Consider the following 139022-nt stretch of genomic DNA (forward strand, 5'->3'; position numbering starts at 1 on the left):
ATTCTTAAAATTCGACAACAAATTCAAATTCAAATTCAAATTTTATTTGTCATACACACACAACCATACACAGTATGACATGGGGGTGAAATGCTTGTAGCTGTACAATGCCCGACCATTAAATGACAGAAGAAAAGTTTTACAATATTTACAATTTACTACAAAAATTTACAAATTAACTTAGGAATTTACAGTAAAAATGTGCAAATAGCAGAAGAGATTATAAAGATAAGGATTGTAAATTATAGGAATTATAGGATTATAGGAAATGTGTGGTGGTGCGTGTGGTGACGTGTGTGAGAGTCCAGTCTTATAGTGACGTGTTTGGGAGAGTCCAGTCCTACACCTGGTTCAGGGCCCGAATAGCCTGGGGGAAGAAGCGCCTCCTCATTCTCTCTGTTTTGGCCTTAAGGGAGCGGAAGCGCTTCCCAGACCTCAACAGTGAGAAGAGTCCATTGTTGGGATGGGAGAGGTCCATCATAATCTTCCTAGCTTTGGACTTGCACCGCTTGGTGTAGATGGACAGCAGGTCAGGGAGCTCTGATTGAATGATGCGTTCTGCCGAGCGCACCACCCTTTGCAGATCTCGTCTGTCCTGCTTGGTGCTGTTCCCAAACCAGGTGCAGATGTTTGACGTCAGGACGCTCTCGATGGTGCAGGAGTAGAAGTTCTTGAGCACAAGATGGCAACATAGTCACAGATCATGAAAAAATCAATGAAGTGTTCAGGGATTTTTACTCACAGCTTTACACCTCAGAGTCCCAAACTGACTGTAATGCAATTAATGAGTTTTTAGCTAAACTTAACATTCCTGAAATTCCAACAGAACTTAAAACAAGGCTGGATGAACCCATCTCCCAGTTAGAAGTTTCCTTGGCTATAGCTTCGATGCATTCTGGTAAGTGTCCAGGTCCGGATGGCTTTCCGTCAGAATTTTTCAAACACTTCTCTTCATTACTGTCCACGCAGCTTAGTGCAACCCTCACGGACTGCAAGGAACAAGGATCTCTTCCTCAATCATTCTATGAAGCCTGTATTACACTTATTAAAAAGAAAGGAAAAGATCCGTTGGAATGTGCCTCCTATAGACCCATTTCTCTACTGAACACAGACGCTAAAATATTAGCCAAGATACTTGCCCGTAGACTAGAAATAGTTCTTCCAAAAATTATTTCGAAAGACCAGACAGGCTTCATTAAAGGTCGTCATTCATATTTTAACATAAGGAGGCTATTTAACATAGTCTACTCCAGCTCTACAGACTCTGATGAATGTGTGGTCTCGCTTGACGCTGAAAAGGCCTTTGATTGAGTTGAGTTTGATTATCTCTTTGCAGTCCTTGATAGATTTGGCTTTGGAGCGAAATTTACTTCATGGATCAAATTACTCTATTCTCAACCATCTGCTACAATACGAACTAACCTCCAATTGTCAAAACCCTTCAAACTTCACAGAGGCACACGCCAGGGATGTCCTCTCAGGCCCCTGCTTTTTGATCTGGCCATAGAACCCCTTGCCATTGCGTTCCGCAGTTGCAAAGAGGTACACGGCATTTGGAGAAACAATACAGAACATAAGGTCTCGCTCTATGCAGATGATCTCCTGCTCTTTATTTCTAAGCCCTTAGCCTCACTACCATCTGCATTGAATCTGCTTAGTCAATTTGGTCAGATTTCAGGGTATAAACTGAACCTTAATAAAAGTGAGCTCTTCCCGCTAAGTAGCAAAGCCAGTATGTTAGACTTCACCTGCTTGCCCTTCAGAGTTGAAAGGACAAAAATTACATATTTGGGAATCACAGTGACAAAAAAACATAAAAACCTTTTCACAGAAAATGTGAGTGCATTGCTGAACCAAGTGAAGCGGTCCCTTACCCACTGGACACCACTCTCTATGTCTCTGGTAGGACGTATCAATTCAATTAAAATGACCATTCTACCCAAATTTCTATACCTTTTCCAGGCCATACCCATTTTCATTCCCAACACTTTTTTCAATAAGCTGGACTCTGTCATCTCATCTTATCTATGGCAGGGTAAACGCCCAAGGCTCAATAAGATGCATCTTCAAAAATCTAAAATTGAGGGTGGGTTTGCACTTCCCAACTTTCGTTTTTATTATTGGGCTGCTAACATACGATGTTTGGTGTTTTGGTATTTTTACCATAATCGGAGTGGTTGTCCTGACTGGGTCACTATGGAATTGCATAGTGACAACAGTATATCCTTACTAGCTGCACTTTGTTCTCCACTCCCATCCTCTTCATTCAACTTCATTCCCAACCCTGTAGTGGTGCACTCATTAAAAATATGGGGCCAGTTTAGGAAATATTTTAAACTTTGTGACTTCTCCCTCCTCAGCCCCATTGCATCTAACCATTTCTTTAAACCTTCTACCCAGGACGGTGGGTTTGCGGAGTGGCACAGAAGTGGAATAACTTGCTTTAAGGACCTATTCATAGCCAACAAACTAGCATCATTTGAACAACTTGCTAATAAATATATTCTTCCACCATCACACTTTTTCAGATACTTGCAAGTCAGGCACTTTATTTGTTCCCAGATTTCAGGCTCAAGCCCTCCACCAGAGCCTACACTACTAGAAACTATTCTACAACTCAATCCAACCAATAGAGGGCTGATTTCCTTGCTTTACAATAAAATGTTAAATTTGACACATACCTCTTCATCCAAGCTCAAGACACTGTGGGAAGAAGACTTAAACATGACAACCTCTGATGAAACATGGGCCTCTATACTCAAACATGTCAACACTACATCACTATGTGCCCGCCATTGTTTAATCCAGTTCAAAGTGGTGCATAGAGCCCATTTCTCAAAATCCAGATTATCCCGTATCTACCCTGAAATCACTCCATACTGTGACAGATGCAAAACTGCTGAAGCCTCACTGGTCCACATGTACTGGTCTTGTCCCAATCTCACTCAGTTCTGGTCAGAGGTTTTTCGTACCCTGTCCAGAATTCTCAGTGTGACGCTGGCCCCCGGCCCCCTTCTTGCTCTGTTTGGCATCAGTGGGAATGAGGTGCTTCTACCGGCCTCTAAAAAACAGGCATTATCATTCTGTTCCCTGTTGGCCAGAAGGGCAATCCTACTGAGGTGGCGGGACGCTGCCCCTCCCACTCACAAACAGTGGTTATATGACCTCATGGCCTGTCTAAAACTGGAAAAGATAAGACACTCACTTCAGAACTCCACTGGGAAATTTCAAGACATGTGGGGACCCTTCCTTGATGCTTTTCAAAATCTATAAGAATTTTTCAGCGAACTCTCTTAAGTCAGGTGTGGAAATACAGTGTGCGGGTGCAGGCAGTGACCTGGGTGGGAATGAATGGGATTGTTTTGCAGGGATTATGTTACTTTGGGATATATTATACATTTGTTTATATTCTTTTTTTTTCTCTTTCTTTCCCTTTTTTCTTTTTCTTTTTTTTTCTTTTATTTCACAGCCGAAGATACATTTTTGGACTCATTTCACAGCTTAAATGTACTACTTAACCTTAATGTACAGACCACCTGGGTCTGGGTGCAGTTCCCCCCTCCAGGGGCAAGGGTACCTAGACCCGGTTCGTAGAGTACGCTTGGGGAGTGTGATCGTGTGTACAGCGTCTCTTTATGTCTGTCTCCACGTTGGTTGAGTGTGGAGTAAGTGCATATGAGAGCATGAGGGTGGGAATGGATGTTTGTGTCTATATGTCAGGTTGGGTATCAGACGCCACCTCTCTGGGGACATCTCAGGCCCTCCAAGGTTTGGAGGCCTATCTCCACCCACCACCACTTCCCCTGCCAGTGGCGGACTCCCTCAGGTGTCGGTGCGTTGGTGGTTCTTTGTGTCTGGGGGTGGGCGTCCGGGTACACACCGGCTCACTCCTTGGCGGCCGCTTATCGGGGCCTGGAGCCTGGGGCTCGCTCGGGCCACTTCGGAGGTGGGGTGCCCCCGGCCTCTCGGCCTGGGGCTCGGTCACTCAGGCACAGCTGGCTGCCGGCGGAGCTCACGGGCGCGTCACTGCAACTCCCCCTGGCTTCTGCTCCGTGGCTGCTGAGTGAGCCCTCATCTGGGACTCTCCTCAGCTCTTACTGGGACAGTGGCGTGGCTGCCCCTCTGTTGGTCTTCCTTGGTCTGTTGTGTTCTGGGGGCCTCTGGATGTCTGGAGTTTTGATCTCCTCCATACCTGCTTCATGCCCTGGTGGACGGGGCTGTGGCCCCCCCACACCCTCTAGCAGATCATTACATGGAGAAACCTTTGGAATGCAAGCATGCTGATCCACACAGGTATGCACACAGGTGTACACACGGATATTCACAGACGCGGACTACAGCTTTCTTGGCTGCTGCCTCAAAGCACATTGTGCGCTGTCTATCTTGCGTGCTGCACAATATCGTTTATTATTTAGTATCTACTGCTAGCTAGTTTATTGTGATGGTGCCGTTTTTTTTATTATGTTGCTCTTTGTTGTTTGCTTTCTCTTCTGTTTTTTTTCTCCATACAGGTGACCCAGGTGTTTTTTTGTTTTTTTTTGTTTGTTTTTTTTCTTTCTTCCCCCCCTTTCTCACCGTCTCTTCTCCCCTTTGGTTTTCTTTCTCTCCCTCTCTTTCTTTCATTCTTTCTCCCTGTCCTATCCCCCAGTCATGTCTGTCCCGTTTGTAGCAACTGTAAATAAAATAAATTCATAATTATAATAAAGGTCAATCAAATGGACCAATATCGCAAGGCCATGATGATCCACTTGGTAAAATAAATCCGCTTGGCATCTTTCTTGGCCTTAAGACAACAATTCTGATGGCTATAGATCCAAACGGGACACAAAAAAAAAAAACCTTAATGTACAGATCATCTGTAATCCTTCTCTTTTCTTTCTGTCTATATGTATAATATATATGTTGATGTTTATGTGTACAAAAGGAAACCTCTTAATAAAAAAGACATTGTTTAAAAAAAAAGTGGGATACTTAGATGCCGGTTAAGTGGAGCTTCCTGTTAAGCTGCGGGAAGCGCTTATAAATTAACATAAGACTTAGAAATCGGGCCGCTGTCCTGGACAGAGAACGGTCAATTGAACAGCAAGGTGGGCAAACCTGGGCTTAGAGGCTTTTAAATCTGTCGAAAAGGTAGGATGACCGATATCGGAGGCAGAGGAAGTGACGTTGAAAATGTTTGTTTTCTCTTTGATCTTTTAGTAGAATAAGCGGTTATAATGCACACTTTCTTACACATACTGAAAAAGTGCTCATGAAGAGATGATCTGTTGTGAAAGGTGACTTAGAGTGCAGTAAAAGGTCAATGCATGCACGCTTATGGTCACAGATATTACGTAGATTTATTTCTAGGGTAGAGGTGAAACATTTTGCTTTGTCTTTGCTTAGCAAGTAGTGATGCAGAAGGTGTTAAAGATATTCATGCCATGAATAAGTCGACAGGAAACATATGGAGAGTGAGACACCTACAGTGGGGCAAAAAAGTATTTAGTCAGCCACCGATTGTGCAAGTTCCCCCACCTAAAATGATGACAGAGGTCAGTAATTTGCACCAGAGGTACACTTCAACTGTGAGAGACAGAATGTGAAAAAAAAATCCATGAATCCACATGGTAGGATTTGTAAAGAATTTATTCGTAAATTAGGGTGGAAAATAAGTATTTGGTCAATAACAAAAATACAACTCAATACTTTGTAACATAACCTTTGTTGGCAATAACAGAGGTCAAACGTTTACTATAGGTCTTTACCAGGTTTGCACACACAGTAGCTGGTATTTTGGCCCATTCCTCCGTGCAGATCTTCTCGAGAGCAGTGATGTTTTGGGGCTGTCGCCGAGCAACACGGACTTTCAACTCCCGCCACAGATTTTCTATGGGGTTGAGGTCTGGAGACTGGCTAGGCCACTCCAGGACTTTCAAATGCTTCTTACGGAGCCACTCCTTTGTTGCCCGGGCGGTGTGTTTTGGATCATTGTCATGTTGGAAGACCCAGCCTCGTTTCATCTTCAAAGTTCTCACTGATGGAAGGAGGTTTTGGCTCAAAATCTCACGATACATGGCCCCATTCATTCTGTCCTTAACACGGATCAGTCGTCCTGTCCCCTTGGCAGAAAAACAGCCCCATAGCATGATGTTTCCACCCCCATGCTTCACAGTAGGTATGGTGTTCTTGGGATGCAACTCAGTATTCTTCTTCCTCCAAACACGACGAGTTGAGTTTATACCAAAAAGTTCTACTTTGGTTTCATCTGACCACATGACATTCTCCCAATCCTCTGCTGTATCATCCATGTGCTCTCTGGCAAACTTCAGACGGGCCTGGACATGCACTGGCTTCAGCAGCGGAACACGTCTGGCACTGCGGGATTTGATTCCCTGCCGTTGTAGTGTGTTACTGATGGTGACCTTTGTTACTTTGGTCCCACCTCTCTGCAGGTCATTCACCAGGTCCCCCCGTGTGGTTCTGGGATCTTTGCTCACCGTTCTCATGATCATTTTGACCCCACGGGATGAGATCTTGCGTGGAGCCCCAGATCGAGGGAGATTATCAGTGGTCTTGTACGTCTTCCATTTTCTGATGATTGCTCCCACAGTTGATTTTTTCACACCAAGCTGCTTGCCTATTGTAGATTCACTCTTCCCAGTCTGGTGCAGGTCTACAATACTTTTCCTGGTGTCCTTCGAAAGCTCTTTGGTCTTGGCCATGGCGGAGTTTGGAGTCTGACTGTTTGAGGCTGTGGACAGGTGTCTTTTATACAGATGATGAGTTCAAACAGGTGCCATTCATACAGGTAACGAGTGGGGGACAGAAAAGCTTCTTACAGAAGACGTTACAGGTCTGTGAGAGCCAGAGATTTTCCATGTTTGAGGTGACCAAATACTTATTTTCCACCCTGATTTACGAATAAATTCTTTACAAATCCTACCATGTGGATTCATGGATTTTTTTTTTCACATTCTGTCTCTCACAGTTGAAGTGTACCTCTGGTGCAAATTACTGACCTCTGTCATCATTTTAGGTGGGGGAACTTGCACAATCGGTGGCTGACTAAATACTTTTTTGCCCCACTGTATATAGGGCTGTTGGGGGAAAACTCTGTAAAAGACCCAGGAGAAATAAAGACACAATAAGACAAAGTTACTTTCTTTATCAAACGTGTACACGGGTGAGCTGCTAAGAACAACTCACACCATGCACAGTGGCTTGGTAATTTTTATAGGAAAGACAGTGAGAACAGGATAAGAAAATACAAAACAAATAAAATAAACAACTCCATATGTGGCGCTAGTCTCGTCAGCAGAGAGCTGGGAGAAGGCTGTGAGAGATAAAACAATCTAAAACAATATGTCCCAAAACAGTATGTCTTTGCTGAGAAAGTCTAAAAAGATAATTCTAAACTGATCTAACCATAGGCAAAGGGCAGACAAAAGGCATCTTTGTACATTTAAAAGAAGGTAAAGAAACATAGAATCATTTTTCCTGTAACATTCCCTCCTGTTTTAACTTATTTTAAATGTATACAACAATTGTCTATGAAAATTATTTATTAAGTATCTTAGGCAATTTTTTAATTTCCAAAATCTTCAAAATGTCAGCATAGCAGAAATGGCAGTCATTTGGTCTAAAGAATAAAACAAAAGAAAATAATAAAAAGAAAAACATAGTAAATGAAAATCATAGTAAATGAAATAACAAGTGGAATAAACAAGAAAAAATAGTAAAACTAAAACTACAAAAAATAAAGGATAAAACCTTATATTTTAAAACGAAAACTACAAAAAATAAAAGGATGAAAACTAAAATGAAAACTTTGTATTTAAAAATGATGAAAACCTAATATGTAAAATGAAAACTTCAAAAAATACAAGGATGAAAACCTTATATTTAAAATGATGCAAACCTTAAATTGAAAACTTTATATGTAAAATGATGAAAACTTCATATTTAAAATGAAAAACTTTATGTTTAAAACTGAAAACTTCAAAAAATAAAAGGATGAAAACCTGCATAACCTACTAATGTTTTAATCAGTGCATGATCACTTGAAAAAGGCAGAAGTCATTTTTAATCACCACGTCATTCATTAGCAGTTATTACAAGTTCTCCTCTAACAGAATTGCAACGGGATGTTGTTCTTCTTGAGGCACGGCAACATAAGCAGTCATTGTAGTTGTTATCATCTGTGAAATCATTACTCTTAGGCATGGCAACACACACAACACTAATATGAGCAGTGCTATCATGATGAGACCTAGAAGAAAAAATGGCTTTGCTACAGCAGCCAGCCATGAACCGCTGAACAGCCAGTCAAGCCAGCCTTGTGCTGTAGCTGCTCCAGGTGTGTGGTCAGTGACATATTTTTGCAGAGCGGTCAAATTCTGCAAAGCTTCATAAATGTCTCCTCCAGTTTCGTATCCATCAGGGATAAAAGTGCAACATGTTTCCCCGATCAGCTTGCAAACTCCTCCTTGTGATGCTGTTAGCAGGTCTAGTGTCAGTGTGTTCTTCAACACCATCGTTCTGATGGCCTTCTGTTCTCCTGCTAAGGCCGTTCCCAGGGCCTTAGTTAAGTTGATGTGTCGTAGCAGAGCATATCGGTTGATTTCCACGTGATCCCGCACCTCGGCAACTCCAATGCCGGGGATCAAGCTCTGTAAGAATTTCACTCCTCCTCAGATGCGAAACTCTGGTTCCTTTACTGCTTGGTGCCGTCCGTGCACATCCTGTCTGGTAATGAGTCTTTGTTTGTAGTATCATCCGGTAGCTGTAGTTGGAGCGACAGTTGAGGCTCATCAGTGTCGCGTTACTGGCACAGGTTTCGTTGAGTGAACAGTCCATACACTTCCTCTCGTTCCTCGGTGGGCAGAAAGTGTATATGTATTTGCATAGCAGTCAGTTTTATTATTCAAGTAAGCTGTAGTGTTCATAAACTGCCACCAGAAATTAGTGGCATAGCCATGGGGAAACTTGGTGTACTTTCCTTTGTCATACAGTGTCTGCCTTTTCTTCATATAGCGTGACTTATTGTCCCTCACGGAAGCAAAGGTGAGGAGCCCGGCCATGGTCAGGGCCGCTGCAGTTGATAAGAGCCACCACCTCATGACGACGGAACACACCCTCCTGTCGCGAGTAGACCCCCCGGCCAGGAAAGCTGACCCCTCCACCGGGCGAGATCACAACAAGCGGGCAAGCCTGCCGTCAGCTGTGTTTAGATGGCTTCACTGACTCGCCTGCAGTGACTCTGATGGATCCAGGATGGTCGTTCCGCAATTTTGCAAGCTCCAGTTTTTCCTTTGGAGCACTTTGATCAGAACCCAGTCACCGGGCTGTGATCTGCAAGACACTTGATAGACATCATTACATTCTTCGTCATTTACAATCATCTCTTTATTTTCCTACAACTTAGACATACATTTTGCTACTGAAATTGTATCTGCCTTTTTCACTGGGTAGATTTCTGGCCACTTTGAGAATACATCTATAACCACTAGGGTGTATTTTTACCCTTGGCATTCATTTAGCTCAATAAAGTCCATATGGATTGTGTGGTCTCAGGTTTCCCTGAGCATTATATTTTTGACACGTCATGCACGTTCTGACAAATTGTTTTGCTGAGGTTTCAAAATTTACAGTGTAGAATTTACAGTGTAGAAATGAGAGTTGACAATACTGGTCAGTCCCCCCGTTGACAAATGCGTACAGCCATGAGTCACTAATGCCGCCATCTCGTGGAGCGATTTTGGCAACACTGGCTTGCCATAACACATCATTAAATCGTTTGTCAGAACTGCACCGTGTTTTAGCCATTTTGCCTGCTCTGCTGTGCTTGCTGCTTTTTGTTCATTTTTCAACACATCCAGTGGAATCTGATGTGTGTTTACTGCCATCAATGTGATGTTTGCCTGTTGTGCCGCCTATTTTGCTGCTCTGTCAGCAAAATTGTTGCCTGTAGTAATGAAAGAGTCAGTAGGCGTTGTAAGAGGTTGGCATGCTGGTTTGCCAGTTGGTGTAATCATTCCTCTGTTATGCCAAATTTTTTGCAAAATGATGCACAGCAGAGAAAACATACTGGCTGTCTGTATGTATGTTTATTAGTTTGTCTTTGTGTATTTAGCTTTCGCGTATCACAGCTATCAGCTCAGCGCTCTGTGCAGGACATGAAGAAGAAAGTGGTTTTGCTTCTATTATTTTACTATCTGTGGTTACTGCGTAACCTACACAATTTCGGCCTGTGCTGTAAGGACAAATGCTGTTCTCCTAGCTTCCACACTTGCTGATCATAAGGTGGATCTGGGCCTGGAGTTTGTTTAAATCTCAGAATGTTGTGATACTCGGTCGGTTTCTGGCACTCAGGTGTAATACCAGAAAAGAATGGCATGACTGCTATCTTAAGTTTTGTCAGAGCGTCTCTACCTAGCAAATTTACTGGACACGACGGGTCATATATGCATTTAATAAAGCACCTGCGGCCACTTGCTGTGTGTACTAGTTCTAAAAGGGCAGTTAATTGTTGTACAGTTGTGTGGCCTGAAGCTGACTTTACAACTAATTTGTCCTCTACTCCTACAATCTCGTGGGAAGTGACCTTCCTCTCCACGGTTCTAGCAGGCGTTGTCTCTATGTTATCTGCTGTTTCTGCGTGGCTGTCTGCAGCCTTAGTGTTTGTGACTTTGCTCGCCTCTCTGTTCCTGATAGCCACCTGTGGATTAGTGTTTTAGTCTATTGTCAACAGTCAGCCTTATTTTGAAGTTACAGAAAGCTTCTTCTTTTTTGTTCGTCTTGGTTTGGGAGAATAGATGCAACACTACATTTTCACTTAAGGCAGTTTTGAATAATTTCTAGTTTTTCAAACAATTCATGGATCTCACACATTTCAAACTTTCAAGTTAGGGTTGTTTCCCATTTATACATATATATATTTAACTTTGCATTGCTCACAGCTCATAGCTCACAGCTCTAAACCTAGGCATTTTTCAATCATATGCCTAATCACTATGTGTCACTGTGATTCTCAAGTATTGTCACAAGTTCGTTTAAATTCGTTTCCAAAACCAACAAAATAATCAAACAAAAACAAAAAACATAAACGTGTCAGGACACAAAAGAAAAAAGAAAAATGCTGCCACCCGAACAAGGCAGAAGTCTGCATATGTTGGCTTTTAATAGCATGCAGCTTGTAACATGGTAGACTAATGTGCCTGTGTTAATTCAGCTCCATATTATTGTGTGAAGTTGCACTGGGTTGGGAGTGGTTTTGTGGTTGTCACATTTTTGGTGAGCCAATGGCTGGAATGGGGTTGGACTAATTAGAGGCAGGTGTACTTGATTGCACTGATACACTGGTCTACATATAGCCCACACTACAAACACTGCTGTGTTGTTTTGTCTCTCTGTGCAGTCCAGGGCCTATTATATGCCACAGCCTAAAGGCAGCAGAGTTCCAGAGGCTTGAGTGACCACTGACTATATGCTTGCAGGGTGGTGGGTCTCCAAGGACAACTTCTAACCCTGTTAAAGGCAACTTGTGGGGTACAACTTGGCAGTGTGGCATAGCTGGCTCTGGCCTTGGGACTGTGTGTTTTTATACAATTCTTAAGTGGGACACTGGACTGTTTTATCTTTTATCTCTTGATATATTTTTTGTCAATAAATTATCTTTTAGAATTTTATTGACTGACATCTTTTTGCCCATGACTGAAACGGTTGGTCAGACCTAGAGTCTTTCTTTGGGTGTGTTACAGCAGCTTCTGCTCTAAAAGAAACAAATAAATAAAAAGAAAAGAAAATGTGGAACATGCTCATCAGCTTAGCAGTGTCTACATATTTAATTCAGCTTCTCAATCCTGTAGTTGTAGCTGTTGTCTACAGGGTTTTGCTTATTGGTTGTTATTATAGGTGTGCTCTATATCTCAGCAATGTGTCATTCTAGGATGATAAGTTTCAAGCTGGTCAAGTGCCTCTATGCACTTCATTAGTTTAGTTATTCTCTGTATTGTCTTCATCTCACATGTCATTACACTGAGTTTCAGCAAACCTTAAGCTTGATGCAGACTACTGCTTAACAATTATTCACCTCACATCATAACCGATTAAGGTGCCTCTTCATATTAATATTATGTCATTGTTAATATTATCCTTTGTCTTATATAACAGTAATAGCATATTATAATATTTTATTAGTGTGTACCATTATACTACTACTGAGCCAATTTGTTAGTTAGGATCATCTTATTCAGCAAACAGATAATTTTGAATTCATCCAACCTGCGGTCACATTTGTTCTCTCTGTTGCATGGCGGACCAGGCAGTTCTATTATAATATATTATTTATATTTTATTTTGTATCCATCAAGGGCTTCAGATGACCTGCAGAATCATCCTTTTCCCAGGGTGGAGACAGTTACCTTTTCACACACTGTCCTTGGCTGAACAATGACACAGCCTTAATATACTTTATTTATGTTATTAAAATATTTTCGTGTGAATTATTTGCTTTATATTCATTTTATACATGCTGGGCATGGTCATCATGCCAACTGTGTTTCATTGTTAATATCACTTTACAGGTTGTTATCCTTGCTATTATTAATTTCAAATACTCTAAAGATAATTTCTACTGTAATTTTCCCTTTGTTCATCTTTATTTCGTACTTTTTATATTTATATCTACTCAGTGGGGTCTGTTTTCAACCCTTTTAAACTACTTCAGACTACCTTGATCTCTAGTTTTCACTTAATAAGGGATTATTAAGTTCTTCCTGATATGGGTGGTGCTGCAGATGCGGCTGCAGGAATGAGTGATGGCTTTCTAAAAGGGTTGTGGGAACTGCACAGTGTCTCGTCTTCTGGTTTTACTAAACTGGTAGTTGAGTTCTGTTCTTCTGACTGTTTATATTTTGTTTTCTTAAATCTCTCAGTTTACAGACACTGTTTTTGTCCGGCGTCTGGACTTTTCTTTTCTCACCACTGCTCGTCAGCAGGAGTGAGTTTTAATTTCACTTGCTTGATTACCCGTCTTATTTATGTATTTACTTATTTTTGTTTAAGTAATATATACACAATACAGCTGCTATCACCTTCGCTGGTATTAGAGACGAGAGTGGTTGCTCACACGCCCTTCTACTTTCGGACTATTTCCAAAAGCGGTGTGAACTTTACGAGACGGAACTCGACCGTTCTCTCAACTCACCAGCACGTCAGTGAATAGCAGTAAAAGAAAAACACAGTAGGAGCAGCTCAGTCTCTTATTGGACCGTGAAAATTCAGCTTGCTCCATTAATTAAAACAATACACACACACACATTCACATTCACAGCTTCGACGCGCGCGACCGGAACCCTTATAATAAGGGGAGCTCCCAGAGCTACTTACTCCCTAGACCCAGTCTAGACCCAGCTGGGGGAGCTACCCAGAGCTCCAAAGCTACCAGTCGACGAGCTCCCAGAGCTACCAGTCGACGAGCTACGCTACCAGTCGACGAGCTTCCAAAGCTACCAGTCGACGAGCTACTTCCGCTATTTTAAATTCCCTGAATTCAAAATGCGCTTTTACGCAAGATTGTGTCAGTGTGTCTGTATCTACCTGGTCAGTGTCGCCGGGTCTGGTCCACCTCGATCGGGCCCCACCACCGTGGGTCGCTTTCTAAGAACATTGGCCAAGACTCGAATTTAACGCTCTTGGTCTTTTATCACACACCTAGTATGTGAGCTGTCGACAGGCGAGCAACGTGGACTGGTCACGGAGATGGGACACGATGGAGGCGCTCCGGCTCCGAAGGACCAAGAAATGTTGGGGGAAAACTCTGTAAAAGACCCAGGAGAAATAAAGACACAATGAGACAAAGTTACTTTCTTTATCAAACGTGTACACGGGTGAGCTGCTAAGAACAACTCACACCATGCACAGTGGCTTGGTAATTTTTATAGGAAAGACAGTGAGAACAGGATAAGAAAATACAAAACAAATAAAATAAACAACTCCATATGTGGCGCTAGTCTCGTCAGCAGAGAGCTGGGAGAAGGCTGTGAGAGATAAAACAATCTAAAACAATATGTCCCAAAACAGTATGTCTTTGCTGAGAAAGTCTAAAAAGATAATTCTAAACTGATCTAACCATAGGCAAAGGGCAGACAAAAGGCATCTTTGTACATTTAAAAGAAGGTAAAGAAACATAGAATCATTTTTCCTGTAACAAGGGCAAAATGTGGTTGAGCTTGTAACTGAATGTGTGCCTGCAAAAGTAACAGTGTTGTACAAGACGTGCTCGAGATGATCAGATAAGAGAAGAAGAGAGCGAGCAACAGGAAACAGCTGGAGGGAAGACGGTGAAAGCGGCTCTTTAAGTGTGTTAAAGGTTGTCAAAAATATCGCTTACACAAATAAATAAAATTGAAGATTAAATACATAAAGGATAGAACCCAGAACATGATAAGTTGAACCAACTTTGAATAATTAAGAGAACAATTGATGAATACATTAGATTACTGAGGCGTAGCAGGGGGAGGAGTTTTTTTTTATACTTTACAGCAGCGGTCCCCAACCTTTTTTGCGTCACGGACCGGTTTATGCCCAACAATATTTTCACGGACCGGCCTTTAAGGTGTTGCGGATAAATTCAACAAAATAAAACTAGTACCGATACCGAAAAAAAGAAGATTTATTCATAACACACGTGAAAAGACCCAGGAAAACCGAGTTAACGATAAAAACACTAACAAAATAACACTGAAAACCGATAAAAACCCTGAAAACCATACATTTCACACCTGAGCCTCAACTCTCGCGGCCCGGTACCAAACGACTCACGGACCGGTACCGGTCATGTTAAAAGAATGTTGGAAATTTGATCAGAATACGGTGAAAATGAGAGAAACAGACATTTTTCTCAGATCATTGTGTTAAATTGTCAAAATCGCCGTGTTCTCTTTAAGACTATCAGCTCTACTCTAAACAACCCTGAAAGCCTCTGCTGACACGTGTCATCAGTTCCTTTCTTTCTTTGTAAACAAGGTCGAGTCTGTCAGGTCAGCAATAGAACTTCCTACAGATGACCCATCAGTGTTTATTCCATGACTGTAAACATGTTTCCATTCGTCACTTCAGTCTTTACTCTGAAATACAGGAAATGACATCATGGCTCAAAATCTTTGTCGTTCAAACAATTCTTTATTTAACATTTATTTAACTTTATTTAACAAAATACATTCAATAAAAACTTCAACTGAAACTGATTTTTAATCCAACCACTGAAAAAAAAGGTAACGACTGAACACAAACACTACAGAAGAACAATTTATAAAGATTAACATTGAACTATAGGAACAGTTTGATTCATAGCCTCATTAGAACTTTAACTTAAACTTAAGGAGAGCCGACCTGAACTCTGTGGAGCCTGATCTCCAGGGTTTTAAGTTGGACTCTGAAACCAGAAGAGGATGTTTCTCTCTCTTCAGATTCGCTGTCGTCCTGTGATGGGAACGGTTTCAGCCCTGCGTGATCGCGCTGATGTTTGCACAGAGCAGATAATGAAGTGAATGTTTTGGCACAGTGGTAACAGTGAAACAGTTTATTAGTAACGTGGGATCGTTTGTGTGCAGAGTATGAACTGAGATTACTGAAGCTCTTGTCACACTGCTCACAGCTGTAGTTTCCTTCCATGTGTGTACGTTCATGCTCGTTACGACTACCTGACTGTGAGAAGCTTTTGTCACAGTGTCTGCACTTGTATGGTTTCTCTCCTGTGTGGACTCATTTGTGTGTTTTAAGCTGACTTGCAGTGGTGAAGGATGACCCACACTGATCACAGAGGTGCTTTTTGACCCCACTGTGAAAGAGTTCATGTTGTTTTAACTCAGCTGATGTGGGGAAGCTTCTCCCACATTCTTTGCAGTATTTCAGTTTGTCTCCAGTGTGTTTACGTTGATGTATTTTTAGGCCGGCTTGCTGACTGAAAGTTTTTCCACAGATGTCACAACGAAAGTCTTTCCCACCACCACAGCGATGACAGGGTTGAGAAGTGGATCCATCTGTGTCGCTCTGCTTCTAAACAAAGACACAAAGACAGTGTAAGTCAGTCCTTCAACACTTTTATCCTGAAAGTCGCCTGAAATAAAGAGCAGACGTCCAGTTACATTTTACTGTTTCGATTAACACACTCAGTTTACTGGGCTACAATAACTACAATACTACCACCATAATACTACAGCAATACTTATTTAATATTACAGTAACATCTGACTTACACTTAAATGAAATGAAAACCTGAATAATGGCTCAGAGCTACTCTTCGGTGCAGTAGAAGTGCTAACATGCTAACACAATTTAATGAGCAGACTTGTTCCAAACAGTCAGACTGAACTTACAAGAATAAAATAAAAATACAAACCTCACAGTAACTGCACTTGTAGAGTCTCTTTCTGGTGTGGATCTGTTGGTGTTGTCTCAGGTACTGTGGAGTTTTAAGTCTTCTCACACAGGTCACATTGATAAGGTCTCTCCTCAGTGTGGGTAAACATGTGGCGTTGTAACTGTGTGTCTGTTGTAAAGTATTTGCCACACTGATCACACCAGTACACATCTTCTCCGGTGTGAATGCGTACGTGTATATTTCGGTACCCTAGCTGGCTGAACGTTTTTCCACAGATGTCACAGCTGTATGCCTTAATTCCAGAGTGGGTAACTAGATGTCTCTGTAAGTGGCTACTGTGAGTAAAAGCTCTGCCACACTGATCACAGCTGTAAGCTTTAACTCCACTGTGGACGACTTGGTGTGTTTTCAGGGAATTCTTCCAGGAAAACGACTTTCCACACAAGTCACAGCTGAACGGTCTCTCTCCAGTGTGGATGAGCTGATGTTGTTTTAGTTTAAACTTCCAGGTAAAATCCTTCCCACACTCGTCACAGGTGTATTTTTTCTCTCTCTTTCTTCTGTGAGGTTTGTCGGCCTCCTGAGAGCGCTGACTTCTCGGTCCACGTTGGTCCTGCAGTGACAGAGATACAAACAGAGGCAGTGAGTGAAATGCAGTCATTAAACAAACTGAAGCTTCAAACTCCCTCCATTAACACTAGTTTTAAACCTGAAGGTGGAGTGTGGCACCAAACACCTTAAAGGTCTCTTATCCCCACCTACTGGTAGTAGTAACACATTACATCCAACCTGCTGTTAAAGATAATTAATCATTGTTCAAACACTCTAAAATCATGCCCATCCCTCCTGCCTGTGCACAAATATTAATGCTAACACACTCAGAATAGTAATAAATGTTTACCAGGTCTGTACTTTTTTATATTTCCTGTTTGTTTCCTATTATATATTTCTATAATTGTATAATTTATTCGATAATAATAAATCATATGTAACAGTTACTAGCTTGGTTCAGTGAAGGATGATGTCAGAGTCTGACTGTAACCTGACGTTTTTTTTTACTTTTACTCGCTACATTAAAAAAAAAAAAAAAATCTGTATTTTCTACTCCTTACATTTTCAACACAGGCTTGTTACTTTTGGTTTAAGTCATTTGAGGGGAGTTATTTCATCACTGCGGGCATCAAAGATTAAATTGATTTGAGCCTAAACAGTAACACATGAAATCCAATCCTGCATCATACACCAGGCTGTGTGGTAAAGTCCTATAAATGGAGCATGTAACGATCACTGTAACACAAACCGTAAATTTTATCTGAGTTTAAAGGTTTAAATCACCGTCAATTTCATCCTTCTATGATTCAGAGTTTGGCGACATCCTTATCATACAGAGTTCCGTTGGCTGAGTTGGGGAAAAGTTCTCAATAGAGTTTTTGAGCTCAGCAAAGAAATCTATCAGTTCATGGTGTGAGATTATTATATTATCTTATGCCACGTTATACCCCTAATTAAAGATAGTGAAATTATTACGTAGTTTTAGTTTGCATTATTCTCCTGACTTTGAAGAAGGTGACAACTATTACAGTTATTAAACTGATTTGTATTACATTAGACTGCTGATTTATTGTGAATGAGTGATATTGTTTTATGATGCATTATACTGCTGAGGTATAAGAAATACTGTTTTCAGAGAGTCATGGCCTTATTTGTCTGATTAGAAGAGAACAGAGCATACCGGAGAGGTTTTCTGCCCCATCTCATCAGGAGGAGATAAAACAGGGAGCCAAGGCCGTCACTTAGGCGCCGTAAGAGAGAAAGAATGTGAATGTTTAGGTTTTATGACTAGGTGGAGGGGGGCTGAAGCTATAAGAATGTGAGAAACACTCAGACGCTTCGAGATCAGGCGGACACCCTCCCGCGCTCATCTCCCCTCCGGATGGTTTATGCTCAAAAGTGTTGAATTGTATGGAATAAAAGATTGTTGATTGAGCATTTATACACCGAGTATTGTCCTTCCTTCAGCCCAAAGATCAAAAGAATTGGGAGATTTAACAATGGACATGGCATGTATGATGCAGTGAAGGCATTTCAAGTGAAGCTGTCACAAATGCACCAGTGCAACCTGTCTCACTTTCCCTGTTGCCAAGTAATGTTGAACCAAGTCGGCGCACTTTGCTGATAAACTGAGCGCACTGAGTTCGCGGTGCTTTGGTGACTGTGAAGCACAAAAAGAGAATTTCAAGCTTCTTCTTTACGTGGAAACTGCACCTGTGCAGATTCAGATGGAGCTGCAGTGTAATGGTACACTCAAGGCAAAGTACGACACTGAATGGCCTGCACAGTTTATTAGTTCCATTCCTGCAGCAATGCCCCAGCTCCGTCTACATGCAGCTCCAACCTTGTGTATGTTTTCATTTATTTTTTCTGGGGTTTTTGCAGCATGTTCATATTTCTAACTTGCATAATTTTGACAGGATATATTTTTATGAAGATCAAAACATTTAAAGTTAAAGTTGATTTTTTAAGTTTATTTATTCTGGAATAAAATTCCTGTCTGTTTTTATTCATATTTCTGTTTAAAAAACATGGTTTTAGTGTGTTCAATAAATGTTTATCTTGTTTGGCCCGCGACCTAAAGTGTGCCTTGAGTTTTGCTCCCTGTGCAGTTGAGTTTGACACCCCTGGTGTAGAGGATGGAAATCAGCCAGGACAACTCATGAAACATCTGCAGACATCTGGTTGAATTCAGTTGTGTACATCCACAGAGAGCAGCAGGTCAGCTGATCACATCCTGTACATTAAGAGCATCGACTGGAGCTCTCAATAGAAATGATTGTGAGCTGTGACTCTTTTCCCCACACTGAGCCACTACAGCTGATTTTAGGGTTGAATCCTGCTGAATCCCACTTTAACCTCTTCCCTGCCCATTTTCCTCTTTAGAGGCAAAGTCACCCTCTACAATGTAGGCATTGTATTATTACATGAATATTACATTACATTAATATAGCACAAGGTTCAGTTAGTTTTGCATAATATATATATCAGTACTTCATCTTTTACCCCTTTAAGACCTACCATAGAACCAAGAGCTTATGTTTATATTTTTACTAGAGATGGCACGATACCACTTTTTTATGTCCGATACCATAAATTTGGATATCTGCCGATACCGATATGAATCCGTATTTTTTAATCAACAGAACTGTTTTTTTTTAAATATCTTGCTGTTTTTGTATAAGTTCATACTCAAGTTAAAAAACAAAACACTAAAGCTATTCTGTTATACCTGTATGCAAAAAATACACAGCACCCAAATATTTCATAGTTCAGTAATAGTGATCAATCTAATACACTTAATCCTACTCCATCCTCCCTATTCTGGTATTTTAAGGAGTAAGTAACCTAAATAATAGGGCTCTAAAACTCCCAGCAAAAAAAAAAAAATAGATAGGGAATCACCCACCCTCCACTTCATGATGCTTAATCAACATAATCAACTTTAATTTGATGCAGTGTGAAAAAAGATTCACAGAAATCAATTATTTTTCAAGAATAATTAAATAGATTCAACATCTTTCTTCAACAGAATTGCAGACTGCACAGATGGTACCTTCCCAAAGGAAAAAGTAGTAAAGCTTACTAGGGTATATTAGGCTTAGTTACTATATACAGTCATGGACTTCTATACATTTTACATCAGATTAAAACTTTGGGTGTAAGATTCAGATAATTATTTATTAAAATCTAGACATTTTAAATGAGAATAAGAAAGAAAAGGATGTCTTTGTGCCCCCTTTTCCCTGTTAATGCCCTATCGGCCACCCTGGCTAAACTTTGCTAGATCCGCCCCTGCACAGTTACCAGCCGTCAGCTAGAAAAGGATCCTGGTGTAGAAAGTAATATTAAATAAATTCTAACAACAGCTTATCAAGGTTAAACGTGCTGCTGTTGTTCAGCTGCTGGTTTCCTCTTTCTGGCGCGAAGTGGGCAATAAACAAACAAGAGAGACGGACTCGCGACAGAAAAGCCGATCAGCTGATCATGATTTCATGACTGAAGTAGCAGCAGGAGAGGGAGGGGGAGAGAAGAGGCAGTCGCTCCATATATGTTCCATCGCAGGAATGCTTTACAAACATTCAGAGACGAACTTACACACTTGCTTTACTTCTCTCTGGGATAACTTCCTCGGAGATGAAATGCCGGATTGGTAGCGAGGCTACAAATACACACAGCCGCTCTATCACGTGAGCACACTGCTCCGACGTGCTACGGTTATGAGCCGAGTTACGCCATGTCGCAAGTTTTGTGAGGTGCTTTTTTGAAATTTAATGGATCGGATTACATTTTTTATTTCTCTCCGATATCAGATCCAGTAATTTACGTCAGTATCGAACCGATACCGATACGTGATATCGGATCGGTCCATCTCTAATTTTTACATGCCCTTAATGCAGGGCTCTAGAGTGCGACCAATTTGGTCGCAAATGCGACCTGCGAACTTTATATGCAGAACATTGTAGAATATTTTGAAGGTTATCTGCTATAAAAAGCCAGACAAGGAAAATCTCCTTCATATTTTTCTGTGTTTTATTCTCAGTTACTTTCACACAAAGGCATCTGCTGTGATGTTCACAATTCTGAAGAAGTCAGTACTGATAAATGATCAGAATTATAATATTTCTGACTGTCTGAGGCTAAGTTGCATCGAATCGGGACTTTGAAAACCGGAATCGAATGGATTATAGAAATCAGTGATGATACCCAGCCCTAGTGAGCAGCCTAGGCACGACAGAAGTGGATGTAGCTGTAATAGGAAAAGAACTATTGCTAACTTTTCTGTTAAGTTAAGGCCTGATCCTTCTGAAATTCATAGCCAGTGCTCTGACACGGTGTCATCAATCTTTGAATGCTGAAAAAGCACAGTGTATCCAGAAAAACACATTATATTATATAAATTATTATAAAATTTGTGTGCGCCTAACTTTTGTGCTGGTACACCTAACTTTTTAAAGTTAGGCGTACCGGCAAAAAGTTAGTCTAGAGCCCTGCCTTAATGCCATTTTGGGGAGCATTTCAAGTTGCTATACATCAATATGACCATTATATCCCAAATGTTAATAATATCTATGCATTAAGTCCATAGTAACTACATAAAGTGCAAAAAACTGCAATAAAATACAAAAAAATTTAAATTGTTTTTGTTTTGTTTTTTACACATATTTGTAGTTAGAAAATTGTATCCCTCAAAACTGTAAATTTAAAAAAGTTGCACATTGTTTCCAACCACAGGAAATTTGTTTTTGAGCATTTTTGAGGAAAAACAAAAATAAATATTATAATGCAAATTTGCAAACAAACAGCATGTGCATCAAAATAAACTATTACCAACAGTGCAGTTTGAGTTCTAAGCATCCCAGAAACAATACAGAAAAGAATAAAATCAAACATGACTTTTAAAAACACCAGTATAGGTGTCGCTGAAGGCAGGTTTTGGCAGGTAAAGTCGGACATGTGATAGTTCACGCTGGCATCTATTCCAACATAGGAAGTGCTATGAACAGCAAAGCGTGTTTCTGGTATATTATGTTTTTTTGCTGCAAGTGCTTTTTATGCAATTTCTGCAAATACATATGTGGAAGGAAACGTGACCTAGGGCAAGCTGATGGCATAAGATGTAAGTACAACTATTCCTAAATAAAATAATTGTGTTAGCTTAAGTGCAGTTCTACCGGGATTTTAAAATTGTTACGCAAAACGGAGCATTCCTGCTCCAATAGGCCTTAAAGGGTTAATGGAGTATTTCTTAACACTAGTATCTGTCACCTTCTTTGTCGAACTCATTGTTTTCTCTGCAGTGGCTGAGCTGAGTCCAAGTAGCGTAAATGTTCCCCTGCTGCTCCGTCAGACTCTTCTCCTCCTCCTGATCAGCTGGGACACAAAACAGAACTTTGTTAGGCTCCACACTGCACTGAAGAGTCAAAGTGTCTCATATGTTCATCTGAGAGCACAAACAACAAATTTTAGCTTCCCTGGGTGAGCAACTTGTTTAAAACATACACAAAAGGTTTGAGCACCGATACCAAATTCAGCAGTATGGCACACCAGTACCAGGAGAGCAATTCCTCTTTAAAAAAAGCCCTGGCAAAGAACAAAAACAGAACAATCGATGGACCTGCATAAACGAGTACAGTGTTTCCCAACCACTGTGCCGCGGCATATATACGTGTGCCGTGAGAACTGATCAGGTGTGCCGTGGAAGATTATCCTATCTGAGTGGGTGTAGAAATCTGAGCCATGATCTGAGTAACCCTCATCACTCAGTCACACTCCGATTCTCTACTTATATCAAGTCCATTGCACTACTTTCAAGCATTCTGCAACCTGTCCTCTAATTTATTCTTACTGTCTTACTATTTATATTGTTTTCCATGCACAGTTGGTGTGGAGCACCCACAATTTAGTTGAATATGTACAAAGACAATAAAAGACTATTCTATTCTATTTTAAAAACTCTGCAGTACTTTTAAAACACAGATCCCCTCTTGGGGTTCGAGGCTGTATTTGTTTTAAAAATGAATCTCTGGTATCTCTGGCCTATCATTATTATTTTGCTAACAGTTAATCAGGCTCATTTACTGAATACTGATCAGAATTTATCAAATTATCTTTGAAATGATTCTAACAATCACATGCCCTGTGGGCTGACACAACTTTGCTGATAAGACAAAGGCAGCTGTGTTTTAGTCTGGAATACATTTATTTTTTACCTTTCTTTTAAATTGATTTCATTATAGCACTTTTACCGCCAACATATTTGGATTTTTTGGCGCTGGAAGTGACCTTATATTGATGATGGCTGGCGTTAGCTAGCTAGCTAGCTAGCTTGGATAGCACGCTGCATTCAAAAACTATGCAGGTGCCACACAGTGACAGAGATGCTAACTAGCGCTTAGTAACAGACTAATAAAGTAATAGAAACTCTGATTACACTTAGCTAATTTAAAAGCTTTCTTCTAATAATAACACTGTTTTCTTCTCTGTGTTTCATTAGCATTTGTTAATATTTTCTTGTAAATTAGTTTATAGCAGCTTGACTTGATGTAGAGGCTTTTTCTTTCAACTGGTTCACAAATAACTGACAACAGAGACCGAGGAGAGCAACAGAAAACTTCACTCAGGAGCTAAATTCAAGATTGACTGAACTCAGATCAAAGTTACCTTAGTGCTTCACTTTAGATGAGGAAGAAAAATAAACTAAAACACAAACACAATGAAGCGGGAACTTCGCGGCTTCTTCTTCTTTGGGGTTTTCTTTGGCGGTTAGAGCTTTAAGGTGCATTACCGCCACCTGCTGGACTAGATGGTTCTTAAACTAAAACTAGACATTTAAAAGTATTTTAATAAACAATAAAAACAAAGACAAAATGTTTCAGTGTGTTATATTCATGAACATAAACATCAGATGGCTTCAGCTTACGCTTACCCCCATTTATTTAAGAGATTTTGCTCTCTGCAGGCGAGGATTTTTTGTTTAGAGGATCTTTGTAAGCCTGTATTTACTTTAAAAGAAGGGAAGCACTTCTTCATTCTACAGAAAAGGTGACACATTACAGATGAGTTCATAAAAAGTGTCTCTGTCACTCTTTCAAGGCTCTGTCACTTTTTCTTTTTGACTGGAACAGCATGGTAAAGTAGGCCTAGGCTGCCATCTTGTGGCAGTGTGTTGTTACTACAACATATGAAATTGTGTTTCTATTGGAAATATAATTCAGCACCACTGAGCCGCTCTCTCAGTTACAAACTGAACCTGTTTCTTAGACATATAAATCACTAAGTACAGTGAAGCTTTTGGTTTTGTAAAAGTGTTTCTTATTCTAAATGCATGTTGATTTTTATCAGGGTGAAGAGCAGTTAGCAGTGCATTCATGGACATCTTTAAACTATTATTTGAAGAATCTTTGGTGATGATGGCATGAACTAGAAGCGCGAGCTCCAGGTGAGACTGCACAGAACAACAAGTGTCCTTAAACTGCATCAACTGATGACTTCTCACAATTTTATTCCACTGTGTGTTTTTATCATTGAACGTTTCTGTCTTCAGGTTTCTCTCAGACCAAGATTGAATGTGATGACAAGGGTGATGGATGGTGTGACATGTGCTGCTGGCCCACAGAACCAGGTGAGTATGCTGTCCATGTGCTCTGCAACAATGAGGACATCCAACACTCTCAGTTAAGATTAGTTTTCATGATTGTTGCCTCAAGGCCTGAGATCATGGTGGTGGGCTTGTGATGGACACACATGGCTGAAACCTCTCCTGTAGAGGCTAAGCCCAGGCTTGAAACCACTGGGGTGTTCGTTGGCGGGGGTGACGCGATGTCACTGGTATGCATGAATTTATTAAACTTGATACAGTCCAATAACTCCAGCCTTACTCATCCTGTCCTTCAGATTCTTTATTTCTAGGATTTAACAGCAGCGCAGCGGTCACAAACTGTTTGCTTCCTCCCGATCAACAACACAGCTGCCGCTAATTACGTGTGTCTACCTTAAATATCTTCACAAACTCAAAATGTGACCTCTAGCACCAAACGCTTGCTGCAGTTGTTGGTGTCAGAGGTGACACACAAGGTATAGCACAGATGTCGTTATATTGCTCCAGCTGTGTATTGCTAGCTGTGGGGAGGCTTTTTATCTTGTTTACAGCATCTCTCCTGAGCAGGAAGCTCTGCCAGCCCAGCTCGGCTCTGAGCCAGACGTTATAGTATGAGTGGACCAAGATGATGGTGCTTCCCATCACACTCCACTCGCCAAATACACTCTCTGATACACCACAGCACACGGCAACCTGGTGAGGTAACAAATCACTGACAGTGAGGCAGAGACAGTGCTGATGCATTACATGACAGTGTTGGTTTACAGTCAGAACTTAGCAAAGAGTTGCTGTACGTGTGTGTGACACATACCAGAACCTCCAGCAATCTGTAGGTCCCATTTACACAATATATGACTTCATCCATGTTCTCCACTGGAGCTTTATGAAACTCCTCCACCATGAAGAGAACAACAGGTCAACAGAGTGCCAAGCACCTGGCGGTAGAGTGTTTCAGAGTTATTATGGAATTAAAAAACAAGCAAATATACATGTTTAATTATTATTGGCCTGAACTGTTTGGGTAGAGCAAGTTTAAACTATTTAATTTAATGTTTTTGCACACTGCGATGCGGTTGTGTGTTACCTGGAGAGAGGTGAGGATTGAGGAGGAGATGATGATGAGAAGCCAGAAGTCCGTGTGGAAGAACTGGCAGATCATAAAAGCCATGTACGCTGGAAAGATCAGCAGGAAGGGACAGAGAGAAACTGCACGGAAGTGCTTCCACAAACTCCTACGGGATGGGCAGCAAAACCAGCGTATGAGAAAGCAGTCAGGTTGATAACAGGCTTTGCAAACACACATTCAGTCAGATTACATTTATTGATGTCAAAAAGACAAACTGCCTGTTTAAGAATGAAGAAAGAAGGACAGTACACCGTAGTATTACTTAACTTATGATGTTAGCATGAGTTGTACTGATGACCATAGATAATGAATTCTGTGATAATTAACTAACTGCCCATAGTTATTAATAGTTGTTTATGATCAGTAAAAAATAAAACAAACAGTGGGACACAGAGTTTTCTTAAAAATAAACACATGAAAAAAGTCTTTGGTATATTATCTTAATTGCCTCTAGATGCTCCCAGGGCTAGGACTCAGCTATCTCCAGCATGGACTGCAGGATGGAAGCAACAACAATAAAGAGGATGATAGAGAGGAGGAAGGCTCTGTGGATGACCTGCAGCTCAATGAGGCCAGTTTGGACAGCAAGGATTAGCAAGGTGATCCCTTCAGTCATCCCCCTGCACAGAGAGGAAACAAATTAGAGCAACACACCACAATTATATGCCTTGGCTTTGCACTCAAGTTGGAGATCATATACACGTTTATCCAGACTTGACCTTTGGGTATACAATGTCAATTATTTTATCCTATTAGACAGTTGTGTGAAATGCAGACATCCTTAAAGAACAGTGTAGTAGCGGCCGGTAATAAACCAGTCCTCATAAAGGAACAGTGCTCTTTAATGAATTCAGCACAGACTTTACATCGTAGAGGTAACAGGGAGACACAACAAGTTATCAGTTAGCCATCTAACTATACTCTAACTCTAAAACTTTTCCAACTCCACTTTACTCTTATTTCACGACACCACCCTCTAGTGGTGCAATATGGTACGATCATTACAGGACAACATCTCTCTCTTTATGAAAAGAGTTCACCAAATAGCGTAGTACAGAAATAAAGTAATTCACTGTTTAGCAAGTCACACATACACTTGTGAACTTAAATGTCGCAATAGTTATACCATCAGAATACTACAACTAGCAAAGTTTAATAAGCCTGAAACTATATTGCACTCCTACGTAAAATGAAAAGAAATTATTATTCCAGTTTTTCCATGACAATTTTTTCTTAGTGCATTGGTGGCAGAAAATCAGTTCTTTTTAAACTCAAGATAGAACAAGTAATAACATTTCTCTAATGTTCTTTTTCAAGCAACCTATTGTGCTACAATATAGTCTTTGTGCCAGCGAGGCTTGTACTTGACGCGTGGCAGTCTTCTGGCAGTAGGTGAGCCAGTCTGAGTGTGGTGCAGCCTAGCAGCTCAGTAGGTAGAGTGGTGGCCCCATGATCGGAAGGTCGGGGGTTCGACTCCACTGAACGGCTACCCTGAGGTACCCCTGAGCAAGGTACCGTCCCTACACACTGCTCCCCGGGCGCTGCACTGGTGGCTGCCCACTGCTTCACTGGGTGAATGGGTTAAATGCAGAGGAACTATTTCCCTATGGGGACTAACAAGCTCACTTTACACTTTACTTACTTTTACACAGTGTCAGCGTTCTTTTCAGTCACTGGGCGACAGCGTGCTAGATGAGTGGCATTCCAACTCTTTCCATCACTCAGCAAGAAGGCATTCAAGCCTTTGGCTTTTGTTACTGTTACAGGAGGGGTAAATCTGGGATGTCCTTTGGGAACATGGTGGGGTTTCCTTATCCTCACACTCTCTCCTGGTAGAAAAGAAGGTTTCCGTGCGTGACGCCTACCATCAGTGTAACGTTGCATTTTCAACTGATATTTCTGAACTGAGTGACGTGCAACGTATCCAGTGGAGACACAGCAGGAGGCAAAGGGAGTACATCCAGTATAGTACGCATCTTCCTGCCACACAGGAGTTCTTAGGGAGAGGGAAGTAGAGGGAAGTAGTTGCATGCGGTGTTGCACAGTAAACTTGAAGCCAATCCAGCACAGTCGCCTTCCATGGTTTCGACTGCTGGATTGATGTCTGGATACAGGTGCGGAGAACACGTCCTACTGTATTTCAGTACCCCCAATGCATGACAACTAATGTGACCAGATCCAAATAAACGTAGGACCAAATAAATGTGGGACAAAGTGCAGTGACTATAAGGGAGAATGACATGGACATGTTACTCGTACTGAGCAATGGGTTAAAAATGTGCTATATCTGACTCAAACACACACACAATATGTAAGCTAAAGCTTGAGAATCAACCACTCCGTATCGCCATATAACCCCAACAGACCACTTCAGTCTCAGAGTGCTGGCTTACTCATGGTTCCTTGGGCATTTGAAAGTAGAAAGGGAGGCAGAGTCTTTGGCTTTCAAGCCTCTCTTCTATGGAACCAGCTCCCAGTTTGGATTCGGGAGATTTTGTTACCCTGCAATAGGTTTATGGTTCTGGGGGCTTTCCATGATACACAGAGTGTTTCTTCTTCACTCATCTTTTTTCGCTCTCCTTGTATTTGTACACTACTCTGCATCATTAAATATTAATACTTTCTGTCTCTCTCCCACAGCCTGTCTTTGTCCTGTCTCCCTCCAGTCATTCACACACACACACAGGGTCAGTTCAAGTGGCTGCCCCTCCGTGAACTTGGTTCTGCTGGAGGTTTCTTCCTGTAAAAGGAGAGCTTTTCCTTCCCACTGTCGCCAAGTGCTAATTGTTGGGGTTTTCTATGTGTTATTGTAGGGTTCTTACCTTACAGTATAAAGCACCTTGAGGAGGTTGTTCTTGTGATCTGGCGGTATATCAATAAAATTGAATTGACTGTGAAGCACAAATATGCTGTATTTATTTAAATTTCTTTCTCTCTCTTTTTTTTTTAGTATACACACTTCTGTAGTCCCCCTTAATCTGGACATAACTGTTGAAAGTGTCATCTATTTCACATGCTATCCGATGGTTAAGTGATGACGTGACAAATCCTACTTCCGGGCCTAAAGTAGTCTGCGTTTAATATGGCTTTTGTGTTGTTAACATGTTTAATGTTTTGTATTTTCTTCTATTTGATCTCAAAAAGCTCCTAAAACAGTCAGTGATCACTGTTGACCTCCCTCGGCTTTTATTACCGCTAATCATTTATTTAAGCTCAGTTTTTAAAACCTTAGAATGTAACTGCAGCCCAGCCCATGCAGCAGTATATAAATGACTAACCTCGTATTGTGGATGGATTATCTCAGTTGTTCTCCTGGCTGAAGTTTGGTCCTTTTACAGCATCCTGCCATGCGATTACATTTGTTCCTGACCACCGAGAACACTCACGTTAACTTTTATCGAGTGGGAAAAAAGTTAGCTTGTTTATATTATGCTAACATAGCTGTGTTGCTAGCGGTCACATAGCACATCATTATATACCAGCTAGCCCAACTTCAGTAACCCTACAAACGTCACTGCTGTTTAGCTTTCTGTCTTCATTTATGTTGGAAGTGATAGCAGAGCTGTACATTTTCATTTGTTTCCAAAACCCCGCAGTCAGGACATGCTATATTGTATTTAGATAGAAGCTAGCGAGCTAACTCCCTGCTAACTTCTAACTCCGTTAAATGTCATAAATTCCGTTTTCATGGATGCCTGGATGTTAAACTCAATTGTTACACCTGGTAGAGCAGAACGCTGATCATTTTATTAAAGATGAAAGACTTTAGACAGTTTTTCAACGCTTAGTAATGCCATAGTTATCGTTTGATATATGGACCTGCAGCAGAGTTTAGGTCCAGACACGGCTAGTGACGTCAGACTGAACAAGGAGACGACTAAGCTCCAGTTACATCAGTGCAAGTAAACAAACAATATATATAAGAAGAGTAAGAAAATAAATATACACTTTAGGACTAGGGATAAAGGGATCAATAACAATTTAAAATTTACAGTTTGATGATTTAAAGTCTCACACACAACCGAAAGGGGAGGAGGGGGCGGCTGCTTCCAAATAGAGCGCATTTCATTCATAATGTTGTAAATCCAAGCCCATTATGTATTCATGATTTGAATCCTGGGTTGTGTGAAATCTCAGAAATGCACCCTAGACAAAGTGAATCTGTGAAAGGTGTGTTAGATCATGTTGTGGTGATCCTTGGGTTGAGGGATGGGTGTTCATACTGCAGTGCAAAATTAAAACCAATGGAAGATGGACAAGAAAAGTTCAAAGCCATCAGGTCTTCAGTTTAGAAAAAAGAGAAAAGAAGAGGAGGAGAAACGAGCAAAAGATACAGGTAAGCAGATGTGTCATTGGATAATGGCAGGTCATCCTGAAACAATCAGAATCAAAATACTTTATTAATCCCTAAGGAAATTATGTGGATTACAGTTGCTCCAAGAAGAAATGGTAAAAATAGTAACAGTAACGGACTAAACTCCAAACAATATATTATATTACAGATTTTAATATTAATTAGTCATTGTCAATTGTTGATTTGTTCTGTTCTCATTGTATGACGAATTATGATGGCTGTTTGGTAGCCGTTTGCATACTATGCATACTCTCTCTCTCTCTTCATATGTGTGTGTGTGTGTGTACAACAGCTTTATGTTAATGTACAAATATGTTTATGTGGTTTCCATGGTTTTTGCATCTTCTTTAAGTGCGCGTCATTCCATCTCGGATTTGGACAAGACTGGTAAGCTCTCAACTTGCTCTCCGTCTGATATGATCAGGGTTTTTTGTGTGTTTTCTTGAGGTTTTGCGACGCTGCGTGTTAAAGGCCTAGCAGCCGTCATTTAGCCAATGTGAGCCACTCTGTAAGAGCAGGTGGGAGGGAACAGCTGCTTCTGTTGTAAACGTGCTTCCGACTTGGAAATTTCCTCGGTCGAGTGGGTTATCTGGCATTTCCCCTCTTGAGTTTTCTAAACACTAATTTTTGTCGATATTTTAAGTTTGTTAGTTGGACAGAGTTAAATTAGATGTCGAAAGTTACTCTTGTCTACTGGTGTTTGTTATTTAAAAGGAATCTGACAAGATGATTCAAATAAAAACAAACGGTCAAAAACTAATATTTGGCTCTCACTTATGCTAGTCTGTTTTTGAATGTAAACAAATCATCCAATCTAACACAATTTCTGATACTTGTTTGCTGAAAGTTTAGGCGATGGTATGAGGGCAGTGTTTAATATAGCGTTATTTAACTATAAGCTATAAGAGACTTAGAGCTTTTTATTGTCATTGTGCAGTTTTTTGCACAGCGAAATTGGGTATAATCTGTTAATGTGGCTTTTGTATTTAGTTGTTGTTGTCCAAACTCACTGTACTGCTACCTAACCAGTGTAGGATTGATGTAGTATTTAAGTTTTCTTTCCCTTTCCCTTTTTCCAAAATAACAATGAGTTGTTGTTGTTTTTTTTGTTTTGTTTTGTTTTCAGTTCATAAACGTATGTGTCTATGTTCCTAATGCAGCTATGAACAATGACCATAGTTGACAGATCTTCAGAAAAGTCTGACCACGAGTCAGCCGGACTCGGACCTGGAGCTGCTGTGTACAACAGTACACCCTCCTCTGAGGACCAGCCCAAGGACCAAGGGGCTGGTCCTCAGAGTACACCCTCCTCTGAGGACCAGCCCAAGGACCAAGGGGCTGGTCCTCAGAGTACACCCTCCTCTGAGGACCAGCCCAAGGACCAAGGTCAGAGCAAAGCCTGGCTTTTTTTCAAAATGTCTTTTTAAGCTGTTTGAAGATTTTTATTGTCAGACAGAATAGTTTTCCAACCAGTTTTAGCAAATATGGAACCACACTTTTTAGCCATTATTTACCCATATTTGTCAGAATTGGTTTTAGTAACGTACAGCTAATCTTTTTGCTTCTGCTTTCACACAAGTTTGACAACTGCTTTTGTGGGTGTTGTGTTGCTGCTTCCCTTCTCCGTTCATTCATCCAGTTATGTAATGCATCCAGCTTTGCATGATCAGTCACTTCAGCTCGTGATGCAATTGCTGTTTTTATATAAAGACCGGCAGCCCAACTTGTTTAGCAGAAACAAAGGAGAAGGCAAATTGTCCTATCTTTCTTCCTGAGGCTGTTTAGGAGTTTTTCACAGTGGCCAGAATCACATTATATAACTGTTAATAGTTGTAGCTATTACTGTGATGTCCTGACATGACTTTGCCATGTGCCAGTGTGTGGTTGTATAAGTAAGGTGGCATTAAATTATCTCCTTTTTAAAATGTATTGAAACAGATTTTTAGTAATAATTGTGGCTCTGTGTGTCAGTGATCAACAGTGGCGATGGAATTGACTTGCCCCAGAAGGTGCTGTTCTCACCAGATCGGCTCAGCCTAAATTGGGCCCAGGTTCACCTCATTGGTGCAGGCCTCCAGAACATGGGGAACACCTGCTTCCTCAACTCAGCCCTGCAGTGTCTCAGCTACACCCCTCCTTTAGCAAACTACATGCTGACGCGGGAGCACTCCAAAACATGTAAGTTTATTTCACCAACAGTGGTGTTACGCAGTCCTGCGCTGATTCTCACATTGTATCACTCCTTACTCACTCAGTATTTTGTCTCTGTCTCTGCTGCAGGTCATGAGCCAGGGTTCTGTATGATGTGTACCATGCAAAACCACATCATTCAGGTTTTTACCAACTCCGGGAATGTCATTAAGCCCATTGGTGTACTCAATGAGCTTGGGTGTAAGTGGATGACTGTTGTTGCTGTGCTCTGTGCAAAGTGTTTACCTATATTTTAATGATAGGAGGCGCTGTGTGACTGTTTACCTTTTGTAATTTTGGAGGGAAATAATCTGGAGGGATTTTGAATTCTGTTTTTAAATAAGTGTAAACTTGCATTTAACTGTGGTATCCTTTACAATAATTCACCTCCTGCTTTGTTTTTTGGTTCTGTTTTTCCTCGTTCCCCTCACACAGGGATTGCAAACCACTTCCGCTATGGAAGCCAGGAAGATGCTCATGAATTCCTGCGGTGCACAGTGGATGCTATGCAAAGGTCCTGCTTACCTGGAACCAAGTGAGTGTCATTTTACATTGCATGCATTCTAAACAAGTTAAACACACAAAAATATTTTTACTTGGGCTTGACAGTGTTTGCACTTTATTATGTAGTAAGATCCATAATTAGCTACGTAGAGGTAACACCGTGACAGTAGGAGAATATGAAATAAATCCTTTATCCTGTTTTTCAGGAAGTGCAGTTTATACTAGTTCCTTTTAACTATTAATGCTTCAATTGCTGAGAGTATTTTTCAGAAATGCAGATTCCTCAGTCTCTTGCCTGACTGACACCTCAGTTTACATACTAGGCAAGCCACTTGATATAATACCTCATTATTATATCAAGTTTTTTAATGAACTTGACTGCTCCAACACAGAAAGTATTCTTACACTGGGTGTGGTAGCTTGTTTTGGTAACAGGGCTTGAAAAGATCAGAAGCGGCTTAAACGTGTAGTAAAACAGGTGTCTGGGATTATGGCAGAGAGCTGCCAGACTTAGTGTCTAGTATAGATTTCTTCTGAGGCAACAGGGTAAGCAGTGTGAGCAGGAGCACTCAACCCCTCAGGTCATCTCTTATTCACCCTAATGGCATTAGTGCTATTATTGCAGCAGCAAAATTCAGAAAATCCAGGTTTTTCTATGTGTTACTATAGAGCTTCGAAGTCTATGTGCACATTTAACCAAAACTACACGTTTAACAGATGCACTGGGCTGAGTGTTGTGCTTCTTGTTAGACTCCTAAAAATAATTTATTAATTCATTTATTTTTTTAAGAACCTAAAGTGTCAATTCTCATCAAATCAATTCTTCCCGTGTAGCAGCAGATGGCCTCTTAAGTAATTAATCGTGCTCCAATTCCTCCTATTGTCTTTTCTGCTACTTGAATACTGTAAAGTGATTGTCTGGTTCCAAAATGCTAAAAAATAAATGGTCAGTCAGTTAATTGTTGCACTGTCCTTATTAGTTAACTTTTGTGCTTTATCTTTTTATTATAGATTGGACAGGCAAACGCAGGCAACCTCTTTCATCCATCAAGTGTTTGGCGGGTACCTAAGATCCAGAGGTAAGTCACTGTTTTTTAAGGTTTGATTTATTTTTCTTTTATTTGTCTTTTTATGTCTTACAGCTTGTGTGATACTCATAGCACTGATTTCTGTTTCAGTTAAATGTTTAAACTGCAAAGCTGTCTCAGATACATTTGACCCTTTTCTGGATGTCACTCTGGAAATTAAGGTAATTGGACAACATTCAAAGTGACGTTGCTACTATGTATTCTCTGCATTATGGAGTGTGAGGTTTTTCCTCTCTCTCTCTGTTCATATAGACTGCTCCAAATGTCTCCAAAGCTCTGGAGCAGTTTGTCAAGCCAGAACAGCTGGGTGGTGAAAATGCTTATAAATGCACCAAGTAAGTCAAAGAGATGCCAAACCATGATGAGTTTTAGTGTTTAGGTGTGATTTTTGTCAACAAGCTGAATGTTTGTTTCCTTCAGGTGCAACAAAATGGTAACGGCCTCAAAAAGATTTACAATCCATCGCAGCGCCAATGTGCTCACCATCTCACTCAAACGCTTTGCAGACTTCAGTGGAGGCAAAATCACAAAGGCAAATGGCCAATAGTGTCTGCTTAAGTCATAAAGATACATGACAGATGCTTTGTTTTATTATAAAACAGGATATTTGCATGTAATGTTTGAATTTTTTTGTTTGGTGGTCATCAGGATGTGAAGTATTTGGAGCATCTGGATCTGCGGCCCTTCATGTCGCAGTCCCACGGGGAGCCCCAGCTCTACAGGCTGTATGCTGTGCTGGTTCACTCTGGATTGAGTTGTCATACTGGACACTATTTCTGCTATATTAAGGTACTGGCTGTGCCCGAATCTGTTTGAATGCTGCTGTTGCGTAGTACAAACAAACAAACACCATAAACAACACATTTCAGCAGAAAACTACTTTGTATGCATTGAAAGAAAGAAAAAAAAGACCCCTATATAACCATAAGATTCTTCTTTTTAGCTCAAATTCAATTCAGAAACTGAATCTGCTGTGTCACATCTCTCTCATTCTGTCTCACAGGCCAGCAATGAGCAGTGGTTTCAGATGAATGACTCGTCCGTGTCAGTCAGTGACATTAGCACTGTTCTCAACCAGCAGGCCTATGTCCTCTTCTACATCAAGTGAGTAAACATCGGTATTTTTAAACATTCTAGGCTTATTCCTTCAGTAGAACTTTTCCCATCATTATTTAATAATGTAGACATGTTTATTCTCACTTTTCTTGTAGAAAATGTATTATTATAACCTAATGTTATAATGTTGATGCTTTGTCATGGTTAATATTCTTTTTTCCATGTCATCAGGTGCACAGATGTGGGAAAAACTGGGGACTACAGCCACTTGAACCATAACGCTGGCGTATCTGGTCAGGCATCTCCCCAGCCGGTGGTGAGCCCAGGCACCATCGCCACCATGCCTCACAACAGTGTTGGCTTCATAGGTCCCCAGCTGCCACCACACATGAACAAGGTACTTCCTCACCTGAGGGTACTGATAATGTTGTTGTTTTTGTTAAACCCAGTGTTTCATGCAAAATACATTTGTACCTTTCAATTGTGTCTGTTTGAAAAGAATGAAATGATATCATATATTCCTTATTGGCCTACATTTGTACAAAATTCCAAATTATATACACAAAGTCATAGAAATCACTGCTCCAATTGGTCATCATGATTTTAATATTCTCTTTTTCCATAACAATGAAATACGCCTTGGACAAATATGACACGTCAATATTTCATTAGTGTTGTCACATCACATCCTGTAAGCATCGTCTGTCTGTGTCCTTTCTCTGGAAATTAATATTTCCAGCCAATATAGGCAATCCATCAACATGGCTGGAGAGTTGGTAGTTATATACAGTCTGTATAAGTGTGGTTAATCCAATGAAGATTTGTAAGGAGATGGCAGTTACTGTGAATTTACAGCAGTTACACAGTGATTAGTAATAAACAGAGCCAGTGAGAGTGAGTGGATATAAGAAAGTCAGTGACTCAGGTGTGTCGATTGGTTCTGTTTGTGAGACTGGAGGAGACGTAGAAATCTTTTGTTTTAAATCTTAGTTAGGAAGATTCCTGTTTGAAAACAAGCACTTTTTGTGAGAAATACAAGAAGTACATCTGCAGAAAGCACACAGTTACATTCTGTCCATCATGTGGACAAAATCGAAAATGTTGAGCATTGAAAAACTGAGAACGTTGGGCAAGTTCAAAATACGTGTTTGTAAGAACGAAAAACCAAATTGTTCCTAAAATAGTTATGGAAAGTCACTGTTGTATGTCTGTGTTCTACATGTTTATCTGATGGAAAATAAAGGTGCTATTGTTTTATTGCAGTTTCTTGACAATTCTGAGTGGATTTACACAGTATGGGTCAAAATGACCCGCAACAAAATCAATGTCACTTTTTTGTTTTTCAACATAATACAAGGGTTAATTTCCAAAACTTCCATATGATCTTCAATTTGTAGCAGATCCACTATCACACAGCAGCTGGAGCAGTTTCAAATGGAGGTCAGTCCACTGCTGCCACCTGTGGCCAAATACCAAGCCTACCATAGCCTACTACTAGATTAACTTGCTATGATGACATTGAGTAGAGGCTGAGTGGCTGCACTTACCCCTGGTACATCCAAATCTACCCACAAACATGTTGAAAGATGCAATGGCAGCAATGTGGCTTGTCAACACTGAAAACAATCAGTAAGCAAAGACAACAGGGATCACTTTTTTCTGTTTATTTAACATGCACAACATTTGTAGTCGCCTTCTGCACAGGGGAAGTCCACACACACTGTGTGGTACCACTTTCCACAGAAGGTGCATTCAATCTACAAGACTGAATGAGAAAGTCAGGGTCATTGTCTGACTGTTTATTACTAATCACTGTGTAACTGCTGTACATTCACAGTAACTGCCATCTCCTTACAAATGTTTATTAGATTAACCACACTTATACAGACTGTATATAACAACCAACTCTAAAATGTTTGTTCGCAGAGAAAAGACACAGACTACGGTAACGACATGTGATGTTACAAAACTAGTGAAATATTAGTGTCATTTCATTCATTTCAAAGGTTTATTTGCATGACGCACAAACAGACACAATTGAAAGGTACAAATGTATTGTGCATGAAACGAATTCAGACGTGCTGCAGATGTGTGTCACAAGTTGATCTGGCTGTAGGCTGTGGCACTTGGCCAGTGGTGGCACTGGTTGACTCGAGTCCATGTTAGTGCACACAAAGTAAACTGCTCGCTTTAGTTGTGAAGCAAAAACGCTGAATTCGGAGAAACAAACCGTGTGAGGGGAACGATAACGACAACAAGAGTCTCCCGATCGTTTACTCTTGTTGTCCTGTGAACAACATCGGCATGGTGTTAATTGTTTGCTGTTTTCGCGATCGCGTCGCGCATGAGGATAACCCTAGGTAAACTCGCCACATTTTTAAACATTTTGTTGTTCAACAGCATCAAGACTGACGGAGTGTGTTTGAGATAACCTCACAAGTGTCACAGATGACACATTTGGCGTTTTTTTGCTAGTGTGTAGGTAGCAGCTCCTGAAACGGAAGTCTGCCACACATCTGTTCGACTAACGCCAGTTGATCTAAACGCCAGTAGATCTGGAACACCGGCAGCCTCGCCTCTGTCAGTGCGCCTCAGGGCGGCTGTGGCTACAATTTAGCTTGCCATCACCAGTGTGTGTGAATGGGTGGATGACTGAACGTGTAAAGTGCTTTGGGGTCCTTAGGGACTAAGTAAAGCGCTATACAAATACAGGCCATTTACTTAATGCTGAAATCTAATCTATTGTATTAAATGGGTATGCTTGTAGTTTGGGTAATTTTGTTATGTCAACAAGTTCTGTTTTAAAACTTAATCTCTTGTTAACTGTTCAGATTGCTGAGGTGATTGATGATCGACCTGAGGAAGTGAAACAGATGGAAGTTTTTAGGACCAGCAACAGATGGAAAGCAATTGGAGGTAAATAAGAAGTCACAGAAGTAGGAGGGATTTGTGCAATATTAAGTTAAGACTGTTGTTTACTATAGTTTTACTTCCTCTCCTAAAAGTGGATCAAAATGATGACACAGAGGAAGGAAATGGAAAAGAACATCAAAATACAGAGGCTGGCTCATTAAGCAGAGGTCGACATGACTCACCCGAGTTGTCTTCAAAGAGAAGAGGACAGGATTCTCCTGTCAAAAAGACCCGGCATGACTCTCCAGACATCTCTCCACCAAAGAGAAGTCGGAAGTACTCTCCGGATGTCTCTCCTCCCAGGACAAGATGTCACGACTCTCCAGATGTCTCTCCTCCCAGGAGAAGACGTCATGACTCTCCAGATGTCTCTCCTCCCAGGACTAGACCTCATGACTCTCCAGATGTCTCTCCTCCCAGGAGAAGACGTCATGACTCTCCAGATGTCTCTCCTCCCAGGACAAGACGTCACGACTCTCCTGATGTCTCTCCTCCCAGGACTAGACCTCACGACTCTCCAGATGTCTCTCCTCCCAAGAGAAGACGCCACGACTCTCCAGATGTCTCTCCTCCCAGGAGAAGACGTCATGACTCTCCAGATGTCTCTCCTCCCAGGACAAGACGTCACGACTCTCCTGATGTCTCTCCTCCCAGGACTAGACCTCATGACTCTCCAGATGTCTCTCCTCCCAAGAGAAGACGCCACGACTCTCCAGATGTCTCTCCTCCCAGGAGAAGACGTCATGACTCTCCAGATGTCTCTCCTCCCAGGACTAGACCTCATGACTCTCCAGATGTCTCTCCTCCCAGGAGAAGACGTCATGACTCTCCAGATGTCTCTCCTCCCAGGACAAGACGTCACGACTCTCCTGATGTCTCTCCTCCCAGGACTAGACCTCACGACTCTCCAGATGTCTCTCCTCCCAAGAGAAGACGCCACGACTCTCCAGATGTCTCTCCTCCCAGGAGAAGACGTCATGACTCTCCAGATGTCTCTCCTCCCAGGACAAGACGTCACGACTCTCCTGATGTCTCTCCTCCCAGGACTAGACCTCATGACTCTCCAGATGTCTCTCCTCCCAAGAGAAGACGTCATGACTCTCCAGATGTCTCTCCTCACAGGACTAGACCTCACGACTCTCCAGATGTCTCTCCTCCCAAGAGAAGACGTCATGACTCTCCAGATGTCTCTCCTCCCAGGAGAAGACGTCACGACTCTCCTGATGTCTCTCCTCACAGGACTAGACCTCACGACTCTCCAGATGTCTCTCCTCCCAGGAGAAGAAGTCATGACTCTCCAGATGTCTCTCCTCCCAGGACTAGACATCACAACTCTCCAGATGTCTCTCCTCCCAAGAGAAGACGTCACGACTCTCCTGATGTCTCTCCTCCCAGGAGAAGACGTCACGACTCTCCTGATGTCTCTCCTCCCAGGAGAAGACGTCATGACTCTCCAGATGTCTCTCCTCCCAAGAGAAGACGTCACGACTCTCCAGATGTCTCTCCTCCCAGGAGAAGACGCCATGACTCCCCAGACTTGTCACCACCAAGACAGTGTTCAGGAAAGTCAGAAAAAATGCAAAGTAAAGGTCAGTGATCCATTTAAATTGTAAAGTGGAATCTGGTGTGGCATATGAATAAAAGTAAAAAGCAGAGACCCATTTAACATGAGTTTTGAATTGAAATTTATTTTAAAGACATAGCTTGATCTAATAATAAATCTTTAATTTTTGTTCAAAAGGCATTACAAAATGAAAATTAACAAATTAACTGTGTCTTTGTCAGATTCAGCCTCCAACAAAAGCAAGCTCAGCTCATCCTTGTTAAGTAAAAAACGCTCACCGGATCCTCATCGGTCAGCGGTGGCTAAGAAGGGTCAGAATAGACATGATTCAGACTCGGATCCGTCTCCCCCGAGGAAAAGGCCCCTGAAGGGAAACGCCTCAGACTCCGACCAATCTCCCCCAAGGAGGCCCTCAAAAACTAAACGGGGCTCAGACTCTGACCAGTCTCCACCCAGGGGGCAGCCACCGAGTGGAAGGGACTCGGATGGAGATTTGTCACCACCTCGTAGGCCAGGCCAGTCACAGGTAAGCAGACTGTGTTGGAACAAAGATTAATGTCAAATCTGATTTCACTCAAATGTTATATTTTTCAATTGTCTTTTTTTTTTTTATAACCAGGGCCAAAGGATGCTATCTGGTGGAAAGGCAGGCCTGGTTTCTGTGGACATTCTAAGGAAAGAGCAAAAGGAGAACAGACGCAGAGAAAAACACAATCAGCCACTTGAAGGTTTCATCAACTTTTCTCTCTTAAGATTTTTTTACACCCATTGATTGAAGAGCTTCATACAGCTTTGCATCTCATTTCAGCTTATCATCTATATTGTCGTATTTTATTTAGTCCTAAAATTAAATAATGAAGTTTCTACATACTTACCCATTCATCCCCTTTGACCAGATGAATCGCGTAACGCTCAGGCGATTTTCAGAGACAAAAGTGGCAAAAGCAGGGATCTGAATTCAGAGAGAAATGAACAGAAAAAGAAAGCTGGTGAAAAAGCGGCAACAGACGAGAAATACGCTCAGTGGGGAAAACGGTAAATGTGCATGATCATTTCAAATATCACAGTTTATGTGATTATATCCACATAAAAAATTATAAAAGTGGTTCAATGGTTTATGTTAAAATGTATGTATAGGTTGGCACAGATCCAGATGCATCACCAGAAACTTAAGGAAGCGCTGCGCGAAGCCCTTAAGCCACTTGAGGATCTTGACCGCATGTTGAGAGAACAGGAAAGAGAAGGCGATCCTATGGCTGCAATGCGCAGGCGTAAAAAGGACCGTGGCACAAAAACACAAGATATTTAACATTACATATGTTTTATTTTATTTATGACTTTATTTTATTTCACCAGGTCAATCCTTGTAAGAAGCTTTTAAATAGCAGCAGTTTTGTTTTTGCTACTGTTTGTATTTTTATTTATTTGTATGTTTGTTTTGAGTTTTGTAGAGAAACCTCGATATAAAGGCCCTGCTCCACCTCCAAACCGGTTCAATATTCCACCGGGGTACCGCTGGGACGGAGTTGACAGGTAGAGTTTGTGCATCGGTGACAGAGGAAAACTGTTGAGGACAGAACTGTAGTTTAATATTGAATGTTTTTAATACACACATCAGTTTGTCATTTTGCACATTAATTGTAAAGAAATTGTGATCATTTTTTTCCACGTCTATATTAAATTTGCGCCTAATTGAATGGATTGTCTTTGGCCTTTTAGCTTGTCGTATCATAATTAATAGGGTTATTTTATTTGTGTCTTGCAGGTCAAATGGTTTTGAACAGAAACGCTACCAGAGGATGGCAGATAAAAAGGCTGTGCAGGAAGCGGCCTATAAATGGAGTGTGGAGGATATGTAAAGGCTTTCAGAAAATGATGAATCTGGAGCAGAGCTAAAGAGCACACCTTCTCAACCTTTATGTATAATTGTTATGCTGTTAGAACAACAAGACTAGATGCATCTACGCAGCAAAAGTTCTTTTTTAAATAAACTACATAGAAGAATTTGTTTCACCTTTCCAAACCCTTTTGATACTGTACCATGTGTATCAGATGGAACTGTACAGAAAAATGAAGTGAAGCATGTTCACAATTTTTGTAAGAAGTTATTCACCGTGGAGCAGAAGCTGTTGTGGTTTCAGTGTTTTATTAAAGAATGTTTTTGTAATGCATTGTCCCAAGAGTGTTCAGGCACCTGTAACTTGGATAGCATTTGACATTCAGTCTTTTTAGATAATTTTATACACTTACCACCCATTTTATTAGGCAACAGTAACTCAAATAACCGCTTGTTACAACCAACATATTTTGGTCCTGGACATAGAAATAGAGACATGTCCCTCATGACTCCAAAATGAAACGTAGTGCACAGCAACCAAATGCTGAAAGAGAGTGTCCACAGCTGACTGTCGATGGTATGGTATAGCTGTGAGGGTTTTGTGTACAAGATAAATGCACATTTGAGAGTTCTGTGGTGTAGCTAAAAAAGACTGACCTACAGAGATGTGAAAAAAGCGGCATTCAAATAAGTCATTCCTTGCCATATTAATCAGGGAGTACATACACTGACAGGATGCTGTGACTCTCACAGTGAGGGAATCAGGTTGGGCTCTAATATTTTTTCTAGCAATGTCCGATTCAGTCTAACATCTGTAAAAGTTTTAAGGCACTTTCCACCAGCACTGTCAAAAAGAATTATGGAAGAATGATTTGTAGAATCAAGGAATCGGTGTCCTGGTTGCACATGCTAGACCAATGGCTTAATAACACAACAATGCTATTGCCTTTAATCTGTCACTATCTATGCTATTGATTATGGTGTAATTATATAAAATAAAATTTTTTTTAAAGTGACAGTATTGTGCAATGAATAAAAAGTTTTATTTATAAACTTTTTATTTTTATAAAAAGTATTATTTATTATTAATAATAATTAACCTTACTTCATACTTGCAAATTTGTCGACTGATGCTATAATTAATCTACGTTATCTATTTTTAATTTAAGTTTTAAGTTGGTCTAAGTATCTTAGCACAGCGGAACTCTAGTATCCTTAGTCGGGCGAGTAGGGGGACTTTAAAATGTGACACACTGGACCCCGTTTCATTACGGAATGTTTTTGTTGATGCACTTGGAAGAGTGAATAGATTCAGCGGTACTGGTGTGGTTTAACGCGTAATTGGCGACTAATGCAGAGAAATATTAGCCCTGAAAACTGTTTGTAAAGCCCGCCAGTCTCCTGTGCCATCGTTCTAGTTTAAAATGGCTGACTGGAGTCCGATAGCGAAGGTGTACGACCCGCTGAAAGCTGGTAGCATCGACGGCACAGACGTGGAACCCCATGATCGAGCGGTCTGGAGGGCCATGGGTGCCCGGTACAAGCCCAACAAAGGCGTCGTTGGAGACCCACTGCTCACGCTTTTTGTGTCCCGCTTGAACCCACAGACCACCGAAGATAAACTACACAAAGTGTTCTCTAAGTACGGAGACATCCAGCGGCTCCGGCTGGTCCGGGACATTGTCACGGGTTTCTCCAAAGGATATGCCTTCATTGAGTACAAAGAGGAGCGATCTGTGGTCCGGGCCCGCCGGGACGCCAACAAGCTGGTGGTCGACCAGCATGAAGTGTTCGTGGATTTTGAGCAAGAGAGGACTCTTAAAGGATGGGTGCCGCGGCGGCTCGGCGGCGGGCTTGGAGGGAAAAAGGAATCCGGACAGCTGCGGTTCGGCGGCAGGGACAGGCCTTTCCGTAAACCCATCAATCTCGGGGTAGACCCGGTGCAGGAACGAGGTGGTGGTGGTGGAGGGAGGGAGTGGGACAGACCAAGCGGGAGAGCCAGAGACGATCGGGACCGACACAGAACAGAAGAGTGGGGCAACAGAGGAAGGAGAGATGACCGGGACAGAGGCCGAGAGTGGGATGACCGCAGGCACGGAGACAGGAGCAGGCACCGGGACCGGAGATGAAGCATGTGGCTGCACTTCAGCACTTCAGCTTTCAAAGGAGGACAGTGAATGAGTGTGTGACTTGGATAACTGTTTGTGTGAAAGGTTACTTTTTTGTATGCTGATATTCTTCAGATTGTACTGTATGGTAATCAGGACTCTGCCTGTGGCTGTCATATTCAGTTCTTCTCAGGGAAGTCTCAGGAATGACAAAGTAGGGTTGTTGTGTTTTGTTGGGGTTTTTTTTTTTTACAAGTCTTTATTCTAGCGAAAAAATTACAATACGGGTGGTGTCCAGCCAAATGAGACTTACATCCATCATGTCAAACATGAGCGCCAGCAGCCAGAATCACTGCTTAAGAGTCCAATTGGATTGCTTTGGGAAATCGGAACTGTACTTTTATACAGTTATCATAAATATTATTACCCCACATATACAATTCAAATTTTATTTCTTGCAATTTAAGTCCCAACAGACTTTTTTCCCCATTTACTACAGAATGTTGTTTATCATGTAGATAAACTGAGACAAACAAAACTGCATTTCTTTTTCTGATATTAAGATATTCCAGGGATTAAATGCATAGTTAAACTTCTTTTCACTGACAGAAAGGGAAGTTTTGCTGGTCCGGCCCACTCAAGGTCAAAGGCTATATGTGACTCGCAATGTAAAATGAGTTTGCAGTTTTGTTTTGTTTTTAAAAAAGCATAAGTTTAAGAGCACATTGTCAGCCCCATTTCTTTTTAAAAAATGTAAATCAGATTATATCATAAACAATAAAATTCGTCATTGTTTTGAAATCTAAGGTGTTACTGTTTGTCAAAGTGTTGCAACATGTTTAAGATTTCCCAAGTTGGGTTGTTTTCCAGTGTAGCCTCATGTGACCCCTGTTTTCAGAGTTGGTAATGATGTGTTGTGCAAGATTTATACTTGAGGGAAGAAAACTCAGTATTCAAACACATTTACTCCTTTTTCCATATACATGCAACTCAGGAATTTGAATCAAATGCTTACTCAGCTCTTACTCAGCCATCTGATCCTCGGTCCTGCCCAGTGAGGTCAATCAGCTTTCGGTTATGGGTCACTGGGTGGATTCTTAAACTGTGCACAAGTATTTCTGAAGTCATCAATATGAAAGATGACGGGAAATGAATCTCTTATTTCATTAAAAGGTAATTCTCTAATGTACCAGAAAAAAACAAGAGGTAGAACTGACTTTTATTTCCAAGTATGTTCTGAGTAGTAAGCTGTCAATTGTAGTGTTATTTATACGAAGAGACAATGAAGTTAGTGCAAACACATATACGTCAAACACACTGAAAACTGAGGCTTTTTTCCACTGGTTTGTGTTTATTACTGTATGATTATTGGGAATACATGCTGGGACAAGACAAATTTCAAGCATTTGTTAAATATGACTTTGACATTTAATATTAATCATGCATGTATGCAAACATGCAAGATGATTTCCACTGCCGCTTAGAAGTCATGCTTAGCTGGTCTTTGCCTTCCACCGTACCCGACATTCACGATGGGCCAGCCTGGGTAAGTCTCTCTTTGGACCGTGCTGAAGTTGATCCTGTGAATCAGAAGAATCAGAGCACGCAGACACAGAGTAGCTGCTCCCTACATGAAGGACACTGTGATGATGATAAACCTGCTCTCACCTGAACGCAGGGTTAATGCCAATGTTGTCAGGCTGCGGGAAAGCAGGTGTCCGCCTCCTGTGGCAGGAGGGTGGGGGAGGGAAGTCTTTCTGATACTGAGACTGCATCTGGGCTGTTTCCTGTTCGTTTTTTGCTGCTGCTGACATGTGATCACGGTTGCCTTCTTGCTCATTCCCTCTCACTTCTCTGTCCTCGCGTCTGTTTCCTCTTCCTGTTTATCATGAGGATGCAGGAGGAGAATGGTGAGATTCCTGTTGTGTGTTACAGCCTGCTGAAGGGTAATCAGAACTTTGCTAAAGGCAGAATTTCATCAACAGTAATCACACTTTCCATAAATAAACTTTCTTACTTTCTTGATCATACTACATGTATTACACTATTTGCTTTTTTCATTTTAATCTTGAGAGAATAATACTTTATACATAAATGAGATGAAATGTTCTTATGAATATAAATCATTTGCTTTGGATGTCGCAGAGCTGTGTGAAGGACACGGGAACACATACACAAATAATTACTGCTGAGGGCAATCCAATCCTGTGTCTGTGAGTAAGAGTGGCAGGAATTTCACTGCACAGCAGAGAAAACAATATCACTCCTCCAGATGCTCTGTGTCTATAACAGCATTTTCACATTTAACCTTATATGGTCTTTCTTATGTTCTATTTGAGGTATTAAATACTTTATTACAGTGTTTTTCAGTTTAATGGCAGTGTAGGGTTTTTTTTTAATCTAAGCTTTAATCACAAAATCACCTTTATAATCTCTACCATCTCTGCCTTCTCACTCATAGCACACTGCCCAAACCATTTCCAAGACACACACATGCACTGAACAGAAAGCCACAGCCTTGCGTGCCATCATAAATGAGTCTTATCTTTATACAGACATGATGAGTTTACTCTCTAGGGTGAGCCAAGTCTGTTGACCTTTGCCTGGATCTTGGTCTGGGATAGGCCTGAAGCAGAAAGCCTCACGTGATGTGGTCTCCATCTTAGCAGGTGTGTCCGGGTAGAGGAGGAATCCTAAAAAGGGTGAAATGTAGACTGTTGACTCTTGTTCCCCTTTTTTAACCCACTACTTTGGAGTGATTCCAGTTAAATCAAATCAAATCAAATCAAATCACTTTTATTGTCACATCACATGTGCAGGTACATTGGTACAGCACATGTGAGTGAAATTCTTGTGTGCGAGCTTCACAAGCAACAGAGTTGTGCAAAATACAATAATGTAAACAAGCAAAACACAAGAATGGCTACATCTGAAACTAATAAATATATGTACAATATATAATAGTATATGCATTTCTGGATGTGTATACTAAATATTTTCCTACGTGTGTGTGTGTGTGTGTGTGTGTGTGTGTGTGTGTGTGTGTACACATATTTTACAAGTTTCACAGTTTCTGAAATCTTTCCAGTTAGGTCTCTTTTTCACAGCTTGTTTACTTTGCATATAAATTCTATAAAATATGCTTAATGACAGTGACAATAAATCATTCACACAGACCTGATTTTTGTGACAACAAAACAAAGTTTTATTTCTGTCTGTTTATTTAGTGATGTGCACCGAGATTAAAGCGAGATCAGAAATAATGACGGTAATTTTGAATCCTTTTGTTATTTCTTGACTAGGACATTGTTTCTATTTCTGTTTTACTCTTTTCAGTGTTTGAACTTTCTTTCTTTTTTTCCTTTGCCACTGAGCTTTTTTTGCAAACACTAATTTAGATGATTAAAGCTGACAGTGGAGGATTTGAGAGCATAAGTAACTTTATCTGTTGCTGGTATGAAGGAGCAGCAGGACTTTACCTGCCACTGTTGGTGGTTCGCCCCTGTAGGGTCTACTGCGCAGAAAGAATTCGTGGTGGCGACGTGGTTGCTGCAGGCTGGCATTTTCAAAGAACATTTTGTCTGCTGGTTCCTGGATCACTGGCATCACCCGATGTTCTAAATCTTTGGTGTCTGCTCCTAAAAAAGTTTTAGAAAAGATGCATTAAAAAGTAAGACAAAAAAACTATCAGAATTTAATTTTTAAAAAAAACTACCAAATCCAAGAATAATAACTATGAAATTTAAAATGGAGGGCATTGTGACTGTAATGCTTACCTTCCTTTAAAAAAACACATAAGCTTTCTGCCGTGTTACCCTCTACTTCCTATATTTCTCTGCACTGTGAGTGTTTGTGTGCCCGCTTATACAAAGAGCTTCTTAAAGCTTGTTTACTGCAGTAGTCATGGTGTTCTGTTGTTCACCGGTGGCTGGCAGATAGAGCAGTAACCAGCTGGGACAATAAAGCAGATGAAGTACCAGAATGCTGAAACTTTGGTCCGTGAGTTCAGTCAGACAGGTTTAAAAGGGAATATGCTCCAAAATGAGAATTTTTATAAGTAATATTATTAAAATAAAGGCTGGATGACCATTTTTTAAAAACTGATTCAACTAGGTAATAAGTAAACTAGAAAGTTGGCCAGAGACTCCATTCTCCACTAAAGCCAACGATCTGTTTTTGAATTTAAAATAAAAGTGATCTGGATTCGCTTCACCTGTCCACCAAGCTTGACTTGGTAGTTTGTCTTGCTGACAGACAGGCATAAAATATCAGCACCCGTAAGCTAGAAGTGCCGAGCTAAGCCTTGTTTCCAAAGTTAATGCGTTTAAATGTCTTGCAAGGGTGGCTGCACCGTACCAAGTGTGATGATGGCAAAATAAATTTGACCACAGCAGTGTTAAGTGACACACCAAGCCAAGAAAGGAATGGAAAAAAAGAAGGGGGGAAGAGAAAATGACAAGTTTCCCATTCAGTAGTTACCCTGGGGCATTTGGCTAGAACTCAGCGATGTTCCCTGCGTCTTTGACATGAATCCAGCATTACTTTTTTCACATTAGAGGGCTTGTTTGAGCCTGCACTTTTCAGCAGGTAGTCTTATATTTATGGAAAAACTCTTAAGTGATGCAATCCTTTTTAAGGTATTTTTTTGTTTATTGTAAATTCCTCACAAGCTTGCAAATCACTTACTATAATATATGACAACAATAATCTGAGGTGTTGGCGGAAGATGTCATTTTAAACCCTATTTGTCTGAGACTTTTACCACTATGTTGTGCATTTTCAGTATGTGAGTGTTATTTTTTTTTATCCTTTTTATCCAATTTCCCCCAATTTTTATCCGTTGTTCTCCTAACCCACATACTGAGTATGTCTCGGTACAAGGTCTACCGAACCTCTGAATCTCGTGGTGCTTCTTTTTGTTTTTCGAATGTTTTTTTTTTTAAAGGGAGAGAGCGGCATGACAAAACTAATTTCAAAAAACAAAAACCCTCTGCATCTGGTGAAGAAAGTTAAAATTACAGAGTGAATCTTAGGCTTCACAAATGGGAACGAAGATGAAAATGAAAGCTGGGAAATGTTCTCAAGTCTTTCCAGGGTTAACATGGAGGTATCAGTCAGCAAAGCTCTGTTCCCACCACTGCACTCATCACCCCCCACACCACCCTCCCTCCCTCCCTCCCCTTGCACAAATAACTCCATTAGTTTCACGGCTCCCAGTGGGATCAAAGAAAGAAATACAGTAAAACATTGCATCGTTTTTTTCAAAAATGAAAGAAAGTTCAAACACTGAAAAGAGTAAAACAGAAATAGAAACAATGTCCTAGTCAAGAAATAACAAAAGGATTCAAAATTACCGTCATTATTTCTGATCTCGCTTTAATCTCGGTGCACATCACTAAATAAACAGACAGAAATAAAACTTTGTTTTGTTGTCACAAAAATCAGGTCTGTGTGAATGATTTATTGTCACTGCCATTACGCATATTTTATAGAATTTATATGCAAAGTAAACAAGCTGTGAAAAAGAGACCTAACTGGAAAGATTTCAGAAACTGTGAACAGCGTTGGGCTACATGTTCTGTGCTAACTGGAATCACTCCAAAGTAGTGGGTTTAAAAAAGGGGAACAAGAGTTAACAGTCTACGTTTCACCCTTTTTAGGATTCCTCCTCTACCCGGACACACCTGCTAAGATGGAGACCACATCACGTGAGGCTTTCTGCTTCAGGCCTATCCCAGACCAAGATCCAGGCAAAGGTCAACAGACTTGGCTCACCCTAGAGAGTAAACTCATCATGTCTGTATAAAGATAAGACTCATTTATGATGGCACGCAAGGCTGTGGCTTTCTGTTCAGTGCATGTGTGTGTCTTGGAAATGGTTTGGGCAGTGTGCTATGAGTGAGAAGGCAGAGATGGTAGAGATTATAAAGGTGATTTTGTGATTAAAGCTTAGATTAAAAAAAAAAACCCTACACTGCCATTAAACTGAAAAACACTGTAATAAAGTATTTAATACCTCAAATAGAACATAAGAAAGACCATATAAGGTTAAATGTGAAAATGCTGTTATAGACACAGAGCATCTGGAGGAGTGATATTGTTTTCTCTGCTGTGCAGTGAAATTCCTGCCACTCTTACTCACAGACACAGGATTGGATTGCCCTCAGCAGTAATTATTTGTGTATGTGTTCCCGTGTCCTTCACACAGCTCTGCGACATCCAAAGCAAATGATTTATATTCATAAGAACATTTCATCTCATTTATGTATAAAGTATTATTCTCTCAAGATTAAAATGAAAAAAGCAAATAGTGTAATACATGTAGTATGATCAAGAAAGTAAGAAAGTTTATTTATGGAAAGTGTGATTACTGTTGATGAAATTCTGCCTTTAGCAAAGTTCTGATTACCCTTCAGCAGGCTGTAACACACAACAGGAATCTCACCATTCTCCTCCTGCATCCTCATGATAAACAGGAAGAGGAAACAGACGCGAGGACAGAGAAGTGAGAGGGAATGAGCAAGAAGGCAACCGTGATCACATGTCAGCAGCAGCAAAAAACGAACAGGAAACAGCCCAGATGCAGTCTCAGTATCAGAAAGACTTCCCTCCCCCATCCTCCTGCCACAGGAGGCGGACACCTGCTTTCCCGCAGCCTGACAACATTGGCATTAACCCTGCGTTCAGGTGAGAGCAGGTTTATCATCATCACAGTGTCCTTCATGTAGGGAGCAGCTACTCTGTGTCTGCGTGCTCTGATTCTTCTGATTCACAGGATCAACTTCAGCACGGTCCAAAGAGAGACTTACCCAGGCTGGCCCATCGTGAATGTCGGGTACGGTGGAAGGCAAAGACCAGCTAAGCATGACTTCTAAGCGGCAGTGGAAATCATCTTGCATGTTTGCATACATGCATGATTAATATTAAATGTCAAAGTCATATTTAACAAATGCTTGAAATTTGTCTTGTCCCAGCATGTATTCCCAATAATCATACAGTAATAAACACAAACCAGTGGAAAAAAGCCTCAGTTTTCAGTGTGTTTGACGTATATGTGTTTGCACTAACTTCATTGTCTCTTCGTATAAATAACACTACAATTGACAGCTTACTACTCAGAACATACTTGGAAATAAAAGTTGGTTCTACCTCTTGTTTTTTTCTGGTACATTAGAGAATTACCTTTTAATGAAATAAGAGATTCATTTCCCGTCATCTTTCATATTGATGACTTCAGAAATACTTGTGCACAGTTTAAGAATCCACCCAGTGACCCATAACCGAAAGCTGATTGACCTCACTGGGCAGGACCGAGGATCAGATGGCTGAGTAAGAGCTGAGTAGCTGGTCAGGGACTTCATCTGCTCTGCACTACCCGACTCACTGGACCCTCTACAGTTTGCATACCGCCACAACAGGTCCACTGATGATGCCATAGCCCTGACACTACACACTGCCCTGTCACACCTGGAGAAGAGAGACACGTATGTGAGGATGCTGTTTGTAGATTACAGCTCAGCATTCAATACCATCGTTCCCTCGAAGCTGGACAGGAAACTGCAGGATCTAGGACTGAGCAGCTCCCTCTGCAGCTGGATCCTTAGCTTCCTGTCTGACAGACAGGGGTGTGTACTGAGCCCTCTCCTGTACTCACTCTACACCTACGACTGCACAGCCACTAACAGCTCCAACATCATTGTGAAGTTTGCGGACGACACTACAGTGGTGGGTCTTATCACCAACGGTGATGAGACGGCTTACAGGGAGGAGGTCAGCGCCCTGACCCACTGGTGTCAAGACAACCATCTCACCCTCAACGTCGCAAAGACAAAGGAGTTGATAGTGGACTTCCGGAGGTGCAGAGAAGTACACACCCCCATCACCATCAACGGCGCTGCTGTGGAGAGAGTGAGCAGCTTCCGGTTCCTTGGAGTACATCTGGCTGAGGATCTTACGTGGTCAGTACACACAAACAAAACAGTGAAGAAGGCGCAGCAGCGCCTCTTCTTTCTCAGGAGACTGAAAAGATTCGGCATGAGCCCCCGCATCCTCAGGACCTTCTATCACTGTGCCATTGAGAGCATCCTCACTGGATGCATCACCACCTGGTATGGCAACAGCACCGCCTACAACTGCAAAGCTCTCCAGCGAGTAGTGCGGTGCTCTGAACGGATAATTGGAGGTGAGCTTCCCTCCCTCCAAGACATCTACAGGAAGCGCTGCCTGAGGAAAGCGGGGAGGATCATCAAGGACTCCAGTCACCCCAGCCATAAACTGTTCAGACTACTTCCATCAGGAAGGAGGTTCTGCAGCATCCGGTCCCGTACCAGCAGACTGAGAGACAGCTTCTTCCACCAGGCCATCAGACTGCTGAACACGTCATAGACACCTCAGCTTCACTACTGGAACTTCAACATTATGCACTCCACACTGTATATAAATGCCACTTGTTTTGCACATATTCAACTCTGTATATTTTATATATTTTATTATTATTATTATTATTATTATTTTATTTTATTTTTTTACTATTTAATTTGTAAAAATGTGTATACACACACACACACACACACACGTAGGAAAATATTTAGTATACACATCCAGAAATGCATACACTATTATATATTGTACATCTATTTATTAGTTTCAGGTTGGCCATTCTTGTATTTTGCTCGTTTGTGTTGTTGTGTTTGCACATCTCTGTTGCTTGTGGGGCTCGCACACAAGAATTTCACTCGCATGTGCTGTGCCAGTGTGCCTGCACATGTGATGTGACAATAAAAGTGATTTGATTTGATTTTGATTTGATTTGAGTAAGCATTTGATTCAAATTCCTGAGTTGCATGTATATGGAAAAAGGAGTAAATGTGTTTGAATACTGAGTTTTCTTCCCTCAAGTATAAATCTTGCACAACACATCATTACCAACTCTGAAAACAGGGGTCACATGAGGCTACACTGGAAAACTACCCAACTTGGGAAATCTTAAACATGTTGCAACACTTTGACAAACAGTAACACCTTAGATTTCAAAACAATGACGAATTTTATTGTTTATGATATAATCTGATTTACTTTTTTTTTTTTAAAGAAATGGGGCTGACAATGTGCTCTTAAACTTGTGCTTTTTTAAAAACAAAACAAAACTGCAAACTCATTTTACATTGCGAGTCACATATAGCCTTTGACCTTGAGTGGGCCGGACCAGCGAAACTTCCCTTTCTGTCAGTGAAAAGAAGTTTAACTATGCATTTAATCCCTGGAATATCTTAATATCAGAAAAAGAAATGCAGTTTTGTTTGTCTCAGTTTATCTACATGATAAACAACATTCTGTAGTAAATGGGGAAAAAAGTCTGTTGGGACTTAAATTGCAAGAAATAAAATTTGAATTGTATATGTGGGGTAATAATATTTATGATAACTGTATAAAAGTACAGTTCCGATTTCCCAAAGCAATCCAATTGGACTCTTAAGCAGTGATTCTGGCTGCTGGCGCTCATGTTTGACATCCGGGATGTAAGCCTCATTTGGCTGGACACCACCCGTATTGTAATTTTTTCGCTAGAATAAAGACTTGTAAAAAAAAAAAAACCCCAACAAAACACAACAACCCTACTTTGTCATTCCTGAGACTTCCCTGAGAAGAACTGAATATGACAGCCACAGGCAGAGTCCTGATTACCATACAGTACAATCTGAAGAATATCAGCATACAAAAAAGTAACCTTTCACACAAACAGTTATCCAAGTCACACACTCATTCACTGTCCTCCTTTGAAAGCCTTCAGCTGTGCTTTGAACCATCCGTCAGTCTTGCAGTACCGCTGAAGTGCAGCCACATGCTTCATCTCCGGTCCCGGTGCCTGCTCCTGTCTCCGTGCCTGCGGTCATCCCACTCTCGGCCTCTGTCCCGGTCATCTCTCCTTCCTCTGTTGCCCCACTCTTCTGTTCTGTGTCGGTCCCGATCCTCTCTGGCTCTCCCGCTTGGTCTGCCCCACTCCCTCCCTCCACCACCACCACCACCACCTCGTTCCTGCACCGGGTCTACCCCGAGATTGATGGGTTTACGGAAAGGCCTGTCCCTGCCGCCGAACCGCAGCTGTCCGGATTCCTTTTTCCCTCCAAGCCCGCCGCCGAGCCGCCGCGGCACCCATCCTTTAAGAGTCCTCTCTTGCTCAAAATCCACGAACACTTCATGCTGGTCGACCACCAGCTTGTTAGCTGTCCCGACCACAGATCGCTCCTCTTTGTACTCAATGAAGGCATATCTTTTGGAGAAACCCGTGACAATGTCCCGGACCAGCCGGAGCCGCTGGATGTCTCCGTACTTAGAGAACACTTTGTGTAGTTTATATGAAGTAAGGTTTATTATAATAATAAATAATACTTTTTATAAAAATAAAAAGTTTATAAATAAAACTTTTTATTCATTGCACAATACTGTCACTTTTTTAAAAAAAAAAATAATTTTATATAATTACACCATAATCAATAGCATAGATAGTGACAGATTAAAGGCAATAGCATTGTTGTGTTATTAAGCCATTGGTCCAGCATGTGCAACCAGGACACCGATTCCTTGATTCTACAAATCATTCTTCCATAATTCTTTTTGACAGTGCTGGTGGAAAGTGCCTTAAAACTTTTACAGATGTTAGACTGAATCGGACATTGCTAGAAAAAATATTAGAGCCCAACCTGATTCCCTCACTGTGAGAGTCACAGCATCCTGTCAGTGTATGTACTCCCTGATTAATATGGCAAGGAATGACTTATTTGAATGCCGCTTTTTTCACATCTCTGTAGGCCAGTCTTTTTTAGCTACACCACAGAACTCTCAAATGTGCATTTATCTTGTACACAAAACCCTCACAGCTATACCATACCATCGACAGTCAGCTGTGGACACTCTCTTTCAGCATTTGGTTGCTGTGCACTACGTTTCATTTGGAGTCATGAGGGACATGTCTCTATTTCTATGTCCAGGACCAAAATATGTTGGTTGTAACAAGCGGTTATTTGAGTTACTGTTGCCTAATAAAATGGGTGGTAAGTGTATAAAATTATCTAAAAAGACTGAATGTCAAATGCTATCCAAGTTACAGGTGCCTGAACACTCTTGGGACAATGCATTACAAAAACATTCTTTAATAAAACACTGAAACCACAACAGCTTCTGCTCCACGGTGAATAACTTCTTACAAAAATTGTGAACATGCTTCACTTCATTTTTCTGTACAGTTCCATCTGATACACATGGTACAGTATCAAAAGGGTTTGGAAAGGTGAAACAAATTCTTCTATGTAGTTTATTTAAAAAAGAACTTTTGCTGCGTAGATGCATCTAGTCTTGTTGTTCTAACAGCATAAAAATTATACATAAAGGTTGAGAAGGTGTGCTCTTTAGCTCTGCTCCAGATTCATCATTTTCTGAAAGCCTTTACATATCCTCCACACTCCATTTATAGGCCGCTTCCTGCACAGCCTTTTTATCTGCCATCCTCTGGTAGCGTTTCTGTTCAAAACCATTTGACCTGCAAGACACAAATAAAATAACCCTATTAATTATGATACGACAAGCTAAAAGGCCAAAGACAATCCATTCAATTAGGCGCAAATTTAATATAGACGTGGAAAAAAATGATCACAATTTCTTTACCATTAATGTGCAAAATGACAAACTGATGTGTGTATTAAAAACATTCAATATTAAACTACAGTTCTGTCCTCAACAGTTTTCCTCTGTCACCGATGCACAAACTCTACCTGTCAACTCCGTCCCAGCGGTACCCCGGTGGAATATTGAACCGGTTTGGAGGTGGAGCAGGGCCTTTATATCGAGGTTTCTCTACAAAAAATCAAAACAAACATACAAATAAATAAAAATACAAACAGTAGCAAAAGCAAAACTGCTGCTATTTAAAAGCTTCTTACAAGGATTGACCTGGTGAAATAAAATAAAGTCATAAATAAAATAAAACATATGTAATGTTAAATATCTTGTGTTTTTGTGCCACGGTCCTTTTTACGCCTGCGCATTGCAGCCATAGGATCGCCTTCTCTTTCCTGTTCTCTCAACATGCGGTCAAGATCCTCAAGTGGCTTAAGGGCTTCGCGCAGCGCTTCCTTAAGTTTCTGGTGATGCATCTGGATCTGTGCCAACCTATACATACATTTTAACATAAACCATTGAACCACTTTTATAATTTTTTATGTGGATATAATCACATAAACTGTGATATTTGAAATGATCATGCACATTTACCCTTTTCCCCACTGAGCGTATTTCTCGTCTCTTGCCGCTTTTTCACCAGCTTTCTTTTTCTGTTCATTTCTCTCTGAATTCAGATCCCTCCTTTTGCCACTTTTGTCTCTGAAAATCGTCTGAGCATTACGCGATTCATCTGGTCAAAGGGGATGAATGGGTAAGTATGTAGAAACTTCATTATTTAATTTTAGGACTAAATAAAATACGACAATATAGATGATAAGCTGAAATGAGATGCAAAGCTGTATGAAGCTCTTCAATCAATGGGTGTAAAAAAATCTTAAGAGAGAAAAGTTGATGAAACCTTCAAGTGGCTGATTGTGTTTTTCTCTGCGTCTGTTCTCCTTTTGCTCTTTCCTTAAAATGTCCACAGAAACCAGGCCTGCCTTTCCACCAGATAGCATCCTTTGGCCCTGGTTATAAAAAAAAAAAAGACAATTGAAAAATATAACATTTGAGTGAAATCGGATTTGACATTAATCTTTGTTCCAACACAGTCTGCTTACCTGTGACTGGCCTGGCCTACGAGGTGGTGACAAATCTCCATCCGAGTCCCTTCCACTCGGTGGCTGCCCCCTGGGTGGAGACTGGTCAGAGTCTGAGCCCCGTTTAGTTTTTGAGGGCCTCCTTGGGGGAGATTGGTCGGAGTCTGAGGCGTTTCCCTTCAGGGGCCTTTTCCTCGGGGGAGACGGATCCGAGTCTGAATCATGTCTATTCTGACCCTTCTTAGCCACCGCTGACCGATGAGGATCCGGTGAGCGTTTTTTACTTAACAAGGATGAGCTGAGCTTGCTTTTGTTGGAGGCTGAATCTGACAAAGACACAGTTAATTTGTTAATTTTCATTTTGTAATGCCTTTTGGACAAAAATTAAAGATTTATTATTAGATCAAGCTATGTCTTTAAAATAAATTTCAATTCAAAACTCATGTTAAATGGGTCTCTGCTTTTTACTTTTATTCATATGCCACACCAGATTCCACTTTACAATTTAAATGGATCACTGACCTTTACTTTGCATTTTTTCTGACTTTCCTGAACACTGTCTTGGTGGTGACAAGTCTGGGGAGTCATGGCGTCTTCTCCTGGGAGGAGAGACATCTGGAGAGTCGTGACGTCTTCTCTTGGGAGGAGAGACATCTGGAGAGTCATGACGTCTTCTCCTGGGAGGAGAGACATCAGGAGAGTCGTGACGTCTTCTCTTGGGAGGAGAGACATCTGGAGAGTTGTGATGTCTAGTCCTGGGAGGAGAGACATCTGGAGAGTCATGACGTCTTCTCCTGGGAGGAGAGACATCTGGAGAGTCGTGAGGTCTAGTCCTGTGAGGAGAGACATCAGGAGAGTCGTGACGTCTTCTCCTGGGAGGAGAGACATCTGGAGAGTCGTGAGGTCTAGTCCTGTGAGGAGAGACATCTGGAGAGTCATGACGTCTTCTCTTGGGAGGAGAGACAACAGGAGAGTCGTGACGTCTTCTCTTGGGAGGAGAGACATCTGGAGAGTCATGAGGTCTAGTCCTGGGAGGAGAGACATCTGGAGAGTCATGACGTCTTCTCCTGGGAGGAGAGACATCTGGAGAGTCGTGAGGTCTAGTCCTGGGAGGAGAGACATCTGGAGAGTCATGACGTCTTCTCCTGGGAGGAGAGACATCTGGAGAGTCGTGAGGTCTAGTCCTGGGAGGAGAGACATCAGGAGAGTCATGACGTCTTCTCCTGGGAGGAGAGACATCTGGAGAGTCGTGAGGTCTAGTCCTGGGAGGAGAGACATCTGGAGAGTCATGACGTCTTCTCCTGGGAGGAGAGACATCTGGAGAGTCGTAAGGTCTAGTCCTGGGAGGAGAGACATCAGGAGAGTCGTGACGTCTTGTCCTGTGAGGAGAGACATCCGGAGAGTACTTCCGACTTCTCTTTGGTGGAGAGATGTCTGGAGAGTCATGCCGGGTCTTTTTGACAGGAGAATCCTGTCCTCTTCTCTTTGAGTTAAATATCTTGTGTTTTTGTGCCACGGTCCTTTTTACGCCTGCGCATTGCAGCCATAGGATCGCCTTCTCTTTCCTGTTCTCTCAACATGCGGTCAAGATCCTCAAGTGGCTTAAGGGCTTCGCGCAGCGCTTCCTTAAGTTTCTGGTGATGCATCTGGATCTGTGCCAACCTATACATACATTTTAACATAAACCATTGAACCACTTTTATAATTTTTTATGTGGATATAATCACATAAACTGTGATATTTGAAATGATCATGCACATTTACCCTTTTCCCCACTGAGCGTATTTCTCGTCTCTTGCCGCTTTTTCACCAGCTTTCTTTTTCTGTTCATTTCTCTCTGAATCCAGATCCCTCCTTTTGCCACTTTTGTCTCTGAAAATCGTCTGAGCCTTACGCGATTCATCTGGTCAAAGGGGATGAATGGGTAAGTATGTAGAAACTTCATTATTTAATTTTAGGACTAAATAAAATACGACAATATAGATGATAAGCTGAAATGAGATGCAAAGCTGTATGAAGCTCTTCAATCAATGGGTGTAAAAAAATCTTAAGAGAGAAAAGTTGATGAAACCTTCAAGTGGCTGATTGTGTTTTTCTCTGCGTCTGTTCTCCTTTTGCTCTTTCCTTAAAATGTCCACAGAAACCAGGCCTGCCTTTCCACCAGATAGCATCCTTTGGCCCTGGTTATAAAAAAAAAAAAGACAATTGAAAAATATAACATTTGAGTGAAATCGGATTTGACATTAATCTTTGTTCCAACACAGTCTGCTTACCTGTGACTGGCCTGGCCTACGAGGTGGTGACAAATCTCCATCCGAGTCCCTTCCACTCGGTGGCTGCCCCCTGGGTGGAGACTGGTCAGAGTCTGAGCCCCGTTTAGTTTTTGAGGGCCTCCTTGGGGGAGATTGGTCGGAGTCTGAGGCGTTTCCCTTCAGGGGCCTTTTCCTCGGGGGAGACGGATCCGAGTCTGAATCATGTCTATTCTGACCCTTCTTAGCCACCGCTGACCGATGAGGATCCGGTGAGCGTTTTTTACTTAACAAGGATGAGCTGAGCTTGCTTTTGTTGGAGGCTGAATCTGACAAAGACACAGTTAATTTGTTAATTTTCATTTTGTAATGCCTTTTGAACAAAAATTAAAGATTTATTATTAGATCAAGCTATGTCTTTAAAATAAATTTCAATTCAAAACTCATGTTAAATGGGTCTCTGCTTTTTACTTTTATTCATATGCCACACCAGATTCCACTTTACAATTTAAATGGATCACTGACCTTTACTTTGCATTTTTTCTGACTTTCCTGAACACTGTCTTGGTGGTGACAAGTCTGGGGAGTCATGGCGTCTTCTCCTGGGAGGAGAGACATCTGGAGAGTCGTGACGTCTTCTCCTGGGAGGAGAGACATCTGGAGAGTCGTGACGTCTTCTCTTGGGAGGAGAGACATCTGGAGAGTCATGACGTCTTCTCCTGGGAGGAGAGACATCAGGAGAGTCGTGACGTCTTCTCTTGGGAGGAGAGACATCTGGAGAGTTGTGATGTCTAGTCCTGGGAGGAGAGACATCTGGAGAGTCATGACGTCTTCTCCTGGGAGGAGAGACATCTGGAGAGTCGTGAGGTCTAGTCCTGTGAGGAGAGACATCAGGAGAGTCGTGACGTCTTCTCCTGGGAGGAGAGACATCTGGAGAGTCGTGAGGTCTAGTCCTGTGAGGAGAGACATCTGGAGAGTCATGACGTCTTCTCTTGGGAGGAGAGACAACAGGAGAGTCGTGACGTCTTCTCTTGGGAGGAGAGACATCTGGAGAGTCATGAGGTCTAGTCCTGGGAGGAGAGACATCTGGAGAGTCATGACGTCTTCTCCTGGGAGGAGAGACATCTGGAGAGTCGTGAGGTCTAGTCCTGGGAGGAGAGACATCAGGAGAGTCATGACGTCTTCTCCTGGGAGGAGAGACATCTGGAGAGTCGTGAGGTCTAGTCCTGGGAGGAGAGACATCTGGAGAGTCATGACGTCTTCTCCTGGGAGGAGAGACATCTGGAGAGTCGTGAGGTCTAGTCCTGGGAGGAGAGACATCTGGAGAGTCATGACGTCTTCTCCTGGGAGGAGAGACATCTGGAGAGTCGTGACGTCTTGTCCTGTGAGGAGAGACATCCGGAGAGTACTTCCGACTTCTCTTTGGTGGAGAGATGTCTGGAGAGTCATGCTGGGTCTTTTTGACAGGAGAATCCTGTCCTCTTCTCTTTGAGTTAAATATCTTGTGTTTTTGTGCCACGGTCCTTTTTACGCCTGCGCATTGCAGCCATAGGATCGCCTTCTCTTTCCTGTTCTCTCAACATGCGGTCAAGATCCTCAAGTGGCTTAAGGGCTTCGCGCAGCGCTTCCTTAAGTTTCTGGTGATGCATCTGGATCTGTGCCAACCTATACATACATTTTAACATAAACCATTGAACCACTTTTATAATTTTTTATGTGGATATAATCACATAAACTGTGATATTTGAAATGATCATGCACATTTACCCTTTTCCCCACTGAGCGTATTTCTCGTCTCTTGCCGCTTTTTCACCAGCTTTCTTTTTCTGTTCATTTCTCTCTGAATTCAGATCCCTCCTTTTGCCACTTTTGTCTCTGAAAATCGTCTGAGCATTACGCGATTCATCTGGTCAAAGGGGATGAATGGGTAAGTATGTAGAAACTTCATTATTTAATTTTAGGACTAAATAAAATACGACAATATAGATGATAAGCTGAAATGAGATGCAAAGCTGTATGAAGCTCTTCAATCAATGGGTGTAAAAAAATCTTAAGAGAGAAAAGTTGATGAAACCTTCAAGTGGCTGATTGTGTTTTTCTCTGCGTCTGTTCTCCTTTTGCTCTTTCCTTAAAATGTCCACAGAAACCAGGCCTGCCTTTCCACCAGATAGCATCCTTTGGCCCTGGTTATAAAAAAAAAAAAGACAATTGAAAAATATAACATTTGAGTGAAATCGGATTTGACATTAATCTTTGTTCCAACACAGTCTGCTTACCTGTGACTGGCCTGGCCTACGAGGTGGTGACAAATCTCCATCCGAGTCCCTTCCACTCGGTGGCTGCCCCCTGGGTGGAGACTGGTCAGAGTCTGAGCCCCGTTTAGTTTTTGAGGGCCTCCTTGGGGGAGATTGGTCGGAGTCTGAGGCGTTTCCCTTCAGGGGCCTTTTCCTCGGGGGAGACGGATCCGAGTCTGAATCATGTCTATTCTGACCCTTCTTAGCCACCGCTGACCGATGAGGATCCGGTGAGCGTTTTTTACTTAACAAGGATGAGCTGAGCTTGCTTTTGTTGGAGGCTGAATCTGACAAAGACACAGTTAATTTGTTAATTTTCATTTTGTAATGCCTTTTGGACAAAAATTAAAGATTTATTATTAGATCAAGCTATGTCTTTAAAATAAATTTCAATTCAAAACTCATGTTAAATGGGTCTCTGCTTTTTACTTTTATTCATATGCCACACCAGATTCCACTTTACAATTTAAATGGATCACTGACCTTTACTTTGCATTTTTTCTGACTTTCCTGAACACTGTCTTGGTGGTGACAAGTCTGGGGAGTCATGGCGTCTTCTCCTGGGAGGAGAGACATCTGGAGAGTCGTGACGTCTTCTCTTGGGAGGAGAGACATCTGGAGAGTCATGACGTCTTCTCCTGGGAGGAGAGACATCAGGAGAGTCGTGACGTCTTCTCTTGGGAGGAGAGACATCTGGAGAGTTGTGATGTCTAGTCCTGGGAGGAGAGACATCTGGAGAGTCATGACGTCTTCTCCTGGGAGGAGAGACATCTGGAGAGTCGTGAGGTCTAGTCCTGTGAGGAGAGACATCAGGAGAGTCGTGACGTCTTCTCCTGGGAGGAGAGACATCTGGAGAGTCGTGAGGTCTAGTCCTGTGAGGAGAGACATCTGGAGAGTCATGACGTCTTCTCTTGGGAGGAGAGATAACAGGAGAGTCGTGACGTCTTCTCTTGGGAGGAGAGACATCTGGAGAGTCATGAGGTCTAGTCCTGGGAGGAGAGACATCTGGAGAGTCATGACGTCTTCTCCTGGGAGGAGAGACATCTGGAGAGTCGTGAGGTCTAGTCCTGGGAGGAGAGACATCTGGAGAGTCATGACGTCTTCTCCTGGGAGGAGAGACATCTGGAGAGTCGTGAGGTCTAGTCCTGGGAGGAGAGACATCAGGAGAGTCATGACGTCTTCTCCTGGGAGGAGAGACATCTGGAGAGTCGTGAGGTCTAGTCCTGGGAGGAGAGACATCTGGAGAGTCATGACGTCTTCTCCTGGGAGGAGAGACATCTGGAGAGTCGTGAGGTCTAGTCCTGGGAGGAGAGACATCAGGAGAGTCGTGACGTCTTGTCCTGTGAGGAGAGACATCCGGAGAGTACTTCCGACTTCTCTTTGGTGGAGAGATGTCTGGAGAGTCATGCCGGGTCTTTTTGACAGGAGAATCCTGTCCTCTTCTCTTTGAGTTAAATATCTTGTGTTTTTGTGCCACGGTCCTTTTTACGCCTGCGCATTGCAGCCATAGGATCGCCTTCTCTTTCCTGTTCTCTCAACATGCGGTCAAGATCCTCAAGTGGCTTAAGGGCTTCGCGCAGCGCTTCCTTAAGTTTCTGGTGATGCATCTGGATCTGTGCCAACCTATACATACATTTTAACATAAACCATTGAACCACTTTTATAATTTTTTATGTGGATATAATCACATAAACTGTGATATTTGAAATGATCATGCACATTTACCCTTTTCCCCACTGAGCGTATTTCTCGTCTCTTGCCGCTTTTTCACCAGCTTTCTTTTTCTGTTCATTTCTCTCTGAATCCAGATCCCTCCTTTTGCCACTTTTGTCTCTGAAAATCGTCTGAGCCTTACGCGATTCATCTGGTCAAAGGGGATGAATGGGTAAGTATGTAGAAACTTCATTATTTAATTTTAGGACTAAATAAAATACGACAATATAGATGATAAGCTGAAATGAGATGCAAAGCTGTATGAAGCTCTTCAATCAATGGGTGTAAAAAAATCTTAAGAGAGAAAAGTTGATGAAACCTTCAAGTGGCTGATTGTGTTTTTCTCTGCGTCTGTTCTCCTTTTGCTCTTTCCTTAAAATGTCCACAGAAACCAGGCCTGCCTTTCCACCAGATAGCATCCTTTGGCCCTGGTTATAAAAAAAAAAAGACAATTGAAAAATATAACATTTGAGTGAAATCAGATTTGACATTAATCTTTGTTCCAACACAGTCTGCTTACCTGTGACTGGCCTGGCCTACGAGGTGGTGACAAATCTCCATCCGAGTCCCTTCCACTCGGTGGCTGCCCCCTGGGTGGAGACTGGTCAGAGTCTGAGCCCCGTTTAGTTTTTGAGGGCCTCCTTGGGGGAGATTGGTCGGAGTCTGAGGCGTTTCCCTTCAGGGGCCTTTTCCTCGGGGGAGACGGATCCGAGTCTGAATCATGTCTATTCTGACCCTTCTTAGCCACCGCTGACCGATGAGGATCCGGTGAGCGTTTTTTACTTAACAAGGATGAGCTGAGCTTGCTTTTGTTGGAGGCTGAATCTGACAAAGACACAGTTAATTTGTTAATTTTCATTTTGTAATGCCTTTTGGACAAAAATTAAAGATTTATTATTAGATCAAGCTATGTCTTTAAAATAAATTTCAATTCAAAACTCATGTTAAATGGGTCTCTGCTTTTTACTTTTATTCATATGCCACACCAGATTCCACTTTACAATTTAAATGGATCACTGACCTTTACTTTGCATTTTTTCTGACTTTCCTGAACACTGTCTTGGTGGTGACAAGTCTGGGGAGTCATGGCGTCTTCTCCTGGGAGGAGAGACATCTGGAGAGTCGTGACGTCTTCTCTTGGGAGGAGAGACATCTGGAGAGTCATGACGTCTTCTCCTGGGAGGAGAGACATCAGGAGAGTCGTGACGTCTTCTCTTGGGAGGAGAGACATCTGGAGAGTTGTGATGTCTAGTCCTGGGAGGAGAGACATCTGGAGAGTCATGACGTCTTCTCCTGGGAGGAGAGACATCTGGAGAGTCGTGAGGTCTAGTCCTGTGAGGAGAGACATCAGGAGAGTCGTGACGTCTTCTCCTGGGAGGAGAGACATCTGGAGAGTCGTGAGGTCTAGTCCTGTGAGGAGAGACATCTGGAGAGTCATGACGTCTTCTCTTGGGAGGAGAGACAACAGGAGAGTCGTGACGTCTTCTCTTGGGAGGAGAGACATCTGGAGAGTCATGAGGTCTAGTCCTGGGAGGAGAGACATCTGGAGAGTCATGACGTCTTCTCCTGGGAGGAGAGACATCTGGAGAGTCGTGAGGTCTAGTCCTGGGAGGAGAGACATCAGGAGAGTCATGACGTCTTCTCCTGGGAGGAGAGACATCTGGAGAGTCGTGAGGTCTAGTCCTGGGAGGAGAGACATCTGGAGAGTCATGACGTCTTCTCCTGGGAGGAGAGACATCAGGAGAGTCGTGACGTCTTGTCCTGTGAGGAGAGACATCCGGAGAGTACTTCCGACTTCTCTTTGGTGGAGAGATGTCTGGAGAGTCATGCCGGGTCTTTTTGACAGGAGAATCCTGTCCTCTTCTCTTTGAAGACAACTCGGGTGAGTCATGTCGACCTCTGCTTAATGAGCCAGCCTCTGTATTTTGATGTTCTTTTCCATTTCCTTCCTCTGTGTCATCATTTTGATCCACTTTTAGGAGAGGAAGTAAAACTATAGTAAACAACAGTCTTAACTTAATATTGCACAAATCCCCCCCTACTTCTGTGACTTCTTATTTACCTCCAATTACTTTCCATCTGTTGCTGGTCCTAAAAACTTCCATCTGTTTCACTTCCTCAGGTCGATCATCAATCACCTCAGCAATCTGAACAGTTAACAAGAGATTAAGTTTTAAAACAGAACTTGTTGACATAACAAAATTACCCAAACTATAAGCATACCCATTTAATACAATAGATTAGATTTCAGCATTAAGTAAATGGCCTGTATTTGTATAGCGCTTTACTTAGTCCCTAAGGACCCCAAAGCACTTTACACGTTCAGTCATCCACCCATTCACACACACTGGTGATGGCAAGCTAAATTGTAGCCACAGCCGCCCTGAGGCGCACTGACAGAGGCGAGGCTGCCGGTGTTCCAGATCTACTGGCGTTTAGATCAACTGGCGTTAGTCGAACAGATGTGTGGCAGACTTCCGTTTCAGGAGCTGCTACCTACAGACTAGCAAAAAAACGCCAAATGTGTCATCTGTGACACTTGTGAGGTTATCTCAAACACACTCCGTCAGTGTTGATGCTGTTGAACAACAAAATGTTTAAAAATGTGGCGAGTTTACCTAGGGTTATCCTCATGCGCGACGCGATCGCGAAAACAGCAAACAATTAACACCATGCCGATGTTGTTCACAGGACAACAAGAGTAAACGATCGGGAGACTCTTGTTGTCGTTATCGTTCCCCTCACACGGTTTGTTTCTCCGAATTCAGCGTTTTTGCTTCACAACTAAAGCGAGCAGTTTACTTTGTGTGCACTAACATGGACTCGAGTCAACCAGTGCCACCACTGGCCAAGTGCCACAGCCTACAGCCAGATCAACTTGTGACACACATCTGCAGCACGTCTGAATTCGTTTCATGCACAAACATTTTAGAGTTGGTTGTTATATACAGTCTGTATAAGTGTGGTTAATCTAATAAACATTTGTAAGGAGATGGCAGTTACTGTGAATGTACAGCAGTTACACAGTGATTAGTAATAAACAGTCAGACAATGACCCTGACTTTCTCATTCAGTCTTGTAGATTGAATGCACCTTCTGTGGAAAGTGGTACCACACAGTGTGTGTGGACTTCCCCTGTGCAGAAGGCGACTACAAATGTTGTGCATGTTAAATAAACAGAAAAAAGTGATCCCTGTTGTCTTTGCTTACTGATTGTTTTCAGTGTTGACAAGCCACATTGCTGCCATTGCATCTTTCAACATGTTTGTGGGTAGATTTGGATGTACCAGGGGTAAGTGCAGCCACTCAGCCTCTACTCAATGTCATCATAGCAAGTTAATCTAGTAGTAGGCTATGGTAGGCTTGGTACTTGGCCACAGGTGGCAGCAGTGGACTGACCTCCATTTGAAACTGCTCCAGCTGCTGTGTGATAGTGGATCTGCTACAAATTGAAGATCATATGGAAGTTTTGGAAATTAACCCTTGTATTATGTTGAAAAACAAAAAAGTGACATTGATTTTGTTGCGGGTCATTTTGACCCATACTGTGTAAATCCACTCAGAATTGTCAAGAAACTGCAATAAAACAATAGCACCTTTATTTTCCATCAGATAAACATGTAGAACACAGACATACAACAGTGACTTTCCATAACTATTTTAGGAACAATTTGGTTTTTCGTTCTTACAAACACGTATTTTGAACTTGCCCAACGTTCTCAGTTTTTCAATGCTCAACATTTTCGATTTTGTCCACATGATGGACAGAATGTAACTGTGTGCTTTCTGCAGATGTACTTCTTGTATTTCTCACAAAAAGTGCTTGTTTTCAAACAGGAATCTTCCTAACTAAGATTTAAAACAAAAGATTTCTACGTCTCCTCCAGTCTCACAAACAGAACCAATCGACACACCTGAGTCACTGACTTTCTTATATCCACTCACTCTCACTGGCTCTGTTTATTACTAATCACTGTGTAACTGCTGTAAATTCACAGTAACTGCCATCTCCTTACAAATCTTCATTGGATTAACCACACTTATACAGACTGTATATAACTACCAACTCTCCAGCCATGTTGATGGATTGCCTATATTGGCTGGAAATATTAATTTCCAGAGAAAGGACACAGACAGACGATGCTTACAGGATGTGATGTGACAACACTAATGAAATATTGACGTGTCATATTTGTCCAAGGCGTATTTCATTGTTATGGAAAAAGAGAATATTAAAATCATGATGACCAATTGGAGCAGTGATTTCTATGACTTTGTGTATATAATTTGGAATTTTGTACAAATGTAGGCCAATAAGGAATATATGATATCATTTCATTCTTTTCAAACAGACACAATTGAAAGGTACAAATGTGTTTTGCATGAAACACTGGGTTTAACAAAAACAACAACATTATCAGTACCCTCAGGTGAGGAAGTACCTTGTTCATGTGTGGTGGCAGCTGGGGACCTATGAAGCCAACACTGTTGTGAGGCATGGTGGCGATGGTGCCTGGGCTCACCACCGGCTGGGGAGATGCCTGACCAGATATGCCAGCGTTATGGTTCAAGTGGCTGTAGTCCCCAGTTTTTCCCACATCTGTGCACCTGATGACATGGAAAAAAGAATATTAACCATGACAAAGCATCAACATTATAACATTAGGTTATAATAATACATTTTCTACAAGAAAAGTGAGAATAAACATGTCTACATTATTAAATAATGATGGGAAAAGTTCTACTGAAGGAATAAGCCTAGAATGTTTAAAAATACCGATGTTTACTCACTTGATGTAGAAGAGGACATAGGCCTGCTGGTTGAGAACAGTGCTAATGTCACTGACTGACACGGACGAGTCATTCATCTGAAACCACTGCTCATTGCTGGCCTGTGAGACAGAATGAGAGAGATGTGACACAGCAGATTCAGTTTCTGAATTGAATTTGAGCTAAAAAGAAGAATCTTATGGTTATATAGGGGTCTTTTTTTTCTTTCTTTCAATGCATACAAAGTAGTTTTCTGCTGAAATGTGTTGTTTATGGTGTTTGTTTGTTTGTACTACGCAACAGCAGCATTCAAACAGATTCGGGCACAGCCAGTACCTTAATATAGCAGAAATAGTGTCCAGTATGACAACTCAATCCAGAGTGAACCAGCACAGCATACAGCCTGTAGAGCTGGGGCTCCCCGTGGGACTGCGACATGAAGGGCCGCAGATCCAGATGCTCCAAATACTTCACATCCTGATGACCACCAAACAAAAAAATTCAAACATTACATGCAAATATCCTGTTTTATAATAAAACAAAGCATCTGTCATGTATCTTTATGACTTAAGCAGACACTATTGGCCATTTGCCTTTGTGATTTTGCCTCCACTGAAGTCTGCAAAGCGTTTGAGTGAGATGGTGAGCACATTGGCGCTGCGATGGATTGTAAATCTTTTTGAGGCCGTTACCATTTTGTTGCACCTGAAGGAAACAAACATTCAGCTTGTTGACAAAAATCACACCTAAACACTAAAACTCATCATGGTTTGGCATCTCTTTGACTTACTTGGTGCATTTATAAGCATTTTCACCACCCAGCTGTTCTGGCTTGACAAACTGCTCCAGAGCTTTGGAGACATTTGGAGCAGTCTATATGAACAGAGAGAGAGAGGAAAAACCTCACACTCCATAATGCAGAGAATACATAGTAGCAACGTCACTTTGAATGTTGTCCAATTACCTTAATTTCCAGAGTGACATCCAGAAAAGGGTCAAATGTATCTGAGACAGCTTTGCAGTTTAAACATTTAACTGAAACAGAAATCAGTGCTATGAGTATCACACAAGCTGTAAGACATAAAAAGACAAATAAAAGAAAAATAAATCAAACCTTAAAAAACAGTGACTTACCTCTGGATCTTAGGTACCCGCCAAACACTTGATGGATGAAAGAGGTTGCCTGCGTTTGCCTGTCCAATCTATAATAAAAAGATAAAGCACAAAAGTTAACTAATAAGGACAGTGCAACAATTAACTGACTGACCATTTATTTTTTAGCATTTTGGAACCAGACAATCACTTTACAGTATTCAAGTAGCAGAAAAGACAATAGGAGGAATTGGAGCACGATTAATTACTTAAGAGGCCATCTGCTGCTACACGGGAAGAATTGATTTGATGAGAATTGACACTTTAGGTTCTTAAAAAAATAAATGAATTAATAAATTATTTTTAGGAGTCTAACAAGAAGCACAACACTCAGCCCAGTGCATCTGTTAAACGTGTAGTTTTGGTTAAATGTGCACATAGACTTCGAAGCTCTATAGTAACACATAGAAAAACCTGGATTTTCTGAATTTTGCTGCTGCAATAATAGCACTAATGCCATTAGGGTGAATAAGAGATGACCTGAGGGGTTGAGTGCTCCTGCTCACACTGCTTACCCTGTTGCCTCAGAAGAAATCTATACTAGACACTAAGTCTGGCAGCTCTCTGCCATAATCCCAGACACCTGTTTTACTACACGTTTAAGCCGCTTCTGATCTTTTCAAGCCCTGTTACCAAAACAAGCTACCACACCCAGTGTAAGAATACTTTCTGTGTTGGAGCAGTCAAGTTCATTAAAAAACTTGATATAATAATGAGGTATTATATCAAGTGGCTTGCCTAGTATGTAAACTGAGGTGTCAGTCAGGCAAGAGACTGAGGAATCTGCATTTCTGAAAAATACTCTCAGCAATTGAAGCATTAATAGTTAAAAGGAACTAGTATAAACTGCACTTCCTGAAAAACAGGATAAAGGATTTATTTCATATTCTCCTACTGTCACGGTGTTACCTCTACGTAGCTAATTATGGATCTTACTACATAATAAAGTGCAAACACTGTCAAGCCCAAGTAAAAATATTTTTGTGTGTTTAACTTGTTTAGAATGCATGCAATGTAAAATGACACTCACTTGGTTCCAGGTAAGCAGGACCTTTGCATAGCATCCACTGTGCACCGCAGGAATTCATGAGCATCTTCCTGGCTTCCATAGCGGAAGTGGTTTGCAATCCCTGTGTGAGGGGAACGAGGAAAAACAGAACCAAAAAACAAAGCAGGAGGTGAATTATTGTAAAGGATACCACAGTTAAATGCAAGTTTACACTTATTTAAAAACAGAATTCAAAATCCCTCCAGATTATTTCCCTCCAAAATTACAAAAGGTAAACAGTCACACAGCGCCTCCTATCATTAAAATATAGGTAAACACTTTGCACAGAGCACAGCAACAACAGTCATCCACTTACACCCAAGCTCATTGAGTACACCAATGGGCTTAATGACATTCCCGGAGTTGGTAAAAACCTGAATGATGTGGTTTTGCATGGTACACATCATACAGAACCCTGGCTCATGACCTGCAGCAGAGACAGAGACAAAATACTGAGTGAGTAAGGAGTGATACAATGTGAGAATCAGCGCAGGACTGCGTAACACCACTGTTGGTGAAATAAACTTACATGTTTTGGAGTGCTCCCGCGTCAGCATGTAGTTTGCTAAAGGAGGGGTGTAGCTGAGACACTGCAGGGCTGAGTTGAGGAAGCAGGTGTTCCCCATGTTCTGGAGGCCTGCACCAATGAGGTGAACCTGGGCCCAATTTAGGCTGAGCCGATCTGGTGAGAACAGCACCTTCTGGGGCAAGTCAATTCCATCGCCACTGTTGATCACTGACACACAGAGCCACAATTATTACTAAAAATCTGTTTCAATACATTTTAAAAAGGAGATAATTTAATGCCACCTTACTTATACAACCACACACTGGCACATGGCAAAGTCATGTCAGGACATCACAGTAATAGCTACAACTATTAACAGTTATATAATGTGATTCTGGCCACTGTGAAAAACTCCTAAACAGCCTCAGGAAGAAAGATAGGACAATTTGCCTTCTCCTTTGTTTCTGCTAAACAAGTTGGGCTGCCGGTCTTTATATAAAAACAGCAATTGCATCACGAGCTGAAGTGACTGATCATGCAAAGCTGGATGCATTACATAACTGGATGAATGAACGGAGAAGGGAAGCAGCAACACAACACCCACAAAAGCAGTTGTCAAACTTGTGTGAAAGCAGAAGCAAAAAGATTAGCTGTACGTTACTAAAACCAATTCTGACAAATATGGGTAAATAATGGCTAAAAAGTGTGGTTCCATATTTGCTAAAACTGGTTGGAAAACTATTCTGTCTGACAATAAAAATCTTCAAACAGCTTAAAAAGACATTTTGAAAAAAAGCCAGGCTTTGCTCTGACCTTGGTCCTTGGGCTGGTCCTCAGAGGAGGGTGTACTCTGAGGACCAGCCCCTTGGTCCTTGGGCTGGTCCTCAGAGGAGGGTGTACTCTGAGGACCAGCCCCTTGGTCCTTGGGCTGGTCCTCAGAGGAGGGTGTACTGTTGTACACAGCAGCTCCAGGTCCGAGTCCGGCTGACTCGTGGTCAGACTTTTCTGAAGATCTGTCAACTATGGTCATTGTTCATAGCTGCATTAGGAACATAGACACATACGTTTATGAACTGAAAACAAAACAAAACAAAAAAAACAACAACAACTCATTGTTATTTTGGAAAAAGGGAAAGGGAAAGAAAACTTAAATACTACATCAATCCTACACTGGTTAGGTAGCAGTACAGTGAGTTTGGACAACAACAACTAAATACAAAAGCCACATTAACAGATTATACCCAATTTCGCTGTGCAAAAAACTGCACAATGACAATAAAAAGCTCTAAGTCTCTTATAGCTTATAGTTAAATAACGCTATATTAAACACTGCCCTCATACCATCGCCTAAACTTTCAGCAAACAAGTATCAGAAATTGTGTTAGATTGGATGATTTGTTTACATTCAAAAACAGACTAGCATAAGTGAGAGCCAAATATTAGTTTTTGACCGTTTGTTTTTATTTGAATCATCTTGTCAGATTCCTTTTAAATAACAAACACCAGTAGACAAGAGTAACTTTCGACATCTAATTTAACTCTGTCCAACTAACAAACTTAAAATATCGACAAAAATTAGTGTTTAGAAAACTCAAGAGGGGAAATGCCAGATAACCCACTCGACCGAGGAAATTTCCAAGTCGGAAGCACGTTTACAACAGAAGCAGCTGTTCCCTCCCACCTGCTCTTACAGAGTGGCTCACATTGGCTAAATGACGGCTGCTAGGCCTTTAACACGCAGCGTCGCAAAACCTCAAGAAAACACACAAAAAACCCTGATCATATCAGACGGAGAGCAAGTTGAGAGCTTACCAGTCTTGTCCAAATCCGAGATGGAATGACGCGCACTTAAAGAAGATGCAAAAACCATGGAAACCACATAAACATATTTGTACATTAACATAAAGCTGTTGTACACACACACACACACATATGAAGAGAGAGAGAGAGTATGCATAGTATGCAAACGGCTACCAAACAGCCATCATAATTCGTCATACAATGAGAACAGAACAAATCAACAATTGACAATGACTAATTAATATTAAAATCTGTAATATAATATATTGTTTGGAGTTTAGTCCGTTACTGTTACTATTTTTACCATTTCTTCTTGGAGCAACTGTAATCCACATAATTTCCTTAGGGATTAATAAAGTATTTTGATTCTGATTGTTTCAGGATGACCTGCCATTATCCAATGACACATCTGCTTACCTGTATCTTTTGCTCGTTTCTCCTCCTCTTCTTTTCTCTTTTTTCTAAACTGAAGACCTGATGGCTTTGAACTTTTCTTGTCCATCTTCCATTGGTTTTAATTTTGCACTGCAGTATGAACACCCATCCCTCAACCCAAGGATCACCACAACATGATCTAACACACCTTTCACAGATTCACTTTGTCTAGGGTGCATTTCTGAGATTTCACACAACCCAGGATTCAAATCATGAATACATAATGGGCTTGGATTTACAACATTATGAATGAAATGCGCTCTATTTGGAAGCAGCCGCCCCCTCCTCCCCTTTCGGTTGTGTGTGAGACTTTAAATCATCAAACTGTAAATTTTAAATTGTTATTGATCCCTTTATCCCTAGTCCTAAAGTGTATATTTATTTTCTTACTCTTCTTATATATATTGTTTGTTTACTTGCACTGATGTAACTGGAGCTTAGTCGTCTCCTTGTTCAGTCTGACGTCACTAGCCGTGTCTGGACCTAAACTCTGCTGCAGGTCCATATATCAAACGATAACTATGGCATTACTAAGCGTTGAAAAACTGTCTAAAGTCTTTCATCTTTAATAAAATGATCAGCGTTCTGCTCTACCAGGTGTAACAATTGAGTTTAACATCCAGGCATCCATGAAAACGGAATTTATGACATTTAACGGAGTTAGAAGTTAGCAGGGAGTTAGCTCGCTAGCTTCTATCTAAATACAATATAGCATGTCCTGACTGCGGGGTTTTGGAAACAAATGAAAATGTACAGCTCTGCTATCACTTCCAACATAAATGAAGACAGAAAGCTAAACAGCAGTGACGTTTGTAGGGTTACTGAAGTTGGGCTAGCTGGTATATAATGATGTGCTATGTGACCGCTAGCAACACAGCTATGTTAGCATAATATAAACAAGCTAACTTTTTTCCCACTCGATAAAAGTTAACGTGAGTGTTCTCGGTGGTCAGGAACAAATGTAATCGCATGGCAGGATGCTGTAAAAGGACCAAACTTCAGCCAGGAGAACAACTGAGATAATCCATCCACAATACGAGGTTAGTCATTTATATACTGCTGCATGGGCTGGGCTGCAGTTACATTCTAAGGTTTTAAAAACTGAGCTTAAATAAATGATTAGCGGTAATAAAAGCCGAGGGAGGTCAACAGTGATCACTGACTGTTTTAGGAGCTTTTTGAGATTAAATAGAAGAAAATACAAAACATTAAACATGTTAACAACACAAAAGCCATATTAAACGCAGACTACTTTAGGCCCGGAAGTAGGATTTGTCACGTCATCACTTAACCATCGGATAGCATGTGAAATAGATGACACTTTCAACAGTTATGTCCAGATTAAGGGGGACTACAGAAGTGTGTATACTAAAAAAAAAAGAGAGAGAAAGAAATTTAAATAAATACAGCATATTTGTGCTTCACAGTCAATTCAATTTTATTGATATACCGCCAGATCACAAGAACAACCTCCTCAAGGTGCTTTATACTGTAAGGTAAGAACCCTACAATAACACATAGAAAACCCCAACAATTAGCACTTGGCGACAGTGGGAAGGAAAAGCTCTCCTTTTACAGGAAGAAACCTCCAGCAGAACCAAGTTCACGGAGGGGCAGCCACTTGAACTGACCCTGTGTGTGTGTGTGAATGACTGGAGGGAGACAGGACAAAGACAGGCTGTGGGAGAGAGACAGAAAGTATTAATATTTAATGATGCAGAGTAGTGTACAAATACAAGGAGAGCGAAAAAAGATGAGTGAAGAAGAAACACTCTGTGTATCATGGAAAGCCCCCAGAACCATAAACCTATTGCAGGGTAACAAAATCTCCCGAATCCAAACTGGGAGCTGGTTCCATAGAAGAGAGGCTTGAAAGCCAAAGACTCTGCCTCCCTTTCTACTTTCAAATGCCCAAGGAACCATGAGTAAGCCAGCACTCTGAGACTGAAGTGGTCTGTTGGGGTTATATGGCGATACGGAGTGGTTGATTCTCAAGCTTTAGCTTACATATTGTGTGTGTGTTTGAGTCAGATATAGCACATTTTTAACCCATTGCTCAGTACGAGTAACATGTCCATGTCATTCTCCCTTATAGTCACTGCACTTTGTCCCACATTTATTTGGTCCTACGTTTATTTGGATCTGGTCACATTAGTTGTCATGCATTGGGGGTACTGAAATACAGTAGGACGTGTTCTCCTGGAGTCTACCACTGGGATGTTAACAGTGGATTGGTTTCTAGGTCCTGTTGGCTGCCTGGGACCTCCATAGATCAGGTGTGCTCTGGATTCTCAGTGGGCTTGTTTTGTTGGGGAAAGTAGCTTAATACCTTTGTTGAGCAGTTTTTGTGGTCTGGTTTTCATCCACTTGTAGAGGCTGCTGTTACTGGGGAGTGTAACTGCGATGGGATGCATGACTGGTCTGCAACAATGTCCAGGTGGGTTGGTAAGTGTCAAAACACCACCCAGTGCCAGCACCCAAAGTATCCCAGATGAACACTGCATTGTAACAGGCAATCAGTGTTAGTTACCCTGTAGTTATGTAGTTAATGAGGTGGCTCATCGATGTACAGTACATCTAGGCGTCTCTAGTTGTCTGTGAGGAAAACGGGGTTTAAAAAAAAGAGAAAAAAAGGGAAAAACGGCAGGGTACTTTTTAATCCTTTAACACATCAGCTGACATACTCAGTTCCTTGTAACGCTTTCACTTCACCCGGAATATACTGACAATTCGCGCTGAAATGAAACAGATTTTCAGGACTTTAATTTGAGCTGTTGTGTTATTTAAGTATTTATTCATAGGAAAATAATTTATTTAAAAATTTGCTCGAGTATTTTCTATTATTAAAATTATTGTTGTTGTTGCTGCCGCTGGTGTTCATATTGTTAAAAACCTGTGGATCACAGAGTTATCGGCCCATTTGTATTCTTTGCCAAGTTTTCCACCAATTTCAGCACGCGCCAGCAGGAGTCTCCCGTTCCCATAGTAACAAGACTAGGATCCGTCCGTAGACAAAGTTAGCCAGTCTTTGCCGACTTCTTTCTTTGGTGCGACCAACATTAAGCCCTGTTAGTTACTCTGCACGGCCGTACGTCCGCTTTGCTTCACCTAATAAGTAAATAAGAAGTCAGCGCGACGCCTTATATGAAAGTAGCGACAGTAAGAAGGCTGGAGAGAAGCTGCATGGAGCTCGTTGTATAGCTTAGCCAAGCCTTCTCTATCAGAGACTCTGTTGTGTTCTTGTGTCCGGAAGTTCTGCTGGGAAAAAAGTAAGAAAGGCATGAAAAAGAGTAGCTGGAGGAAATTTCTGAGAAATTTGCTCGGAGCACACTGAAACACCGTTTGGTGTCTCGCCGAGGAGGCAGAGAAGGCGTCGTGCTGTTGTTCTCTCGTAATTAGCGGCGTGTATTAATCTAGCGATGGGTCTGCCGACGCTGGAGTTCAGTGATTCTTTCCTGGACAGCCCGGATTTCAGAGAGCGGCTGCAGTGCCATGAAATAGAGTTGGAGCGAACCAACAGGTTCATAAAAGACCTCATCAAAGATGGAAACATGCTCATATCTGCCCTTAAAAGTAAGTACGCGCTGATTAATAGCTGATTCTTGGGAGCGAATGTGCTTTACAGTTTGCAGTGATTTATGCAACCTGATCCAAAGGGAAGTCCTCTGGGTATCATTCCAAACAGAACCACTGTAGGGACTTGAACCTTGAGTGTCTCATTTTTCATTTGTGTGTGTAGTATGAGCAGGACAGTTTGGAAGGTAGTTACAGTGTTATGCACAGTGTAGGTCTGTGATATACACAGCAGCTATTGCGCGAGTTAATAATTAATAATATTTGTTCACCTTAATTTGTTGATGTAGGTCACCTTTACAATATTGTAGTCTGCTGTTACATACAGGTTTTAACTAGCAGAAAGCAGCAAACAGCTGACAACTGCCTTGAGGGCCCAAAACAGCAGGACCACCGCCTAACCTCCACCCACCAAGCTACTATTGGGTGTTACCTGATTTCGGCTAGATTACTGAAAATATATAAAAAGACCATGTCCACATTAACTATATCAGTGATGTTTTTGATTTTTTTTTTCTATAAACAGTGGGTATTTTTTTTAAAAGTGGCAGAAGAATGTTAATTTAGCTTGTTTTGCTTGGGTATTAGTACTAAACCTAAAGGCACTAAACTCTCAATTTCTTTAAAACAGAGGAAAACTGGAAATATTCACATTTTTGCACATATGAATCTTTATTATTATCACATTTGGGGTTTTTCCTGAATACAATTTTTTTTAAACGCCAGCCCCAGAATACCTTGTATTTATTAAATGGTTGGAAATAACTGGAACACGCAAATGCTATGCAAAGAAAGTCTTAAAGAAGGTTGCTCAGTCTCATGGCATTCACCATCAAATAACCTTACATAGTACAGGTCAGCCCCCAAAGATCGCGTTAATGACTGTGTGTTTATTAATTTTGACACCTTCATTTGACAGTATAAAGGCACATGGCTGGGTTACTGACTGGGTGCCATATTCTTGTCCTGATGACAGCTTTCAAACAGCATATACCTCCTTGTTGTTTGTAGTGTTTGATTAAGGTGGGGGGGTGGGGTTTTTGGCTCACCTGTTGGCTGAGGTCATCACCTGCCGCTGCCAGCTGTATACACACAAGGTCAAAACAAGGCAGAGGTTTGTCAGAAAACCTTACCTACTTCCGAACTGGATGAAGAAGAACATGAAGTCTAAAGAGGCTGAAGCTTCAATTTTATTGTTTGATCACCACATTTCAGCTTGCAGCTTTCACCAGGGTGAAGCAATAATACCCAACCCGCAAGTGTTGCTGGAGTTTTAACCTCTGTTAAAAGAAGCATGACCAGACTTCAAAAACAGTAAATATAGGACAAGAAGTATGCTTGTGAGGGACAATGTGGGACATATTACCAATGCTGAGAGTAAATCAGTGAAAGAGAGATATATTTTATTTGAATGTTTTCCAAATCTCTTGCTAAGTAAATATGTGTACTTTTTCGCATTAGATGTCTTACTCTCATGCATCCTCTCTCTCTTAAAAAAAAAAATCCCAGCAGCCTTTAAAACTGTTGTTAACTGTTCAGAGGATGATTTCTCTGATAATAATCTAGGTTTTAGTTCATCCATGAAATGGCACATCTCATTTTGAGCTGAAAAAAAAAACCTCTTGAGAATCACCTACCACTAGTTTTACACAGTTATTAAGGGTTTTCGAGTCTTTATTGTAGTTGTATATTTTATTGTGTTTATACTTCACAAAAGTCTCCAATGTTTGTGTTATTGTGGTGATTTCCACATGTTAACTTCAGGAGAACCTTGATGAAATGATGTCTTTTGGTGCAGCCTCTAAGTAAAAAGCCATACTTTGGAAAAAGTGTGTGCCTAACAGTGTTGAATTGTAAGATTGAGGGAACACGAGGGGGTCACCTTAAACACACAAGGTGTTTGACTGCTCTGTGACCACACAGATGTGAAATAACCTGAAAACCAGTCAAAAGCAAGTTATTTGACACCAAACAAACCCTCATCAGAATAAGCACATTAAGCACATTTTTCTGCACTAATGCAGTCTAGGACATAAACAGTCCTGGACACCAAATCGAGTGCAGAATGAAGTGGTTGTTTTGTTGTTTTCATACATTCAACCTGAACAAAGTTTTTGCAGTAATCTGGTGTACACTGATAGAAATATAAATGACAGTTTAATGGTTTTATTACCAGTTTGCAGTGGAGTGGTATGATTAAGATGTTTTCTCAGCGGCTGCCCTGCACAACAATCTCAGGGTGTGTTAATGACAGAATGCAGCCAAGTATTTTGTGTGCCTTAGAGAATAAACTGTGGTATTAAACTCTATTATTGGAGTGTTGTTTGGACACGTAAACACACAGGAGATTGTTGCAGGGTGTGGCACTTCATTTACATCACACTTGAAGAGACTTGTAGGAAAATATATTAATGGTTTATTACAGGATGGAATAAGTGATTTTTCCCTGCAACCTGTAGAACAAAGGGAGCATTTCAGGTGGCCGCTGATGGCAACTTGTGCAAAAAGCTAAACAGGCTAAGTTAAAGATGTTACCCGTAATCCAGCTGTTAACAATGCTTTAGTTGACGTAATGAACTTCTACCTGTCTTCCTCAGGTCTTTCTCTTGCTGTACAGCGATTCTCACAGTCTCTGCAGGAGTTTCAGTTTGAATGCATTGGAGATGCAGAGACTGATGATGAGGTCAATATAGGTGAGACAGAAATGCCACTTTTTACACAAGCTTGCACAATATTTAAGATATGCAAAGCCTTTTACAGCAGTGGGATGTGTTATTTATTTTGCAGCCCAGTCTTTAAAGGAGTTCTCTCAGCTCTTAAGCACCATGGAAGAGGAGAGAAAACGTCTGGTAAGAAAATGTGTGATTGTATTTGAGTGTGGGTGCGTAGAAATACAGACTTGGTAGCAGTTTGATACATTGATAACTAACTGTAGGATGTTTGTTCTTGTAGATATTTATACCTGTCATCTTTCTCTGGCTGACTATGCTCATCTCTTAAAAAAATTAACCAAACTGCTATCACCAAAGTCTAAACCAACCAGAAATGTGTTCGCACTCTATGTCTCCTGTTGAGCAGCAGAAAGCAGCAAGTGCATCCCATCTTTAAGCACCTGTAATTTTTTTTTTAATAGTAAGAATTTGAAAATACTGTGGCAGCATGAAAGGGAAAAAATACCACTTGAATCTGAGGCTTCCTTCAGGTCTGCAGAACTTTATCACGAGAGAACTGAAACTAGCCTGTTTTGGTTCCCTCTCAGTTCTTTCTCAGTGTCATTTTGGCCGAGCTGAAACCATCTCACTGTACATTACCTTACTAACTACTATACACTGACCAAAAAAGGAGTAAATATTAAAAATAGGATCACCAGGAGGCTAGAAAGCAATTTCAAATGAATGCTAATGATCAACCCAATATGTGACTGTAAATGTGTTCACAACTTTTTCACCAGCCCAAGTGGACAAAAAAAAACATGTTTATTCACCATTACTGATTAAGATTTAAGTCATTAGTTACTAGGGCTGCTCGATTATGGCAAAAATGATAATCACGATTATTTTCACTGAAATTGAGATCTCGATTATTTGACGATATTTATTTAACCCTTTAAGACCTACCATAGAACTAAGTCCGCCAGAGCTTATATTATTTTTTTACATGTTGTAGTGCCATTTGTGGGAGCATTTCAAGTTGCTATACAACTGATATGGCCCATATTTTAATAATATGTATGCATTAAGTCCATAGTAACTACATTAATTGCAAAAAAGTGCAATAAACTACAAAAAAATTGAAAATCGTTTTTGTTTTGTTTTTTACATATATTTCTACTTGGAGAAATTTAAGAGGTTTATCCCTTAAAACTTTAAATACAAAAAAGTTGCAAAAAATAGTTTACAACAACAGGAAATTTATTTTGAGTGTCTTCATAGTTTTATTTTTGAGATACACCAATTTTTATATACACTGCAGAAAAAACAAAAAAACAATCCTATGATGCAAATTTGCAAAGAAAACAGCAGGTGCATCAAAATAAACTATTTCCAGCAGTGCAATTTGAGTTCTAAGCATCTCAGAAACTATTCAGAAAAGTCAAACATGACCAGTATAGGTTTTTAAGGCTTACAAGTAAAATACTACATTTCCGCGAAAATGACGTCACTTCCGGTTTCGGCCAGGAAATGGCGGACATGCGATAGTTCGTGCTGATGTCTGTTTCACTGTGGGAAGTGTTACTAACAGCTGATCGGATCGGCAAAGCATGTTTCTGGAATATTATGTTTTTGTTCCTGCAAGCGCTTTTTATGCAATTTTTGCAAAGCTATATGTGGAAGGAAACCGTGACCGAGGACAAGCTGATGGCATAAGATGTAAGTACAACTCCTCCGGTTTCATATACAAAACAAATTATTGCGCTAGCTTACACGGTTCAGGTTCTACAGGGATTTAAAAATCGTTACACAAAACGGAGCGTGCTGCTCTGACCGGATTTAAAGGGTTAACAATGACTTTAAAAAATAATATAAAATAGTGTGCAACACCACTGAAGTTTTTTTTAACCTCTCTTTTCAACCAACGGCAGTCAGTCTCCTCTCCAAATAACTTCTGCTTAGCTTTCCGAGCTTCCCTCGGGTCCTCTTAATCAGCGGTCTCCAACCTTTTTTGCGCCACGGACCAGTTTATGCCCGACAATACTTTTTACGGACCGGCCTTTAAGGTGTCGCGGATAAATGAGGGAGGGTCTAATAATCGGCTCAGTCATTTTTAATGATCGTTGAAAGCCCAGATCGTAATCGTGATTAAAATTCGATTAATTGAGCAGCCCTATTAGTTACTATGTACAGGATTTCTGTTTAAAAGCTGAACTCATTCTTAGCCACTGTCACTTCCTCGAGCTCCTACTTCAGTCCAGTTCCCACAAGTCTGATTCACACCTTCTTTTTTTTTTAGTGAATACGTTTTACCGACAGCACTTTGTGCACCATGGCAATTTGGGAAATGTCTTTGACTCAGAGAACCTCCATCAGTCAGAGGTCTTTGTTTCAGGGTGACTCGAGTCTGGCACAGTCTGTGTGAAGGCAAACCTGTGCGCATGTGCAATGTATGTGCATAGTATGCAACCTCATGTGTGTGTCTTTGTGGTTGTGAGCACGGTCTGGTTACAGAGGCACCATGTGGAACCTATTCTGCCAATTCCCCTGTGAGCGTGAGCACAGCCCCAGTGCCTGGGAAAGTCCATATAAGGGTCCTGTGTGTGTGTGTTTGACTGCCCATTTCTCTTTGTGAGTGTGTATGTGTGTGCACGCATTTCGATTGCATGCTTTTCCTCTTAATGTGGCACTACTCCAACCCTTCTAACAACATCATTATTATCATTATTATGTTTAAGGGAAATTCCAGCAAATGAGTTCCTCTGAAATACCTACCCGTCCAACCTGAAAAGACCATTATTGTGACCTGACAATGGACTTCAGTCTCTTAGATTTCACTTTCATCCAGCTGAATGTAATAAGAAACCAGATCTCTTTTGGGGTATTAGGGCAGCACGAAAGTCAAAGTGAAAGTGGAGTCATGATGTGGGAGTGGGGGTATATTTATAGTCTGATGCTTAAATCAACTGAGACAGAACAAAGTAAGATTTGACCGACATTTGCAATATATAGACTCCTGACTAAAGAGGGCAGAGACCTAATGTAAACACCAGAGTCCTCAGTTCTGATAACCCCTCTGTACCACAGCCTCTCACTCACAAGTTTCTCATACATACTGCAGCAACTCAACCAGCAGAAATGTTACAGCAGTTTTACTGTAATTTTTCTGATGAAACAGGCCAGTGTTGGCCAATATTTTGTGAAATACTTTGCATCAGAGCTCTTTGGTTTGCAGTATTTCAATGACTACTGGCAAAAAAACAGTTTTATGTCTAGTGTTTTTAAATAGAGTGATGTGCAAAAGTCTTGAGCCACCCCTCATGTCTTTATCTTTTTCTAGGACAACAGGAATACATTGTATAAAGCAAAAAAAAAAAAAAAGGGCATTTCTGACAAACCTTATAGTCAAAATTGGATATCACCACCGAGCAACTTTATTCTTCAACAAGACCTGAACTCTCTTTGGCAAGCTTTCTTTCTTCAAGTAGTCTTCAGGAACAATTCTACAGGCTTCTCGAAGGACAATCAGATTTTTTCTTTTTATCCTTTGGATGTTGGCTGCCTTTTGTTCCATTCTAATCTCACACTGTTGTTGTTGATGTTGAAGTCCAGGTTCAACATTATTGTGGGGAGGCCAATCCATGACTAATAGTGTTTCATTGTGTGTTTTCTATCCAGGTATGCAGTTTGTTTGGGATAATTGTCATTTTGCAAATGGTCAGATACAAAGACTGGATAGCAAATGTGTGAAAAAGGAGCCGATGTCAAAAGAAAAGCTTTAAAAGACCTTCAGAAAGTCTGGCTTTGGCACAATATAAAGGAATGTGAGATGGCTTGAGGCTTTGGCAGAGTACTGTATGTGCCAAGCATGACGAAATCATAACTAAATGTTTGTGCTGGGTGTTACTGTGATGTTTGAACAGCTCTTCAAGGTGATGAAGCTTAAGCTTTGTTTTTGTTTTGTTATGTCAGCAGCAGGTAAAGTGTAGGCATTAAAAGGTGTTTGATTATTCAGATCATTTGCTTTGCTCAAATATACATACCTTGCTACCTCTGTTCTCAATAATTTCCATTTAAATAGTTTACAATTGACAAGGTAAATAGAGTAAATCTCAACCAGAAATTTGCTTTTATACAACAATTTGGTGAAGTTTTCGATAGATTGTCTTGTTAGCATATTGATTTGAAATATTTTGAATTAAATTTTCCTGTTTTAAGGTAAAACTCTCAGAATAATAAAAGGCAAGCCTCTGCTGACCAGTTGATAAAAGCTATTTTGAGTGAGACGCTAAAGCCCTCATGGGAGCTGTTGCTTTATTTATGTTGCTTGTCTCGATATTTACTCGATATGACACACTGAGCTGACTGCATTTTCTGTTTTCATCTCTTAGATCCAAAATGCTGATGATGTTTTGATCTCACCACTCGAGAAGTTTCGGAAGGAACAGATTGGAGCTGTAAAGGTATACCTCCTCTTCTTATAGTCGAAGGGTCACTGCTGAGTAGATTATGAACATGGATGTTGCTTTCATTTGGTATGCAGCACTCTGGGTGGTGATCAGACAGATCACTCTGCTTCTTTCTGGTCCCGCTCGGGTTGTTAGTCAGCGATCAGAGAATCCAATTTGTCGAGATAAATGATGGATCACAGTCCAGTGTCAGCAACAAGGTCATGGGAACGGACGCTGGGAGGGCAAGAAAAGGAGCACGTCACAGACAGAGGGATGGTTGAACTCAGACAGACAGTGTAAACAAAAAATGAGTTTGGTGTCTGGTTTCAGCAGCTGTCTCAAGTTGTATAATCCAGTTTTATCTATTTTTTGGTTTCCTCTTTTCTTTTTCAGTGAAAAATAAGGATGTAGATAGCAGCATCACGTGGTCGATTACTAGTCCTGAAAATGAAATCAAAGCTCACTTCTTTGTATTACTGGAAGTAACTCCTCAGCCTGAAATGTTGCAGGTGTTTGCGTGAGAAATGCCAGTAGTCACTTCTCAGAGAATAGAGATACACGTGTGGCATTGAGAGCTACAGCTGTTTTTGTAAAAGAGATGTTATCGTAACTATTTTTAGTGTGTCTCTTCCAAAAAATGTGCTACTGAAACTCACAGTTCCAGCAGGATAAACTCAAAACTTTAGTGACTGCCTAACTTTTATCTGTAGAATAAAACAAATTACATAAGAAGTTAGGACGATGTGAGAAATTGAAACAAAAAATGGAACGCAGTGATTTGCAAATATAACCAGTTAAAGCTGCTCAACAGCCCCATATTTTTTTATTTCATAATGTCCAAATGTTTTCAGCTGCTGAAAGGTCTGGACTGCAAGACTTTTCTACTGTGAAGCCATACTGGTTGAGTAGTTGGCATTGTCTTGCTGAAATATCCAAGGCCTTCACTGAAAAGACAATCTGGGAGCACAAGTTGCTGTAAAACCTTCAGCATTGACGGCCCCTTTTAATATGTGTAAGCTGTTAATTTCACAGGCACTGACGCACCCCAGGAGATTCAAACTTTTGAGCTGAGCACTGATAACAAACCAGATAAAGGTGTGTCTCCGCTTTAGTCTGACCACAGAGCAGTTTTCTGCTTTGCCTCAGTCCATTTCAAATAAGCGTTAGCCCAGAGAAGATGGTGGTGTTTCTGGAATATGTTCATATATAGCTTCTACTTTGTATGATAAAGTTTTAGCCTGTGGTGTCAAGAGAAAAAGTTTAAATATAATTACAAAAGACTGATTTTTAAAAAAAGGAGATGTGGGGGCCCACCGTAACCCTTTGTGTACGGTTTGTCAGAAAGTCCTTAATCCATAGACAGGTGGAATATGGGACTCCTAGGGTTAACAGCTTGCACACCAGCTGTGAGGAAGGATGGTGTTAAAGGCAGAGCTAAAGTCAATAAAGAGGAGGCGTGTGTAGCTCCCCTGGTGCTCCAGGTGCGACAGGGTAGCATGGAGAGATGTAGATGATCAGATATTTTAAAGCCTCGATTATACACGGACCACTGGAGACCCAACGACTGAGTAATCATTCCAGTTATACTTCTTTAAACTGCACTGCCTACGCGCATATGTAGTTGGTGCATTGTAATTGAAATTCACAGACACCCAAGAAGATTCGCAGATGTGGAAAGTATAAAACCCACTTAAGTCTGAACAACACTTAAGTCTGTTCAGTTCCTCAATTTGAACAACTGAACAGACATTCTTTATTTACATTTTACAGCAAAAAGTCACAAATTACATTGGAAATTACATTTATAAAAAAAACTATATTTTAATTACTTGCAAAAAAATAATTTTGCATTATTCTTGTTTCCATTTTGTATGCTGTGTATCAGCTTTATGGCATTTCTGAATTCAGTCAAAAGCGGTGTATTTGTGCAGTACTTATGCAGTGCATGTGCTTGCTTTTCATGCAGTGTCAGTGGGAATAGGCTCCAGCATCCTTGTGCTGCCGATCTGGATATCTAGCAAACAGTCTAAACCTCAAAATGACCAAGATAATCTTCTTGTTAACTTTATACAATTATACAATTACAATTAAAATTAATACAATTAAAATAGTAGTTTATGGTTTAAGTGAAAAAAAACATTAAAAGAATAAAATACTGTAACTTATGCTTGTTTCGTCACTGGCCACGGCACATCTGTTATGTGTTATGTTAAGACTTTCAGCCCTGCTAACAGAGATGTAAAAGTCCATGTGTGACACATTTTTGTTACCTAAAATGTAAACTGTATGCATTTTATTGGCAGATTTAAATGTATTTATTTATTTATTTAAGTCTGTGGATCCCTCACTCTTTTCAGGAGGAAAAGAAGCAATTTGACAAAGAAACAGAACGGTACTACTCTGTCCTGGAGAAACACCTCAGTCTGTCTTCCAAAAAGAAGGAGTCCCAGCTGCAAGAGGTAAAACTCTACATAAGTTGTTACATATAAATAAAGCGTAAACATTAAATACACTAAACACTGTGTGGTGTTTCTGCTGTATCTGTTGCAGGCTGACTCACAGATGAGTAAAGACAGGCAGATTTTTTATGATGCGTCTCTCCAGTATGTCTTCAAGATCCAAGAAGTGCAGGAGAGAAAGAAGTTTGAATTTGTAGAGCCGGTGAGTTCACATAACACAAGTGCCATAGAAATTTCACTTTTCGTAACACGAAACACGATGAAATCATTATCAGGTATTTGCTTCCTGTGTCGAGTTGCCAGTTCACACTTTACTTTTTGCTCTGATCAGTAGAGGGAAAACCTAGTCACCAGTGCGACATCGCAGGAAAATATTAAGTAATGAGTCTCTTCTGTGTCATAAACATCAAGTTATAAAATTTCAGTTTTAAAGTAAAAAGAAAGTCGTTTTCTGAAAAGTATACATTACACGGAGTGTTTGCCCAGTGATAAACATGTTTAATGATACATATCAGTAGAGCCCACTTCCTGTTGCTGTAACAGCACTTCCTGCACTGAGATTTTTCTGGCAGACAGAAAAGGAAACTCTTTGTTGTAAGGTAAACAAGTGCAGCAAACCAAACAACAGACAGAGATAGAGAGGGTTTCTCCAGCTGAAGTTATTTTGGATTGATTGAGCCGATGACTGACAATCATTCTTTTGTAATCCTCTCATTATACTCTTCACTCCCAAGCCCCCAGCTAACATTTTCCTGTGCCTCTACTCTCCAGCTTTTAGCCTTCCTTCAGGGGTTGTTTACATTTTACCATGAGGGATACGAGTTGGCCTCTGAGTTTGAACCCTATAAGCAGCAGCTTCAGTTTAATCTGCAAAATGTAAGTGATTGTTAACTGCATATGTTTTGAATAACATCTGGAGCCTTTAATGCTTACTTGTTTATGATGTGTTTTGTCTGATTTATTTACATTTTAGGCATTAATTAAATTATATTACAGACAAGGTTTAGATCCATCTGGCACTATATAACTATTATGAAAGTGAAAGTGATCTAAATAGGCTCTCTTTAATCAATTATTTCCAGACTGCAAAAATGTACTGGGCCCCGTAAACTTTTTTAGACTTTTAAGTTTGTTTGTAAGGTCTTTTAAATTATATCTACTGCTACTTCTCTATCAGGTGAAAACCTGTGTGTCTTTTTTATTTTTTAAAGCTGGATTTTTTTTAAATGCAAATATAAAGTCAGTCCACTGCTTTGAATAATATATAAGAGAAAATGAGCTCAGATTAACAAAGAAACTCTTGTAGTAATGTAGACTAGATGAAGAAACCATTTCCTGACTACATTGTTTAAAGATTTGTATACTTAATGACCATCAAGCAAGTCTCATTCTATTGTGGTTTCCTGTACAAATTATGCATGTGTTTGTTATTAAGGCTCGCAATAACTTTGAAAGTACACGCGCCGAGGTTGAGAGGTTGATGAAGAGGATCAGATCTGCAGAAGAGGACTTCAAAGCGCCCAGCTGCTTTACCATGGAGGGATATCTGTATATACAGGAGAAACGTAAGACATGCAACTCTTATACTTTGTCCTCTCCCTTATTCTTAGAAGATCCTAGACTCACATTCAAACTGAAAACATTCACGTTCAGCTCCATGAAAATGTGTATTCTATCTATTATGTAGGTCCACTGGGAAGTGTGTGGACCAGATACTACTGTACTTATGAAAGGAGCTCCAAGATGTTCACCATGAGCAACACAGAGATCAGACCAGCCAGCAGACAGGTGAGGAAACCCACACCGTGTTTTTACACGTTTTAGCCCATTTACTACCAAACATGGTCATCAGACGCTTCTGCACTGGGCTCACTTTCCAATTTTGAAACTACTTCGGTGTGGTCTGTGATTTCTGACAGCTCAGCTCTGACATATAAGGTTTAGGCATCACAGCTCTTTACTTGAATGTCCACCAGCACTGCTTTGAAAACATCCTTCCTCCTGCACACACCAAGATAAGATATACTTTATTTATCCCAAAAGTTAGGAAATGCCTTTGTTATAACAGACAAAAATTAAAAATAAGTGTGTACTAAAATAGCTTAAGATGAATAAATACAGCCAAAAAGAATGTTAAAAAATTAAAGGAGCCAAATAATTAAAACCAAATAAAACAAGCAGGGAACTCAATAATTTGAAATCTGTGTAATAAAACTAAAATAATTTGTTACTAAAACATTTACAAAAACATGAAGCTGTGAAAGCTACTTATTTGTAGTATTTTGGCAAAGACTGAAAAGTAGGACTTGCAAAAGCACAAATATGGTACTAAAAGGATTGAGCAGTAATATTTATTGACTGTACCAAAAGCTCAAACTTTGTCAGATGCATTATTAGGCTATAATAGCACATACTGAAAGCACATTTCCTTGTTAACAGAACGGCGTGGTGCACAATACACCAGAGATGTTTAGGCTGCGCTCGTGCGTTCGAAGGAAGACCGATTCAATAGACAAACGCTTCTGCTTCGACATCGAGGTGGTGGAGAGGTGAGATGAAAACAAAACCAAGAGATTATTTGTGAACTGAATAAACAGAGATTTTGCTGCCGGAGTTTTCTTAGCTAAAATAACCTCCCTTTCACTGCAGACAGGGTGTGATCACCCTGCAGGCGCTTTCAGAGGCCAACAGACGGCTGTGGATGGAGGCAATGGATGGGAAGGAGCCTGTATGAAAATATCCACTATTAATAACTTACCAATGGAAGGGGTTTCAAGGATAGCTCACCTAGATATATTATTATACTCATATTCTTGCTCTTGCACTAAATAACCTTTTGTCCTTCTTTGTTCAGATATACACTCTGCCATCATTGCTCAGTAAAAAAGAAGAGAGTAAGTGCTGAAAAGCTTTGTATTCAATTCTCTGTTTATTACCATCTTAGAGCATGTGTGTCGGAGTGCCTCAGAGATTTACTTGATCTTGTGTTTGTGATTTACAGCATTTCTAAATGAGGCAGGCTTCAAATTTGTTAAGAAGTGTATCGAGCTGGTTGAAGCGAGAGGTATTCCTCATCCTTAAAATGTTCATGTGGGAAAAATTGAATTCTTTTGAGAGCTTATTGTGAAATATATGTTAAAACCTGCAGGCATTACAACTCTTGGACTCTACAGGACAGGAGGAGTGAATTCTAAGGTCCAGCGGTTGATGACGAGTGTGTTTGGTGAGATACGCCCTGTTATTCCTGTGCATAGGGAAGATTTATTCCACTCCAAAGATTATCAGGTATATTTAAAAGTCTGTTATTCACAGCTTCTACAGCTGCCTCTGACATGCAGCTGGAGGCAGATGCCTGGGACACCAAGACCATAACTAGTGGCCTCAAGGATTACTTCAGGTAGCAAAAAGCTCCTTTTTATTAGTTATGCACCTCATGAATTATACATTTCTCATTTCTATCATTCTGTGTGTGCAGGTGCCTGGCAGAACCACTGCTGACTTACAGGCTGCATAAAGACTTCATCAGGGCTGCAAGTAAAATCTTACCGCCTCTTTATATTACAGAGTGCAGCCTGAGAGACAACATTTTAGAAGTATTTAGATTGAAACTGTCACTTCACGTATTGTATGTGATGTAAACAGAAGCAAATCACATCCCTCCCTGTGTACCCTGTGCTTGTTTAAAGGATATGATGAGCTGAACCACAGAGTGAGAGCCATTCATGCTCTTGTACACAAGTTACCAGAAAAAAACAGAACAATGTTGGACCTCTTAACCAACCATCTCCTTAAGTATGCACATTTTGATTTCATAATGCTTTGTTTGATATTTTTTCTGTTTGTTTGCCATAAATAAAACTGCCCACTGTTTGCGTGTCTGTGTGTGTGCAGGGTGTCCTCTCACAGCAACGAAAATATGATGACTGTGTCCAACCTGGGAATGATCTTCGGTCCCACTTTGATGAGGTCCCAGGAGGAGACAGTGGCTGCTATGATGAACATCAAGTTTCAGAACATTGTGGTGGAGATTATTATTGAAAACCATGACAAGGTGCGCTTACAGAGACGTACACCAACGCTTTAATGCACACACACACACAAACACACACACACACTTAATGTAAGTGTATACTCTGCACTTAGATCTTCAGTGAGGCCCCAGACCTGTCAGTGCCGTTGCCTCAGGCTCCATCCTCTCGGTCGACTCCCCGCAGGAGCAAGGCCATCTGTCTGTCATCTGGAAAGAGACGAGCCCGCCTTTACCCTCCTGCTCTCTGCCTGGCAGACAATGACAGTGAGTCTCAGTATCTAAACACATGAAGTCAAACATTTTGCTCAAATACAAATGGAAGCAACTACATATCCATTTTCTGCTGCTTCGAGAGAAGATAATAGAAGAATGCCTCTCATTTTGATGGATCCAATCAGCTGTTTGCAGTGTTTGCAAATTATTTTGTTTTTAAAAGACCGTATCTGTAAGTTGACACCCGTTCTCCTAAAAACTGCATCTCATTAATGCCAAAATATCTCCACAGAATTAAATGTAACCTTTAAAGTCCAAATGAAATAATTGCCAGAAAATTGTGCTTTTTTTAAACAAAAAAGGAGTGTTTATTTAAACTTCTGATGAGATAAAAACAAACAGTAAATATTAATTGCATATATGAGTTTTAGTTTGTGTCATATTTGCAGTTTATTTCTTAAAATGTACAGTGCAATTTATTGCTCTTTTTCAGGGGTGGAGGAGTAGTGTCATTGATAAGTGGATGACCATCAGTTTCCTCTCACTTTAAATTATAAACCACTTAATATCTCATTTAAAAAGTGCTATATGAATAACATAAATACACACATTATTAAATTATGGCTGATGTCGAAAACATTTTGAGCGTTCTTACTGGTAAATCTGGTATTAAAGCATGAACCAAGAATTTTTTTTTCAAAGAGTTTTAGCTGCATTACTAGAATAAGTCAGTGAGAAAGTGAGATGACAGGCTAATGCATTAATATTTCGAAAGTCTTATTTGAAGGGTTTGTTTCCATTTCTCCTTCTAGGTGATACATTCAGTAGCAGCTCCAGCACGACTCCGATGGGCAGCCAGGAGTCTCTGTCCTCACACTCCTCTGAAAAGAACGGATTGTCTCAAACCTCACCTCCGTCCTCTCCTGCTGCTGAGCCCAGCTCACCCTCGTCAAAACAATCCTCTCCTGCTGCAGCTTCCTCTTGCTCACTGCCACAAAACGGTAAAGGTCAGAAACCCCCGACAGACAGTGCCTCCTCCCCCCACCTCCTGCCTTCTGCATCCTGGACATCCACTCAGCTCACTCCAACTCAGCAGACGTCCTCTGTCTCCTCCTCCACATCCTCTTTACTTTCTGCTGTGGAGAAGTCTATCAAAAGGAACTCAGTTGACTCCTTGGCTTCTGGGAAAGAGTCAAGATCTCCCTCCAGAGCCTCCACATCCACCTCCTCCGCCCAGAACTCGTCAGTAGAGCGCGCCTCCTCGCTCAGGGAGGCTGGACCAGTTCAGAGGGTGGCGTCTGTCTCCTCTCTGAAAAGCACCCATTCGGTGGATGGAAGAAATGCACCCAGTGTCACTGTCACAGACACCAAAGTGTCCGATTCTACCTCTCCTCGGCAGCTTAGAACTGCTTACAGAACTGCCTCCTCCTCATCGTCCTCCTCCTCTTCACTGTTTCCCTACCGGCTTTCCACGTCTTCCTCTCTCACCTCCCTACACATCTCTGAGGGTGCGTAACTCTGTTCACCTGCTCAGCCTTTTGCAGAAATGCAAAATCGAAGCTGTAGTTTAAAGATAAACTATAAATACGAGTCCCTTGTTTGCTTCTGATTTCTTGTGTGGCTTGTCGCAGATTACAAAAGCTGTCACGGATCGGTGCAGAGTCTCATGTCGCTGGACCCACAGGAGGCTACGCACATGCGTAAAAGTTCACGCATCCGCTGTGGCTCTGATCTGACCTCGAAACACTCTGTGTCCAGCAATGGTTATCAGAGACCTGGATCACTGTGAGTGCCTGTAAAATGATTTAATATCAAGGTGGTCTAACCGCACAGTTTTACCTTTGAACCAAAAGCTCAGGACAAAATCAGGCTGCATGGCTGACTGAAGAAACAGCTGCTGGCTTAACCCTCCTGCCATCCTTTAAAAAACTCACACCCATCACCCTAGGGACCATTCTCAGCCACGCCATAAAAAGACCATATATCCATATTTTATTCCACTTTAAATTAGCCAACCTTGTAAAACTACTTCTCCCTGAAATATTCATGTAAAGTTTTAATTATATTTTCGTTGTTTTAACCCTTCAAATCCCAGTGTTATTACATGAGCGCCCTGTGTTATAAGCCCCAAAAACCAAAAAACGAAACTAAATATTTCCACAAAAAACCAGTTGAAGTAATATGTGATTGTCATTATAAGTAGGCCTTTAGATGGACCAAAGATTGGCACCAACATACATTTTGACCTGCCATTATTTTTTTTGCATTTTTTTTGCAATTTAAAAATTAAAACTTCAAGGCCCTGAGTCTTCATTGACATCCAAGAAAAGAAGAAAAAATAAAATCATATGATGATAATTTGGGGTTGAAAAATAGTGTTTATAATGGAAGTCAATGGGCAGAAAATGGTCCCCAGGGTGATGGGTGTGGGGATTTCTGCTGCTCAGCCATTTTAGGCTGATTTAAGGAATTCACACTGGAATATTAACATTGACAGGTAAAAACTATCCTGTGGCAAGTTTGGTTATATTCCACTGAACACAGTGGAAATGGCAGCCATTTAACACATAGCAGTGGCACAAAAAGGTCCCAAGAAGGCAGGAAGGTTAAAGAATATTTCAAAGTAACAATCAATGCTGTGGGTTGCGCTTGTTGGCTTTAAATTAAAGTTTCTTAGAGTATTTTCTTTCTTGTCTGGGCTGAGGAACAGCCTGAATCATTTATTAAAATTATTAAAATGACAGTTTAGCTGCTTGTTATTAGATGGTGCTCTCAACCCAGACCTGGTCACTTATTGACCCTCAATTAAAGATGGAAATTATCTCAGGAAATGTTTTTCAAGTTACGTACCGCAGATGATAGTTTTGTGTTTGTGTGTGACAGATTATCAGCGAGACTGCCGCAGCGCGAAAGTTCAATATTCTCCTCAGCGTTAGACGTGTGTTCCACTGGAAGGTATATTAACTTTGAGGTTTCTCTACTTTTTAAGCTGCCACATCTTTGCACACAAAAACTCCCCTTTACTGACTTTGACTTTAAATTATTTTTTGTTTTCTTAGGGACGCTAAAGCTCTTTACTCCTGTGAAGCAGAACACAGCCATGAACTCAGTTTTCCACAGGGGGCGCTGTTCTCAAATGGTAAGATTAAATCCGCTGAGGGAGCACTGGCTCTGTTTACTACTAGTATAACAATGATATCGGTACCTGGATAACATGTGGCATCTGCTCCACGGGCCAGCTGGTATTGAGATGTTTTTGTGTTTTCTCGAGTGTGCATACACTGTGATGTCATTTCATGCAACAAATCAGTTAGGTGAGACTGGGTAAGGCCTAGTTTAAGGTTCATTTATGTGTCTCTTCACCTACACATAGAGAAGGATTATGGCAGGGGTGTCGAACTCCAGGCCTCGAGGGCCGGTGTCCTGCAGGTTTTAGATATCACCCTAGGTCAACACACCTGAATCAAGTGATCAGTTCATCACCAGGCTTCTGGAGAACTTCAGGACACATTGAGGAGGTAATTTAGCCATTTAAATCAGCTGTGTTGGATCAAGGAAACATCTAAAACCTGCAGGACACCGGCCCTTGAGGCCTGGAGTTCGACACCTGTGGATTATGGGAATCCAACCAACAGGTTGATAAAGCTGTGTTTAGGTCAAAAGCTAAGCAGTTATGTTTGACAGGTACAAGAAGACTGGTTGAAAGACTTGCACGTTATTTAAAAAAGCCTGAACAACATTAGCCTCAAGCTTCTTTATACTGCCATCAAATGGCAGCAGGCAGCTTTAACATGTACAGCTACAAAGCTCTGCATAGCGGCTAGGAACACTTACGTATTACTAAACTTGCCTCTTAAAGGCTCCTGTTCCATTGGCGAGCTAACATCACTGCTTCTACCTGAAGCTTCTGTTGGACTTGTTCGTTTGTTCTTGCTCATCTCTACACAGACTGAATCTCAGTATCAGGTGTTCAGGGGTGTTTTAAGCTGTGTTTTGTTCATTCATAAAACTAGCTCAGACAATTGACCTACATTACAGCATTGTAGCTCATTGAACTTTAATTACATATCTTTGCTGTTTTGTGAGTATTAAAAAGCATTACTCATTGTTCATTGTTGAAAGGTTCATTAGAAACGTCATGATCTGGACTAAAATTTAGCATGAGGGTCACTGGATCTTGTAAAGTTTGTGCCATCCTAACATAACAGCAGTTCTTCAGCTTGAGTTGTAGGTTGTAGAGAGCAAGGTTATGGGTGTCTGTGTAAGTCATCATATGAAATGTGAGTGGTTTACGAGGGTCTTTGTCTCGACTTGCTGAGTTTAACTGATCTGTTTGTGTCTGCAGTGTGCCCGTCGGTGGAACCAGGATGGCTTCAAGCAACATACAATGGCAGAACAGGCCTGGTACCTGAAAACTACATCACGTACATGTGATGTTCCTGATCGTGTCACCACATCACTGAAACATGGATTTTACTTGGACTTTGCTGATCTCCAGTGCATAAAGTTCTGCTTTGTGCTGCTGATTAAAGATATAATATATTTATCATGTAACTGTGACTCTTATCACTGACTACTGTGGCAGGATATGAACAATATGTATACTGTATGTAACCATGTTATGCTTTATTAACCATCTTATCATACACTAGATGGTAATATTTGACTAATGTCTGATCGTTTCTACTAATCGCCATTATCAGCTCCTTTTTTGAGGATGCCACCTTTAGATTAAATGTGTCAAATAGGTACATGGAAACAGTGTTTTTCTATCAGTTTTGGTAATTTATATGTTTAATTAAAACTACGTTAAGATTAGAAATGAAGTGTTCACACCACTGTGCCTTAAAACTGTATGAACTGCTGGTCTGAATCCTGCCAAAACATCTTTTTTTCCTGCTGGCTCAGTCAGTTTGCTGTTTTAATAAAAAATAAAATAAAAAATAAGGTTTAATCTGTAGATTGAGGTGACACTTATTATTACAATGCATGTTTCTTATTTTGCATTTTCAGTTTACCAGGTTTTGATTATGTACTACTTTTAATAACTATTGTCTTGATAGCTTTAAGTATATTTTTAATAAATGTGTAGGAAATAAGAAATGTAAATTATATCGACACAAAAGGAAACTTGTGTATCTGCAACACTGTGCAAAAGTCTTGAGCCATCCTTCAGTTCTTTATATTTTACTGGGAAAAATAGGAATAGGTTCGATGAGATGTGTGCAAACTTGCATGTAAATATTGAGTCATTGGCAAAAACAGAGTTTGTACTAATAAGCTTGAAAGTTAATATTTGGTACAGACACCTTTATTCTTCAACATAGCCTGACCTCTTGTATTCTTCAGGAATAGAAGACTGCTTAAATATCCAAAGCTTGTCTTCGGATGTTGCTGCCTTTTGTTCCATTCTCTGTCATGATGATCCCACAGTAGTTCAATAATGCACCATCACTGATAGTGTTCCATTGTGTGTGTTTTTATTCAAGTATGATTTTTCTGCATTTCTAGTGTGTTTGTCATGTCATTCTAATCTAGTCAGATGCTTTCCAGATGGTACTGCATTGTGGATCAAATGATGATGATGACCTTTCTGTGTTCATGTTTCAGTCAGTGCTGACAAGATCTCGAACACCTATGGCTGAAATGCAATCAGAAACCATGACAGAGTATCAACCATGTGCAACAGATGGCTGTAGACACTCAATGGTGTGCCCCTCTCCTGATATCCTCAAACATAGTGAATCAAAAACTTCCAATTTGAATTCATCACTTCATAAGACCTGTTCCCGCTGATTTTCCGTTCAGTTCTTGTGCAACTTGGCATACCTCAGCCTTTTCTCCCTTATTTCCCTTCCTTAAGAATGGCTTCTTGACAGCCACCCTTACACTGAGACCATTTTCCTCTACTTCATTGAACAGTAATAGATTGACTGAAAGGCCAGATGCATCACTCAGGTCCTGTCAGGTCTTTGCTGATTTTATTTTTCATTTGTGCTGTCGATAATTTATAGATCTGCCACTTCTTCTTTTGACCCTCACCTGTCCGGTTTCCTGCCCATTGGAGATTTTGAGGATATACTGCACACCATGCCAAGATATCCCAGTTTTTTTTACGAATATATCTTTTAGGAATCACATTGTTGGTGCAAAAGTACCATTTCATGCCTGTCAAACTGTGTTATCGTTGGCTTTTTTTGTAGATTTGATTAAGGAAAACAATTGACTGCTACTAACAAAATGCCTAAATGTACAATTTAAATGTATTCTTTGCTATGTTGAATTAGATTTATAACTCATAGATCAGGGTTAAATGGCATGAAAATGGTCAGGTACAAGGACTGGACTGAAAAATTAGTGAAATGAAATGAAAAACTTTGAAAGAGCTTCAGAAAGCTGGAGAACTATTGATTAAGACCAGCTTAAAAATTACAATAAGGTCTGACCACCTGGAAGCAAAATATGAAGAAATGATAGGTAGTGAGTTTTGGACAGTACTCCGTGTGTGTGTGTGTGTGTGTGTGTGTGTGTGTGTGTGTGTGTGTGTGTGTGTGCAGATAAGTATAGAATATTTAAATTGAGTCTGTACTTTACAAAAAAATGTGTATCACACTGTCGGTCACATACATTTGACCTTTTATATTTAATGTTTATATTCACATACGTGCATTGTCATTTATCGTTAGTAATGTTGTGTCACTATGTATACAGCATCTTTTGACAGTGAATAGGCACTTAATCTTTGCGCTCTTCACTTATGACAGACATTGCTATGATGAAGGCGTACTGATCTCTCCCAGCCTCTTCAGCAGCCCATCGAGCGTCTCCAGGTTTTGTGCTTTTTCTTCTAGCAGCTCATATCGCAAACTGGAAATGTCCTGCTTGATTTCTTTCAGCTCTCCTGGATTAAAAAAAAAAATAGATGCAAAGCTATCAAAGAAAATGTTGATGCCAGCATGGGAGGACAAATGGTGCTCTTTATTATTTTACCTTCAGTGATCTCATCGCTCTCTCTGTCTGCTTGTGCTTTGATGATGTACCGCTTTATTAGCCGCTTCATGATCTTCTGTAACCAGTAAAGGGAAAGGGGTTCGAATTATGAACAAAATGTTCTGTGCAAAAATAACACATTAAAACAAGTAATAAAATTATGTTTTAAAACAGTGAAATACACAAACACGTGCCTGATATCTGGTTCGGCTGGTAGAAGCACCATATCCTGAGTTTTTGCTTACTCCAAGCTGGAAAATTGAGCTCAAATTAGCTGAACAGAATTGTGACATTTCTGTGGTGTGGCAGTAATACCACTGGGAGGTGCTAAGGCTCTGCCACTAACGCTGAACTATCATGTTACCTTTCAAGCTGCGTAAGGATAAACATTGGATATATTAGGGAATTAATCGCCATACTGTGTGGTACCTGGTTGAGTTGTGTCTCATTTTTCTCTTTGCTGTGTCCTTCAACTAACTGCAGGAGCAAGGACTTGATGCCTGTGGCCAGTCCGAGCATAGATTTTGGGCTGGGGACTAGGTTGAAGGGCACAGGGAGTGTCCTTCCCTCCTCAAAGTAGGAGAACCAAAGTTTTGCACGAGCAAACTTCCACTCGACGTCAGCATCATCCTAAAAAAAATTAAAAATCACGACGAAAACGGGGAAATGTATCAGGGAAGGGAAATATACATGTTTGACAGTACAGAAGGGGGAAAAGCCTGTGGTGCATTACAACCACCAGTTGGTATGAAGTGTGGACCAGCCACTCCTTTATTCACAAGGGGTCTCCACATATTGACATAGCAGATTCTAACAACAGTCCTTCCTCACACAACTCCAAATACATTTATGTCTCCTCCCAAAGTTAAAACCAAGGATCTCTTGCTTGTTAAGCAAACATGTCAATTACTATGGAGCCACTTGCCCTCAAAGAAAAAAAAGAAGGAAAACTCAAATCCTAACTCAGGTTAATACTACCTCTGACAAAGTAATAAAATATGTTCAACAGTTTCGTCTTCTCCACAATAATCACGTTTCCCTATATAGGCTCGCCTTTTTATAAACAATGTGTCAGCAAACACACCCGCATGGGCACACAGTGGGTAGGTATGGGTGAAGTGTGGACCTGAGTAAGCAGTGAGCAGGGTAAATTCACTATGGGTTACCCACAGAAAACACCTATGGGTTAGCCCAGGGGGTAAAACTAATGTGGGGCCTTAATGGGCTAACCCATAGGTGTTTTAGTGAGGGTTTTCTATGGGTAAGCTCACTATATGAAAATCCTCACAGGAATCCAAAAGGAAAAAATTACTATGGGCACTACATTAGATGCATCCACTGTGGAGCACCCACAGAATTACTTCTTGGGAGGGCAAAGGGATAAAACTGCTATGGGCCCCTCATGGGCTAGCCTACATGGGGCTCACGTAGGTTTTCTGTGGGCAACCCACAGCGGCTTACAGAAAACTCTTATAGAGACTCCAAGGCCAACACTGCTGTCAACCCTGTGTGGGCTCACCTAATTGGGGCTCAGATGGGATAAGTGGGGGTTTACCAAGTCCACACAGCAGGACACTTTACCCACAGGTGGGTCTATACAGGCATAATTGCTGGGTAAAGGAAAAGGCCCTGATTTAATTTAGTTGTATTCACATTCTGTGACACAAATAAATTAAAGTAATTTGCTTCCCTTTATATCTTAATTTAAATGACATTATTTCTCTTTATGAATGTGTGTGTGCTTGGGTGAATGAACCTTGTAGTGAATCTTTGTTAGAGTTAGTGCTATATAAGTACCAGTTCAACGTGCGCTACATGTGGGGCTGCTTTTTCAGCCCATGCTTCATATTTTCAAGCATGCATCTGGGGCACAGAATGATTTACCGTCTTAATGACCTACCTCAATCTCCTGGAAGGAACTATTAATCATGGCAATGAGCATGTTGAGCAGCACTATCACCATGGTAACATTGTAAACTCCGTACAGGACGTAACCAGTGTTCTCGATGAATTTGTGTCCGTTGTTGATCACTACGGATCTAACCTCAGACAGTCCAAATATAGCCCAGAACAATGTCTTGAAGCTCTCCTCCAGGCTGGACGGATGCACAGACGAATAAAGGGACAGAGGGAGAACAGAGGGAAGTTATTTTTGAATTCAAACCAGCCGTACACCATCAACGTCAGAGATACTCTTTTAGTAAATCAACAGAAGGACAAAATGTTTTTTGGAGTTAAAATTACAGAATAATTCAGAATAGTGTTGACATTATTGCACAAACATGCAAGTTTAGCATGAATTTATTTGGCACAATGAATCTGATTTTGAGGCAACATGTCATATTTTTATAATACTCTATTATGACTGTGTAAAGGTTTAGCTGTAACTATTTGTGCTAATGGGTCCCAAGATAAATGCAAGATTCTTTTCATTGCTGCCACATAATTTTGCTCTTTGTTTTGAAATCCAAGATACTTTAACTTTTTCTGGACTCAAAACTTCTTCAGCTGTAGGGAGATCAAATCCCTCCTGGGTGCACTGATGATAAGTTTTGCCCACACTATAACCACAACCAGTGATAAGGGTCCCAAGGGCTTGGTTTTAAATGGTGACAAGCCACAAAAATGTTGGGGCTTCTTTTAACTGTAATAACCACAAAATGAGTGGGTCTACCAAAGAAACAGCTCTCAGATCTTGGATAAGAATAGTTAGAAAGGATCAGGATATAAAATATCTGTGAACCCTTGTGGTGATATCCTTGGTTTGGATTGGTAATCCATTGTTGATCAAGAATTGAATCAAGTTTCATGATGAATTCGTCTGTGCAAGTTGATGAAAAAAATAAATAGATAAAAAAACAAATTCAGATGTTCACTGGTATTGACTTACGTTGTGAAGGCATCATTTTGTTTTGCACCCAGGTAATAAGAGTACAGGTTGAACATGCCGATCATGAACGCCAGAAAGACCAAGATGAAAATGACCATGAACTTAAAAATGTCCTTTACTGTCCTTCCCAAAGAGATTTGCAGGGGACCGAAGCTTTCGTTGGCCGGGAGGATATAAGCAATCCGAGAGAAGCTCAGCACCACTGCGACCGCGTACAGGCCCTCTGATACCAACTGGGGATCTGACGCCACCCACTCGATACGAGCTACAAAAGAACACAAGCGTAAGTCAGAAAATCACCTTTGATTAAAGCTTGCAATTATTGTTTTAAGGCACACTGAAGATTATTTTGATAAATGAGCACAAGCCGGGCACTAAAAAGGCTATTTAACAAAGGATGTGTTAGCCACGCGGCTTAATTTCATCTTGTTCTCTTTAAAGAGAAGGAAAAAACAAAAGTTAATTTGCCAATAAGCACAGGAAAATCTAGGGCGACAGTGATACTTTTTACTTTTTACATCTATAGACTGACAGCTACAACAGACACAACATTAAAGCCATGAACAAGTGAAGTGAATCTTTTCCTTATAAATCAATCTTCAGCTCTGAAACCTTGGGTTCTGGCATTTCTGCCGATGTTACTTTGATGCTTGCAACCTGCCTAAAAGTTGTTTCCAGCCAATCACATCACCTCATGGCAGTGTCTCCCAGCAGGAAGGAAACATGTGTCTTTTGTTCTGTTTCAGTTCAATCTTATGTATACAGTGCCAAATTACAACAACAGTCACTTCAAGGTGCTTAATATTGTAAAGTAAAGGCTCTACTATAACACAGATTGTCCTGTAAAGACTCTCCCCTCACCCCCAATCGGTCATGGCGCATGGCTACCCCTCTCTGCTAGAGGTTTCTTCCTGTTAGAAAGGAGTCTTTACTTCCCACTGTCACCAAGTACTTGTTTATAGGGGGTTGTCTGGTTGTTGGGGGTTCTTTTCAAGTGATTTGCTGCTGTATAAATCAAGCACATCATGGTATTTGAATTAGTTCATGCGATGTGTGAAAATGTGAAACTGCTCACCCATAGTGAAGTAGCGTATCTCCTTAGGCAGTGTGACATTAATCAGCGTTGTGTAGTTTGCATACACAGAGGTCTGTGCTAAGTTAGCATGTCTCAGCGCAGAGAAGCGGCAGCTAAAGGAAGCCAGGAAGATGGCGAGCATCCCAAAATCCAAGAAGTTCCACGGCTCAACCAGGTACTCCCCTGGTCCTTGACTCCAGATCTCCTTTACCTCTGCCCAAATCATACCTGCAGCAGGAGCACAAGAACACAAATGACATGATTCGGCAGATGTTCAGTTGTTTTTTTAATTGTTTGCTTTTTTATTATCTATCATCATCTTATGCTCACCTATGACCCATGAGATGATAAGGATCTCCATCCAAGTGAAGGGTGTTGTAGTCATGCGGTAGAGCAGCAGAGGGTCAGAGCTGCCCGGGAGCTGATGGTGTGTCATGTTTGGCAGCAGGGTGGTGCCTGCAAAGCGGTCAGCAGCATTCAGGATGAGAAGACCCAGGAAAATTGTAAAGGATGAGGCATGAGCCACAAACTTCATGAAGGGGCTACGCATCACTTTTCCCACCTGAGAATGAGAGATGGAATAACGGAAGGGTGAGAGGAAAGCTTGTACTGTGAATGATCTTTATGGATGTAAATATTACTTACTCTGGTGCATGGGGCAATCCAGTAAGCCACAGCCAGTCCAGGCAGTCCTATAGCCACCGCCAGCACCACCAGCAGTTTGATGGCAGTGGTTTGTTGTCTCAGGCCAGGCAGGTTCTCATACCAGATACTCAGCAGCTGCTGCTGGCAGTTAGGATGAGCCACAAACTGAAAGGCACAGATGAAAGAAGTAGGACAGAAGAGTTAAGGAGAAGGAAACGGGAAAATAAAGTGTCATGGTCCTGCGACCATGACTCAGTGACTTTATGTTTATGTTCTTTATTGTTATTACTTTCATTATTATTCATGGCTGTTTTGGGATGGTTTGTGTTTGGGATTTTAGACACTGGGTTCTGGGTTTGTGCTCCCTCTGTTGGTCCCTGGTGTTAGTGTTCCCCTGTCTCGTCAGGTTAATCAGGTCCAGCTGTTTCCCCCACCTGTGTGTGATTTCCCAGTGTCTCTTTGTGTATTTATAGTGTGTGATTTCCTCTGCTCCTCGTCGCGTCGTCTGTGTTCATACCCTGTGAAATCCCCTGCGTGCTCTCCCTGCTGTTCTCCCTTCATGTTCAGGTTTGCCACTCCTTTGTGTAGTTTCACCCAGTTTAGTTCATCCTTAGTTCTGTTTTGCCATCTCCACTTTATGTTTGATATTGTCAATAAATCGCCTTCACATCTGAGTAAGTGCTGCATTTGAGTCCTCCTTTCCACTCTTCACACGGCCGCTGCCCCGGACCGTGACAGTACGACGCGACCACAATATGGACCCAGCAGCGCTTAACCCGTCCAAGGAGCTACGGGAGAATCTAATCGATGCCACACAGGAGCTTATTGACCTGTGGCTGGAAAACCCGGGCGGGGAGTCCCAGCGCGCTATAGAGAGGCGGCTACAGCGTCTGGTGACCGGTCTCCCATGGCTTCTAGGCTCGCTATGTCCGTGGGAGCGGGAGTTTCTCCTTTTGGACCTTGGACTACACCCCCCGTCTGCATTCACTTTCGAGCAGCCCGATGCGGTGAGTCAGCGGGATGCATTGCTTTCCCCAGTTTCCGGGACTTTGTTTTCTGGGGCTATTCAGAGCGGGATGGGAGACTGTATGGATCGCTTACCTACCTTCGTGGTAACGGATCCTTCCCAAGTGGGCGTGTACAAACCCGCTGCAAAACTGACAGACTGTGTCTCTGCCGCTCCTTCTGAGCCAGGACTTTATTGCCATTCTCCGGCTCAGTTCTGTGTCCAGCCACAAGCTTCCCAGTCTGTAGCTCAAACATTAGCCTCCCTTAAGCCACAATTTTCACACTGTTTTTCCACCGCTGTTTCTGGGCAGGGAGACAAACTGTTTCACTACGGACCTGTTCCTCAAAAGCTGGCTACATTAGAGACTATTGCTCACTCCGGGGCTTCCCCAGAGGCTGGGTTACTGCCCTCAGCTTACTCTGGACCCCTGGAGGCCAAGATGCCAGCTGTGAACTGCACCGGGCTGTCACTGCCTGAGCAGGGTCAGTGCTCTGCGCAGCTGCAGCCCTCCTTATGTGTGCCGGAGGCCCACGTGCCTACTGGTTTTGTTTCATACGTACCAGAGGCCCACGTGCCTACTGGTTTTGTTTCATGTGTGCCAGAGGCCCACGTGCCTGCTGGTTTTGTTTCATGTGTGCCGGGGGCCCCGGTGCCCACTGGTTCTGCGGCTGTTTTCGCTGGGGGGCCCGAGGAGCCCGTCCGGCCTCCTGCTTCTTCGGCTGGGGGGCCCGAGGAGCCCGTCCAGCCTCATGCCACACCGGCTGCCACATCAGCTGGGGGGCCCGAGGATCCCGTCCGGCCACCTGTGGCTGCTTCTCCACCTGTGGCTGCTTCTCCACCTGTGGCTGCAGCGCTACCACCTGCTACTGCCACGCCTCAGCCTGAAGCTTCGTCCTCGCCCGGCCCGGCTTCAGCTACAGCTTCATCCTCGCCCGGCCCGGCTTCAGCCTCGCCTGGTTCTGGTCCAGCTTCATCCTCACCTGGCCCAGCTTCGGCTACAGCGTCAGCTTCGCCTGGCCCGGCTTCAGCTACAGCTTCATCATCGCCTGGCCCGGCTTCAGCCTCGCCTGGCCCGGCTCCATCCACGCCTGGCCCGGCTTCATCCACGCCTGGCCCGGCTTCATCCACGCCTGGCCCGGCTTCATCCTCAGCTTCATCCTCGCCTGATTCTGGTCCGGCTTCATCCTCAGCTTCATCCTCGCCTGATTCTGGTCCGGCTTCATCCTCACCTGGCCCAGCTTCATCCTCGCCTGATTCTGGTCCGGCTTCATCCTCACCTGGCCCAGCTTCAGCTACAGCTTCGCCCGGCCCAGCTTCAGCTACAGCTTCATCCTCGCCCGGTCCGGCTTCAGCCTCGTCTGGTCCAGCCTTCGTGTCTGCATCCTCGTCTGGTCTAGCTTCAGTCTCGCCCGGTCCTGGTCCGGCTTCGTCCCTGCCTGGTCCGGCTTCATCCTCGTCTGGTCCAGCCTTCGTGCCCGCATCCTCGTCTGGTCCAGCCTTCGTGCCCGCATCCTCGGCCACAGCATCCTCATCTTCACCCGCAGCGCCTGGTCCAGCCTCAGCTTCAGCGTCCTCATCAGCTTCGCCTGGTCCAGCCTCAGCTTCAGCGTCCTCATCAGCCTCGCCTGGTCCAGCCTCCGTGTCTGCATCCTCGCCTGGTCCAGCCTCCGTGTCTGCATCCTCGTCTGGTCCAGCCTCCGTGTCTGCATCATCGTCTCCGCCTGCTGCGGTCCCGGCTTCCGTGCCCTTAGCCTCGCCTGGCCCAGCCTCGTTTGGGTCTGGAGCTAAACGGCCGTTTTCTGGACCGCTGGCTAGGCTACTGGCCGGGCGCCGTCACCTGAGCGGCCGCCGTTGCCTTCCGCACGGCCGGCCCCCGGACCCTCTTCGCCTGAGCGGCCGCCGTTGCCTTCCGCACGGCCGGCCTCCTGAACCTTTTGTGCGCCTCCACGGCCTTCTTCGTGGCCGGCCTCCTGAACTGTCCCATCCCGGCCTCCTGTGTTATCGGGCCCCTGGCCGGCCACCTGAACTGTGTTTTGGACTCTGCTCCCCTGTGAGTTTTTTTTTTTGTGAACATTTGTTTGGGACTCTGGGGCCTCCGTCTTTGGTCTTGGCCCGGTCCCTCCGTCCTGGGCCCCCTGCCGCCCGCCCGGATCTGGTGGTGTGTTTCTGTGGCTGTTGGGGGCCAGCCCTTGAGGGGGGGGGGGTACTGTCATGGTCCTGCGACCATGACTCAGTGACTTTATGTTTATGTTCTTTATTGTTATTACTTTCATTATTATTCATGGCTGTTTTGGGATGGTTTGTGTTTGGGATTTTAGACACTGGGTTCTGGGTTTGTGCTCCCTCTGTTGGTCCCTGGTGTTAGTGTTCCCCTGTCTCGTCAGGTTAATCAGGTCCAGCTGTTTCCCCCACCTGTGTGTGATTTCCCAGTGTCTCTTTGTGTATTTATAGTGTGTGATTTCCTCTGCTCCTCGTCGCGTCGTCTGTGTTCATACCCTGTGAAATCCCCTGCGTGCTCTCCCTGCTGTTCTCCCTTCATGTTCAGGTTTGCCACTCCTTTGTGTAGTTTCACCCAGTTTAGTTCATCCTTAGTTCTGTTTTGCCATCTCCACTTTATGTTTGATATTGTCAATAAATCGCCTTTACATCTGAGTAAGTGCTGCATTTGAGTCCTCCTTTCCACTCTTCACACGGCCGCTGCCCCGGACCGTGACATAAAGGCTACTGGAAGCTTAAGGTAGAATCCTTAAAGTGTGATTCTATTTTTATTTATTTGAAACAGAGAAAAGCAGAAATCCATTACACCTGAGAGCTGAAACTAGAGCAGATTTATTTTTGTTTTTATTGATCTGAACATTTAATCGATTTATGAAGAGTAATTTTCTGGCATTTTACAAACTGATTAATGATTTAAACCACACAAATTGGCTTCTAAAACGATTACATCAGACAGCTGCAATTAGAAATGAAGACAGATGAGTTCAGACTCAGCTCAACGTGACTAAGTGCTACAAATATCTTTATATTAAAAACACTTGTCGACAGCATTTTGATGTTTCACACTATAAATTCCATTTTTCATTTCTATTTTTTTAAATTGATCTTAAAATTAGGCATTGTTTCCCAGCATCCATAGCTGTTGTTGTTGTTGTTGTTGTTGTTTTTCTCACCTTTGGATATTTGTCTGATTTTAAAAGTTTGTTACCCTCATGCAGTAATGTTACGGACAGTCCAACTCATATAGAATTTTTTAGACAGACACCATTACTGATATTTGGTGATTTAAAAATCTGATATATTAGCCGATTTTTTTTTTTTTTCTTTCAGGCACACTAGAAAAAAAAATTCCCCAAAATGTGTTATGTGTAGTTACTTTTTACTAAGATAGTATAACAAAGCAGTTTAAAAATAAACTTGTTTTATTGTCACATGACTCGTTTACACTCTGCCCAACTCTGCTCAGATCAGCTGGTTGTTCTGAATACTTTTCCAACACGGGAGCTGCAGAGCACCTTCTAGTGGAAAACTTATGTAATAACCTTCGCAACACAGTTGAGCGATGTTTCTTCGTTCTCTTCTTTAGTTTTCATTTATCAACCTAAAAATGGAAATTATTTGCCAATACTGATATATCGGCAAATAGCTGTTATCGGCCAACATATCAGTTTGGCTCTATGTCGTCCACAACTGGAATGACAATGACAGTTTTTAGTAGGATATCAATCTAAATGGGTTATGCTGCTCCCATAGCACAGATAAATGTTTGCAATACTTCTAACTTGCTCAGAAAACCCATGTTTTATCCTGCTGCTGTGTCATTGCCTGTTTGAGAACACACTGACCTTTTTGAGCTCGTATTTGATGGCTAATTTGAGCCGTGTGAGGGAGGGGCGACCTGGTACATCATAGCTATCGTCCGAGTCAGTTTCTCCATTTAATATGGCCTCAACTTCCTCCGTGCTGCGACACAGGTCCAGAAGGCCCACCACGTAATCCTTGCACTGGCTCGAAAGGCGGGAGTAGTCATTCTAGAAACATGGAGGAAATGTGCATCAGGAGTGAAACATTTGAGATGATTTGGTAAGATGCTAGTAAGATGCAAGTAAATGCAAAAGGTAGTTTTTAAATGATGTTTTCATTTATTGAGCGCAAAAAGCTATCCACACTTGCCCCTAAACCTAATAACTGTTTGTGCTATTTCTAGTAGCAAAAACAGCAATCATGCATTTCTGAAAGCTGACAGTGAGTCTTTCACAACGCTGTGGAGGAATTTTTAGCCTACTCTTCCATGCAGTATTGTTGTCATTCAGTCACATTGGAGGGTGTTTGAGCCTGAACAGTCTGTTTACGGTGATGTCAAAGCATCTCCGTCTAGTCAAAGTCAAAGTCTGAGACCAGACTTTGACTAGGCCACTCCATGTCATTGCTGCTTAACCTGAGTGCTCTTGAGCTTCAGGGAATGAATGGACATTCTCCTTCAGGATTTCCTGTTAGAGAGCAGAATTCATGAATATATCAAGTCAACAGCAAGTCATCCAGGTCTTGAAGCAGCAAAGCAGCCTCTGACCATCACACTACATCACCACCACCGTGTTTGGCTGTTGTCATGTTTTCGTTATGGAATGCTTTGCTAGTTTTATGCCACATGTAACAGGATACAAAGCTTCTAAAAAGTTCAACTTCTGTCTCATCAGCCCACAGAATATTTCCCAAAAGTCTTGGCAATGTTAGCAAGCCTTTGTGTTCTTCCAAGTGTGACAAATATGGAAACGAATAAGAAATCGGGAAGGGGGCAAATACTTTTCACATCATGAACATCAAGAAAAAAATGTGTAGGCTGTATTTGGACATCTCTGCTCAGGCATCCTGTTGTTTATTTATTGTACAGTACCCACAGCATACTTTGGTACTCTGAGCCCAGCAATAATTACAGCTGTTGTTTATGTGTCAAACCAAAAATCTGAACAGTGACCACAGGATCTAGACCCTCGTCTGTTCTTCTCTTAAGGTTTATAAAATGTTCATGGGTATGTTTTAGGGTATGTGTACAGCAGTGATAACAGACAGTGCACATTAGTTCTGCCGGACTTGTGTTTGCATTTTTGTTCTTGTCGTTGTATTTGTACCTTAAATTCTTTCTCAATATTAGCTAGCATGGCCAGTTCATTGCTGAGCTCCAGTGCTGCCAGCACTGGATCCTCATTAGACAAGGAGAGGTAAGCAGGACTGGCGAGTCCTCTGTAGGCATTGATCCTCGATCGGGAGTGGCTGAAGGAGTCAAACTGCTGCTGGTAGTTGCACGAGTCACAGCCACAGAAGTAGTCATGAGGCGGATCGATGCGAGCCCCTTTACTTAGCAGGGTATAAACAATTTCATATTCCTGACAGTGTGCAGCCAGTATCACTGGAGTCACGTCATGAGAAAACCTGCAGGAATTTACACACAGAGAAACATGCAGATAGTACGCAGTATCAGCATTCGCCTTAGCTTCGTTTCTGCAAACGAGGTTTAAGTTTCAACATTTTTATGAATGTTATGAATTTATTTAATGAACTTTTCTGCAAACTAACTGCAAAAAAGCAAAAAAAAAAAAAAAAATAGCAGCAGCTGGAGCAGTCAGTGCATCCATCATAGTTACATTGCGTCACCAAGCATGGACATTTCCATTTATACCTCACTACCCCCCTATTGTCAGCTTCTTGTTGTTGACTCGTATGAGACTATGACAGTTGTGGAACATATTTAACTGCTTTCTTGTTCAGAGATAGATTAGATATAATATCTCCAATCAGCACATATGAAGCTACTGCCAGAACTAGCTTAGCTTAGCACAAAGACTGTAAACAGGAAAATGATTTGCTGCTAAATCCATCTGCCAGGACTTCTAAACTTAGTTTCTTTAATGCAAACAAACTTAGTTGCCAGTGGAAAAAAAAAAAGCTGCATGTAGCTGCATGATGAAAGCAAAAACGAGCCTTGAAACCAAATATTAAGGAGAGATCTGCATGTCAGGAACTTGTTTTTATAAAACACAAGTTTTGCTATTTTATTTATTGAAGCTTTAATTTGCAAACTTCACACAACAGCTTTATGAAGCAGCAATAGCAAAAGAAAGAGTCTGCTGCTGCTGATAAGCCACACCTTGCTCATAACATGCTCATCCCCCACCCCACTTCCTTCTTTCCATCAGCACCCATGTTCATGATTATCGCATAAATACACTACCCACACTTCTCTTAACCACACAATAACTGGATACATTTGTGGCTAATACTGTCTCTTTATCTTACAGCATCTGCCCACCATAAACTGAGTAGCTGCTCAAGTGTCTGAAAGACAGAATCACACAAACCATTGAGGTGTTTAATAAATACTCAATACATATCTAAAAAAGTTTCATGTTTATGCATGTTCCAAATGTTTTCCTGAAATGCAAATGTGCCTAATAAAGTGTCCGCTATTACCTTAAACAAATATACAAATGTAAGTAATGAAACACCTCTTCCTCACACATACCTTGTCCCGTCCTCATCATAAGCATAGAAGTCATCCAACATGTCTGCCTGAACGGGGCTTGCTGTTAGACGACGGGCGTCTCTAAATGAAGGGTGGCCCAGTAAAGTCTCTGTGATGCGAACATAACCTTTACCTAAAACAAAAACGGAGCAAACTTGTTGGTGGTACAACTTCATTTACACTGCTGTTGCTAAAATTGCTGAATCTTAACGATAACTCTAAAATGTTAGCTTACATAGCATTTGGTAGTTTGCTGGAGTTTGTGATCATTATTGCAGTTTTTTGGGGGGGCTGGTTTAAAGTATTTTTAACCATTACTGAAGTAGTTGTTAAATTTCCTAATCATTTGTTAGCATGCCATAATGGCTCAAACAGAATAGCTCAACTTGAAAGAAAATGGTCCTTTGAACTCATATTTTACTACCTTAAAACATAAACTGTGGAGAAATTAAATGTATATTTTCCTTCCAATGCCTGCAGTGCATAATAGATTTTGATAAGGACCGCCGTTATCCCACAGGCCATACTTGGAGAACCCCTGATATAGGCTATCTACTCAGGTTGGTCACAGTTTTTCAATACTACATCGCCTGTATTTTTTTTTTTTTAAATGATGACTTACTAAAGAAGAAAACATACATCCTCAGCCTTCCTGAACAATGGAACCAACCTTTAATATTGTCTTTTTTAAAGCAACAATCTTTTAAATCTTGTAACTGCTAACAGAAGAGGCTAAAAGTCTAGTCTTTTGTACTCGTGCTAAATTAGCATGTTGGCAACTTAGCTAGACAGGATTTTGCAAAAGCCAAAGTTTAGTCGTCTTGGGCAGTAGTTCTCCAGGATTTCTCAGGGCCTTTCAAAGGTTTTTCTTTAGGCATTGGCTTCTTTTCCCCTCATTTTTAGTCCAGACCTGAGAGACGCATCTGAACCTTCAGCTGATCCATTTACTGTTCACTGGCCTCATTGGAAGGGTGGCTGTCAAGAAGACCTTCTTAAAGAAGGAAAACAGGAAAACTGAGGTTTGCCAAATTTCCCAATAAGTGGACTGAAAATCTCTAGCAACAGGTCATATTGAGCACTGAATCCAAATATGAACATTCTGGTTCAAATCATCATTATTATATATGAAGGAGGTCAGCAGAGACGTACAACAGTAAGTTGGTGGAGAGTCTTCAGGTTTCAGGCATCATAGACAGTGGTGTTGAAGATGTTGTTAAAACCAATGAAATTACGAACACAGAAAAGTAAACTTTTTAATTTTGATCCGTCGTGCAATACCATCTGAAAAGCATCTGATTGTCAGTGGCTTCATTATTCAGCATGACAGTCATCCCAAACACACTGCCAATGATTAGCAAAAGCATACCTGTATAGAAAAACACACACTTGCATACTATCAGTGATGGACTGGCCTCCCCAGAGCTCGGACATCAGCATTATTTAAGCAGTATGAGATCTTGACGAGAACAGAAGGCAGCCAACATCCAAAGTAAAACTTTGAATTTCCTTCAACAGACCAGAGAATGAAGCTACAAGAGCTGAAACTATGTTAAAGAATAAAGGTGGTGATACCAAACATTGATTTTGAAGTTTGTTAGAATTGCACTCTTTTTGCTTTATACACTACATTCCCATTGTCCTAGCAAAATATAAAGAAATAAGTAAAATGTAAAAACGTAGTCATCAACAATCTCCTCAAACTAAACACAAAGTATTTCACCAGAAATGGTCCAAGTCTGGCCCGTTTGAGCAGAAAAATGCCAATGCAACTGTGGTAACATTTTTGCAGGCGGCTGAGTGGCTGCAGGATGTATGAGAAACTTGACTCAGAGGCTGTGGTACAGAGGGGTTAACAGTACTGAGGCAATTAATCATTATTATTAAGCAATGTCACTAGACTCATAAAGAGACACAGCTATGTAAGGACACAGATTAACGGATAAACGGTTACATAACTGTGGTTCCATCCAGTCAAGCAATGTGTTGTGTCTGACATCTTTGGAACTTTTGAGTGATATAGAGATTTTGCCATATTATGTGTTTTTGGCCATACATAAATAATCAGGTCTTACTGATGGCTAAAAGGAGAGCGTCGCCCACTCTGGCCAAGTCTGCCCTCCCCAGCAGCAGCTCTGTCACCTCCAGATGTTCGTTGGCCACTGCCAGCTGCAGTGCATTTTGGCCCATGTAGTCAACAGCGTTGACGTTCAAGTTGGGTACATGCAGCAGCATACGCCGCACCTCTGGTATGTTCCCGTATTCAGCTGCTTCCAGGAAACGCTGCTCAACCTCTGACAGGCTGACTGAGGGAGCTGAGAACATGTAGGCAGGTCCACGGAGAGCCTGGCGTCGTTTAGCAGCAGTGAGACGAGCCATAAGCTGTCGCTCAGAGTTACTGTGGCTGCCAGAAACACAAAAAACACTCGGTGTATGGTCCACACATGAATTTACACACAATGTAGTTCTCAACCAGAACGGTGCAGGTGTGCTATCCACACAAGTAATGAGAGAGAGACCCACACACCCGTGAGAGAGCACTGAATCACAGTTAACCTCATTCATATACTTGCCTACCATAATCTGCAATTAGTAGATGTAAGTTAACTTTTACCTAGAGAACAGATGAAATAGTATCAAGTTACAACATTTTCCTGGTTCTGTATTTCTTTCTTAATATTCTTTTAAGATGCATTATCTAACATTCTGTTCTGCTACATCATATGAGGTTTGTTGTTTATGCCATGATGGCTTACAAGGTTTGCACATAAAAACGAAGTACTCAGTGCATCAGAACGACCAAAAAGATTCCCAAGCAGGCATCAGTGTGTGACGAGAGGAGCATAAGAAGAGGTTGAGAAATCCTGTAGCACTGAGCACTGAGGCTAATGTAAATAACGAGGCAGGAAATGCAAAAAAAATGGTTTACATTATAAGCATTATGTTACTCATAAGTTAAATTACGTTTACTAATGGATCATGGGTTCTGAAGTACACTCTCTAATGTACATCAGTCTCCCTCCCTCCATCCCAGAGCGCTCACCTAGAGTTAAACCCAATGAGCACCTGTGGCTGTTTTGCTGGTTCCAAGTTAAAGAATGCAAACTGAAGAACATTGTGCTTGCAATATTTAGTGAAAATTACCATCAGGCGTCCAAATACGTTTTATCTTCTCCTTCAAACTTTTTAAAATCTGTCAGTCTTATCCATGATTTTAACAAAAAGATGCAGAGGATGAGCATATATGCCTGCTACACCTCTGGCAGACTTACCCAAGGCATCGTCCGGAGCAACACGTTTCCTCTCCAAAATCATCGTACATGAGCAGGTTATCACGGCTCCTGGCTCTGGGGCTGTCGCTGTAACCTGCAGTCCGGCTGGCATGATGAACTGCAAGCGGTCTGTGGTTCATCCTGGAGGTGATCGACAGCAGAGGCTGCGCTCCCGTTTCATGTGAAAGACTAATCAAGTGTCTGTGGCACGTCTCTCTCTCTCCGTCTCTCTGTCGCCCCCCCCCCCTGGTTTTTTCTGTGTTCTTGAGAAAGAATGCATCCTTCTGGGTCCCACAACACTTTTCCTTACGTGACGCATTGAACTTTACAGATGTGGGAGGAAGCTCAGGGTTGCAACTGAACAGGCTCAGAGTTACTACAGATGTAGGTTCATATTTGTCTCAGCGGTTTCACCAAGTCCTTCATCTCTTTCTTTGATATTACTCAGTATTAGTCGTGGCAATAAAGGTGGATTTGTTACAAAAATAATAGGAGTAAAGAAATGAAATATTCTCATGATATAGTGTCTTACCAATAGTTGTATTTTTGACTCGTAAGATGCTAAACTGCATTGTTTAGAGTACGTGTTGAGAGTTTTAGTGTGTGTGTACATGCGTGCAGAAGTGACTGATGGCTGATGAACAGCAGATGAGATTCCTCAGGGTTTAAATTCCCTGTAGACTTTGCTTCCTGTGTGCTCCCACTCTCAGCTGATCCTGGTCCAGTGTGGGAAAACTCTGTACCCAATCACATGTGTTCATGTGTTTACAACTGTCCAGCTTTTAGTAGCTCTTTGCAGCAATATTGTGATCATCTTCTGCTTTATTGTCCCATAATTCTTTTATTTGTTTTGTTGCTACCTATGTCAGCTGAGAGCACTTTTTGTCTGCTTTCAAGCTGAATTTCACATGAAAAAACCCCTTACAGTCTGTAAAAAGTCTCAGCGTGAAATCAGCCTGATAAAGCAGGATCTCCAATGCACAATTGTGGCAGAGAGAATTGCCTTTTAAGGACCTGATTGCTGAAGATTAGCCAGTTTGGATGTGTCGTGGCGTAGGGGCGTCACATTTCAGTGGGAGAATAGTCAGGGCAATGGGGGTAAAGTCTGACAAATGTCACCATTGTGGGTTTTTGTTAAGATTTGCTCGTCTGAACAGAACAGACCTGAGATCTGGATGTAAACACTGTCAGCCTAAACATACACACTCTTACTGAGGGGCACTGAGTGGACAAGTACCTGGACAGTCCTTTGTGTGTCCTCCTCATGTGTGGGTGTGCGTATTGATTAACTGCGGTGATATGTAGGCATACCAGACCACACATAGAGCAGGCGCTCCTTCAGTGTTATCACCTGAATCACTGACGCTAAAACACACAAGCACAAACACACACATATCACACACACACAGACAAACTTTGGCACCAACAGGACACCGTACATGTAAGCCCCACAATGCTGCAGCTAACTGGAGTAGAGTTACCAAAGCCGTATACTTTAAAGACGTCACTTGAAATGATGAAGCCACCTGAGTTCAAGATATTTCGCTCATAGTTCATGTTTTGTTGGGCTGAACTCTGAAGAAGGAGGGGAGGAAGAACAAGAAAAACACACACGCACACAAAGGCCCAGACCAAATTGTTTCCTGTGTGGAAGCAGCTGTTCTGCAGCCTGTGCATCTGTTCTTTGTCCAATAAACCAACCTGAACCTGCAGCTCCTTCCTTCACCCAATCCCACCATTTTCTCACTCTTCTTTACTTCTACTTCTCCTTATTTTTTATGTAACAGGTAAAACTTAGACACACTCCAGACTCTCCCGAGTTTGTTTTTTATTCTGTGTTTTCTTTCTCTAATGTGTGAATAATAAGAAATCAGTATCACCGCTGGTTTGTTGGACACCTGCGAGATTAGAATACACCAGTTTCTGTGATTTTCTGGCGAAACTAAACAGTCTGAGGTCCTGCCAGCGTGCTCAAGAGGCTGCGGTTTTCATTACAGCTGCAAAGTGTCTAGTGCTCATCCGGAGAGACGATAATAACAGCGTCTGATTCTTGGAGCGCTCAAAAGTTCTGATGCGCATGAAACTTTCCTGATTGAATCATCATTTGGTAAAAGATTTACTGAAACAAGAAGTCTTTAACACCACGACCTTGAGACAGGTATGAGCTACTGTTGGTCGTTACTGTCTTACAGGATTACCAAACTTGATTGCTTTTAATCAATGACTATCATGTGATGCACCTGAAGGGGTGAAACCACGAGGTTTCTGCAGACTGTTTCAACACGGTGGTTATACTGAGATGAATCAGGGGGCTGATTCAGTTTCACACGTCAGTGTGAATGTGACCTCGGGGAAGAAGAAGCCCCAGTTTTCAGCTGTAGCCTCGGTAACCTTTTCTCTCTAATCCAGTGATTTGATTGTGGAGCAGGGAGGGTACTCTGGGTGTCTGAAGCAACAGAGGTCCTCTGGCTTGCTAACGTATTTATTTGGGGAGGTCGCATTTAGTTTCTGTTTGATCAGACCTTTGCAGGGTTTTTCTTTTTTACTAATCAGGCTTGGATTTCATGGTTGCGGATTATTTCTGCTGCAATAGTGACAGAAATAATCTGGTCAATACTAATAAACTGCATGTGATGTAGGTCTCAATCGGTACACTTTGCTGAGATTCACAGCACCACCTACTGGACTGGATCAGTTTAAGTTCTCCTCCCTTACCTTGGTGTGTATGTTAGCTGAACCAAGATCAGTTGAAACTGACAGGAATGCAGCAGAGTTTGCAATTAGTGTAAAAGAAGAAGAACACCATAAGTAATTGGCTGATTTTATTTTATTTTATGTTGGTCACAGTGAAAATAGTAATCCAGAAGAACTATATTCTGTTTTAATGAAGCTTTTAGTCATGCATTGAAATGATCCATTTCTTCCCATCATCTCTCAATTATTGGTTGCAATCCTCCTGATCTTCATGGTGACAGATTTGATGGTGTAGGGGACTCCGTTGTGTCTCCAGGTGTCCCACACGATGTGCGTCCTCTGCCCCTGGTTTCGCTCTGTGTCTTCGGGAGAGCCGTTGAGATTTGCCAGACCGCACTGATTGAACCACCACCCCGTGTGGTTGTGGTGAATGCTGCAGCTCTCCACCGTGCAATTGCCAATGGAGCAGAAAGGGTTGCAGCCATCATTGTCGACATCTGAGGCACTGAACGGTGCCGTGTCCTGGTTCTGTTCCTGGTTGTAGCCTCGAAACGCATCACCTGCACCAGAGCACGCAGAAATCCATGCAGACATGCAGGAGACACAAAATAACCAAGTGGACCGGTCGCCGGTGTTTTAATTTGCACTTTAGCAATTTTAAAAAAATAACATTTGTTTTGTGAAGTTTAACTTATTAAGCCATACCTGCACTACCTGCATATCTGCCCAGGTGTATGCTGAAGAACTGCGTTTCACTGTCAAGGCGGAAGTCATCATACGATGCATAAGAGGTGACATCGTCATGGGAGACTAGAGCAATGTGAAGCTGGAATCGAGTATCCTTCTGGTTTACTATGTGAAACACCTTCCTCAAGCCCAACCAGTGTTCTCCTAAACACAAGACGAGAGATTTAGTGGTGAAGTGAAAGGTATAGTTCTCAATATGTGTAGACTGATAAAAATGAGACGGTGTGACAACTTTGAGGAAATGCTATGATACCTCACTAGGTGATGGCTAGCTAACCTTAGTATAAATACTGGGAACAGAATCAAAATGCTAGCCTGCCATCCATACACCGATAGTCCTATATATACAGCAGCAGCCTATTAAAACTTATCCTCTTCATGCTTTGCTAACGTTTCCTCTGTGCTAGTTGTTATGCTAGCACAACTTTATGTGCTGCTCAAGCAAAAACCATTGATAAAAAATGAAAGTTCCTCCTAGACTGCAGTTCCTCCAATGGCTGCTTTAGACTGGATCAACAAGAAAGTCGATTCCAAAAGTAAAATACTCTGTAACGCACACCTTTAGACTGTATTAAGCCTTAAAGTGATGGATAATTATGGTTGTTGTGGCAAATGAATTCACTCACAATGGAAACCTACGAATCACACAACCTCAGGTCCAGCAGATAGTGAACATTATGTTGGTCAGTGGTTCCCAAAACATTCTTTAGCTGATACTATAAAGTATATTTTGAGCATCTAGCTTACCACCATCTAATGTTATTTTTAACAGTTCAACCTCAAAGAGGATCTCTTTGATAATGTACAACCTGCAAGGTGTCCAAAGCCATTGACATAGCCATCCCAGGATCTTTTGAAGTCAGTTAAACCGTCACTCCTCCTCTGCATCACCGTCCATCCGCCTCCCATATAGTCCATCTCACAGAAAACCTGCAGGACAAGCTTTGCTTTGAGTGTCGGCCACAGAGTGAATAAATCACTGAAGGAGTGAATGAATGAATTATATACATGTACCTCAAATGAAGAGTCAGTGTTCTCTGGGTGGACTATGTAAATGCCACTGGGGATCTTGGGGACGACTGACACGAGGTTGTCCTTGATGTCGCTGCAGTCTCGTCCTAATCAATGCAACAAACACTCTGTTTGGTCACCAGGAGAGTAATTTAATCAAATTTATGGTGAAGCAACTTTTTTGATTTATAGCCACTAATGACTTGAAGGACCGTGCACTTCATGTAATAATTAGTCACTGAGCTTAATATAAATGGCATCAATTTATTCTCTGCCTTCGCCGCACAATCATTATATATTTGTCAGAGCTGTTTTTCTCTCTGTTTTTCTCCGTCAGAGCTGTTTAGTTACTCAAATGAGGCACAAACTATTGAGTTATGATAGACTGTACAAGTTAGTGGTGCAGTTCAGCATCTAGTGGAAAATATGTACCTCCAAATTTGCAGATTTTGAAGATTTCTGATGTACTAAAGGTTTAAATACCTTCTGGTGTGGCTTTGTGGGTCAGAAAAAAAAAAACTTTTACGAACCTCAGATTTTGAAAAAATGCTGTTCTGTTGATTCTATTTAAACCTTTTTCTAAAACTGATATACTGGTGATTTCATTTTTAAATAATGGACAAAATTATGCACCAGGTTTAAAGATATCCTCAAAGGGAGGCCATAGTGTTTATATCCACATTATCTTTTATTTATATGCTGTTATAAACATAGATCACATTAAACTCAGCTCTTGGCTCTATATGATGTTTAAACAGGGGATGTCATTAATATGGTGATCTCTGGATTGAACCTACTGTTTAAACCTTATGTTTGTAAGGGGTAGCCTATTAGAAGAAAAACAGGAAGGGGAAGGAACTTCAGTAGCTTCTTAAATAATGATTCACAACTTAAATCACCAAAGGTACAGTACTTTTCATAATTCACCATGTCACTGGGTGTTACTAGTTAGCGTTTATGTCTTTCAAGCTCTATAATCACAATCGTATGTGTTTGTGTGTGTGTTACCATGAGATTGTACAGGTTTCATGGAGTACATCTCAGTGTTGCTTCTCTGAACTTCCAAGCTGAGCGTTTGCACTTTGGTCATCAACTCTGTGACCTGGAAATATGACATCACTGTAAATACATTCAGCCAGTCTGACGATCACAAACACTTAACAGATGTTTAACAGATGTTTAACCTGACTGCTTAGGATGTCCAGAGCTCTCTGTTGCGCCTCCATCACATCCCTCATCAGTTTTCTGTTGCTGCGTCCAAACGCAAGCAAAGACTGCTGCAGCTGACCTGAACACACACACACACACACACACACACACACACACACACACACACAAAAGTACACACACTGAACAACACATGAAGGTAATGGGGCTAACAACAGCACAACAAATCAGAAAAGGCTTTACCACAAATGGATTGTTTCTCATCTCGCAGGAGTTTGACAGTGATGTCACACGGGATGGTGCATGAGTCCTGACCTTTGACTTCACCAAGAGGTCTCTGATCTTTGACAGGAACATCAGCGAAATCTCGATTGTCTAATTCCGATTGGTTTATATTACCTCTGTTCTCTTTGTCCTGGAAATCAGGAGAAAAGGACAATGAGAGAGTTCAATCTATAAGTCAGCACTTATGTGTAACTAGCCTGGAAAGTATGACTCCTGTGGCTCATTAGAGACTGAATAATGTCAGCGTTGTGTTTGTTTTCTGCCTTTTATATATCACATGGTTTCTTATTTCAAATGTACTACAGAAAATGTAGTTTGTAGTCTACTTCCTGACTCAAGTCCCCTGAGTCAGGAAGTAGACACTCTGTTAGTGTTTTAACCTGATTAGCTGTTGTGTTTTAACTTCTCCACCACCACAAGGAAAAAAAGACTTTCATCGTGGGATCAGCAGTGCTGTAGGTCAAATATCGCACTTGGCTGAGAGTAACTCCAATAAACCGAAAAAAGATTTGTAACCGACAGTAAAATATGGCTTTTGAGGTATTTCACTTTATCGTTCCACTACAGCACATTTTGGATGGAAATTGTGCACAGTCCTTTGAAACCAAGTAGGTTTCACGTGACTGAACCTACTTGGAAAGATTGCTCAGCTCTAATAAGGAGTTAAACTCCACCTAAGAAAACGTTTTGGAAACGTGCTGCTTACACATTATTGCATCAGCAAAATAAATTAAAAAATCTACTTACAATATGTGGATATATATGCATAACAGATACTTTTACCTGTATATTTTGTTAAAAAATACTTATTTTCTTTCATTTAAAACGCAAACTCATAACATGATCATTTTAAAGATGATATAACTAACAGAGGTGGGACCAAGTCATTGTTTTGCAAGTCTCAAGTAAGTCTCAAGTCTTTATCCTCAAGTCTCAAGTCAAGTCTCAAGTAATGTCAGGCAAGTCAGAGTCGAGTCTCAAGTCACTGGTGTAAAAGTCCGAGTCAAGTCACAAGTCTGAAACTTTGAATTTCAAGTCCTTTCGAGTCTTTAAAAAAAAAAAAACGAAAAAATAATGTTGCAGTTATGCTAAATGTAAATATTAGACCATGTAATTTTAAAATCTGTGTTTTTCTCAACACATGACAAAATAGTGAACTTAGAAAATATACACAAATTGTGAAATTGCACCTCTTTAAAATGCAGCTCAATTAAACCTAGCTCCAAGAATAGTTTTCACCGACAGTTCTGAGATAAGCTGCATGTTATTCTTGGATGCGGTTGTAGGACCAGCTTTAAAATCGCATGACAAAAATATCATACACATTAAAAAAAACTGTATCACCAACGTAGCCTGGACAACATTTGCTAGTTAGATGAAGTCAGCTATCTCATCTTAGCATATTTATATGCATATTTATAATTATACGGTTCTTGGAGTGAGTGCATACACTCATGAAGTTTAGTAACTTCAGGTCACTGCAACAAGCCCAGGTACAGTTTACCGACGGATGGGTGCAGGACCTTGAAATGCACCGTGTAGAACGAAAGACCATCGTACGTATCATAAGTTTACCAGTCTCACAAATTGTCGTCATAAATACACATTCGTTAACCGTTTATTAATAGGACCTTTGAGCTCAACGGTAATTAATTAGTAGTGGAAATAATTTCTGGTAGCGTTACAGAAATGTAGCAGTGACAACAATATTGTATGCTGTAATCACCGCGCGGATAGGAGGCGGCTGGCTTGACCGCGGCTCACAAATGACGGCTCACTTTACCGCAGTCTGTAATCGCACTGGGCAATTAGTGATACAAAAAACCTGTTTTATCCTGTGAATAAAAGTATATGTTTTTGTCAATGTACCATAATAACAGAAGCGAAACGCAATATTGTGTCAGGACAATTCACTATTTATGCACAATAAATAAAGGAGCATAGCGCGACAATTTCTGTTCAGCGCCAGACTTGCTTGTAACCTATATCACTAATTATGTTATGAAAATGACGTATTAACTACTAAAAAACACTGACCTTCGTGTAAATGCTTGGAGCAGACTAACCTGTGAGCTGGAGTGTTCTGGGACGTTATATTTGATCTTTGAATGGCTGCAATCCAGACCATCCGTCGCGTCTTTGTTACTTCGGAAACATGGCTTGAACAATTTCTCTTCAACGACGTAATCCGATAACAACCGATCTCTTTACCCGTCGGCTTCCCGTGGCTGTCATGCGACCGGCTATTGCAGTTAATAATACAACAGCTTCTTGACATTTTTGTGTTTCTTTTTATCGCTGTTTAACTGATTTTAATTGAAAGCCTGCGTGCGCTAGTACCGCTTGCCACGAGTTCCCAGAATCCTTTGCGGTTCTACCCGTGAATGACGTCACATTTTCAATCTCTATATAATATGCATGTTAAATTTTATATTTGGGGTAAAATATCAAGTCTTTTCAAGTAAACCGGTTCAAGTCCAATTCAAGTCCCAAGTCATTGGTGTAAAAGTCCAAGTCAAGTCACAAGTCTTAGAACATTTTTTCAAGTCAAGTCTAAAGTCATAAAATTAATGACTCGAGTCTGACTCGAGTCCAAGTCATGTGACTCGAGTCCACACCTCTGATAACTAATTTAAAAAAACAAGAATTTGTGGCTAACCTCTAAATCTCTGTGATTATATGGGCATTTCTTGAAGCACTTTAACACCTTTAAATGAGCTCCCTCACAAGTCATAATTTATAGCTTCCTGCTGTAACTCCTGATGGAGGAGTGATATTGATCAATAAGACAGATGACAAGTTAAAAACATTCATAGCATGCAGTGCGGTACATACTGCGTAGGAAAGAAGCGAAGGCAAAAGCAGCAGGAGGACAGCTGCTGTCCACATCATCTCAGTCTTTTCTGACTGTGATTATTTCCACCAGGAGCTGAAGGAGCTGAATTCGGTCCGCCAGCAGACACGCCTTCATATGTTCTTATTTTTCCACAAATTCTTTCCTTTTCTAATCGTCTTCTCTGCTCATCTACGAAGTATTTCTGCATCTTCCTTTCATTTTTTAAACTACTTTTTTTTCTCTACACTTCCTGTCCAACTGCTCTTTCTCCACCTCCATCAGTCACTCCTACTTTCTCTTGTTACATTCCCATGACAGCATACCCTTTAAAAGAGGAGGTCACATTTGTTGATAAAACTCTGGCAAGTAGCTGAATCTGCTGATTCAGAGCCATTACCTTCCCCCTCAGTGTGTCTATTACTGAGCATTGTTGTTTTACAGGTTATATCCTGCCATCAGCATGAGAAACAGATGTGGAAAAGGGAAATGGGCAGCTTGTTTTAATGTAGGAACCTTCTCCCTCTGCTTGTGTCTCTGCGTGGGAGCTACAGCTGAAGGTAGGGAGGAGTGAAGGCAGGGTGTCTTTGCTGCTCGTATTTCCCCCCAGTTACTCTGTTTGAAAACAGTCTCACCCTCCTTGACAGTCAGAACAATTACTTCAGTTAACTTGGCACTGAAGCAGTAAAGAAAGCGTTCCACTCAGACTCCAGCCTGTCATTTCCCTGGAAAACTGTCCTGCAACTGCCAAACTGAAGATTTGCTGCTGTTCTTAACCTGTGTGAGTTTACAGCCATGGTCAGTGACAGGAATGTGAAAAAGCCACATGCTGCAGCCTCTGGGCCCCCACATCTGTCCCACGTTACATGCTCTTGTAAAACAGTCTGTACAAGTAAATGAGAGCTGAGATAATGAGTATATTTAGACATGACTGCGTGATTAATCAAGCAATTAATCAAACATACGGTACATTAAAATCTGTTTGTGTTACCAGGGAGGATTGATACTCTCCTATTCCAGCACAGTAAATGTGACAGAGCTGGGAGAGAGTTAGCCTAACATAAAAGAGTAAGTACGGATCTGGCCTGGGTAAAGCCTGAATATTAGCCATCCATCCATTCTCTTCTGCACATCCTTATCAGGGTCGCAATTGGGCTGGAGCCCATTCCAGCTCCTGAATATTATAAGTTGGCCAATTCTATCATTTAAAAATTCTCTGGTAAGCTGTGGTAAGCCTTGGTGTTCACCTGGACAAGCTGGAGGAAGTGGGCGGGGAGAGGGAGGGGCTAGGCTTCTCTGCGTAGGCTGCCCCCATGACCAGGACCCAGATAAGCGGAACAAGATGGATGGATGGATGGATGGATGGTAAGCTGGGGTGTTTAAGCATGCTCTGTTGGTACTAAAGAAAATATCACCACCAGCACCAACCTGAATGGTTGATACAAGGTCAGCTGGAACTAAGCTTTCAGGCTATTTTTTGCAAATTTTTTTTACTGCAAACACCTGAGAGTGGTGAAGGCTGCCTACTGTCAGAGAGTCCACTGGATACCCGCATCCATCCTCTTGGAGGCTATCCACCCCCAACACGTACTGCTCACACTTTCAACCTCAGACCGGAGGTACAGAAGTGTGAAATGGAGGATCTCCAGACTGAAGAACTCTTTCTTCCCTGCTGCCATTAGACTCAAACACTTGACAGGAGTTCATAACCTACTGCATTTCATACATGCTGATTTATAGTTATGAGATTTTTTATTGTCTTTAAATTATTATCTATTCCATCCATCCATTCGCTTCCGTTTGTCCTTTTCAGGGTTGCGGGGGGCGCTGGAGCTTATCCCAGCTGTCAGGGCGAGAGGCAGGGTACACCCTGTAGTGATGGGATTTCCGGCTCTTTTTAGAGATCCGGCTCTTTCGGTTCGGCTCACTAAAAAGAGCCGGCTCTTTCGGCTCCGAACCGGCTCTTCAGGTTGTTTTGTTGCTTTAATTAATTTATTATTAACAATAATATAAAATTATGCACAAAAGGAATTACTAACATAAAAACAAGTGGTTTTATTTATATATGTTTATATATAAATATATGCGGTGGCCCCTAGAGACAAAACACGTACAAACTCCAAAACACATTTCTAGCATGAACTGAACTTCCAAAGCAGAGCTACTAGATCACTTAAATTACACAATTGAAAGCATGTGTGTATTGTTTGTGTATTTATACACAGGCACTCATATATATATTCAAATAATTTAAAAAAAAGTTCATTTACCTGTTATTACCACACACCAAATCTGGTCGTTGGTACTTGCTGGCTTGTGTAGCCACAAGATAACAAAGGCTCAACACTGCACCCAGCATCCTGGAGCATTTCTGTTGTCTTTTGTACGTGTTTTGAGTTTTTATGTGCTTCTGAGTTTTTATATGCTTCTGAGTTTTTACGTGCTTCGGAGTTTGTACGTGTTTTGGAGTTTTTACGTGTTTTGGAGTTTGTACGTGTTTTTACGTGTTTTGGAGTTTGTACATGCTTCAGAGTTCGTACGTGATTTGAAGTTTGTATGTGCTTTGTCTCTAGGGGCCACCGTAAATATACTTTTATTTATTCACTCCACATAAAATGTAATAAATAAATCATATAATACAAAACTCAACTATTCACATTTCAAGTTTGAACTATTTAAATTTTCAGCTTTTTCCTTTCACAAATTTAAAGTGAAAAGAACACAAAACACTGCAAACCACAACACAATTAAATATAAATTATAATATGAAAACTAAAAGAACATGCATATTCTCTGTCATATGGACCTGCATGAATAAACTTTCTCAATCCTTTATCATCTGCAACTGAAAATAGTTGTGGATGATTACTATACCTTTCTAATGTTGTTGTCCCTGCCTCTCTTTCTCTCTCTCTGGCTCTGTTCCTGTGCTACTGAGTGTAACTACCGCCCCTCCCCCCTCTGCCCAGCGTAAAGCACAAGGCTCGCGTGCAGAGTGAAGCGGAAAAAAAGTGCGAGAGAGAGGCTGAGAGAAAGAAAAAAAACAAAAACCCACGTGACGGCTCGCGATAAGGAGCCGGCTCGCGTCGTTCACGTCAAAGAGCCGGCTCTAAGAGCCATTTCGTTCGCGAACGACCCATCACTAACACCCTGGACAGGTCGCCAGTCTGTCACAGGGCTAACAGACAGGGACAACCATTCACACTCACATTCACATCTATGGGCAATTTGGATTAATCAATTAACCTATCCCCACCAACTGCATGTCTTTTGGATGGTGGGAGGAAGCAGAGTACCCGGAGGGAAACCGCACAAACACGGGGAGAACATGCAAGCTCCAGAAAGACCCCGGCCTGAGTGCTAACCACCATGCTGCCCATTATTATCTATTTTACATGTGAATTTATTTCTGTTTGGCATCTATTGTGGACAGCAAAGGAAGAATTTTATATTACAGGAGAATATGTTTCTTTACTGTGCTTATGACAATAAAACATAGTTGGGATGTCACAGCAGAAATCAAGACTCATCAGAGCAGTCAATGTTTTCCATTCTTCTACTGTCCAATTCTGGTGAGCAAATTGTAACTGTAGAAAACCCCTGTGATTTGTGTATATAGACTGTTCCACGGACCCCCTCTAACCACTGCTAAGATGGTACATTCCTCCCATCCTTTGTTTGTGTTTGCGCTGGTTCACCGTGATAGCGCTGGTGGAGCTGGGCTGTTGTGCTGAACATGTGTCGTGCGTGTGCGTGAATGATAAGTAAGTGCCTTGTATTTGTTTGTTCTATGGTTGTAACTTATCATACACTTGCCTATGTACATTGTGTGATGCCTTTATAGAGTTTTCCAGCGGTTTGTGTAGCCACGAGACACTGTATATTCACGCTGATTTGACCAAAATGGCGCTACCCTTGTGAACTGAGCTGCCCAAAGTAAAGATGGAGTCTATCCCTGTGCAGCAGCACATTTGTGTCCACCAGGGGGTGGTGTTTAGTCATTTCTGTTCAACCCTTTCTGTATTATTTAGACCAGCTTGGTTGACTTTAATTGTTTGCTAATTGTAATTTCTGTTATTTTACAGAACCACACACACATATACATATACTCACACGAATTCACTTCTGGAGATGTTTGGATTAAAGGAACCCTAATTCTCATTGCTGTGGACCCTCTCTTTCATCATATAAGTCACCTGTGCCTTCTGACCGAGGATAGGAAAATCCTGCTGTAATTTGCCAGTTTATTAAGCACACACATGTCCAGTTCAGTAACCTCAGTTTCTGTTTTTTGCTGACAGGAGTGGCTCTGGTGTGGTCTTCTCCTGCTGTCGCCCATCTGCTTGAAGATTCAAAGTGTTGTACATTCAGAGATGTTCTTCTGCATTGGTTGTAATGGATGAGGTGCTGCAACTGAGACCCGCCGTTTGTCTTTTCTGGTCGGCGAGTGGAGAATCGCACAGGCTGGTCTGCAAAGAGAGCTTTAGGATGCTTCCTCCCACTGTCCACTGCATCGTCCATCCACAGGGTTTGCAGGGCTGGCTCAACCCATGGCTGCCACACCACTAAGATGTTTTCAGAAATATGCAAGAATGCAACAATCATGTTTTACAGTCCTGTGGTCTCAGCCTCAGATACTTATTAAATCACACAAAGCTCATGTAGAAACAAACAAATGAGCAAAATATGTTCTCCTTAATTTCTGTCAACCACTCGATAAATGTTAACCTCACGTTAACATTTATCGAATGGAAAAAAAGTTGGCGTTTATCCTCCAGCTTCAATTGAGAAAATTAAAGGATTTTAAGTGTGCCTTATAGTGTGGAAAATACGTTATACAGAAGAAAAGAATATATCGCGATATATATCGTTACCGCACATGCTTCAAATTATATCGCAATAATTTAGGCCATATCGCCCAGCCCTATTTATAAGTTACACTTGCAGCTTATCACACATTTGATTTCCATGTGTGACAACTGCAAGTGTCCAGAGTGAGGACAGACTGAGGGACCCACTGCTGCACATCATCTGTGAGGCTTTGCACCCCTGATGATCCACCAGGACAAACTCAGCAGTGTGTGAGGAAGAGGAGGAAGAGCCAGCAGCAGCTGACAGATGGAGAGAATAGACAGACTGTTCCCTGTTTGTGAAGGACTGCTAGAAAAGTTTAAAATAACTAATTGTCTGTCCTGAATCAGTCTTATTAGGTAATGTTCAAATCATTTTATCATTCCAATGTTTTCAGTGTGGGAGAAAGTACTCAGGGCCTTCAAGTTACACACTATGAAAGGCAGCAACAAGTGTAATATTCAGAAACCTAAAGTATGTATCAGCAGCAGAATGGACCTAAAAATAAATGTTTGTTTCAGTTCTATGAAGCTTTGAGTATTTTGGATTAGTTGCACTGCTGTGTTTGTTGCATCATATTGCTGTAATTGTTTATATGCTTTATATATTCAGAGGTAAGTTGATCTATAGTGTTACATAAGGATGTTATGTGTTTGTATACTTTCTTCCCAGTTTGACCCATTTAGCAGAAGTCAGCCTGTTTAAGGCTCTGATATCTATTCTGTATGACTTAATGCAGTTATGACATGGTCTGATTTTCTCACCCAATAAAGGATTATTTAATATATCACTCTACTCTTCATTCTATCAGACACAGTTATCACAGCTTGTACATTTTCTTTTTATACATATATGTAAGCATTGAGCTAAATTTAGTAATGCCAACATATTAAACGAACAATATTTGTCTCTTATATATAATACATCTATATATACACTGTCAAAGATACTTGTCTTTGAGTTAGGGCTGGGCGATATGACCCAAAATTCATATCTCGATATTTTTTAGCTGGATGGCGATATAAGATATATATCTCAATATTTTTTTTTTTAAAGCCATAAGTTAAGAACAAAAAGAGAGTTCTTAGTCACACTGTGTCCCAGATGTCACACGGGCACTTTTATTTACATACAGCGTAGATGTACATGAAAAAATTACTCAAAAATAAATTATCAGCATTTATTAAATAATCATGGTCCATAAATAAAAGAAAACTATGTTCTTTTTGTGCATAACAAAAAGCTCACAATTGTGCAGTCAAAATGTAAACTAACAGACGCTGAGCATAATAACAAAGAGACAGATTTGTAGCATCCCCGGTTGAAAAGATGGTCTCTCAAACTGATGGTTCACAATCCTTTTATTAAATAGCCATGTATGTGAACACACCGTAAGAGCTACAACATACAGAATAAAAGACTATTAGTAAATCAAACAGTGTGTTACCTTTAACCTTTTGACTTATTCATTAATCACAAATTAATTCTCCTTACCTTACATAACAAATAACACTAAAACTTGTAAATTATTGCATATAACAGGGAAATCGTTGCATCGCTGCCTAAACATGACGAGGTACGTTAGCGCCCTCTAGTGGGTGAAAACTTAGCCTTTATGCTTAGTAGCGGTCAGCAGCTATATGCTCCGTAAAACAACAAAATACATATCTACAGGACAAACTTTGTTACAAACCTTGTTCCCTCATCAACCAGGTGCTAAGAAACTGCTTTCGACTCAGTGTTGCACCTTAATAGCCGTTCTTTTTCCCATTCCCGTCCATTAACCATAGAGCACACCTTCTCTCTGTGCATTAAAACTCGCGCTTCTGCCATATGGTTTACGCCACTTGATTTACGGCACCTTGTCGCTCTGTGACTTTCAAAATAAAAGCATTCACTCCAACAATATAATAGCCACTCATAAGTTTACAAAACACTTTACCAAATATTAATGAGGTCATTTACACTCCCACCAAATCATTAAGAGCTTAACTGGGAATTAACTGAAGCGATAATGATTTCCTAATGAAGAAATGACCCGTAACCATTAAACTGTATGATAACACATAGTTCCATTGAACCTTAAACTTTAGAATACAGTTAAACAGTCTCTAATAGCAAAACCAGTTTCTGCACTGGGCGTTCCACTATAGAATGTTTACTTGAACATTGTCCCTTCTCAGTCTTCCTTTCTCCGAAGCAAATCCTTACTTTTCTTACAAGTCCGTCTTTGTCAGTTACTGTGTCCACTACACGTGCTAATCTCCATTCATTGCGGGGTAGATCATCCATCTTCTCCATGACAACATCTCCAACTTTCAAGTTTCTCCTTGGAGTGTGCCATTTCTGTCTTGTTGCGATGTTGGATAGATACTCCCTTTTCCAACGTGACCAAAACTGTTCTGATAAGTACTGCACCTGCCGCCACCTTTTACGTGCGTAAATATCCTCTTTGATGAATGTGCCTGGAGGGGGCAGGGATATCTTTGATTTCATAGTAAGCAGGTGATTTGGCGTCAAGGGCTCTGGGCTGCTTGGGTCACTTAGGTTGTCCACCGTTAGAGGCCTGCTGTTGACAATCGCCATTGCCTCATAAAAGAATGTCCTTAACGATGCGTCATCCATTCTGCCAGATGAAAGTGAAATTGTGAAGCGCAGAATGTTTCGAACTGTCCTGATTTGTCTTTCCCATACACCACCTGTATGGCTTGAATGAGGAGTGTGCATTTTGAAGTCACACTGCTTCTCTGCAAGAAATGTGGTAATGCGGTTGGAGTCCACTTGTTTTAAAGCTTCTTGTAGCTCATTTTTGGCTCCGACAAAGTTGCTTCCTTGATCGCATCTAATCTCACTGACTGCTCCTCTTATGGCTATAAAACAGCGGAGCGCATTGATAAAGGCGTCTGTAGTCATGTTGTCCAACATTTCTATGTGCACTGCTCTGCAGCAAAGGCATGTAAAAAGAAGTCCATAACGCTTGTGCTCTTTGCGAGCTTGTTTGGTTAGAAAAGGACCAAAACAGTCCACTCCACAGAATGTAAAGGGTGGAGATGGATCTAAGCGCTGCGTTGGGAGATCAGACATCTTTTGTTCCTCTGTGCCTCTTCTGAGTTTGCGACACTTCACACAGTGGTGTATAAAATTTGCTACGGCCTTGTTGATGCCTGGAATCCAAAATCCATTCACTCTGATCTCATTGATTGTAAAACCTTTCCCTTGGTGCTGCACCTTACTGTGGAAATGATCTATTATTAGTTGAGTGACATGGTGACCTTTTGGAACTATCACTGGGTGTTTCAGTATTGAGGAGAATGAAGCATCTTTAAGTCTTCCTCCCACCTTAAGGAGTCCATCAGTATCAAGAAAAGTGTCCATTTGAAACAGTTTACTTTTGTGTGGAAGTGGTTTCCCGTTCTTTAGCAACCTTATCTCCTCTGCATATTCACTTGCTTGTGTGTCTCTTAGAATAACACATTGTGCATTTTGTCTTTCTTGTACTGTACTGTGGCCTGTTGTTTTGTCTCCCTTGGCACAGCGAATGAGTCGAGCTATGGCTTGGGTGGCTTTGTACCATGAGGAAAACTTTGTTAACTTGTCTGATAAACCTTTTTTCTCTGTTTTGAGCGTGTTCAGTGCCTGCACCTTCTTAACCTCTGGGTCTCCAAGTGGTATGTTCATGTCGATGTCAGCAGGTGGAGGTATTTCCTTTTCCCATAGAAGCTGTGGCCCTTTGAACCAGTTGGATATGATGAGCTCACTTGCACCTGAACCTCTAGAGGCAATGTCTGCAGGATTTTCCTCAGAAGGGACATATCTCCACTGCTGGGGAGAGCTGTTGAGCCTTATCCTCTGAACTCTATTGGAGACAAATGTGTGAAAACGTCTTGCATCATTATTAATGTAGCCTAAAACTACCTTAGAGTCCGTCCAGAAATACTCCTCTATCTGTGTCAATCCAAGCTCATCTTTTAACATGCTACTTACAGTAATGGAGACAACAGCAGCGGTCAGTTCGAGTCTTGGTATTGTTGTTACCTTGATGGGAGCAACTCTGGTCTTTGCTGTGACTAAAGCACAATGCACTTTATCATCTTTGTTTACATGTCTTAAGTACGAACACTGACCATAGCCGTATGAACTTGCATCAGAAAAGTGATGCAACTCTGTTTTTACAATTGGGCCAAAGTCTTTAGGGACATAACAGCGTGGTATTACGATTTTCTCTAAGTTCTTCAAGTCACTGTTCCAGTTATCCCACATTGGCCTTAATTCGCTTGGAAGGGGATCATCCCAGCCTGTGCCTTGTTTGCATGTCTCTTGAAGCACTCTTTTGCCTGTTAGTACAAAAGGAGAGATGAATCCTAATGGGTCATAAAGGGATGCAACCATAGATAGGATGCCACGCCTTGTAGCAGGTTGAACATTGGGGTGAAAACGAAACCTGAGTGTGTCTGAGCCAATGTGCCAGTGAATGCCTAGTGCTCTTTCAAGTTTAGAGTCATTAAACGCCAGGTCACATGCTTGCTGTGGGGAGGCACGTTCAGATGCTGGAATGCTTTCTAACACAGTTTTGTCATTACTTACAAACTTGTGTAGTCTGAGGCCACCTGACGCACAGAGTGTCTGAGCCTCCTGAGGGAGCTGTATTGCTTCTTTGACACTTGGAGTGCTCGTCACACCATCGTCCACATAGAAATCCTACATTATAAATTGAGATGCAAGAGGAAACTGTGTCTCGTTTTCTTTAGCAAGATACTTTAATCCATAATTTGCACACCCTGGTGAGGACGTAGCACCGAAAAGGTGCACCTTCATCCGAAACTCTTGGGGCTCAGTGTTCATTGCGCCATTTTTCCACCATAAAAATCTTAAATAGTCTCTGTCTGCTTCATACACGTGAAATTGGTGGAACATTTTTTCAATGTCACATAATAATGCAACTTGATGCCTTCTAAACCTGATGAGAACACCATTAAGGCTATTCAGCAAATCTGGGCCTGACAGCAAATGATCATTAAGACTGGTACCTCTGTATTTTGCGGAGGCGTCAAACACTACTCTGAGTTTGTCTGGTTTTTGGGGGTGATATATCCCGTGGTGAGGAATATACCATCTTTCTCCTTCTTTAGCTTCATTCTGCACTTCCTCTGCATCACCCCTTTCCAATATTTCACTCATGAACTTTATATACTGTTCCTTGTACCTTTGGTCTTTTGACAGTTTGGTTTTGAGGCTTTGAAGCCGCACAGTGGCCATTTGCTTATTGTCTGGTAGGAGGGGTCTCTCCTTAAATGGAAGTGGCATTTCATAATGTCCTTCAGTGTTTTTGTAAATGCCTTCCTTTAACATGTTGAGAAAGAGAATGTCATCTTGAGACACTGACTTGTTATCCTTGTCGTTATCCTTAAAGTCAGACTCAAGGACCTTGATTACATCAGCTGGAGTCACTAGGGGAAGCTCTTTAACTGCAACTCTGTGACACACAGTAGACATGCTAGAAGAGTCACCATAAGATGATGTCGGGCCTACAATACTCCAGCCCAATGCTGTGCGAACTGCATAGGGTTCGTTCTCGCCTCCTAAGATTACCTGCTTTGGAGCTAATGCCTTAGAGCAACTGTAGCCAATTAAAAGGCCGACTTCACATTCTAGCTGTGGAGGAATCTCGTTCCTTATTTCCTTGAGATGATTCCACCGCCTTGCCGTTTCACAGGTAGGAATGTGAGAGCGGTTAACTGGTATACATTCTTTAGTGTAAGCGGGAGGGAGTTCAATCATTTCTGAGGAGTTATAGCCTCTTACCTTGAGACCTGAGATGCGTTCGCTTGGCACAACAACATCCTTACCAAGCAGTGTAGTGAGCTTCAACCTTATTGGGGTAGCCTTAGCTTGGAGGTTATTAGACACATCTTGGTCAATGAACACGGTGTCACTTTGCGTGTCTAGGAGGGCATAAACAAGCCTTTCTGTACCTGGATGTTGCTCTGAAGAAACCCATACTGGTAGAATCATGGAGGTGCTCACGCACTGTTCACTGGCTTCTGCATTCAGAGACAGGGTGGTTGCAGCCTGTTCTGTGCTGATCTGAGTTTGTGGCTGGTTTGAGGCTGATTTATCATTGTTATAGTTGAAGTCGTGCAGACAGGTAGGATGTTTTTTCTTACACACTTCACATACAAGTCTGTAATTACAGTTCTTTGCGCTGTGTCCGGGTTTAAGACAACCATAACAGAGTTTTTTCTCCTTTATATATTTCCTTCGTTCCTCAAGCAATATTCCATTGAACTGTGGACAACTGTGAAGTTTATGTCCGTTGTTTTGACAGAACATGCATGGGGCCTTAACATTTGGACCTTTATTTTCAGTCTCAGTTATCGCCTGGGTATGGAGAACACTAGAGGTGGGCCTTTTGTCCTTTTGGCAGCCCTTACCAGTGTCTGTGGTGAAGTTTACAGAGTGGAGAGCCTGAAATGATGTAATCGGGTTGCACATGATCTCTGCTTCAGAAGACATGAACTTGGCAAAGTCCTTTAAACCTGGAAACTTCCCACTTTCTTTCATAAACTGAGTGGCCTGACGATTCCAACTTGCAGCCGCCCAGTTTGGCAACTTTTGAACGAGTTTTTGGTTCTCCTCACAATCGTTGAGAATGCTTAAGCCTTCAATGTGGGGCATGGCCTCGTGACATGTTTGAATGAAATCAGCAAATGCCCTGAATCCTGTGGAGTCATTTGTTTGGATCTTTGGCCATTTTGCCAGTCTTTCTCTGAAAGCCCTCTGTACCACAAATGGATGTCCATACCTGTGGTTGAGACGCTCCCATGCATCTCTGTATGCTTCACTGTCGTTTCTATAGAAGATGCCATCAAGCGTTTGTCGAACTGGACCTCCTATGTATTTCTTTAAGTAGTGCAGTTTGTCAGCAGGTGAGATGTTCCTTTTATCAATGAGAGCAGTAAAGGAAGCTTTCCACTCTATGAATTGTATTGGGTCACCTGTGAACGTGGAGGGCTCTGGCACTGGCAGTCTGTTCAATGCAACACTATCCAGTACTGCTTGTGCTAAGTAGAGGACATCTGTTTGTGGAAGTGAGGCAGACACTACATTGTTGTCAGGGACTTTACTGAGATTAGAAACTGTGGGGGCTTTCTGAGCAGTGTTTCTATAGTCAACATCAGAGGCACTGATTTCACTCTTTATCTCAGTGTCATAGGTCCTTAGTCTAGCTCGTGCAGCCTTTAACTCCTTTTCAGCCTTCAGTTTCTCTAGCTCACGCCTTTGAGATTCGAGCTCCTTTCTTTGCCTTTCTTCTAAAAGCTGAATCTTTTCCTTTTGTTTTTCCTCCTCTAATAACACCTCATACTCTGCTTCTTTGGCTGCTAACTCTGCTGCAGCCTCTGCTCTTTTAACAGCTACTACTGACATTGCAGAGTATGACTTACTGGCAGAAGAGTTTTTACTTGAGTGCGTGACTGAGGAACTGTAAATGGACTGAGCATAGTCTGGCTCAAGAAGCTCACGGAGACGTATCTTTACCTTGTCCCTATCATAGTCATCTATGCCTGAGAGTCTTTCATGAGCAATCTTGATAATGTCTCTGGTGACTGCTTCACATGCGTCTATGAGTCGCCTTGTGCCACTCGAGGGAGTAATGTTTTCTCTAATTTCCATATACAACTTTATGACATTCTCCTTTTCATTCTCTAACATGCCCATGAGTGAAGCAATTTGATTGTTTGTTAAGTCTCCTTTTAATTGCTCTCGTGTTTTACGTACTTGTTTTTTCCATTCATCATAAACTTTGAGAAGCCGTTTTTCTTTCTTGTGGGCCTCCTCCTCCTGATACGCTTGCATTTTTTCAGTAGGCCTCCTTCGACGAACAGAGTGTGGAGGCTCCTCTTCCTCATTGGCCTTGGGATCCTCCGCAAACTCTGTCTCTTCTTCAGATGCTTCCATGCTGAGGACGGGGCAATTTAGTTGACCATCAGATCCCAGAAGACTTTGTGTGGAGCTGTGGAACTGGGACCTCGATGCTGAGCGTGGGATGGAGCTCTTCTCAGCTGGGGTCAAGCTCTTACTGTAGCATCCCCGGTTGAAAAGATGGTCTCTCAAACTGATGGTTCACAATCCTTTTATTAAACAGCCGTGTATGTGAACACACCGTAAGAGCTACAACATACAGAATAAAAGACTATTAGTAAATCAAACAGTGTGTTACCTTTAACCTTTTGACTTATTCATTAATCACAAATTAATTCTCCTTACCTTACATAACAAATAACACTAAAACTTGTAAATTATTGCATATAACAGGGAAATCGTTGCATCGCTGCCTAAACATGACGAGGTACGTTAGCGCCCTCTAGTGGGTGAAAACTTAGCCTTTATGCTTAGTAGCGGTCAGCAGCTATATGCTCCGTAAAACAACAAAATACATATCTACAGGACAAACTTTGTTACAAACCTTGTTCCCTCATCAACCAGGTGCTAAGAAACTGCTTTCGACTCAGTGTTGCACCTTAATAGCCGTTCTTTTTCCCATTCCCGTCCATTAACCATAGAGCACACCTTCTCTCTGTGCATTAAAACTCGCGCTTCTGCCATATGGTTTACGCCACTTGATTTACGGCACCTTGTCGCTCTGTGACTTTCAAAATAAAAGCATTCACTCCAACAATATAATAGCCACTCATAAGTTTACAAAACACTTTACCAAATATTAATGAGGTCATTTACAAGATTTCACAGCTGCACCACGTCTCTGAACAGGTGCCATTTGTGGTCCTTATACACACACAGTATGGTAATATTACGTTGAAGCACAGTACGTATCACTCCGCGAGGCTCCTCCTCGGTAGCCGTAATCATCCGACAATCCATCAAGCGGTGCAGCTCCGTAGCTTAGCAAAGTCATATTAAAACATTTTTTGACAGATTGCTGAGAGCTGTGTACCACATAAAATCGGTTCGCGGTCAGTAAGCACAACCAGAATCCATACATAGGGCGCACTGTCGAGTTTTGAGAAAATTAAAGGATTTTAGGCCGTGCAGCCCGGTTAGCGCGGTTAGCTCGCTAACACGTTGACGCCGTCCAGCCCCACGCACGGGGCGATCCGCGGTAACTCGCTAACGGAGATTTTCCGCTTTCATCTTGTCATTGCCTGCAGATGAAGCTATGGCGGAGGGGCAGTTGTGTTCAGTGAAGGAGAGGCGAGGCCGAGTAACGCAGCGTAGAGACAAAAGTGGACGAAAGAGAGGCAAACCTGCGGCTCCACAAGTATAATTATAACGTAACATAGACTATATCGATATAAACGATATTGTCACATCTTATATCTCGCATGAAAATATATCGATATATTTTTTTTAAAACTCGATATATCGCCCAGCCCTAATTCCAGCCATGTGTTGCAGCCCTAAACCTAACCTTATCCCTAACTATAACCTTATTCCTAACCTTTACTAGCAGTTAAATGACGTAAAATAGTGTTTTCCAAAGCGATTTTTAGAAAATGAAAGAACATGCGTGGATTGAGTCCAAATGGTTCTCACGTGCTCTCCTTTTTCCGATGCCTAATTTAGGAACTTGTTGGGTACCCGAAAGCATAAAATGTTGACAATTTGTCACCTAGCGAAAATTATTACGCTCTGGGAGTGAGAACGTGTCTGACCACTACCGGCACACTTTTGCATCGGAGGTTTTCGGAATGCTTTTATTTTGGTATTTCCGCTGATCCGTGCAATAAATTTGCATGTTAGCCTAAACATTTAGATTTAACATTTAACATTTAGCATTTAGATTTAACATTTAGATTTAGATTTAAATATAATATTTAGATTTAACATTTAACATTTAGATTTAAATATAATATTTAGATTTAACATTTAGATTGAATATTTAACATTTAGATTTAACATTTAAAATTCTGTTTTAAATATGAAAAGTTACAAATATTTTACTAAATGTTGTAAAAAATGACTTGTTTTGAGCTAAATGTGGAAAAGTGTTGCCGTTAATTTTAGCATGTTTCACTTTACAAACGGCGCCCCATATCATAACAGCCAAAATGTAAACATGCACTCTGTGGCTTTACTGGTTTGTGTGGCCAGACTGACTGATTATCTGGCTTGTTGCCTTTGAAAGGCCAACCAGCTGTAGCATGATATTTATCCGACATGAGATGTATGAGAATAATAATTGTGTTTAACAAGCTCCAGAGGGAAATAGCTACCCTGGCTGTGTCTGTAACAAAATCCACCTAAAACCAACTACCTCCTTTGTTCCAGCGCACGACTTCCCATAAAACGCAGCTGTTTAACATTCTGGAGGTGAACCAGCGACAAAATGTGTTTCCCAGAATATTCCCTAAATAATCAAAAATAAACCAACAGCTGTCACCACATAGGTTTTATATTGCTTTCGTTTCACACTTTTTTTTTTATTCTGGTTTCAATCTTAACCATTTTTAACGTTTTTGAATACTCTCCAAAGCCAAGTCCTGTCTTTCCAAACCAGTTTGTGTCTCTGAGAGCAATTCTTTACCCGCTTTGTTTGTGGCGTGAATAGGCACCTGATAAGTTGCCTGTGCGTGACCGCTGTAGTCATGCCCGCTGATTTGGCAGAGAAACGCTGCGGATTAAAAACCGCATGTGGAGATGATTTGATCTGAGACAGCAATCAAAAGACTGGAGAAACGATCCTCGAATCTTCGCTCCTCCTTTTGTACATTCCGTCTAGTAATGAGACGTGAAACCCAACGCGCTGCACGTTTCAGGTGTCAAGGTGAGACACTGCCATCTAATGCGTAGTGCTGTGTATTACATTGCATTTATGGTAAGGTCCACTGATCTGAATGTTTTAAGCATCCTGCTTTGAAACCTCAGACACATAAAACAATCGAAAACATCTTAATGTATGAATTAAAAAAATAATCAGACACTGGACTGAAAACAATCCTGTAACTTTATTCTTGCTTAGAACAGTTCATGAATTTGATTTTATGAAAATTCAATATGAGTGACAGTGATGTCCTAAGCCTGACATTTAAAACATTTAAAAACAGTCTGTGCAGTGCTGTGAAAAAGTAAGAACACAATCTTTAGCAGCAATACCTTGAGGCTTTCGGTGTGACAGTCTCTCACATTGCTTGGAGGGAATTTTCATCCATTATTTGCTTCTGTTCATTGAGGTTTGCAGATATTTGTATATGCACAGCTGTCTTAAAGTCCTACCACAGCATTTTAATGAAAATGAGGTCTGGACTTTGCAGCAGCACTTTGATTATTTTCTTTTTCAGCCATTTGCTGCTGTACTTGGGATTATTGTCCTGTTTTCTGACCTAATTTAGCTGTCAAAAAGATGGCTTCACGTGATCTATAGAGCTCATGATTGACTCAATGAGGTGTCCAGGTGCTGCGGCATCACCCTTCCACCACCGCGCTTGACCTTTAATATGAAGTGTTTGTGCTAATGTGCAAATATCTCTATTTTAGGCTAATTTGTACAAAGGACGTCTTATTGTTTGTTCAGATCCAGCTTTGTAAAACCTAAGCTGTGCTACCATACTCTTTTAAACAGAAGACGATTTTTCCTTGCAAACCCTCGAAAAAGTCATGCTTGTTCAGCCTTTTTCAGTCATACCTTCATGAACTTTAACATTTAACCTACTAACTGAGGTCCGTAGAGTGTGAGATGTAGCTCTAGGGGTTTTTTACCCTTCCTCTGAGCCTTTCACTGTCTGACCTTGGAGTGAATTTGCTGGGGCGTCCACTCCTGGGAAGATAGCAGCGTAGTGTTAAAACATACCTGAATGGTCCAGACCAGCAAACTGTCAAAAACATCTGCTTTTTTTAGAGTTGCCCGCACTTACTGGTTATCAGTGAATCAAGTGCATTTAATTCGCCTGGCTAATACTTACACTTCTTACACTTTTATTTCACATGGAAGCAGTGCAGGTCACTCAGTTTAGCCAGCAAAGTGGGACTCGCAGATATTTGAGCCTGTGAGTGTCTGTGAGAGGGCAGAGTGTCTGAAAAGTGTCTGCTGACCTTTTCTTCACCTTCAGCTTATGCAACTTGCCCATGTATACAGACAGGAGGCCGTCACAGCACTTTAGTGCTCACAGTGGTAAACGTATGTGTTACACCATGCTGCTATCTTTGTACTTCACTGGTAAAATAATGGGCCTCAAATTGTATACACTTCTCTAAAGTAATGACTAAACGGGGGGGGGGGGGGGGGGGGGGGACACACACACACAATATATAAGCCAAACTATATATTTTGATAATATATAACTTTACACAGCCTAATAACTCCATCAGTGTTTTAATCAGACTGGATTGAAGGTAAACAAACTGGTTTCTAAAAGGTGATCGATGCAGAAAAAACCTAAAACATCTCCAGTGCTTGACTGTAAAACATTATGAAGTAAATAAAAATGTGCTTACAGAAACAATCAGAATGGAAAAATACTTTATTTGTTTTAACTTTTTTTTTTTTTTTAAAGCTCAATCAGGTAATTGGCCTACATTTTTCATGAGGCATGAGTTCAAACTAACTTTTTCACTATTTTAAAATTAAAAAGTCAAGCATTTATTCAGATCAATAAGTCGTCAAGTCAAAGTTTATTAGCTAATATAAGACTCGGGCGCCCCCCGTGTGAGCTGCTGCCTTTGGTGGGTTATACTGAACTGAATTAGTGGACGCACTGCAGTCCAGAAAGACATTTTTCTTGAATTCAATCTGTTGGCCAGCTGAGCTCTGAGCTCACTGTAGCGCGTGTTTTCCACTAGAGGCAGGCGCTGTGTCCTGCGTGCCTGCACGGGACAAACAGGCTCCGGCTGGCTTGGCCTCATCAGGGGCGGATGTTTTCTCAGTACAACTTCCCAATTTCCCCACCCAACCCCCAAACCAGACGAGACCCAGGCCCGGACTCAAGAAGTGATCCCCCACCCACCTATCCCCTGAAAGTATATTATTGCGCTTGTCTCTTTCCCACCTCCCTCCTTATCCGCATTTGGCGCTGTGCTACTTTCATCAGCTGCACTGGAAAACCGCACAAACTGGAATCAAAAATCTAGGCAGAAAGTAGAATGACGCTCATTTCCGTCCATTGTAAGGGCTGAAAGTGACTCACATGATCCAAGTGGAGGTGTTAAAAAAAACTCAAAGTCGTTTTTTGTTCCTTCTTATTGATAGTTCACACGTCTGTCCTAGGAGTGAAGTATTTTCCCTGCAACTGCGGCAGCTTTAAAGCCTGCAACCCCGCCCCTTCGCACTATCACGGGAATCTAGACTGAAAGCTGGATGTGAAAAAAAAAAAAGTTTGGAGGTCTCGCAGAAACCACTCTTCTCCTACCAGCTCCATTTATGCGTTTATTCTTTTACTTTGGGAGGTTTTCGGCTGAGACTTTGCGTCAAACCTGGGTGTCTTCCTGACTGTTTTCCCGGCTGAGATTTCTCCGACTTATTTTTTTCCTCTGCAGGAATACAGAGAGAGGGGGGAAACGGTCTGGCTGCTTAAAGGTATGTGGGAGGCATGTTGTCCACCGCTAAGACTGAGTTTGCTCTGAGATCCGTGCTTTAAAATGCGATCTTTCGACTTCTTTACAGAATGATTGGCAATCTGTTCACATCTGATTTACTTCCGAGACATTAGAGATTGGAAAAGAGCCACA

At 41.5% G+C, this 139022-nt stretch overlaps 14 protein-coding genes and 1 pseudogene across 23 annotated transcripts in view; 6 read left to right on the forward strand and 9 right to left on the reverse strand.

Annotated features, from left to right (window-relative positions):
* Nucleotides 1-15214: 15214 nt before the first annotated feature.
* On the reverse strand, nt 15215-26829 carry LOC147320603 (uncharacterized). Of its 3 annotated transcripts, XR_015131277.1 has the most exons (6): nt 26201-26829; nt 25603-25750; nt 25330-25453; nt 22187-22291; nt 16385-16979; nt 15215-16041 (listed from the first exon to the last, which is right to left on the reverse strand). XR_015131277.1 is itself a non-coding variant. In XM_086308713.1 (3 exons), exons 2-3 carry the CDS (start codon nt 22202-22204, stop codon nt 16458-16460), a joined length of 540 nt encoding a protein of 179 aa, XP_086164839.1. In that variant the 5' UTR covers nt 22205-22291; nt 23582-23678; the 3' UTR covers nt 16158-16457. The 3 variants fall into 3 exon arrangements, 1 of the variants encoding a protein (XP_086164839.1); XR_015131276.1 differs by lacking the exons at nt 25330-25453; nt 25603-25750; nt 26201-26829 and adding an exon at nt 23582-23678; XM_086308713.1 differs by lacking the exons at nt 15215-16041; nt 25330-25453; nt 25603-25750; nt 26201-26829 and adding an exon at nt 23582-23678 and having other exon boundaries at nt 16158-16979.
* A 2090-nt stretch (nt 26830-28919) lies between these two features.
* LOC147320604 (uncharacterized) lies at nt 28920-42136 on the forward strand. Of its 3 annotated transcripts, XM_086308711.1 has the most exons (20): nt 28920-29980; nt 30351-30385; nt 31159-31384; nt 31970-32176; nt 32279-32389; nt 32624-32723; nt 33704-33771; nt 33871-33941; nt 34033-34115; nt 34201-34312; nt 34429-34569; nt 34784-34884; nt 35068-35233; nt 37668-37752; nt 37842-39338; nt 39535-39839; nt 39933-40041; nt 40210-40348; nt 40451-40846; nt 41079-42136. In XM_086308711.1, the coding sequence occupies exons 3-19, from the start codon at nt 31168-31170 to the stop codon at nt 40620-40622; spliced, it is 3684 nt and encodes a 1227-aa protein (XP_086164837.1). In that variant the 5' UTR covers nt 28920-29980; nt 30351-30385; nt 31159-31167; the 3' UTR covers nt 40623-40846; nt 41079-42136. The 3 variants fall into 3 exon arrangements, with proteins under 3 accessions (XP_086164837.1, XP_086164835.1, XP_086164836.1); XM_086308709.1 differs by lacking the exons at nt 30351-30385; nt 40210-40348; nt 40451-40846; nt 41079-42136 and having other exon boundaries at nt 39535-40191; XM_086308710.1 differs by lacking the exons at nt 28920-29980; nt 30351-30385; nt 40210-40348; nt 40451-40846; nt 41079-42136 and adding an exon at nt 30402-30856 and having other exon boundaries at nt 39535-40191.
* A 71-nt stretch (nt 42137-42207) lies between these two features.
* LOC147320605 (U11/U12 small nuclear ribonucleoprotein 35 kDa protein-like) lies at nt 42208-44049 on the forward strand. The gene has a single exon (XM_086308712.1). It carries the CDS (start codon nt 42575-42577, stop codon nt 43277-43279), a length of 705 nt encoding a protein of 234 aa, XP_086164838.1. The 5' UTR covers nt 42208-42574; the 3' UTR covers nt 43280-44049.
* A 520-nt stretch (nt 44050-44569) lies between these two features.
* Nucleotides 44570-47240, reverse strand: LOC147320606 (uncharacterized). The gene is made up of 5 exons (XM_086308714.1): nt 47035-47240; nt 46738-46896; nt 45856-45951; nt 44927-45137; nt 44570-44838 (listed from the first exon to the last, which is right to left on the reverse strand). The coding sequence occupies exons 2-5, from the start codon at nt 46862-46864 to the stop codon at nt 44739-44741; spliced, it is 534 nt and encodes a 177-aa protein (XP_086164840.1). The 5' UTR covers nt 46865-46896; nt 47035-47240; the 3' UTR covers nt 44570-44738.
* A 440-nt stretch (nt 47241-47680) lies between these two features.
* On the forward strand, nt 47681-50279 carry LOC147320607 (uncharacterized). 2 transcript variants are annotated; one of them, XM_086307470.1, is made up of 3 exons: nt 47681-49041; nt 49735-49945; nt 50034-50279. In XM_086307470.1, exons 1-3 carry the CDS (start codon nt 48951-48953, stop codon nt 50131-50133), a joined length of 402 nt encoding a protein of 133 aa, XP_086163596.1. In that variant the 5' UTR covers nt 47681-48950; the 3' UTR covers nt 50134-50279. The 2 variants fall into 2 exon arrangements, with proteins under 2 accessions (XP_086163596.1, XP_086163597.1); XM_086307471.1 differs by having other exon boundaries at nt 47691-49014.
* A 2006-nt stretch (nt 50280-52285) lies between these two features.
* On the reverse strand, nt 52286-54207 carry LOC147320608 (U11/U12 small nuclear ribonucleoprotein 35 kDa protein-like). Its single transcript, XM_086307634.1, has 2 exons — nt 54147-54207; nt 52286-53646 (listed from the first exon to the last, which is right to left on the reverse strand). The coding sequence occupies exons 1-2, from the start codon at nt 54205-54207 to the stop codon at nt 53105-53107; spliced, it is 603 nt and encodes a 200-aa protein (XP_086163760.1). The 3' UTR covers nt 52286-53104.
* LOC147320609 (uncharacterized) lies at nt 53761-58625 on the reverse strand (annotated as a pseudogene). The gene is made up of 8 exons (XR_015131174.1): nt 58287-58625; nt 56536-57583; nt 56035-56339; nt 55833-55941; nt 55526-55664; nt 55242-55423; nt 55027-55108; nt 53761-54794 (listed from the first exon to the last, which is right to left on the reverse strand). The product of XR_015131174.1 is annotated as an uncharacterized LOC147320609 (transcript).
* Nucleotides 58626-58637: 12 nt separating this feature from the next.
* LOC147320610 (uncharacterized) lies at nt 58638-61105 on the reverse strand. Its single transcript, XM_086307635.1, has 3 exons — nt 61063-61105; nt 60539-60843; nt 58638-59835 (listed from the first exon to the last, which is right to left on the reverse strand). Exons 1-3 carry the CDS (start codon nt 61103-61105, stop codon nt 58780-58782), a joined length of 1404 nt encoding a protein of 467 aa, XP_086163761.1. The 3' UTR covers nt 58638-58779.
* A 763-nt stretch (nt 61106-61868) lies between these two features.
* LOC147320611 (uncharacterized) lies at nt 61869-74123 on the reverse strand. The gene is made up of 19 exons (XM_086308716.1): nt 71965-74123; nt 71560-71594; nt 70561-70786; nt 69769-69975; nt 69556-69666; nt 69222-69321; nt 68174-68241; nt 68004-68074; nt 67830-67912; nt 67633-67744; nt 67376-67516; nt 67061-67161; nt 66712-66877; nt 64332-64416; nt 63291-64241; nt 62790-63094; nt 62589-62697; nt 62282-62420; nt 61869-62179 (listed from the first exon to the last, which is right to left on the reverse strand). The coding sequence occupies exons 3-19, from the start codon at nt 70775-70777 to the stop codon at nt 62008-62010; spliced, it is 3138 nt and encodes a 1045-aa protein (XP_086164842.1). The 5' UTR covers nt 70778-70786; nt 71560-71594; nt 71965-74123; the 3' UTR covers nt 61869-62007.
* Nucleotides 74124-74941: 818 nt separating this feature from the next.
* Nucleotides 74942-96455, forward strand: LOC147320612 (rho GTPase-activating protein 42-like). Its single transcript, XM_086308717.1, has 24 exons — nt 74942-75555; nt 78153-78248; nt 78343-78404; nt 82598-82669; nt 85015-85116; nt 85208-85318; nt 85888-85992; nt 86552-86681; nt 86804-86904; nt 87556-87665; nt 87766-87844; nt 87971-88010; nt 88118-88180; nt 88265-88339; nt 88429-88513; nt 88592-88650; nt 88803-88908; nt 89008-89167; nt 89260-89410; nt 90172-90867; nt 90991-91144; nt 92243-92314; nt 92419-92498; nt 93705-96455. Exons 1-24 carry the CDS (start codon nt 75402-75404, stop codon nt 93791-93793), a joined length of 2952 nt encoding a protein of 983 aa, XP_086164843.1. The 5' UTR covers nt 74942-75401; the 3' UTR covers nt 93794-96455.
* On the reverse strand, nt 95984-111925 carry trpc6a (transient receptor potential cation channel, subfamily C, member 6a). 2 transcript variants are annotated; one of them, XM_086308719.1, is made up of 14 exons: nt 111755-111925; nt 110558-110886; nt 108486-108618; nt 107095-107395; nt 105811-105996; nt 100960-101124; nt 100645-100876; nt 100315-100542; nt 99240-99504; nt 98250-98445; nt 96779-96979; nt 96544-96600; nt 96350-96425; nt 95984-96260 (listed from the first exon to the last, which is right to left on the reverse strand). In XM_086308719.1, the coding sequence occupies exons 1-14, from the start codon at nt 111892-111894 to the stop codon at nt 96130-96132; spliced, it is 2640 nt and encodes an 879-aa protein (XP_086164845.1). In that variant the 5' UTR covers nt 111895-111925; the 3' UTR covers nt 95984-96129. The 2 variants fall into 2 exon arrangements, with proteins under 2 accessions (XP_086164845.1, XP_086164844.1); XM_086308718.1 differs by lacking the exon at nt 111755-111925 and having other exon boundaries at nt 110558-111062.
* Nucleotides 102036-105304, forward strand: LOC147320614 (uncharacterized). The gene is made up of 3 exons (XM_086307585.1): nt 102036-103428; nt 103588-104126; nt 105296-105304. The coding sequence occupies exons 1-3, from the start codon at nt 102036-102038 to the stop codon at nt 105302-105304; spliced, it is 1941 nt and encodes a 646-aa protein (XP_086163711.1).
* Nucleotides 111926-114573: 2648 nt separating the features above from the next.
* On the reverse strand, nt 114574-120741 carry angptl5 (angiopoietin-like 5). Of its 2 annotated transcripts, none has more exons than XM_086307474.1 (8): nt 120494-120741; nt 117617-117788; nt 117391-117494; nt 117215-117308; nt 116210-116313; nt 116005-116125; nt 115163-115339; nt 114574-115008 (listed from the first exon to the last, which is right to left on the reverse strand). In XM_086307474.1, exons 1-8 carry the CDS (start codon nt 120548-120550, stop codon nt 114689-114691), a joined length of 1149 nt encoding a protein of 382 aa, XP_086163600.1. In that variant the 5' UTR covers nt 120551-120741; the 3' UTR covers nt 114574-114688. The 2 variants fall into 2 exon arrangements, with proteins under 2 accessions (XP_086163600.1, XP_086163598.1); XM_086307472.1 differs by having other exon boundaries at nt 115154-115339.
* Nucleotides 120742-128055: 7314 nt separating this feature from the next.
* Nucleotides 128056-134075, reverse strand: LOC147320616 (uncharacterized). The gene is made up of 2 exons (XM_086308720.1): nt 133807-134075; nt 128056-133511 (listed from the first exon to the last, which is right to left on the reverse strand). The coding sequence occupies exon 2, from the start codon at nt 133296-133298 to the stop codon at nt 130041-130043; it is 3258 nt and encodes a 1085-aa protein (XP_086164846.1). The 5' UTR covers nt 133299-133511; nt 133807-134075; the 3' UTR covers nt 128056-130040.
* Nucleotides 134076-138388: 4313 nt separating this feature from the next.
* LOC147320617 (transcriptional coactivator YAP1-like) overlaps nt 138389-139022 on the forward strand; it is a 12459-nt gene continuing 11825 nt past the window's right edge. The window contains exon 1 of one of the 2 annotated variants that reach the window (XM_086308721.1): nt 138389-138870. The gene's annotated coding sequence lies outside the window, so the exon portion shown is untranslated. The remainder of the gene's footprint in view (nt 138871-139022) is intronic. The other variant, XM_086308722.1, reaches the window with a different exon arrangement.

This window comes from Aulonocara sp. 'chitande type north' Nkhata Bay, linkage group LG10, assembly GCF_057382095.1.
Source record: "Aulonocara sp. 'chitande type north' Nkhata Bay isolate Kocher_YH1m ecotype deep benthic linkage group LG10, A_spYH_male_GT1.1, whole genome shotgun sequence".
NCBI classification, from domain to species: Eukaryota; Metazoa; Chordata; class Actinopteri; order Cichliformes; family Cichlidae; genus Aulonocara; species Aulonocara sp. 'chitande type north' Nkhata Bay.

Bases quoted from the DNA above. Each gene is read 5' to 3' on its own strand.
- LOC147320604 (XM_086308711.1), top strand. From the start codon at position 31,168: ATGACCATAGTTGACAGATCTTCAGAAAAGTCTGACCACGAGTCAGCC. The intron at 34,885-35,067 runs GTGAGTAAACAT...CCATGTCATCAG, and splicing joins TATGTCCTCTTCTACATCAA to GTGCACAGATGTGGGAAAAA. The intron at 37,753-37,841 runs GTAAATAAGAAG...CTCTCCTAAAAG, and splicing joins CAGATGGAAAGCAATTGGAG to TGGATCAAAATGATGACACA.
- LOC147320605 (XM_086308712.1), top strand. From the start codon at position 42,575: ATGGCTGACTGGAGTCCGATAGCGAAGGTGTACGACCCGCTGAAAGCT.
- LOC147320606 (XM_086308714.1), bottom strand. From the start codon at position 46,864: ATGCCAGTGATCCAGGAACCAGCAGACAAAATGTTCTTTGAAAATGCC. The intron at 45,952-46,737 runs GTAAAGTCCTGC...CACCCTTTTTAG, and splicing joins CGAACCACCAACAGTGGCAG to GATTCCTCCTCTACCCGGAC. The intron at 44,839-44,926 runs GTGAGAGCAGGT...TCTGATTCACAG, and splicing joins GGCATTAACCCTGCGTTCAG to GATCAACTTCAGCACGGTCC.
- LOC147320607 (XM_086307470.1), top strand. From the start codon at position 48,951: ATGGAGACCACATCACGTGAGGCTTTCTGCTTCAGGCCTATCCCAGAC. The intron at 49,042-49,734 runs GTAAACTCATCA...CATGATAAACAG, and splicing joins GACTTGGCTCACCCTAGAGA to GAAGAGGAAACAGACGCGAG. The intron at 49,946-50,033 runs GTGAGAGCAGGT...TCTGATTCACAG, and splicing joins GGCATTAACCCTGCGTTCAG to GATCAACTTCAGCACGGTCC.
- LOC147320608 (XM_086307634.1), bottom strand. From the start codon at position 54,207: ATGAAACGTAGTGCACAGCAACCAAATGCTGAAAGAGAGTGTCCACAG. The intron at 53,647-54,146 runs GTATGGTATAGC...TTTTATAAAAAG, and splicing joins TCCACAGCTGACTGTCGATG to TATTATTTATTATTATAATA.
- LOC147320610 (XM_086307635.1), bottom strand. From the start codon at position 61,105: ATGACTCCCCAGACTTGTCACCACCAAGACAGTGTTCAGGAAA. The intron at 60,844-61,062 runs GTCAGAAAAAAT...TGTCTTTGTCAG, and splicing joins CCAAGACAGTGTTCAGGAAA to ATTCAGCCTCCAACAAAAGC. The intron at 59,836-60,538 runs GTAAGCAGACTG...GCATGTTGAGAG, and splicing joins GTAGGCCAGGCCAGTCACAG to AACAGGAAAGAGAAGGCGAT.
- LOC147320611 (XM_086308716.1), bottom strand. From the start codon at position 70,777: ATGACCATAGTTGACAGATCTTCAGAAAAGTCTGACCACGAGTCAGCC. The intron at 68,075-68,173 runs GTAAGTCACTGT...TTTCTGTTTCAG, and splicing joins CGGGTACCTAAGATCCAGAG to TTAAATGTTTAAACTGCAAA. The intron at 62,180-62,281 runs GTAAATGTGCAT...ATGTATGTATAG, and splicing joins TACGCTCAGTGGGGAAAAGG to GTTGGCACAGATCCAGATGC.
- LOC147320612 (XM_086308717.1), top strand. From the start codon at position 75,402: ATGGGTCTGCCGACGCTGGAGTTCAGTGATTCTTTCCTGGACAGCCCG. The intron at 87,666-87,765 runs GTGAGATGAAAA...CTTTCACTGCAG, and splicing joins GACATCGAGGTGGTGGAGAG to ACAGGGTGTGATCACCCTGC. The intron at 87,845-87,970 runs GTATGAAAATAT...TTCTTTGTTCAG, and splicing joins CAATGGATGGGAAGGAGCCT to ATATACACTCTGCCATCATT.
- LOC147320614 (XM_086307585.1), top strand. From the start codon at position 102,036: ATGGGAGACTGTATGGATCGCTTACCTACCTTCGTGGTAACGGATCCT. The intron at 103,429-103,587 runs GTCCAGCCTTCG...CGTCCTCATCAG, and splicing joins TCCGGCTTCATCCTCGTCTG to CCTCGCCTGGTCCAGCCTCC.
- trpc6a (XM_086308718.1), bottom strand. From the start codon at position 111,062: ATGGTAGGCAAGTATATGAATGAGGTTAACTGTGATTCAGTGCTCTCT. The intron at 100,543-100,644 runs GTGAGCATAAGA...CTCCTGCTGCAG, and splicing joins TATCATCTCATGGGTCATAG to GTATGATTTGGGCAGAGGTA. The intron at 96,980-98,249 runs GTAGGTCATTAA...AATTTTTTTTAG, and splicing joins GTTCCTTCCAGGAGATTGAG to GATGATGCTGACGTCGAGTG.
- angptl5 (XM_086307472.1), bottom strand. From the start codon at position 120,550: ATGATGTGGACAGCAGCTGTCCTCCTGCTGCTTTTGCCTTCGCTTCTT. The intron at 117,495-117,616 runs GTAAAGCCTTTT...GTGTGTGTTCAG, and splicing joins TGAGAAACAATCCATTTGTG to GTCAGCTGCAGCAGTCTTTG. The intron at 116,126-116,209 runs GTACATGTATAT...CTTGTCCTGCAG, and splicing joins ACACTGACTCTTCATTTGAG to GTTTTCTGTGAGATGGACTA.
- LOC147320616 (XM_086308720.1), bottom strand. From the start codon at position 133,298: ATGGAAGCATCTGAAGAAGAGACAGAGTTTGCGGAGGATCCCAAGGCC.